At 41.7% G+C, this 144179-nt stretch overlaps 3 protein-coding genes across 5 annotated transcripts; 2 read left to right on the forward strand and 1 right to left on the reverse strand.

Annotated features, from left to right (window-relative positions):
• The first annotated feature begins 441 nt into the window (after positions 1 to 441).
• Positions 442 to 110124, forward strand: LOC115361204 (alpha-1,3-mannosyl-glycoprotein 4-beta-N-acetylglucosaminyltransferase C-like). Of its 3 annotated transcripts, XM_030054558.1 has the most exons (8): positions 442 to 876; positions 999 to 1046; positions 22884 to 22971; positions 50899 to 50969; positions 59059 to 59149; positions 104694 to 104843; positions 105595 to 105742; positions 105820 to 110124. In XM_030054558.1, exons 6-8 carry the CDS (start codon positions 104715 to 104717, stop codon positions 106974 to 106976), a joined length of 1434 nt encoding a protein of 477 aa, XP_029910418.1. In that variant the 5' UTR covers positions 442 to 876; positions 999 to 1046; positions 22884 to 22971; positions 50899 to 50969; positions 59059 to 59149; positions 104694 to 104714; the 3' UTR covers positions 106977 to 110124. The 3 variants fall into 3 exon arrangements, with proteins under 3 accessions (XP_029910418.1, XP_029910419.1, XP_029910420.1); XM_030054559.1 differs by lacking the exon at positions 999 to 1046; XM_030054560.1 differs by lacking the exons at positions 442 to 876; positions 999 to 1046 and adding an exon at positions 17035 to 17054.
• A 13061-nt stretch (positions 110125 to 123185) lies between these two features.
• On the reverse strand, positions 123186 to 129590 carry nts (neurotensin). Its single transcript, XM_030054110.1, has 4 exons — positions 129351 to 129590; positions 128138 to 128199; positions 124430 to 124615; positions 123186 to 123635 (listed from the first exon to the last, which is right to left on the reverse strand). The coding sequence occupies exons 1-4, from the start codon at positions 129409 to 129411 to the stop codon at positions 123492 to 123494; spliced, it is 453 nt and encodes a 150-aa protein (XP_029909970.1). The 5' UTR covers positions 129412 to 129590; the 3' UTR covers positions 123186 to 123491.
• A 2650-nt stretch (positions 129591 to 132240) lies between these two features.
• On the forward strand, positions 132241 to 142489 carry rassf9 (Ras association domain family member 9). Its single transcript, XM_030052775.1, has 2 exons — positions 132241 to 132413; positions 139989 to 142489. The coding sequence occupies exons 1-2, from the start codon at positions 132367 to 132369 to the stop codon at positions 141256 to 141258; spliced, it is 1317 nt and encodes a 438-aa protein (XP_029908635.1). The 5' UTR covers positions 132241 to 132366; the 3' UTR covers positions 141259 to 142489.
• Positions 142490 to 144179: the final 1690 nt, after the last annotated feature.

Genomic DNA, 144179 nt, shown 5'->3' on the forward strand with positions numbered 1-144179 from the left:
CAGCACCTAGTGCATTTTATTTATTATCAATTGAAATGTCTTCTGTTGAGGATGGCATTAGGTAAGAATTTGAGTGAAGTAAAATAAAATTAAATTACATGAAATTAAATAAATGAAAAAAGTTTGGCCCTGGTGCTCTAACCTGATAGAACTGGACAATACTTTCCCAATGAAAATCAAGCCGTTTTAAATGATTGCTTTACTTCTTTTAATCTCCTGCTGGAGGACCTTGGACTATGTGATCTGCTCAGGGGCCAGACTGAAGCCCCCCTAAGTTAAAATCTTATCAACGCCCCTGGGTTTGAGGCTTTACATGCACTGAGTCGGTGATAGACTGCATCTGAAACAGGGATGCACTTTGTTTTCCCAATGACAGGTGAATCCAGGGATCTGACCGTCAGTGCCACGCATGCACCGCCGGAGCGCACGAATCGACTTGCACCGCCCTCCGTCCGCCTGCTGCCGGTAGGAGGAGAGCCGACCAGGGCGCAGCGAGTCGCCGTACCTTGGGGGATGTAACGTTTGCAGCAATTTCGACGAGCCCAAATGCCTCTTAAAATTCTGAAAGTTTGTCTTCGGTGAGAGCAGGCGATACAAAACAAAAACAAAAGCCCAACATCGTGCGAAAGTGCGTCAGCCGCGGCAGAGATTTCCAGCGGAGCCCGCCTGCTCGCCTGCCCGCCTGCCTGGGCTTTGTCGTCAGGCTGCCAAGTGCATCCGCGTCGGCATCCAAGCAAGAGGCAGCCCGGCCAAACGGAGACATAGAGAGAGAGACAGAGACAGAGAGAGCGCCGGAGCCTCCTCCAGCGAGAAGTTCTTCAAATATCTCCCGTCGACAGCTGCTTTTGGACGGCTGCGGTGGCTGCTGATGTCGAGGTGAGAGCCGTGGTGATATTTGCGTGAGATCGGATTGTGTGTCAGTGAGTTGAGGTGATGGGGGTGAGGACTGACAGGTAAGACCACGTGGTTAGACTGACAACTGTACTCTTGTTCCTCAGAACTCTGCATCGTGTGTGACAGGGGTAGAGGGCCAGATCGTGAGTAAGGTGGTATAACTTCACTGCACATCACAGTCACACAGACTTCACTGGCCAAACAACGTGTTATTGTGTTGCTGGTAAACTAAAAAAAAAATGCAGCGTGTTATACATGAAAAGAAGCATGCATACAGCTTACACCCAGCTCCTGCTAAAATATTAGACAGATGAAGTGCATATCTCTTACAAATTAACATAACTTTATGCACATTATAGCCTCATTGACCATAACAGTAAGGGGTCTGGGAAACATGAATGCAATATAGCCCACCTCACTCAAAGAACATGTCTGTAGCTGACTTTGCCTGCCTTTTAATGTCAGCAGTGCAGATGATAGAAAACAGGTGTACTTTTCAAAAAACATGTACAGAAATTAATAATGCACACAGTGGGGTTTTAAAGCTTTTTCTATACTGATTAATTCCATTATGGGTAAGAGCGTTTCACCCAGGCCCTACAAAGTGAGGAGCGTCTTTCCAAAATGAGATGGCCTCCATTTATTAATTAAAAAAAAAAAAAATAAATAAATAAATACAAAGACATGAAATAATAATAACAATAAAAGAAAAAGTTGACTCTTGCTTTTACAGAATGAAAGTAAACCATGTAATGAGTTACCTTAAAATTTTTGCTCGCAAAACAACTGTTTCTGAAGGTAACATCCTCTATCTTTTTGAAATTTTTGAACAATGAATTTCAGGCATTGTTGGTTTTTCTCCCTAATACATGAGTGCATAGTTTTGTGAGTGAAAGCCAAATGGAAAATGTGAGTGTGTTGCAGCACCAAAGGCATGCATTGTCCTTAAAGTCGCTGAAGAATTGCATCATCTGCCGGAGCTGCTCATGTCCTGCGGTGAGAATGACAGCTCCATGGCTCATCTGAAAGGCCTGTAGCAAAACAGCAGCTCATTACAACTGCAGCGGCTCAAGTTTCCTCTAGCAGGAGGCTGCTGGCTCGTTAGGGGTCACCAAGGGCTGAGCCTCCCACTATCAGCCTCACCACGCTACCGGAACATTCCAGGGAAAAAAAACACTGTTAATTGGAGTTAATTGGGATTAATTAATTAACACTGGCAGGTTAAAATGACATGCATGAGTCTTTTTAAACGTGCTGTGTTGTGGCGTTCCAAATTTGACTGTGTCAATATAATTTTTGAGTTTTGGTGTTTTTTTAATGTCATGAGGAAGGAGTGGTAATGAGTTGTGTTGTGTTCAGACCAGAAGCAGAAGTGCTGCCCACTTCCTTTCTGCACCCATGTTAGCCAGTTGGGCTGTTCAGGCCGGACTCGCCGTGGCGCAGAGCTCCACAGACGGCTTGTGATCCAAAGCGCCAGTTTCTCTGTGTAGTCTGTTTTCTCCACATGCCACAAGCAAATTTTGCACGAAAACATGCAGAAAATACAGCGAAGATGGACAAATATGCATCCCATGCTTTAGAACTCCTCTGATTTTCCTGCCCCTCTCCTGCTGTTCTCCTGGGGTTTCATTTGCCCTGATTTTCCCCCATGTTTTGATGAAATCTGTCCATCCACTATGCCTATTAGAAATAGTAGCACTGCAGTTTCGGAACGGTCAACAGAATACATTAGAAGACACAGTCTGCATGATTTCCTTATTGGCAGGTCTCGCAGTTCTCCACTGAAAATAAATTGTTTTCTGTCAGAGGCAAAACTGTTTCATATCTAGAGCTACAATAGCTGAATTTGTTCTTATAACTCAGTCTGACCATGAGAAATTATGTCTTCATCCCACACATTTGATAGTTATGTCTGAGTGAATGACAGAGAGAGGAGTCGCATAACCAGCGCTGAGAGCTACACATCTGGTGTGAACAGCCAAGCTCCTGCATGTGTGTGAAGTGACACTTGGCATCCGGTCCGAACGTGCAGTTCATTCGGTCTCCTCTTAGCAGTAGCATCACAGATTTGAGCTCCACAAGGGGGCACTACTCCTGGCCACACCTCTTGAGTGCTCAATTATTTTTCTGTCAGGGGAATATAGTAATATTGGTTATCAAAATCTGTAAATATCTTATGAAAGCCCCAGTAGTCATCCCTACAATATTGTCGCAGTATCTATATGGGGGTATTCAGTCAAAAATATCAGGATGTTTGATATTATCCATATCACCCAGCCCTAGGCTACAGCAGTCTCGCTGTCTGGTGCAACTTCAACCAGGGACAGAGCAGCTGATTAGTGAGATTAGTGACAGCTCTTGTAGCCCTTGGTTGGAAGGAGAACCTGCAGACTGACAGCCCTCCATGGCACATGACTGGACACCACTGCAATAGAGATGAAAGTGTTTTTGTTGTTGTTGTTGTTGTTTTGAATGGAAGGGCACTGGATCAAATCCCAGACCAGCTAGGCAAATCTGGGCAGGCAAAGTGGATGAGAAACACTCTCGTTCATTAGCTCCAGTCCTCAGGTTTCTCTTGAGCAAGGCGTTGCAGCTGCAGTGTATCAGCCTAAATCCTACAGTGGGGCTACAGCAGAGAAGAGCATCCCTAAGATCTTTTGCTGCTCTCGTCCCTCTGCTATCTTTTGGTCTAAAGCATCACAGCACTGCCTGGGTTGGTAAACATGAGCATGTTGTGAAGACATTACAGCAGTTCTAGGTCTTGAAATTTTAAGTTCAAATTTTCCACACAGTTGCCTCCAGTGGGAGCCGCTAGTTTGTGAAGCTGCCAAGACTGTAGCTTTTAGTCTCGGCTGCTCCAGTGGAGCTGCTCAGTGGCCATCAGCAGACGACTGGTTGTGCTGGACAGCTCCCAGTTGTGAGTGTGTGTAGCAGTATGAATGGGAAGCAGGACGGTGCTGAAACAGAGCTTACATGTTCAGTCAGTCTTCCCTAGCTAAATAAAGATTAAAAAGACTGGACTCTTTTTAACAGAATGAGTCAGACTTTTTATTCACTCAGACCAGTAATTTAAGTAAAGACATTCTTGTTAAAAAAGGAAAAGAGGCTTTCATTGACCCTGTGTGCTCAAGCAGAACTTAAACCTTAAGAGCTCTAATCCTTCATACTGGTTTGAATGAAATTTCATGCTGGCTTATTTCTGTTGCCTTGTCACAAGTAACGTGGACATTTTACATACAGTGGGATAAAATGTCCATCCTAAGAGGACATTTAACCATGTAATCGGTTTTACAATTTTATTTATCTTAGAACAATGAGGAGGATGTACCAGTGTGTTTGGCATTTTCACTTGTTCCTGTTGCTGGAGTTTTCTGTTTTTATTGAATGAAGTAGTGAAGTATACATGATGATTCTCAATCAGTGGATTCTTTAATCTTGTTGAGACCAATATAAGATGAAATGGCGGGATAACGTGGACATTTTTCAGCAGCACTGTGGCGTACTTGGAATTGTTGGCTACCCATTAGGGCTGCACAATATTGGAAAAAGCTGACATTGTGAAATCCTCTCTTTCTGCAGTGTATATTCTGAATTTGTGATTTGAAAAACCAAAAAAAACAAAAACAAAAAAACAGGAAACCTGCAGTGTGTTAATCAGGTACAGATATACAATTAACTATCATAATTTTCATCATTTTGGCACTTAAAAAGACAAACCAAACCAAAACCCCACTCCTTGGTCCAGCCCTCTGCAGCCCCTCCAGAAATCAGCTTGGACTCCTCCACCTTGGCATAACTGGCACGGACACCAGCATGACATGTTTGAGTTAATTTGCCTTACTTGACATTGTGCATCCTGCAAAGTGATGATTGCACATGCTCGCATTGCGATGTCGATGCCGAAACAATATATCCTGCAGCCCTACCATCCGTATTGACACTGATGAGTTGCAACAGCATCCACTCAGGTGTCGTCTCGGAAGAGCCCACTTGATTTTCCCATGAAAGGTTAGACAAATGCCACAAATAATTGTCAGATACCTCTTGACCATACTTTCCCCCCCAGTGTCTTGCCATGTTGATTATCCCAGGTGGTGCAGGTCATCGGGCAATGAATGTCTAAGCAGCTGGAATCTATTCGGCAGCCACAGAGTTTTTCCTGTAACGCGGGGGATGTGAGCCGTAAGAATCAGCGAATGATGGCTGCTTCAGTGATAGTGGATCTCTTAGCTCTTGCCTATGTTAAGTCATTGTGAAGAGAAGCCATTAAGTCAGTAGTGACTTACTGAGTTACTGAGTGACTTCCCGGCTGGCTAAATGAGTGAAGGAATGGACTGTGCGCCGTGTTCAGCAGGATTATTACAGCATGCTTAGTGCCCATGCCAAGATTAGCACTGGAAAGTCTTGAAACACTCTAGGCATGAATCCAGACTGTATATTCATAGATTCAGAGATGCTCTGATGTCGCTGTATGGGCCGTCAGGTGCTTAGTTGGTTCAGTGAGCATCATGACGCAAGGCCTGAATATCATGTTTATTAAAAGAAGGGCGAGGAGGAGTCTGAGGCATTTCAGTCTCTCACGCACGACTTAAGCCTTTCTTCTACTTCAGGGTAGTGAAGAAAGACAAAATCTGGTGTAGTCATGCACCCAGTCTGTTTTCATGGAGTTCTCTTTGAATGACAGTGAGAGCAAGATATGATCCTGAACGCTGAATCCCACCAGAATCATGCTGTGTGTTGGTTGAAGTCCTTTTTAGTTGATTCATGAATGTCAGAGCAGGTAGGAAATTCTTTGCAAACTGCAGATTCTATTGTAACTCAGAGTGCAGGTTCATTTTCACCAAAACCATTTGCAGTGTAAAGGTGCACTAAATATCCTTGACTTGTGTAAACCTCTTTCTGCAGCTGTAAGGAAATGGAACATCTATTCAGGTCTTTGGCACACAAGTGAAACCTGTGGTTAGAACAGCACTAAAACAAAAAGAGAAATGTAAATGTTTTTTTATTGATTAAAGACAGAATGATAAAATGGAATTAACTGACTCATTTAATTACCATGTTATTTTATCAACTGGGGCATTTGAGCATCAGCTTGATTAATCATTCTAAAATGTCTCATTTAATTGTATTATTAAATCAATAATAATTAATCCCAAAATTATGTTCTGTTTTGTACAGTGCAACAGAAAATACTGTACACTGGCCCTTCCACTGCTTATCATGAGTTATGTTGACTCTTGTAATGTTGATTATTCAGGAATTTAAGCCTTCTTTACCACTGGGCTCACAGTCAGCCACTCTGGATAGCAGCGTCAGCTAAATGTCTAAAATGTAAATGCCGGCCCATGTTGGCCTAATGTGAGACTAAAACTTCAGATTGCATCATCCCACCAGGTCTATGTGATAGTGTTTAGCAGTGTATTTACAATAACCCAAACTGCAAAACGTCTCAGACCATTTCCATGTCAATTCACTAGGTTGTACCTATGTCCAAGCTTCTGTTTATGTCAGTACAGTTGTGAACCGCATGGACAGCACCCTGAGAATGTCTCAGTTTAGTTTTAACATCTGTTACTGCAGATTACTAACAGTTGAGGTTGCCCTAGGATCAGCTTTTATTTCCCTCTTGCAGCTACCACTGCAGAATTGTCAGAGGTAAATACTCAAAACAAGCAATAGCACAAGTGTCACAATAATACACTAATAAAAAAAAAAAAAAAAAAAAAATAGAAAAGAAGGTCTTTCAGGGTGTCTTTAACACACTTTGGCGTCATGGGTCACAAAACTCAAACAGCAGCCCTGAGGCATTCAGTGCCTTGCTCAAGGATACTTGTTGACACAGGGGTTTGAGCCTTTGCTTACAGCAAGAAAACAAAAACGGACTGAAACATCAGAACCTAAGCTAGAAAATAACACCAATTAAAATTAAAGTACAGTTATCTGGACCATGACTTTGTGGTACAGTGTAAACTAAATGTAATCTGTGCCTAAATAAAGTAGGATTTCTGTTTTTTTTTTTTTTAAGTGAAAATGTTTCAAGCATGCAATGGTTGTTTTGATGTGAAAAAGTAAATCATAGAATTGGTTCTGGAAAAAAATGTAATATAGTGTAATTTCAAAAAACAGGTGCAGCAGTATGTTTTAGTACTTGTACTTTGTGTAATTTCATTTTGGAGAGTGCTTGGCCATTAAAATTCAAAAGGCCTGATATGACAATACATTGAACTATAGTTGTTAGGGGTAGTTCAATTGGCTGCATTTTCTCTAGTGCTTCAGCTGTGCTTTAACAGTTCCCTTTTACCCTCTGTCTTTGATTTGGCTACTCAATTTGGTTCCCTTTGAGTGGGCTTCAAAACCACATTCCCCACTTTTTTCAGGGGAATTTCTCTGTACCAAAACTCTGAAGCTCATCGGTGCAGTGCTTTTAACTCACTTCCAATAGTGCACATATGTGCCGTTGAATTTTTTGTTTCAGCTGTCACAGAGCAGCGTGTAAGCCACTTGTGCTCTGATTCATAATGCCTTATTTCAGTCAACGTTGAACAGTTAATTTATAGCTGGACAGAAGCCAAATACAACTACTTGACTTACTGCCAGTGAAGTCAAGAAGTTAGTCATTATGTGTTTCACTGACTGTCTAAAATAATACCTGGCTTTGCATTTGGAGTGGTTTTACCTTGACTGAGAGTATCACATTATCTTCACATCTGTGATTTGCTGAGTCTCTGCTTACAATATGATGCTGCCATATTTTATGAATGCCAGACAGAAAAAAAGTGATTTCTAAGGATACTCTTGACTTGTCACAAATGGAAGAAAGGACAAAACAGCGCATCAATAGCCATATTTATGCGGAGCCTAATACGCTGATTAAAATCGGTTTAAAGAGCTTAAATGCTCCATATAAACACCTCGGTCAGAATAAACAGACCCAAACGGCTTCAAATTTTAGTTGGTTGCAGAGGAGTGGTGGACACCTTTCCACAAACCAGTCAGAGGGAAATTTGTACCATGTAAAAGATTTGACCTGGTTACGCTCTTTCTGCGCTCGCCCTCCGCCTTGACGCAAGTTCATCCACTGATTTCAGGTCTTTTAGGTCTTAGGTCTTCTGTCTTTAGTCTGATATGGTAATCACCAGCTTGGTGATAATGTAGCATGCAGCCGTACGGGTGTTGCTATATCTGTATAAACTTCTTTGCTATCAGGACAGATACTCCAGGACAGGTGTGTACTCACCTGCTCACCGCACTCCAGTTAATTCACGCAGTAAGACAAATCACAACAAGCCGAAATACCGTGAAAAACATGAATGGCGTCTGTCCCAAAATCAGGTCTTCCAGTAGCACTGACTAAACCATCGCAGCATGCGCTTGTGTCATGTGACCTCTCGCAGGGTTAATGGTCAAACATGGGTCAAAGCATTGCATCAATTTGCTAATTAATTTGTTAATTGTGTTTTCATCTTGCATTAATGTCCTCATAGTAATCACACATGTTAACTTTGATAACGTGTTATTATGCTGTTGCTTGATGAAAAGCAACACATAGATGGCAACTGAACAGACTTTGATTATCCTTCTTTAGGAAGCTGATCAAACATACCATATTGAACACACCCCATGGAGACTGTGTAGGATTTCCCACCTATATTATACATGGGCACCCTGCCTGGTATATAAACGTTTGCCCAGTTATAATTCAATCCATTCAGGGTTTTCCCATTAAAATATGGCACTTTTGCTGAGACACACACACAGTCTTTATGTTATTAATAGGGTTGGTTGTCAAAATTCAGTACCTTCATAGAACCTTAAATGCCTCACCACTACTCAGTATTGGACAAAGGAAGTATCATTTGGTGCCACGTTGGTTTAGACCTTTGCAAGACATCATTAACGACAAGCTGCGTCCACATGCAGCTCAGCTGCTGTTGTGAAAACGGACTTGCAGGTGAAGAAATCTAAGATGCCAGTTGTGTTTTTCGAGTGGGTTTCTAAAACACGCTGCTGCCGAAGTAAGTCAACAGAGCCGACACACAGGAAGACGGAGACAGAAAGAGCCGGGGCGGGGCAAGCTGGTGTGTGTGTGCAGTGAGACACCAAGAAGTGTAAATGCGTGTGCTGCTGTGTAGTAAAGAGAATTAGAAAGGAAAAGCAAGATGAGCAGGTTGAAACAGTTTGAGTAAAAACGCTAAAATAAGTTGGAGAGTCGTCTACAATTAAAATGGTGAGATAAGAAAATACTAGAAATAGGCTAATGTATTCTTTCAGATAATTTCAATGTACAGTTTTCTCTGCCACCCCACCCCCCGTCCCTGCCACAGCTACAGTGTCATTCTGTGGAAGTGCTGCACATGAATAAATAAAGCCAGCGTACTGTGCTGCAAATTTGTTCATATAAATGTGATGTTTTGATCCAGAGTGGGTCCACTTAAGTTGAAACATTCTCACAATGAATTGTGCAGACACAGGCTTTGTGTATCGGCTTCATTTATAGATCCTGACTAATGAGAAAACCTCACAGAGCAGAAAATGGAAAGTAAACAAACTACTACCCCGGCTTGTGGAAGATCACAAATTTGTGGGCTGCTCTCACCATCACATATCTCACCAAATGGCACAGTCAGGGGGCTAGTACGTCTTGAATTTCCGTCGCTGGGCTTGCGCTGGCGAAGCACATTATGACAATACTACATCTAACAATAGCCCTGAGTGCACCACAGCCAGTATGAGCATCCTTTATGCTGTGCACAACAGACCCAACACCATCAAAAGCTGAAGAAAACAAGTGGACCTTTATTTGATGGACAAAGTTGTTTTCAATTAAGAGCTCTTGGTAAATGAAATGTATATTATCACCAGGGTTTACCACAGAAAGCCTGCCCCTCGACAGTCTTTGTCAGTTTTAGTAATATTCTCTTGTCCCGAACATACAGCCTCTATTCTGCAGTGACAATTCAATTCAGTTCAATTCACTGTGATACCATAAAGGCACAATGACATGTCTCCACAAAGTACAGAAGCACAATGGGTACCACAGTGCAAAGCATACAGTGTAGTATATAGCATACATATATTATAGTATAGAATACATACACAGAGATGCTATACTGGACAGGATAGCGCATACAAAAAGTCTATGAAGTGTTATAAATGTATGTCATGTATTAAAAATAACTCAGAGACCTACAGTGTATGGTAACTGAAGTTCTTGTTGCATGTTGCTGCTCAGTTATTTGGCTACTACACCGTGTTCACAGACCAGTTAATGTTTAGTGTGGGTGTGTGGGTGGGAGGTCAACAGCACACGGCTCTGCCACAAAAAAAAAATATACATAATAAAAGAAGAAAATTTGGTTGTGTATCTGTAAGTGTTTTTTTTTTTTTTTTTTTTAGATAGAACCATGTAATTTTGTTGCCATAGCCTGGTCCGTGGCTCTCTCATAGCTCTTCCACAACATTAAGAGACTTTACAGTCAAATGTGTTCCCGAGCAAATGGACCTTTTATTTTTATGCTTGTTTTTATGAGGACAGATGCACACACATGAACGCATAGCAAGATGCCTCCCGCTGAATTATATCACAGTATGTTAGGTAGTTACACGTGTCTTTTTGTGTTCACGTTAGATGGCCTTGCCCAGGGGTACTTCTGCAGTATGGACCACTGTGAGTCTGGAGATTGAACCAATAACCCCTCATGCTGTTAGTCCTTCATAATCAGCATGTAAATGTTTTATCTAGTAGCCAAAACTTACAGTATTAAAGGACCATACCAGTGAGCATGTTTAGCCTAAAATCTACAAAATGTTTATACTTGATGTTTCTGCTATTCTTTTCCCAAAGCAAGCAGCGGTATTTTAGAAGTCCAGTATCATTTTTTCTACCTTTTATTCAGCCACTGGTTTCCATTCATTCCACTATCATAGGACATTCCGTATGAAAATTAACTTTTTTGTCATTTGCTTTTTTGTATTTAACTTTCACCACTAAGCTGCCCTGTTACAAAGCTGCTTGTGTGTAAGACCGTCCTCCACTGTTAGGGGGTGAGCTATAGGGATGGGGACTGAAACCCCGTATTAAAGGGCAGCAGGGCTACATTATCAAAGACTGTAGAATTGAAAAGCTCCAGTATTATCGGTTTGGTATCCAGTGAGATATTATTGTAACTCTGCTGTTGTAAAGATTACTGCTGCTGCTGTTTTTTAAATAGAAACAAACAAATCATGTTCTGAACTTATTCTTTTTTAAAATAATCTATTTTTTAAAAAGCAATTACTTAGTAATGAAAGAGAACTGAAAAGAGTATTCATAAATATCTGAACCGATAAGGGGTATCAATAAGAGTAGTAGATAAAATCCTATCTCTACCCATCTCTAGTGGGTGGTGTCTCTTGAAAGTGCAGTGAAAAAGGAAGTTTTGTTCCAAAAGCCTGAAAGCCTGAAATCTCAGCATGTAGCCAAGTAATGACTGAGTCATATACTGGAAATGATCAAAAACCATATCAAACCTGCTCATATATATTAAGACCATTTTGTTCGATGAGACAGTAAAAATCACACATGCAGCTTTAATTGTTATTGATATTCCGTAGAATCATCTCCTCAAGAAATTCAAGTACAGCCATTTTTATACTTTATACACTGATGAGGAAGATATCTTTCTTCTATCACCATGTGACTCTGGTTGAGTGCCATGAATCACTTTAGAGGCAATTCCTGATTCCTAAGAACCAAAATACAGCTGAGCATCTGGACCAAGAGGCACGCTGTGGCTTGATTTGTCAAAGCAAGAAACCGCATCATGTTGGCATCAGCTATTGTTGTGTCAAAACCAGAACCAGGTTAAATGCTCACTGACCAGTGAACAATCCAGAAATGGTTCCTTTAGTGAAATGTCAACTCACTGAGCAAGCAAATCATTCACATCTGTAAGAAGAGTTTTGATCTAAAGGTGGCGCTGTCAAGTCAACTGAATAGTTTGTTCAGTCTGAAACAATGTCTGATACTAAACCACCTGCACTGCTAAGAGAACTGCACCAAATCCCTCACATTTGTGTTTTGACGCAAAAGTGGCATTCCTTGCACTTCAGTCCAATCCAGTTTATTCAACTCTAACAAAAGATGTCAATTCACAACTGAGCTATTAAGCAGTATGCTGCTTGGAGAATAACCATAAAGCATTCAAGTCACTGCCAAGGTTTCCCTCACGTTCCGCAATTTTAATTTGAGATTCTGTTCCACTGATGAATCCAGTCAGTGTGTTCACCTGAAACTACCAGTCAAAGAAACGACTCATGCCTGATAATCTACACATAATAAGTCTAAACCAACTGAACTTCCTGTGTAGGCTTGAAGACATTTTGTCACTCGTCCGATGCGCTTCCTCAGTTCTGATGTCATCATCTCTCACATGCGAAGGTGTGGAGGTTTAAATGCCAGGAAACTCCCACCAGCATCAGAACTGAGGAAGCTTCTTGGGCACTGGCGCAATTCTTCAAGATTACTCCATGAAACTCACTGCCTTCGACTCACATAGATACAACATGACCTGGACAACTGAAAACCTCCGACAGATGTTGACTGGTGCCTGAAGCAATCCATCATGATCACTGAATGTTGGCTTTCACATGCAAATGATTGTAATTTTTGTGTATAAGAACCCATACGAACCTGAAAGTAGTGCTTCCCCAGAAAATCTAGAATGATTCTCACTGAGGAGATGTGATATATGCCATGGTAAACAAAAGTAGTTGTTTAGTACCAAAACTCAGTGCTGTTCCTCTCTATGTGGCAAAGAAAAAAAGGATATGTCTTTATTATGTGGCAGAATATGTCATTGTAGCAGCTGCTATGTTGCCAGAAAAAAAGGGGGGAGGGACAGAAATTCAAGGCTCTATCTGGCATTTGCTATTATTGGTTTATTGTCGTGTCTGTCAAGGAAGGTGCAAAACAGACAGGCGAATAGAAGGAAGGTGCAAAACGGACAGGCGAATAGAGCGATTTGAGGTTTGACTGAGGAAACAACTTTGATCGCATGTATGAGTGGCTGAGGAATCTGCAATGTTTCTGTAGCACGGCGCTTGCTTTCTTTCAAAAGGCAGATCATGGAGACATTTTATTTGTTCACCATCTAATATTGGCATATCGTCGCACACGCCTACATGACATTTTAACAATTGTTTTTTTCTCTTAAATATACACAGTGGAAATAATTTGGAGAGAATTATTCCACAGCACCAATGTATGCCCTCTACCTCTGCAGTTGTCAGACAACTGCTTTGTATAGCCAGTCAAAAGTGTTATCAGACATTAAATAAAAGGGTAACTAAAATTATTCTTCACCTGGAACTTATTTTTGTAGTTTTTGACATAATGATGATTGATTGTGTTCACAGTTAAGTCACTTTTTCCACTGCAGAATTTAGCTCCAATGTGTGGAGATGCTGTGTTGTATTTGCTGCAAGGTTTTGACTGCTGGAGTCTGAATTGGTCCCATGGATGTGCATTAGATAAAAATGCTCTCTGATACACACCTAGATATACAGTGTAATCAACTCTGAAGTGAAGTAAGTGGTGAAATTGTTAGCACAACGGCCTTGAATGCAAACACTAAGAAAGTAAGGTTGAAAATGTCAGGAATTGTCCTTTAAATAGCTTCTGTAGATCCTAGCCTAACTTGAAGCAGTTTCAGATGTTTTCGCTTTCACCGCAGCGTGACTGAACTGCAGACACTCCATGAATCAGCTATTCCAGCAGTAATCTCCAGACCTGTGTACTGTCTGGGCACCTGTGTTGCCTGAAATTCCAGTGATAAATTAGTGACGACAATGAACAGCTTCAGTCGCAGGTGCATCAACCGTGCTATTTGAATTTCTGTCCCCAAGGCGCCTTGAACAAATGCTGACTTTTGGAATTTGCACTTTTATCAATCCCAGTTTTCAGTGTGTAGTATTTACAACTGTTTTTGGAGTAAATATCAGTGCAGACAACGTAATGTTCTGCTGTTTAGCAGTAATGTTGGTTAGAGCTTCATCAGACGGGACCACTGGAAGCAATTATTCATGAGGGTTTTGTTGTCCACCGGAGTCTCTTGGGACCTGATGCACAGCTTTGTACAGTACTTTTACTATTTACCATGTTCCACCTGCAGGTACTGGTGACTTAAGAAGAGGGCTTTGCATGCATGTCATGTGCTGAGATAATTAAAATGACGAGCCAGCGAACAGTACAAAAGAAGACAATTCTGGACAGCCGAGACCCTTAAGATTAAGTTGGAGCTTGTCCAAGCATTTATGTTGAACCTATGCTTTTACAATCTATATTTACAAAGAGAAATTCAATTCATTCAATCCTTTTAGTAAATGTGAACTGTGAAAAGAAGGCTGTGGAGAACTACTCTTGCAAAAGTGACTCTCCTAAGGCACGACTCCATTGTAAATAAGAGCATCGAGAAAGAAATCTCAATATGACAAACAACAATCCAACAAGAGGACAACTGCTGTGGGCGCCGCCGGGTCCACATCTGCACCGTCAACCTCGGCACACCCTCTCCTGGTGATCAAAGCGCCACTATTCCTTCATCAACAGCTGGTGTGGGCGTGAGGAGGCACTGGCAATATGGTCTGGATACTTAACCTAATTCAACTAGTCCTCTATCCCATTCTCCGTACAAACAGCTTGCGTTTGGTCTTTGTATCGCTGTCATTGATGCATATTTCATGAGGGATTGTAGTGCCTTTTCCTTTGATTCCTTGGGACTTTCATGCCGCTGTCTACCAATCCATTGGCTTCCATCATCATCTCCACAATCCTCATTGCAGACACAAGACTGATCCTCAAAACTCTATAGCAGTTTCCAGCAGGATCTCTTATTTAAGCCACTATTTACTGCTCCTCATATATGGATTTGTGGCTCAGTGGCTCAGTGGTTTGCACTGTCACCACACAGCAAGATGGGTCTCTTTGTTTGAATCTCTGCCCCGGACCTCCGCGTTTCTCACAAGTGGAAGTTACAATTCAAAATGTACAACTGCAGTTAATGAGGGACGATTGAAATGACAATTAAATTGACATCTTAGGTCTTTTAGCGCTAATAAACAAATTTTGCTCTTATTTTTTACTTCTGTGATTGTGAGTTACAGTATTTCAATGCCACAGGATACAAAAGTCTGAACACAACTTTAAAATTTAAATTGCTACACCAAATGAAAATCTGCTCATAGACTATAAGATGCCCTCTTGAGAAACTTTATGCATCAGCCCATCATAACAATGCACAAAAAATTTCAATCTATCTATCTATCTATCTATCTATCTATCTATCTATCTATCTATAATTAACACTTGCTTTAATAGGCTAATGTTACAAGGATATATTTGCCCACATAGCTTTGTAAACATCTGGTAAAATATTTTTTAATCTTATAGTCATTGAGGTAATTCTCATGAAAAAACAACATATTTCTAAGGCTAGGAAAATTATATTAAATTGATATTGTGATATGAGACTGGATATCGTCTGGGTTTTTGGATATCATAATATCATGTCATGGCGTAAAAGCTGCAGTAAAGTGATGTCATTTACTGAACTTAACTTGAAATGTAATTGTATGAATATTTATCAAAAATCTCATTGTGTAAATATTTTGGGAAAGCAGCACTAGTCGTCCCTACAACATCATCACAATATTGACATTGAGGCATTTGGTCAAAACTTTTGTGATGTATAATTTTGTCCGTATCGCCCAGCTCTACTTGTTGCCAGTCTTCTCATGCTTTATCCTCTGTGTGATTGAGAGCCGGTCCATCAAATGAACAATGTCTGCTGCCGAAAATCCAGGTGAATCCTCTAGCGAGCTGGAAAATATTCAATCTGATCGCGGTTCTCTGTCAGAAACGCTGCCATTGCTAGTTGAGTTCCTGTACTCAAATTGTGTAATTGTGTAAATTTGACTTTGTTGATTGTGTCATTTACACACTACAAGCTAGAGCTGAACAATAAATCAAAATATTATTGAAATTGCAACATAGCCAAGTGCAATATCCAAATTTACAGGAGCTGCAGTTTTTTTGTTTGTTTGTTTGTGTGTTTGTTTGTTTGTTTGTTTGTTTGTTTGTTTTTTGATAAAAGGTGAAAGGTCTGACAAAACACAGTTGTAAATGAAGTGTTGAAGCATTTGTGTTTGGTAAAATCCCAGAAAAAAATCACATCAATGCTGATTTAACAGTTTTTTCGGTGAAGATCAAAATATGCCATCAACAGTGATCATTCCTACTAAAATTGTGAATCATATTGCAATTGCAATATCTGTAAAATGAATCGCAATATGATTTTCATGCATTTATTTATTTATTTTACCATATCGCTCAGCCCTACTGCAAGCTTTGCCAGAAACCTGTTGATGTTGGTCACTCAGAGAGTTTGGCGCGAGTCATGGATCACATGAAGCTCCTTTAAATTCCGACTCCATTCACACACACGCACAATGTCAGCAGGATATCTCCAAGACAATCTTCTTCCTATCCCTATTTCTTCAGGTACACATCTGTTGTCACCCCTTAAATTGAGCTCATGAATTACTGAAGTCTGTCCCGCTGGTGCGACCCTAAACAGTAATTAGTTTTGCCCAACACATCTCATCATGATACACTGTGAGCTGCGGGGACAGGGACGTGGGGACGCGGGGATGCGGGGAGAGGAACACGTTGTTTCTTTAAGGCAGAGAATCTGGAGAGCAGAGGAAGGCAGGGTGGAGAGAGCCAATGGGAGGCTGCATACGCAGAAACTGTTTGTGGCACCTTAGCAAGGAGAGTTGGGCTTGGAGGGAGGGGGCGGCGGTGGGGTGGCGTGCAGAGGGGACGCGGGGGCTTTTGAGAGAGCAAGCAAAGGAGAGAGAGGGGGAGTGAGTGAGTGAGAGAGAGAGAGAGAGAGAGAATGTGCACATGAGCAAGAGAGAGGACAAAAAAAATCACCCGGCTACTGATTGTCGCTACAATGAGTGTTTACTCCACTTTTTTGAGAGCCAATTATCTGCTCCCGCATGAGTCATGGAGATCATTTAGGCTGGTGGCGTGCGCAGAGCGTCAGCAGAGCTCCCTCACACTCACAGAGAGACAGCAGAGGACTGAGTGCAGAGATGCGTTTGCATGCTTTAGGCAGGTGAGTGTGCTGATTTTTGATGATGTGCTGTGAGAGGATCCACTTTTCTCCTCTACTTATAAACCACGCACGATTCTTACCCCTGCATGCTGTTCCATGTGCATTTCCAGACTGTATTCATACTAGAGGAATATCCCTCGCTGACTGCTGTGTCTCTTTGGCTGCCTCTGTCTCACATGCTGTTTCTCTCCTTCCTTTCAAATTAAACTCCCTCTGTCCCCTGCATTCTGCCTCCTGCTTTCCCCCCTTTTGTATTTTATTCTTCTTTTTCTGTCACTGACAGTGAGTTGTCTCCTGCCTGCGCACACAGGGGACCTGTCAAAATTTCTTGTCCGGAGGAAATAACTCATTTCAGACATACAGTGCTCTCCACGCTGCAGCAGTTAACCTGCTGAGCTAGGCTGCAGTGTGCAATTTATACCTTTTGATGATCCAACTTTCTGGAGTCTCACCGGTCATGTTTGCTGTTGTTCACATCAATTAACTTGGTGTATTTCGTAATTACTCTGGCATTTACCCCTTTCACCAGGGCTGTCGCTGCAAATACAAAATGACAGTTGTATTATTTTCATTGTTTTGCCGACATGGTTTTGTTTGTGAGATGTTTTTACAACCATACAGCTCAATTCCCTGCTCCTGATTGCCACAGTGGCTTGTAGTTCTACTCGCCTGTTTGTATAGTGAGAACTTTATATCCGCGTGCATGACGACACGGTCCATAGTTGAAACACAAGTTACCCAACAGGTTAACCCACAGATGTCCCATCTGAGTGTTTCAGCGACGGCGATGAATTGCCTGCCGTGCCTGCTTGGCCCTGTTTCATACTATTGTCTGCTCATGGTGATTAACTGCCTGCGCTGTGGCTTGGGTGATTTCTGCTTTGTGCTGAGAGCTTTGCTACAGCCTGTGGATGGCACTAAGCGAAGGGGTGGCTGCCAGGATTGGAGGGTCAGCTGATCGGCTCTGAGGTGCAGGAGATTTATGACCCCCCAGAACAAAGCTCTGTCTGCCGAGGGACCATAAACCATAAATCAGCGAGAACTGGGTCATATTGGGTCAGTGCTCATCTGCTCGCCGCAGACCTGCTCCTGGTTTTCCTAAAGGTGTTCTTTTTTTTTTTTTTTTTTTTTTTTTTTTTTTGGCAATCAACTGTGACTTCAAGTGACTTTTTTGGGCTACAGGACAGGCAGAGCTGCCATAATGTCATTTTGTTAATTTACCCATCGCCGGGTTTAATGTTTCTTCTCAATAATGTGTTTTACCCAGTGACATTCAGCTGCCAGTCAAGTTCGCTAATGAATAACTCCTTTTTTTTCTTGCAAAATGCCATTAGCTGCTCTAAATGAATCACTCCTAATCCTTTTATAATCTCGAGCTACCTTAACACTGTTGGCCTTTAGTCCTTGCTCATCTTAATCATCCAAATGTTGTAATGTTCTTTCTTTTTTTATGAGGCTGATGAATGTAAAATGGAGTGCTTCCATTTTTGGCTGTGAGTTTTTACAGATTGCACTGGCAAATAAACACAACACATTACACTCTGGTCTGTCTGATTCCAGTCTTTTTGATTCTGATCGGTCGTTTGACTAGTTTTGTGATTTGTCTACCTAAGGGCACTCGAAGCCAGTGCGAAAAATTGATTTTATGCAAAGGTGTGGGGTTGTAGTTATAGGCATGCATTACGCTACAATTATTCATCCAGCATCTGCACACCAAAGTGGGCTAAGAAAATTCCCTATTAGTTGTTGTATAAGCCTGATATTTTACAGAAACACGGTGCACACTGTACTCTTTACTGTCAAGGCAGTGGGCGATGGGTATGGGAATAGCAATGAATAACTTGAAGCTGTGTTTTCGAAGTTCAGACAGCTTGACTAGGGAGATAAATAATCTCTGCCAGGAAGGATGGATCTTAATTTATTTGTGTCTGTATTGTTGCACAAAGAGGCATTGCATTGCTGCTGGAAATCAAACAAATGCAAATGCTGGCTGTGGATTGGAAATGACTGTGAACATCAGAAGTCTCTTAGTATGACTGCCATAACAGTGGGGATTTGTACTTGTGTTTACGACAACACTGATAATGTTTTCTACCATTTTAGGGTGAACAGGAATTAACCATGAGTAGGAAACACACTGCCTTAATGTTTTTTTTTTTTCTATTATGGTTATGAGCCCCCCTCTGCAGTGTAATATCCATCTGATTTAGGATGTTGCAACCGTGTATATAATTGTGAAAGAAAAAACACTCATGAAAAACAAAAGTTTCCAAAAAGAAATGCTTATCCAATATTTTCCACAGACCTTTGCAATGTATTTAATACGAAAAGTCAAAAACTCCACTGATTGAAAAGGCAAAGATGACCTTTCCAAGCAAAATGTTAATTTATACACTGTATGAAAAATACTTTGGAAGGCGACTGCATCCAGGGCTTTTCTCTGATGTCTGTGGCTTTCCAAATATTGTGAATTACATGCAGTTCACAGTAGCTTAGAGCCAGTATGGTGGAGCCTTGACGTTACGATGGCTTTTTACTGTTGGTTTACTATGATGGGTTACACAAACAGCTCTCCAGGGTCAGCTGTTTTTTGGTTTATTATTGCAGTCCACTTGTATTGTTCCAGTGGTTTGGAGGCTGCTCAGGATGCCCCTCACAACATCCACTAATGTACCAGGAAAGAGCTCAAGACTTCACGGGAAAGCAGTTGTTTTGCATATTAAAATAGTAACATAGCAGTAATAATATGATAATGTACACCACAAAACTGCATTGTTTTTATGGTCTTCTCAATAATGGGAAATAAATGTGAAATACATAATGGTGTAACACATGCACTCTAATTGCTGTAAACATTTGGAAATTCATCATTTTAATATCAGCCCCTCTGAACAGCGCATTCAGCACATTTGGCTGGTCCCGGCCCCTCCCCTTGTACGTGATGACACCGCAGGTTTGAGTCTTTATTCTGGCTTTGGGGGGGGGGGTGCACTGTTCACCGCTGATGTGGAACTGACAATCACAGAGCACACATGAATTACATGTCAGTGCCACTGGGTGAAATGTCAGCTTTCATAGGACTGATACAGGGGGGCGTTTGAAAAGATTTCAGAATAAAAGCCCTTTGTTTAACTGAAAATAGGAAAACAAAAAACACCAATGTTAGGATTTTTTCACATGACAGTAGTATTTCCTGTCATTATAATGTATGAGGTATATCCTATTTGTTGTTGATGTATTTTAAAGTGTATCTCGGCGGCATTGTAAAAGAGGGAAACCTCAACTGTCTTCCGAGAATAAATAAAGGTTTCAATTCAATTCAATTCAATATAAAACTCATAGGCTTACAGCCCCACATAACCCCTATAAATGGATTATATCCATCTATATTTATAGATATAGAAATAGATATATAGATACACAGGAACATAACTATAGATATAATCTGAAGGTCAGAGACAAGATTTTGATATCGGAAGCATTCTGGTTTCCATTTCCATTGTATCCTTTTGTAGTCCAAGTGGTTTTATGAAAGTAAACGTGAAAGAGGCGGAACCCTTTGCCAGAAAATTGTATGGGCTGAAAACGCCCACAAAAATTAATAAATTACTGATAGACAACGGCCAATCAGATGATAGCTGTTGGGTTCCGAGACTGCAGTCCGACATGACTCTTATGATCGGCTCAGGGTGGACATGAGACAAGTGCTATCAATAGATAGGTGATATCTCTATTTTATTGATCCCTCTTGATTATTGAACGATGCCCGGAGCTCCAGAGAACCAGTGGCAGCCCAAGCCGTGCTCCTTTTGCATTTTGCCTCCAGAGACTACCTTGTGCTTTGAAGTGAAATGTTTCATTGTGCTTTGAATTTAACATCAGGCGTGCATCTGTTCTATGGGTTTAACTCATCACCATCATCGAGTGCGATAATTCCTCCCCAGACGGCCTCGAAAGAGCCATAATGTCATGTGCAGGGAATTTATGACCTTGTGCATAATGGGAAATAAATCAATGTGCCACACAAAGTAAAATTTAAAAATTAGTACCTAGAACGTGGTTGGAATCTTTTTTTTTTTTTTTAAGATGTCATTTTTTTATCACACGACAATACATTAATTTCTAATGTGAGATTACATTCCTAATGACAGCCCTCATGAGCCCTCATAATTTGTCCTGAGCTCAAAGTGTTGGATTGACAAGTTCTGTGCAGCAATATATTTTAATAACCCCATATAAGAATAAGAAGATAAGAATAATGGCCATCAAAACTTCATTTCAGTGGTGTCCAACAACCCAGCTGAATCATGATGCTTTGTTATATTGTAATGCAATACGTCTGACATTCAAATGTGAAGAATGGAATCTGCATTTTCTCCACAGGCTTTAACCTTTAAGTACATTTTAATACTTCATAACTTCTGATTAATGCATTTCTCTGATTTAACATTTAAATGGAAGGGGAGTCACAATTTCATTAAGCTGGATTGGATGCACCAGATGTACAGTATGTGTACAGTATGTGCCTATACATTGGTATTCTGAACAATGTGCATGAGAAAATACTCCTTTCTGATTGGCTGGAGGGTGTGCATTCAATACTTGTAACCAATGCAACAATCTGAAACTTTAGAGTTAAGCGAGCTACATCTTGCTCTGTGTTAAAATACAGATTGCTTAAAAACTATTATGATTACTCTCCAGCAAGTAACATTAGTGTAAAATTAATACTAACACTGGGCTAGCCCAGCCATTTTTATGCAAAGATGTGACATATTTGCTTAAGGTTGGCCAATCAACAATATCTGCAATGCCAGTGCTGAAGCTGAAGACTGTTAGCTGAACAAGCTGGTAGCAAGTGGGTGGGCAGTCGTCTCCAGAAGAGTCAATTCTCGATTCCATCATGTCGATTATGAGAATTGATTGTAAAATAAATGGAACTGGAATTGACCGCAGCTGCATTCACTCCAAACTCCAGAAGCAGGAAAAGGGTTTATTTTAAATTAGTTTGTAATTGGTTTGCTTTCCAAGTCCACTTGTGTTGTTAGGCATTTATTTTGTTCCTGTGAGAGTGCAAAAACAACAAAACGACTTACCATCACAATACACATGCCATATACAGTATCACATACGTATATGGAACATGTAATAATGTGTGCGGCCTTCTTAAGATTCACTCTCCTGAAACCATTTCTAGCTTGCCAGATATTTTAGCTTCAACCCCTGGCGCTGGACTCAATTTAGAATCAGTTCTACCTCAAGAAATATGAGTCGGAGTCCTTTGCTCGGCTGCCTGACCTGTCTTAAAACAGTACAGGCATTTTTATTTTTACCTTCAGAGCAAATCGCTCCTTTAAGTATCCCTCCCTGATTTTTATTGTTGGCAAGTGGTCACGGCAGCAGTTGGATAATCCACTCCAAGGTGTGTGTGAAGTAAGGGATAATCAACGAGTGGGCGTGTGTAGTTCCGCTTCCTGGATGTTAGTTTGACAAGTTGATAACTCAGCTGATTGACAAGTAAACTTTTTGACAGCTATGCTTTTTAATGTTACTATGGTTACAAGTTAGTTCGAAGCGGTGATGGAACCTGAGCCCAACTATGTGTGCAATACATGGTTTTAACGCACACCTGCCAGCCAATCAGAAAAGAGTATTCACCCAGACGATGGTATAAAGGGCTTTAATGCGCATGTATCACCTTATTTCCTGATTTATTGATCAAAAACACATTAATTTGATTTCATAAGATAAAATAACTCATTACTGATGATAGATCTGGTTTTTGGCTTGATATGTTGCCTGACTTGGTGTCATGTTTGTGTTTTGTAGCTGACATTTTGAAGTGGGCCTGGACATAGGAAGGCCAAGTTCCAACAGATCTGAATGGAATGCAGCCAAATCAACAATTAATGTTAAGGTGAGAATTAACACGCACACACACGCACACACACACACACACACACACACACCTCGAGGGAAGAGGTTCTCGCTCTTTTTGTGGCAGTGCCCTGCTCGCTCACGTTCACACCTGTCCCACCACTGCAGCCACAGTCTCCAAAAATCAGAATCAGAAATACTTTTCTGATCTCCAAGGGGAACTTGGGTCAGCTGCTGTTGCTCACATTCAAGAGAGAAGAATAAATCCTCTGCTGTTCGCACTGCAGAGCTAGACATAGCCTAGACATAGAGTTGCCTTGCTCAAGGGCACCTCGTCTGTAGATGCTGAGGGAAGGGATAGCGTTTCTTATTCACCCTCCCCCACCTGAATTGTCCCAACTTGTCTGAGATTTCAACTGGCGTCTACTCCTGTTCTCAAACCAATCTCTGCCCTCAATAGTTTATCCCATATTCATTAATTATTAAAGGAAGCATATGTAAGGTTTCACTGAATATGTCAGTGTCAAATAACAAGCCCTGAGTCGCTTCTAGAGGTGTCTCTTTGCCTCTACCCACCCACACACCTCTTTGATGCAGGACCTTACTGGGGAATTGTTTTCAAGGACTCCAAAAATGAATGTGCCATACCAGAAACCACAAAATAGATTATTAATGTAACAGTAACAGCTGAAATTTTTTCTAGCACTATAATGTGTCACAGCAATAAATTAGTCCAAAAATACTAAATTTAAAATCTCAAAGGAATCTGTTTGGCCGAAATAAATTACAGACACCACAGACTCAATTATCCATTTCATGTATGTTAGATATCTGTTTTTTATTTTCACCCTGAGACTTATTCTATCATGCTGATGTACTGTGTTCAGAACTTTCACTGTAGAGCTTTGTGTGCCTCCAGCTCACAGGGAATGTGGCTCTTCGGTGCAGACCCAGAGGGGCGAGGCAGTCCAACAGTGGAATCCAAAAAGCAATTAAAACACGTCCTTTCAACACAATGCCACCCACACTGCGGTGGGACCTGCCTACATCTGATTTCTGATTATCCACTGCCTTTCAATAATAATTAAAAAAAAAAGGTTTCTGCACACTATCTCCTCTGCAAGTTTCACATAATTTATTCACGAGACTGACAACCTTTCGGTCAGTGACCTTCGTTAAAGCATGAAAACGTTTCTCGGTTTGATGAAGGTCGCTGACCGAAAGGTTGGCACTCTTGTTCGGCTGCTGGGGCTTGCTTTGTCCCTCTGGGTGTGTGTCGGACAGCCACACTCCCGGTGAGCTGGTGTTGTGTAAGGCTCGATTCAGTAGGGGGTGAAATTTTGAGCACAATCAACTGTCATGTCGCAAAAAAAAAAAAAAAAAAAAAAAATCCGAGAAAAATAAGGATGAAAATGCCCACATCTATCCTTTGAAAACCTAAACTCTTTGAAAGGATGTGTTTAAAATGATTCAAATGGTGTCAAATTCTTCAAGTCCAGTGAGTGTGTTGTGGGAGAACACACTATGGGTTCTTTTTGACATAACTAGTGTGTTAACCCTTTATAGGGCAAGTGACTATTTTTGGTAATGTCAGAAATTTTACATATCAGGCCCATCCCCTGTCTCAGTTAGTTCAATAATAATTCGGTCTTCACCCAGCCAATCAGCAAAGATCGCTCTACATCCCAGGTCACATGATTGTGGCATTTGACCAATCTCAATGGCTTTGATTTTCTATTACAAAATGAAAATTTTAGAAGAATTTTATAGACGTAATAAAGTCCTGTCATGTTCTCTAATAACAGTCTAGGGTTGTTTTTTTGAATTTCAAAGTATTTCAATGAGTGCCCTATAAAGGGTTAAGGTTATTAACAGGAACTGTAAGGTAGGTTAACCCAAAGATGTGTGGACATGTTAATACCAACACATTAGGAACTGTCCTAGACTGCACACTGTGTCTTAAAAACCATATCTTAAACTTCCACCACAACAACGTATTACCAACTAAAGACCAAATAGATGTTCAGGAGCAATTTGGCAAATCAAATCAAGCTATTCCCACAACACACAGGTTACACTTAAATGGATGCTAAAATATTAAAACTGTCCATTTCCAACAGCAGTAATTTCACATCTCACTGTTACAATTTCCACAGCTTAAGTCTGAGTGTTCTTTAAATCATGAGTGGAGTGTACAGCAAGTCAACCTCTTCATTTAGCATTTTGCGGGATCATTATACATTAAAACGTATAATGATTGCAGTTAATTACAATTAACTGCAATCTCCTAATGTCATTGGCCAAGGGGCTTTCCAGTCAGTGTGCCAGCATCCAACAGTAATGAGCACAAACCACCGACTGCTTTATTGTTGCCCAGCTCTGTGTTTTGCCCATTGCAAAACCCAAGGCAAATTACAGCCCGCTGCCTGTCAAATCCTAGTCTGTGCTGGAATATCTATCTACTCCCTCCAATCTTGAGTAATACTGGTCATTGTTGCTATTAAAATAACAGGGTAGTTATTCAGTGGCCAGTGTGATTTATTTTGAACAAGAAGAACCTCTTATTTCTCCACTGAATCTTGGGTTAGCCCCCTGCCTTATCTCATGAGTCTAAGTAACTAATCCTAACTGTGGCTGGACATGGTAAAGTGCCGCTTAATCCAGACCCGCAGTGAAAGCATCGCACCCCAATGGAAAATTCATTTATTTTAAACGAGAGAGCACGTTACCCCAGCATCATTCCACTGCGACACAAGTATCGCATAAATCAGGATAATTCTATTTATGTGTTGATTATGCATGCAGAAGCTCAACCAAATATTGTTTTTTTACTGTATTCATCACTGTACTGGAAATTTTAATTTGAGTGAATACAGCCAAATAACCGCGCTCTAGCCTTGTCATCACTTTAAAGCGGCATAACGCGCTACATTTGAAGTGTGACTGATGTGCACGGCTACACACCCCTGTCCTCGCAACTCGCTGGGAATCCCCTGCTTTCATGTCAGGCTTGCTGCTCTTAAGACGGTGTTCTATTTTAAGTGCATGAATTTGTAAACAACCAAGGGGCTTTGTGTTTCAGAATACATAATCATGCGGATGCTTATCACATCATTTTTTTTTTTTTTTTTTTTCAAGAACTACTGGTGGATGATGGGCTGACGGAGCTGCCGCGTCGTTGACCAGAGGTGGAAATAGGTTCCAGTGACGCGAGTTTGGTTTTACTGGGGCGCGTATCAGCTGTGCTTGTTGTACATCTGGGGTCATGACGCAGCAAAGGCTACCGCAAATCTGTTTCCCATGCCTCGGCCGCCGGGTTGCCTTTGGATCCTTTCGTGGGACAGTGTAAGAAGCTAGAGACAGAGCAGCAGAATGAATGGGCGGCAGAGGCGAGCACCGAGGTGGACCAGAGAGATTAGCTGGGAAATTGACACTGACAAATCTCATGCATTAAGGCTTCCTTGGAGGCAGCTATCGGTAGAGAAGGCGGCAGGTACCATATCCCATAAATGGCACCGGGTTTCTTTAATACTCTGCTTGCAGCGCGTTGGAAAGCTGAACCACCCCGTCGTCTCCAGCACAGAAAGATAAGAAAGCCAGGTGTGCTCAGAGACATTTCATTTGACTAATGTGTTTACAGCTAGAATAATGAATAGAGTGAGGGAGATGAGAGTAATTAATTTGAGCTGTTCTAGCTAAATAACAAAGCAAATATGGGCAAAACTGTTTCATTTCCCTTTAGAACTGGAGTGTTTTTCTCGCCTGCTTTAATGAGATAAAGCCAGCCTTCTTTGATAAAGAGTCTTTGTTGCTGTTGTTAGTAGCCTTTTGATCTGTTCTGAGTGTGTTTGTTCACATTTTCTTCTCCAGATTATAAGTATTTCACGAATAAGATGGACACAGCTCTCCTGCAGCACATAAATTGCAGCCGCCTTTGTAGAATCTCCTTCTAGCAGTGAAGCAACCAGAGTGCTATCGTTTCCTCGCATCATACGAAGTTTGTAATTTGAAGATAATTAGTTACCGGGGCTCAATAATTAGCCTAATCGAAATGTTATCCAAATTGCAGTGTGGCAAAGAACAATATCTGAATTGCAGGTGCAATTTTTTGATAAGGCGTAATGCATGAAAGAGATGTCCTGGCCTACAAATCACATTATCCAGGCATAACAAAACATCTTTGTTCGGTAAAGCCCCCAGTGAAAATGACATCACCATTTTAATAGTTTATGTTTCACTGAAAATGGAAAAATCTCTCAAAATAATTGCATTATGTTTTATTTGCCATATCACTCAGCCCTATTAGCTACTGCAATTAGTTAATGCAACCGTTTTTAAAGTTATTAATCAAAACATTTTGTTGTTTTCATTTAGTAAATCCTCTGAAGAGCACAGTGTGTTGTTGTTGTTGTTGTTGTGACTGAAAAGTGGAAGATCTAATTACCCAATGAAAACAGAGCTTTGCCCTTCCAAGTCGGAGCACTTGGTGTTTGCTGGGTGTTATTCTCAGCAACTTAACCCCGCTCAAGAAGTTCATGGTGTGTTATTTCTACCTTTATTTATTTTGGACAGTGAAGTTCTCTTCCTGGAAAGAAGCAATGCCCTTGCTGTTGCCTAGCAACGTAGTTGGAGCATGGGACTCCCGACCTCGCTGGATCCCTATCCGACTACCTTGAAAGTTGTCCTCCTTATACGTGTTTAGCAAGTTTATGTGGTCACCCACTATTGTTCATGGATAATGATGTGCCATTGGCAATGATGGAAAAGTCAAAGTGGTCACTGAGTTGGAGGTTGAATTAATTAATTGAACTTAAGTGCACAAAAGGTTTGGAGGCGTGTGCATGTATGTGTTTCAGTCTGCTTTGTCTCACAGCAAATTCATTTGGCTAATATATAGATTACATGCATCCTGTCATGTTCACGGGGCAATCAGGATGCCAAGTGTGAGCACGTCGGATTTTCCTGCCGCTTGGCGCACAGACATCTGTGTAGAGGCATGCAAATACAATTTTTCACCCTTACAAATGTTACAAAAATACAGAGGTTTTGTTTCATAACAACTGTAACAACTGTACAAAAGTATCGCCACAGAAGCATTTCGGCAAGGGCACCGACGGCTTTACACGAACCATTTTTCACTCAGAACACTGAATTCATCACACTTTTTATTTTGGTGGTTCATCAAGGAGACAAGCTGTTAAATATTCATGGCTGCGTTGTGTTCTTAAAATAAGGCTCATTAGCACTCCCTGCCTCTTTTCAAGTTCCGCCTTTCTCTTGTCACTCTCACAAGAGAAACACAAACATGTTATTCATCTCTCAGAATCTCTCTGCTCAGAGTGGGTTCGCATATTACACTGCACGGCATCCTGTGCGTCCTTTATTTTGAAGTCAGAATAACACTAATACTATTAGATTTTAATTTCTGTGGGTTTCACTGGAAGCACTGAAATATTGAAACACTTACAGGAGTAACTGACTAATTTCTAAGCACTTTAAGTCTAGAAAAAAATTTTTGGAGATGTATTGACAGAATTACTTTCTGTAAATGAGATTAGGATTGGACACACAGATGTCTTCACATGTACTCTACTTGGTGAAATTTTTTTAAAGATTTTGTTTGGTTTGACTCACATTTTGCATTTTGAGACTAGAGAGCAAGAGCTCATAGGTCGTAAGAGGTATTAATATTATTCTCATTGCCTCGCCTCTCTCTAATTAGTGGTAGCTAGTGAACCCTGAGTAAAACACATATATAGCACATAGAGAGAACACATATTGTTTGCAGCGTGGAGTGGTTAATTATTATTTTCACTGAGATGTTCCTGCGACCGACCAGCGCCTCATTGCAAATCCTGGCTGTGCACGGGGAGTCCTGTTCACTGCTACATAGACAGCACTGTTGAAATAAAAAGATTAGGCAAACGTAGTCGAAGCTGGGCCGCCACTGCAGCTCGAATCGCGGAAACTAAACAGTTTCATGTTCCTGGCATGTGTGTGTGTGTGTGTGTTTCTGCAGCAGCACGAAATTCCACCACATTGAGCGTGGGGCAGAGGCCATATTGTCTACCGTCTGTTGTTCTGATCACCTCTATTAATAGCCCGCTAAACAGCCCTTCTGCAGTTCAGTCACCTCGCTGCAGAAAAGTAGAGCTTAGCAGTAGTTGTTGGGTCCGGGGAACAGGGAGCGTCTCCCCCCGGCTCCGTGGAATGCAGGCTTTTTATCTTGTTCCGGCTCCCAGCTCTGAACCTCTGTAGGAGCTTTTCAGTTTGGACTGTAGTAGTGTTTGTCTTAGGGCTGCGTGATGAATCAATTAAAATGATTCACTCAAATTAAATCAATGAAAAAAACAAAAAATAACACTGAATCTTAAAATTGAGATTTTGACTGTGTATGTTAAATGTAAAATGTTACAACAGCTCAAACAAGCCCCAAAAGTACACAGAGCCTGCATGCCCTGAAACAGATGTTCAAATCACTAGTCACATGTACCCACAAAAACTTCTATCATTAGTAATCGTAGTAGAAAAATCTAGAATAAAATTGTGAATTGTGAAAAGTTTAAAATCAGGATTACTTTTTTTTTTGGCCTAGTTTGGCTTGGCTTTGCCTTCAACAGTCCCTCCAGATTGCTAATCCAGGTACAACAGCAGCTCAAGATAGTAAAATGAAAAATGGTTTACTATCTGCTTCTGAATAAATATCAAATTTTGTCATCCATACCTGAATATATCCCTGCACATACAAGCAAACACATGCACCAAACAGTAAATTGCATGAATTTATAACTTCTTGTGTACCCAGTTAGCCAGCCAAATACAGTTGCCTCCAGCTGTACCAGGATTTTCTCACATTGTTCACAACAATGGGGTGTCAGTGACGGACTGTCTCAGCCAGGGACATCCAGTATTCATGGACTTAAGTTACTGAAAGAAAAAAAGGATTTAAAGCCCATGCCTTCCTGAGAATGTAATTAAAGGTTATTCACTAGGAGAATGTATACATTGCTACAAGTGCTTCTTTTTACAGTGGCCATGATCTCACCGGGATAAATGAGAGCGACATTTTGCTGCAACTTAAATTCATTTCAGTGAGATCACCCCGATCAGTGGGGTCAGGGCAGTTGGGAGCAGGCGGCGAGATGAAATCACTCTGCAGCTTCACCTGGAGTTCAACTCTGGTGAACTCTGACTGGTGAAGTCATGCCTATGACCAGGAGCAGAATGTTTACCACTCAGGGGTGGAGAGAATCAAGCATGGAAGCACGGGAACAAGCATTTTTTTTTTTAACCGTGTCCCATCACCCAACTTTCTATGATCGTTCCCGTGCAGATGATAAACTCCGAAGATAAACAGATTTCTTCTCTGTATCGTCAAATATATCACAGCCCACACTAGAAGCAACAAACATGAAAAAAACTCATTTCACCTCATTGCACTTGTGCTGTGTGTGTGTGTGTGAAGGGGGCCGATCTGTGGAGAGCAACCCCTGCGGTACCTTCTACTTTGCGCAGGCACGCGAACAAATCTCGTTTTGCCTCGCTCTCATGTTAGCACGGCCTCTGTGTGACCTTGTCGATATGCACGATGTAGCTGAAGCAGAGAGATGCTCAACTTGGAGCACTGGGGCAATAAAGCACATGCACCGAACACAAGGTGCACAGTTTGCAAAAGACACCATTCAAACTAAATGGCAACCAGGCACAGTCCCTGTGACCTAACCGGGAAGCAGCTTGGCACCCTGGTTTGAATGTTACAGTTTGAAACCGAGACAAAAGAGAAAAAAAAGCTGGACATTGTCATATGCTGACTTGAATTTTGAAGCCGGTGATAGGCGGGTTTGGATGCTGATATGCTGAAAATACATTGTGCAGTCAGAAAGGAGTGAATACTATGCTATCAACAACCACCCCTATGATCGTGTCCTTACGAGATTGTTCGCACCCTTTGTTGCACATAAAGTACAACTTACTGCACAGCAAGAAATAATTTCCATAATTACCTCTTATATAAATCATCTAGTTCATCACATGCACTTGACCTTTTTGTGAATTAAGACATCTACGGAAAAACAAGCACTTCTCAGACAGAAATGCGAATTCACTGAGCGTGGCTGTCAATCAGCTGTCATTGCGACTTGATTGCCTCATCCTGACACCGGTTGTTGCCTCAGACACACGCATTTAATGGAAGGAAAAACAGAAGAAGCCATACCAACCTTGAAATAGCTGTTGTCACTGAAAGTTATAGTAGGAAAAATATATCAGCCTTGGTTCAGTGCAGTGGTGTCGCCGGGCTAAACCAGCTGAGCCAACAGCAAAGCAGCAGAGCCCATACGGGTGGTATGGCTTCAGGTTGAAATGTGGGTCCCTCTCCCTTGGTTGGGAGGAGTTACAGCATGCCAAGTTAAAGCCATATGGAGGCAGGTCAAGTGTGATCCGGCCACATAGACAAGGTTGTCCCAATGGCAGGGCGGACACAACCTAACCCAAACTTCTGAGCGTTCCCTTGAGCCTACTTGAGATAAAAATATTCATTATAGGAGGTTGAGGCATTCTTCTTCTCCATTTGATGATTAATTGTCGCCTTCAGGGTTTAAGTTAGAGGGAAATTCCAGAAATGGTGCCTGGTGAGTTGCAGCGTTTCAGGATTTTAGGGCATGATTCCTTGTTCTCTAAACTTGTCAAACGTGTGATGCACACAGACAGCAGCTGCAGCGCAACAGCGTGGCTGCAGTACATTTAATGGGAGAATGAAGTGTGCCCTCCCTCCTCTGCTTAACATCGCTGCAAATTGTTGAGTCTACAATGAACACCTTTGGCCATTTATTTTAGGGGTTGATATTGAAACCAGACAGTTAAGGTTTCTGTCTTAGATAATTAGATAGATTTTGTTTTCTGTTGAACTGGATTCACTTTTGTCTAGCCAGCCAAAGAATACAATAAATAAAAAAACACAACATCAAACAGTTGAATGGCCCCATAAACGCAATGCAAATCGCGAAACTCTGCGGCAAATTCACAAAGAATGGATTGCGGCCACTGATAGCACCATGAAGTATAAATGTTGTCTTTGCACCAAAAACACAGTAGGCAGGACAATGCCAGATATTACATGGCATCTTAGGGTGGCAGGCTCAATGTCATCCTTCATGTCAAGTATTGCAAGAATAGTTTGACCCAGCAACCTGTTTCTGACAATAATTTTGGTTTTAATTAAAAAGAAAATCCAAAAGTGATATTGGCCTTCATAATATCCACTCTCAAACACGTCTATAATCACTGCAGCCATGAACCCTGGAAAGTCTGGGCGTCATTGCCCTTATAAATGCACTTCAGTTACCACCAACTCTCTGATTACATTAATAATTTCACTCTAGCTGCGCACGGTTATAGTGCTAGTGTTATAGTGCTTAGTGCTAGTCTTTGTGAATTGGGCTGTTTCTTGCAATGAGCCTCATTTGCATAGAAAGGGGCCTATTTTGTGCCAGATGTGTACATATTATTTCATTCAAATACGTGCAAATAGCAAAGGTGCACCTTGACGCTATTTGCTTGGCAGTGCATTTCACCCTTTGCAAGTACTGAAGAAAAACCATTACAGTTCAGTCTAGAAGTGTGCTGTAGTGATGTGAGTTTATTGAAGTATGCCGGCACACTGGTGAACTGACTGCCACAGAGAGGATCTGAGCCGGTGAGCTGACCAGGAGTAAAGTCAGGGAAACACCTTTATACAGTAACAACAGACAGGATGTAAATAGGCAGTGATCAAAGGGTAAGGAAAGGGATTGTAAGGCAGTGACCAGATGGGACGCAATTCCAAATGGGAACAAAAGGCGTGAAGGGGTGTTTGTGTTCATACTAGCAAGGAAAAGAAAGACTCACGGTTAACAGGATTAAGAGGTCACACAACAGATTGACTCAATCAATCAGCAATCTCCTGAATCTGAATCAGCCAGGAAGTCTGAGCTGCCCAAAATGTGTTTTTTCTGTTTTTTTCCTTTCTCACAGGTGCTTTGTGAATTACATTTTTTTTTTGTCTTACAGAAGCCACATGACACTTAGGTGAATTTTTTTCTTTTTCTTTTTTCTTTTTTTTTTTTTTAACAGTGTTAATTTGTTTAACGCTGGATGTGTCCTAGGAACCATGGATAGTGCCAGCATTAAATGTGATGTAAGCCTAAATTTGGACAAATGCACAAATGCACAGTACTCATTTCATGTGGGCTTAATGCTGACTTATAATCATTTCTAATAATAATCTCCGGCAGGTCTTCACCAAGCTCTTTTTAGGTTGAATACTGACCAGTCTCTTTGCAGTTAAAGTATTTGTACATCTATGACTGTTGGCATTTTCAGTGTGTAGAAAACTTTAATGTGAATTTGGAGCACTTTATTGAAATTAAAACTCTTTAATGAATAATTAAACTTGAGGAGGTGAATGGATAATGACTGTCCATTATTGTGCAGCTGTTTTATTATTGCATCTGTTGCTTTCTGTGCAGCTTGTACAGATACAGACTTATATCGCTTTGAACAGCTTCAGCATTTTACTGTGCTCTGCACATGTTCCATTTTTTTCTGAGTCGTTTCTGCAGGAGGGACTTTTTCCTCACTTACAGGCTTGGTCCACCCATAGGCAACCTATTAACATCCACTTTATCAGCGCTTTTATATTTCATGACCTACTTCATCAAACTTTCATGCCGTTCTCCTTCTACACGTCTGTGTTTTTAGAGCAAAGTCATGTCCAAATTGAAAGCTTTACCTGGGTCTCTTCTGTGGCGACAGAGGCACAGGCAGGAAACTATCTTTACCATTGCTCCAGGGGGAGATGCTATACTTATTCTATAGCAGCCACGTTATACACGACCTGTCCACATGCACACTCCCTCATGCTATTCAAAAGAAACTTGATCTTGGATGGAATGCAGCGTGCGAATGGACATCATTTGTGGTGCAAAATGATTTCACAGACCCAAAGACCTGCTGAATGCAGACAACAGGCCTGCCGCCAACAGTTTTTCTCACTCTCCCTCTCTCTGTGGACGTGGCATTCAGGCTACTGTGCCAGACTACAGTATGTCTGGGGTAATGTGCCGCCCTCAGATTGCTGGAGCCCTACTGAGCATCTGGGACGCACGATTAGCCCATGTCCAAACCTGATACACAGCGGCCAGAGCCAAGCACTGATAGATGGGAAGAGGGGGAGAAGGGAGTGGCAGTGGGAGAGGAGAAGTAGAACTGATGCTGTTGTGTTGTCAGAATATCCATGTAGTGTCCAGGAAGGCTATGTTAGTGTTTTTTTTTTGTTTTTTTAATTAATTAAATGACTATGGCTGTGATTTTTTTTATTTTTTATACCATTTCCAGTGTGAAATTAATTTGAAATCTGATGTTTTTCCAATGACCTAGGACAGCATCATATCCATTCAATATTTCTGGCTCACCCTGAAGCAGACCCAGAAGGAGGACAGAGGGTGAAGAGAGATTTATTTATGTATTTATATTATGTATTTACTTATTTATTAAAAAGGGATATTCTTTGTGTGGCAATCACATTTACAAATTGAAGTGGCAGTGGTTTTGCACATAGTCTTTGCAGCACTGAGAATAACATTTGAAATTGAACTCGGTGTAATATCCCGCATTTTGCTGGGTTTTCCATAGTCCCCTAGCAGCAATTGCCACTTAGTGTGCTTGCTGGCTACTGCTCTTGAATTGTGCTGTTTGCATTCTGATTGCCTCCTTAGAGCACCAAGGAGAATTTTCTAGAAATATGGATACAATTTCTGGCTTAGAACCTTTATTAAAATATGAAAAAAAACAAAAAAAAAACAGCTCATTTGGGATTAAAAGCTCAAACAAATGCTCAGTCTCCAATCCATAGTCAATGTAAGAGCTTTAGGCTGTGCTTTTTGATGACATCACAGATTAGAGCCTTGGTTCTTTGGTTAGGGAGCTTAGGGAGAGAGTTGCTCATGTTCACAAATATTGGTTGAAACTAGGACACAGAAAAAAAAAAAACATATGTGAGTGAGGAAATGTGTGGAATATGACTGATATTTCTGCTCAGTCAGGATGAGTTGAATGCTCGTTGTTTTCAGTTTGTCTCACAAAGAGACTGCTGTTCTAAGGGCAAAATATTTTAGAAGTCTGACTGGTCAGTGTCATGAACAAACATTTTTTATAAAAAAAAAAAAGCAGCCGATCATTCAAGTTATCTCCTGCATTTTGATGTGTGGTTTATGTATTCTGAGGTGTATCTGCAAGATTGAATGTTGCGGGAGCTCCGGCATAAAATCATAGCTGGTGGTCGTCAAACGATCTTGACTTAATTTCCTGCCGTATTTCTCGCTGCCACTCTCCCCTGCAGCTGGTTTGTGCGTTATCATCACAACACGTATGTTAAGCATGTTATACCATAAGTCTAGGTTATGACTGGAAATGAAAGGCTGTGTACAATGTGAGGCAGACAGGGCACAAGAAAGAGTTCCCAGAGGGAGCTCAGGAGAATAGCAGTTAAATGATCTGGCCTCCTCCAGGACAAGGCAGCATTCAATCACTCAAGACAGCCCAGCCCCAAGGAGTACAGAAAAATGTATTATGCCATTGAGAGGAGTGGGCTAAAATATAGGGGACTTCACAAACAAGGTTTATGCTATTCCTTTGGTACCCGTCTATCCCCATTGTCACCCATTAATTATCAAAGTGGAGTGATATCATGGTTGATTACTGCCTTAAATTGTTTCTGCAGCCATAGATCCACGGCCATTTTCACAGGGAAATTATGAACCCAATGAAAAGTGTGACAATCATCATGATTGATGGTGTTTGTTTTATTGGAGTCTGTTCATCTGTACTGGGCACTGCTGGGGCCCTTGGAGAGGGCCGTCAGTGTGATGACGGCAGTGTACACATCTCCCCACTCACAGCTTCCCAAAGCACTCACCAACTGTTGGATTTTTAGATAGCAATTTAAGACACTAAACCTTGGAATTTAAGCTTTCTAACAGATGTTGTTTTGCCTCTATTTTATGCAGTGGAACATTTTGCCATCATATTTAGAACATAAGGACGCCCAAACCTGCAGAGATCACCAATTCTAGGAAAAACAATTCTGCTCAGTTCCTTTACAATAGGAAGCAGGGAGAGTTCTGCATTAGTAGCTACAATCAGTTGCCCTCAGGTACATCTATACAGTAACTTACCTAACCTTGCTTACAGTCTTTTACAGATGCACAGTTTCAAGATAAAGTTCTCTTATCCGGCTTGAGCTGATGCTCTTACTTGATGGGCAAGACTTTTGCTCCTGCAGGTCTTTCCATGCCAGTGCCTGCCACCTTTTGTGTGACACTGTATGGCTCAATGCCCTCTGGTGGCCCACAGTGAGGTGACTGGAGCGCTACTTTCCCACCTCCCAGTATCCAGCTGTGAGGTGATTGAAACAAGAGTGAGCTCTTGTCAGGGCCTCGGCCACCATGTAATTGAATTCTACCATGTTTCACAGAGTGCAACAAAGCATAGCACTGGATAGAGGGTAAATACACCCGGCACTTATCGAGACAAAATCCAGGACCTGCACAAACAACAACAAATAGAGGCAAGGGTATTCCTCAGCATCACTTATAGACACTGTACCATCACAGAGGTAAAATAGGCACCGTCCATTTGCAGTTGCGTTGGACCAGGTAGAAGTTCTATTATGCTTCAGGGAGTCAGTGTGCTGTTAACAGCCTCATGCCTGCAATATTCAAACAGATTTTCATCAACACAATTATCATAAAAAAGGGGGCTAGGCCAGATTGTTGTGTATATCTTGGGTGTGTGTTCTTATGGGCTTATAGTTTAATTGCTTTTCATCGTCTTTTTTGCTTCCTCATAAACCTCTGTGAAGAGAATTTTACTCTTGAGCAACTAGCTAAATATATTTTTCCTTCCCATAAGGTGTCCAGATGTCCCTGTTTTCCGGGGACAGTCCCCAGAAGAGTTAGTGCTTTGTCCCTGGCTGGCAGTGTCCCCGGAAATGTCCCTGGTTTTCCCCTTTCCGGATGGCATTAGTATTGCCTGGAGAGGTCTGGTGGCTGGTCATTCTTACTTCCAGACCAAGAGGATTTTTCCCGTTTGGAGTGAACATGGCCCTGTACAGATGGGATTAGTTTTTCAGGACAACTTCAATAATGTAATTCAGTTCATTGCATGTTGATGATTTTAAAGAATAATCAGGGCAGCAGATGTCTCATTTTTTTATTACCATAAATAATGAGGGTGCGTATAATTTCCATCAGATTCCAGAGTACATCTACCAGGCAAATAACGTGTAATTTTATGAATCACATACATTCGATTTGGATGGTATGAGATTGACAGAGGACATTGGAGTTTGCTGAAAAACATCATGATGATGTACTGGTTAACCATTACCCCTGCAGGAAATAGGACGGAAATAATTGGCAATCTCCAGTAAAAGTGACACACATTAGTAAGTAAGCAATGATAGTACATATTACTAATCATAAAAACAACAGCAGCAAAATAAAAGGAAACAAAATACAATTAGAATAAATAAATAAAGAGTTTCTGCATCTCAACATGGCTCCCCACCACCCTAAACAGTCAATGATCTGCTCTCTCTGGGTCATTTGTTATGATCATCCTCTGGATCCATTAGATTGCCAACATTGCCATATTTAAGACAGGAAATAAAGCTGCTCCATACTTCTTCAAAAGCTTTGTGGGCACCTTTCATGATAATTGTTAACTTTTCCATCATATCCGCTGCCATCTCTCCCAACCAGCTGCCCATCCTTGGTCTACTAATGTTCCTCCATTGTAAAACAATGAGATGTTTCACTTGTAGTTTACACACATCTATAAATTCCTTTTGTTTTAAAGGTATGTTGCATGGGTATAACTGCAATATAAATGTCTTTGGTTCAGGAGGAAGCTTAATCTTGAGGATTTCATCTATCTCATGCTTCACATATTTCCAGAATTCCCCTATCTCCCTACCCTCCCATATGCAGTGAAACAACGCTTCCTTCCATTCATTACATGTAGTTTAAAGAATATCACTGTTGAGAAGGTGCAGTTTAGCTGGAGTGATGTGGGTTGTGCATTAGCCAGGTGTGTTGTAGCAGTGTTGCCCGTGTATTCATTGCTTACCGCTGAGCATCCCTAAATGCGTCCATCCAGTCCCTCATTGAAATATCCTCATTCAGGTCCTCTCTCCAAGCCTCCAGTCTAGACTCTGAGGATTCCTGTGAGCCCGACTGAAGCATAGAATATACTAATGAAATAAAGCTCTTGTCATAGCAATCTCTTGTTACTTCAAGAGATTGCTATGAGAAAGTGGCCCTGAGAGGACGATGTAAAGCTTCTTAATTGTCAGTATTTGAATAACTGTTTTCCAGGGATAGCATATTTGATTACTATTCCCTCAAAGGACATAAGTTTATCATTCATGTATAGATGTGCTATTTTTCTAACCCCATTATCAGGCAATGTTTTAGACCCTGCATTAGATCTGCTTGGTTTAAAGCCAACATCGCTCCAAAAAGGACTGTAACGGGATAGGGAGCAAGGGATGCCCATGAACCTCATGCCATACACAGTTCAACTACAGGATTAGAGGTAGATTTTCTTAGATCTGTAAGTGTTGAGGAGTAATGTACTGTCGCTTGTGCTTCATTGTTGAGGCACATAATAGCAGTGATGATTTAATCTGCAACCTGAAGAGTCTTCTGCATGAAACTATTTTGCCGTGCCTCCAGTGTCTTTGTTGATCTTTAAAGAAATCCACAGTCGAAAAAGGAAAAGACTCTGGTTCACAGAATTCATGTCTTAGAAGTGAAGGAGAAAATAATTATTAGGGATGGGAGAGAAATCCACTCAGGTAAGAATCGCGATTCTGAATCGATTCACAAATCAAATTGATTCCTTCTTTCATCACCTAATGGTTGCAGCACAGCGCAATCGGTGTGGCAAGCTAGCTCTGAATGGGTGAAGAAAAGTAAGTCTGTCCAAAGTCTCTGTCTGTCATTTCAAAAGACCTGCAGCCCTACAACCTGGATAATAATGCAGCCGATCCCGTCAACTTCTAATTGAGAAGGCGGACAGGAGTAAAAGTGGCTTAGCTCTTGATATTTGCTTGACATTCACAGAATATCCGGCTCCAAAGATCTGCAAAACCTTTTGCCGATGAGTCAAACCTCAAGTTATTGTGAAACAACGGATCTTGTCACACCTTCATTTCCAAATTCTGCTTTGACTTCAGGGAAAGTAAAGAAGATACTGGCTGATAACACTAAAAAAAATGTAAACCACAGACCACATGAGACCAGGTCTAGATCAAAACATCGCTCACACTTGAACTACATTCATGCTGAGAGCCTCGAGACCGTGCACAAAGAAGTTTCAGAATTGTAGATTGATTGATTTATTCAAGGTTTGCATTTGATTGTGTGTCTGTGTGTGTCTGTTTATGTGGCAGTCTACACATCCAGGAGACTCAGACTCTGTTGTAGCCAAGTGCACTGAAGTATCGAATCGAAATCAAATCAAATCATGACACTCTCAGAGATTCCCATCTGTAATAATTACATAGCTGGCAGATATCCTGTTGTGGAATTGGTCTTTAGAATGAGTAAAAAGTGTCTGTTGTTTGTACAAGCCTGCAAGTGCAAAGCAGATTTGAAAGAAGTGTTACACATTAGTTGAGAGCATAAAATAAAATGGCTTTCACTATGTAATTGTTGGTTCAGTCTTTTCTTTCCCTGTTTCCTTCGTGGCATCTCTGTTTCTCCCTATTTTGTGGCAAGGTGGTTGTGTGTTTGTGTGTGTGTGTGTGTGTGTGTGTGTGTGTGTGTGTGTTTGAGTTAAAAAAAAAAAAAAAAAAAAAAAAAAAAAAGAGTGAGGGTGGCTTTGTATCCAAGCAGACGCAACACCACTCTTTGGAGGGCAAATGGGATTACATTGTCGAGGATGCTGCAAGGCATCGCAGACATCACTCCACTGAGGCAGGCTCCAGTCGGTGGCCTGTTTGCTGTGGGCTAATCTAGGGAGATAGATTCTCAATGCCAGGCTCACTCCCTCTCCAGTACAGTTACTGTGCTTAATGGGTTTGACTCCCCAGGACATTGTTTCAATCTAAAGGTCATCATGGTCTTAGCTCAAGCCAAGTTCCTCTCAACCCGGGCTGATTTGCTCCTCAACTACCCTTGCATATAGTACTCAAAGGACATTTTTCTTTTAGCACTTCTACACTAATTACCAGGGAAGTATGTGCATTAGCTTTGTCAATGTTAGTACATGGGCAGAAAAGGTCTAAAGGATGCTAGAAGAGCTGTATGTACACTGATATTGTAGGAAAAAATTACCCTGAGCATTTTCTTTTTCAATTTTGCTGTTATTCAAACACAACAGCGGAGTGCACTTGCTCCTCTCCCCTTCCAAGAGTTTCCCAACATGGGAAATATGGCACCCGTTGCTTGGTGACAGCATTCGACAGCTCCACTGTGTAGCTTCATGTCACCTCTAAGGTGACGGGTGGCTCATCCGGCCTCAGATAAGGTTCTCTGAGAGTCCACTTGCCCGCTCTAATTTATCTATGGGATTTCTTGTGCTGCATATATTTTGTTCTTTGAGCAGCCAAGCATTAAATTGCTTTCCATTGGGAACAGGTCGTATGCTGGGGTCGCCAAATCTGTGGCTGGTTTCCAGTGAGACGGTTTGGCAGGGAAGCCAACACTGTAATTAGGGTCACCCAGTGCTGGAGCTGTTGGAGGGCCAAAGGGTCGTCACGGTACCACAGTGCTTTTGAAAGTCACAACTAAGCCGTAGGATAGTAACACATGGCTTATGCTTCAGAAATGGAACACTGAGGGTGCATGTTATCAAAATAAATAAAATAAAAAAAATCTTTTCCATGGCAGCTGGTAAGTGCCGCGGCCTCAAAACCATACGGGTTGATATTAAAGAGTTCTCTGCCTTCTTCATGAAATTCATGTCTGTGAAACGGGGCATTATGTCATGTAAGGCAGGCGTGAGCTCGTATGGCACACTGTGACAGAAAAATGAAAGAAAGGAGAGCGAGGAAGATACGGAGAGATAGTGACAGGACATGGGCAGTGGAAGCCCCCCTGTATAACAAGTTGTCATCTTTGTCTTATAGCGCGAGAAGCTGACTTAAGCAGCCTTTGCAGCTTGAGCTTTCAGTAAAGCCTCCTGCTTGTAGTGTGCCTCTCGCACTGTAGCCTGTAGTGTTTTCACGGGGAGACTACACAGCATGTGTCCATTTCCAAAGAGCTCTCTAGCTTGTCCAGCGGTGGGGAGAAAAAGCTCCTGGTACATCAGCTCTCTGGGGAGCTGTTTTCACTCTATTCTCTTTGGCCTCTCAAAGTGCAAAAAAACCCTCCGAGAAGATATAGGAGAGAGGAAAAATTTGGACAGCTGCTCACTAGAATTTAATATTGTTTTGGCTGTGCTGTGTCCTGTGCTAGCCCAGTGAGTACATGAGTATGTGATTGCTCGGGCTAAAGGTATCTGAAGCTGAAGTTGCCACAGGTTCTGCATGCATATAGGATTTCTGGTGAGATTACACTGCAAAAACGCAAAATCTTACCAAGATTATTTGTCTTATTTCAAGTCAAAAATGCCTTATTTCTAGTCAAAATATCTCATTACACTTAAAATAAGACATGATCACCTCAGAAGTAAATAGTTTTTAGACAATTTTCACTTGTTTCAAGTGAAAATTCACTTGAAACAAGTGAAAATTTGCTTGTTTCATCGGCAAAATTTGCCAGTGGAAAAAGTGAAAATTCACTTGGAATAAGTGAAAATTAGCTAGAAACAAGAAACAAATTTTGCCAATGAAACAAGCAAATTTTCACTTGAAACAAGAGACAATTGTCTAAAAACAAGTTACTTCAGAGGTGATCATGTCTTATTTTAAGTGTAATGAGATATTTTGACTAGGAATAAGACATTTTTGACTTGAAATAAGACAAATAATCTTGGTAAGATTTTGAGTTTTTGCAGTGTACATTGTGTGTGTGTAAATATCTATCTATCTATCTATCTATCCATCTAGATAGATACAGATATACGTTTTTCCGCATACCATTTGTATTTGATGTATGTTTTTTGTGCCTTGAAAATTGCCTGACATTGAAGTAAACCCAGAGGAGGATTGGACTGAGGAGAGGCGCACTGAAAGAGAACTGAATTGTTTTCTACCTGAGGTACTGTGTGTCTGCGTCTCGGCTTTTGTTGAAGCTGCAGCTCTCGTAGATGTGTGTGCGTGTGTGTGTGTGTGTGTGTGGCTGTGAGGTGGGCTTCGTCACACAATCATTAGAATTTATACTCTGACTTTGGCAGAACGCTAGGCATACAACGTACTGTCAACATTGACAAGCCCCACAGTGCAACAGGGACCTCCCTATCCATTTTATGCTGAGGCATGCCAATTGTCAAGTATTATAGTTGGCAATTTTACTCCCTTTTTAGCCCTTATTTAACTAGGTGAGGTTGACTGAGAAGTGATTTCTCTCGCAGGCCTGAGGGAAGACGGGGCAGACCCACACACACACACATGCACACACTCAGCACCTTGGAGCACGCACTGCTACACCGGTATTGGCCAGTGAGTAATTCCACTGGAGCAGCTTGTGGTTTACGGCACATCAAAAGTAATTATGTCGCCCGGCCTCATTAGATTTTTTTGTGAAATAAGTACAGTGTCTTCAAAATTGGCATGAAAACCCTGCGTGAAAATGTATTTCTCTACCGTGAAAGGATTATGTGCAGGAGACACAACAAGAAACAGGAGCAGGTTTGCATGGAAATAGTGAGATGTTGAGATGAGGGAGATGAACGGTTTATCTCTGATGACCCAGGTGTCCGGCCTGTGCTGTTGTCATTAATCTTTTCATGGTGAATTAAGGTGGAGAAATCTGATCTTCATGTTATATCAGGTGCCCATCCCACCTCCACAAAACCCAGGTTCTGTGTGCTCATTGGTTGATTGGTTTGTGTGTCATGCTTTTTGACGTGTGCTGCGGTTGCTGGAAATATGGAGTGGAATACGACGTACAAAATGACTTTTTGTGCTCATTTCGTGAAAAATGTGTGAGCCTGTGTTGAATTCTGGGTGAAATTATCAGAGCTCTCTCCCAGTTACCAGTTGCATCATCCTTGTCTTCTAGTCTATAGATATGAACTGTCAGTCCTCTAACTATGAGCTGATTGTAGTCATCTATAACACTGTTGCTGCTGTGCTCTTGTTATATGCTGCATAGGTGGTGTATTCTTACAGCATCATGTATAGCGTCTTGCCCTGGAGCACCTCAGGGGATCCGCGGTACATTGATGCGATGTGGGTGGGAACAGATTTCAGCTTGGGGATATAACTTGTTCCCCGTGGCTCTTACCATGACTTTGAGTAACTGAACAAAACAGAAAGGTTATGTTGTAACCTTTGTTCTCCGAGTGAAGGAACAAGATGTCACCGCCGCGTTGCATCACTTGTCTGCGTGCACCCGAGTCATGTGGGACTGTTTTTATTTATGGGGTGGGGCAATTCAAAATAAGCTGAACCGGTGAATTTCGCTCGCGCAATGTAGATGTAGACTGAAAGATGCACACCCCTCCAGCCGAAGAAAGACAGCACCGTATACTGTGTGTATATAAAATTAATGTGTTTTCTCTTACAACTCTTGTTGAATTATTTATTAATTCATTTTTCAAAGAGACGAGCCTGCTCGGAGATTTGTGACTTACTACAGCTGTTTTCCTATTTGGAAAATTAAACGGTGTCAGAAACAGGCTCGCCACTTTACCTCGCAATAAGTCTTTAGCAGAGCAAGGTAAATAGGTGCTTACATAAAGCGTCCATAGCGGATCCCTGAGTGGCTTTCTAAAACTGAGCAGCATCAAGGGAGTAGCCATTTATTTTGCTTTCATTCCCGCTCATCGACACACCCACGCGCATATGTCCTTGTAGTACACACAGCGACAGTAATGGAGAATTTAATTGTCTCGGGAAATAGATAAACAAAAGAGATTACCTTGCATTATTGGTGAGCTTATAAAGGTGTGTTTCCTCAGGCTCTCAGCAGTCAGGCTTCCTGAACTCGTGACCTTCAACAATTCTTATGGGTATATAGACTGTTTTATAATGAAACACTATATAATCAAAGTATATTGACCAGGTATCCCCCTCCTTACAGCACTCGGTCGGTTTCAAAACTAACTCCCCCAAAGCATCCATTTATATGAATAACACTGCCATAGACCTTTGAGTTAATCATTTGAAAAGTAGAAAAAAAATGAAAGCAAGCTTCAATGTTGAGAAGCAAACAATCCTTCAACTCCAGGTCCTCACATGAAGCATTGATTAGTGAGTTTTAGGGGTAACCTTAACCTTGATTGATCAGATCTTAGTGGAGTAGAACATAAATAAGACAGGCTGCCTGAGCTACTGTGGCTTTTCATTTCCTTCCATGGTGCTTAGACCGTCTTATCCAAAGAGGCCTCTGCCAACACTGTCCCAGTCCCCCCGTCGCACCCCTCCACCAGCCCCGATCACGTTTGGGTTCAGTGCTGCAGACGTGCGATATGTTATTTATCTCTTCCATATTTAATGAGGACTCACCCTGGGAAACAGATGGTACATTAGCTGTAATAAACTAGAGCTGATTTCGGTGGTTTTGAGAGGGAGTGTGCAGAATTGAGCCGTTGAGGCCTCGCTGTTCCACATTCATGCCGTCGCAGGTCGAAAAGGTGTCTAATGCGCAACAGAGTGCATTCGCTCAGCCCGCACAAACAGAACCCTTTCATAACTCTGGACAGGTTCTCATTGCCCCCAGTGAAGCGTCATATATTGATGTGGAGAGAACAAAAATTACTGTAAGCTCTGACCCCTTTGTTCGCGGCGCCAGCATTAAAGTTGCTGAGTGAGGGCTTCACATTGAGCCATGTTTTATTGTTACGCTCAGCAGAAGTGATTCAAGTGAGCACATGCTCTCTTAACTGAACATGCCTCTTAAGACTATACACTCTCACACATGCATCTCCATATACAACCGTACATGCACCCCGCAGGACCGATTAGGTGGTCTAATGATGCTTTTCTGGCATGGATAACACTCTGGAAATTCAGCTATCATAAATGAATAAATATCTTGGTTGTCAAAGAATTTACAGGAACCGAATTAATTGATGATTCTGAATGAGTTATCCTTACTAAATAATAAAAACAGGAAAATCTGACTAATCGAGTGAGATGACTCACGCAGAAGAACCAGCAGGCAGTATTTGACAGGCACGTCAGGCTGGAAATATTAGCACAACCTGTTCTGGAAAACTACATCTGGCAACTCCCATTTATTCCCTAGGGTTACTGTTGCAGTTGGTAATTTTTTCGACTGCTTACCCCTCAGTAGGGGATTTGGTGCTTTCTGTAATGTCTAAGGACGTCCCATGTCCTCCACCCACTCTTTATGAGGTGAATACGGGGAATGGCAGTGGCTCTGCATGGCACCGAGAGCTGCCGTGTGTCTCGGTCCATGGCTAATGATGATAATTAAGGGGAGCGAACAAAGACATATTTAGCCGCTGTTGTGCAGTAGGTATGTGTGTGGCGCTGTCTGTGCACTCTGGCTTGAACCCAGCTGAGTTCCAGGGCACCTCTGTGGTAAACACCAGCAGGGGGTGGGGAAGTTGCACGGTGGGGGTTGGAGTGACATTATTCCCCATCTCAACCAGGTGCTTTCATAAAGCGAGAGTCCGGATTTGCATGGAAAGAAATATCACGCGGTGCAGTTGTTGCATGTCAGAGCGTGGCCTGATGAGGAACAATAAATGCGCGCCGAGCTCATTGCCTGTGATCCAAACGAGCACAGACAGCTACATGGTGTGAGATTGCAGTGCTCCGTACACTTGTTTTGAGACAAATGCCATTGTTAAAGGACCAGAGAGGTGATCTTAACAAGTAAAAAGAAACTCCCCAGAGACAGACCGGGAAGGAGAAGGAGGGCCGACGGGATAGAAAACCGTGAATCACCGCTGTGTGTTCATTGAGAAGAATGAATGAATAAATTGAAAGCGATGGCATTTGTGGCGTTCTTCACAGCAGTGAGACATTATTGATTTCTAAGGAGAAAAGGCATTCTTAATGTGTCCAGGGATACGGGGCTTTCTCTCTTTCTCTGTCCCAGCCCTCTGTCTCTATAGCTGTTAGCCACCGAAAATGACTCAGGAGTAAAGCCCGGTGTACAAAAAAAGAAGCCCACTGTAGTGCAGGTATGCTGGGTGGTCTAGTCGTCGGACCAGTGAGCATACATCTCAATGGAAAGGGAAGCAATGCCTGAACCATCTGTTCCCTTTTGATACAATGCAGTGAATCAGCACTTTAGTTTTTTGAAGGAGTGCATCCTGAAAGCCTTTTATCTGCAAGGATGGGAGCCGAGTATTCCACAAGATGGTAATCTCTGCTGATATTTAGAGGAATGGAGCAATGCATTCTGTTATTGCTTCGGAGCCTATTTCCACACAAATGCTGCAAGGTAAACATGCTGTCCTGAACTTTTCCAAAATTGTTTACTACTTGATGGTTCATTGGCATATGGGTACCACCTGCAAGATATTACAAGTAAGCATCAGCCAGTTTAGAAATTTCGGCAGTGAGTATAATGGGTTTTGGCACAATTTGAAGAAAACCGTTATGTGCTGATGGTGAACACACCCGTGTGTTTGCTTGTGTGAGCTTGTGTGTGTGTGTGTGTGTGCGTACATGTATTTGTTCATATGCGTCGGCTATATGAAGGTGAGGTTGGCGTTTTGAGAGAGCACGCCTTGGTGCTGAGCGATAGCAGTGCAAAGTTATCAGCTCTTTTCATTTCTGGCCTGACACTCCGGGTGAAAGATTCGGGGGCGAGGTGGGGAGCCGTGGATTAAAGATCATATCAAAGCCAGCGAATAGGTATAGCGATTCAGGAACGATGGCAGAGATAGCAGATGAAGCCAGAGTTTCAGGAGATAGAGTGCAGCCACAAGTTTATCATAGAGTACAGATAGTCAGAGGATAGCAATCAAGATGATGGTGTGGTGTGTGGCATAGTTATACATCAGGGACTTGCCAAATGTTTGACTTTAATGTTCAAGGACACAAAGAGGATGCCAAGTAAGTTGATGGAGTTTCCTTGGGCCGGCCAAAGCGTCTATTGACATAGATGGTATGTACATGTAATGCCCCTTTGCTAAACAAACAAGTAAACAACTTAAAAAAAAAAAAAAAAATCCTCTTGTTAACATCGGACATCTCCGTTTTGGGAACGCACAGCTGTATTCTGGTGCCACTATGGAAAAAAATTCTCTTTTCATGTTGTGCCTGGGTTTATGGAAGGGGGGAAATTTGTTCTCCTTGAATAGCTATATCCAAGAATCGCTTTGCAAAGAGAAGATTAAGTGCACACATTAATCCAGGAGTCAGAGCAATCTTGTAATCCACTCAGTATGCTAATTGCCTGTTCTTTTTCCAGCAAAGGGGTTTACAGGCCATTAAATGGCAGCGAGCAGTTGACAAAGGATAGCCAGCATGCTCCCCCACCCACACTCTCTCTATTTCTTACTTGGACAGGCTGTTGCACACCCACACAACTCTCCGCTTCTCTAAAGAAATATGCCCAATCTAAAAAAAGTGCACTGCTGTGATTCCAAAGCAGTTATTTATTTTCCTGTATTAGCGTAGATATAGCGAGCCGTGCTCCTGTTCCAGGTCAAGTGACAAAAGTGGAACTCGAGGTTCTCAAATGAACTTTTGATCTACTAGACTCTGGAGGGATTCTGTGGGCACTTTCCCCCAGTATACCAAAGATCACTTGTCCATATCTGACAGCGGTACAAGTAAATAATGAAACAGAGCTGAGTGCTATTGTCTCTGTCTCACTCTCACTCATGCACAACCTTCCTCTCTCCCACTTTGCCTGTACACAAGAGGATTGTGCCAAGGTAAAGTGCAATTCTTAGCGCACTGCTGCCTATGTAGTCCCCCAAGTGGCCTCGGCAGCCTCAACATGATGGATGTTGTTTCAGATCAGGTTTCTCTCTACTCCAATAAAGCAGCCTTGTCAAAACACGTTCACTGGCAGTATAAGCAGATAAAGACAGTTGCAGATAATTAGAAGATTTGCGCTTTGCGTCATTTGTAGTGCCAACTGCCAAGGAATGGGGCTGTGACGGATGACTCAAACAAGAGATTTCGGCATGAAGCCTGACTGCAAATGTGGCTGGTAATGACCAGAGTGTGTTTTTCAGATGCGGATAATGAGCACGGCCATTAGACATAAACGATGTTTTAAAAACCTGGGGAGCAGGGAAGGGAAGAAGCACCCCAGATAGACTGCCTGTGGGCAGCAAATATGGCAAGAGCATCTGGAGGATGTGACACTCCCCTGCTCAGTTCACATGAATGACCTCCACTGCTAGCCTGGAGGCTGTCAATCATTTCACTGCTGGTAACTCTGAGGATGCATGCTCATTACAATGAATGCACCAGGACCAATATCCACTACATCGACATGGTTTCTCATAGCTCTAGAGCAATAGTATTCTTTGTACTAAAATCACAAGTTTATAAATATCAGTGATTCCTCCATAGTCATTTAACAGTGAATAAATTATTATTAGCAATTAGCAAGGAAATTACAACCACTATGAAATTAAAATGAACATTGTAATCTAGTCTTACTAATATGTAAAACTAAAATAAGTGTAGTCTAAATGTTTTAGAAGTAATGATTATATTATGATTAAAACATTTTTAGTACCAGAACCTCAACTTGAAACATAACCCCAAAGAGAACAGATGGGATAAAACCATCGCCCAAGCAACAGTGATCATCGTACAGTATTTTTCATTACATGCTGTGTCCTGACAACAAAACCTGAACAGGGATTTAAAATGCGGGACAACAAAAAAACCACCAAATGCTCAGCAGATTTTGACTGCCGTGGCAAAGCACATCAACAGTTACGTGGCATTTGTGCAGCTTCCATTAAAACAGTAATTCGCAAACCCGAGAGGATGCAGGTTTCCATTCCAACCAATCACTACACCAGCTGATTTCACTGAATAGTTCCTTCCTCTCAGGTTGGGGGTGTGCGAATCGGCATGAAATCATCTGCTCATTGTTTGGTTGGGATAAAAACCTGCATATTCTTTGGCATCGGAAGCACATGGTTGGACTGATGTTAGAACCATTGTGTTAAAAGATGCTTTCCTGGGATTGCTGCATTGTATTCGAGCATAATGACCTTGTGGTATTCTCTCGGTATCACTGAAGGTGTTCTGAGGTGATGAATGCAGACTTAGTTTTCTGCTGCTTAGAATATGAGAGGGAGGGAGAGAGAGGATGCAGAACAGAAGATGTTAAGGTAAGGTCGTGTGTGGGTGGCTCGCTCTCAGATCGAGGACGTTCCAGCTGCTCACTGGAGTTCACAATGGAAAACGGGGTGGAATGAACGCGCTCCTGCTCGAGTTAACGTTGGCAGTGAAAACCGTTATGTAATTTCTGCTTGCTCATACGTTCTTTTGACAGGCCAGGGGAGAAGTATTCACAGTTTCAACGAAACACATGTGATCCACCCAGCAATCCACCACCTGTGCAACTAAATATAACTCAGGCTTCCAGGATGCTCATGTTTGACTCGTAGACTGAAGGAAGTCTTGGAGGAAGACTTGGCTGGGGATTTTAACCTTACACACTCTGCAGAAGTCACACCGTTTTATCACATCCTCGCTGAAGTGCTACCACCTCCAAGAAGAGGGATTTGTAAAATTAGAATTTGGCTGTTTTGTCTGTTGTCAGAAGTTACAAGAAATGATCTCGTTATTAACTGGTTGAGAGGCTTTGGAGTTACGCTGTTAATGCCGCATTAGGCAACTTAGCACATCAGCGGCTGCAAATGACGGTAGAAAAACTTCCAAAATCCAATACCTAGAAATGATCTAACATCATGTCAGTAAACTGCACACAGCAATGCCATGTTTACTGAGCAAGCCAGTCTGGGATGCTTTATACCAAAAGATACCAAAGGGATCAGTGAGGCAGCACATCTAACATCCAGTCCAGCTGTCTTTGGACTGAGAAACAAGACAGATAATTGCTCTTTAGGAGGCAATTGTGTTTCACTCTTAAATTTTTTTATTTGTCAGAATGTTATTTGGCCCAATAGAGTGAATGCACAGTGTCTCAGGGAGGATGGGACACCTTACTCTACTGCAGGCCCACTCTGTGAGGTAGAGGAAGGAAGCAAGTGTATTTTTACATGAAAAGCTTGCCTACCGCAGCTTTAAAATATAAATTTAGCTCCACGATGTAACATTTTTAAAATGATTGTCTACAGCGCTTAAGTGGGATGGATGTGGAATGATACCACCGAATGGGACTCTTGGCTACCACCGTAGCTCACTGAGGCTTGGTTTCGGCACCGCTGTGATCAACACTCGGAGACTAAATGCCCCTGTACCCAGTCACGCGAAGCTCCTTTTTAAACAAGGTCACAAAAACCAAGTGAGTGAATAGCACCTCGCAAAATGAGGTCATCTCCACACATCCTTTGATCCCCCCATCCGTCATCTCGGAGGCAAGTGGCACATAAGGAGGATCTATCTTTGCGAACGGTTTTGAGCCCCCAAAATTACAAACAAACTAAAGGCAGGGGATCGATAGAGTGTGTCTCACAGAATGATGAACTGGCACTTCAGAGGAGGAAAATCAATGTTGCGCTCCCTTCCTCTCTCTCTCTCTCTCTCTATCTCTCTTTCTAGGTCCTAAACTCTGTTCACAGTGCTTACGCTATCGTCTTTAAGTGTGTGTGTGTGTGCGTGTGCACGTGAGTGTGTTGCGCAGAGGAGGGTATTTCACTGTGATTTAATGGTCCTGTGTTTCTTATTTCTTTTTAGCCTGGAAGACCCCTGCCACTTTGATGTGTGAGTGCACCCACCAATAATGGCCCATAGGATACACAGTGGAAGTAAGTGCCTCTGGTTAGATTTACCATCCTAACAGCCCCTGCTCAGCCCCTTGTAAACCTCAGTTCATCTGATGCAACTTTTTTTTTTTTTTTTTTTTTTTTTTTTGGCTCCAATGTATTGATCACTACACGACAACACAACATACTTTAGCACTTAACATGAAGCCACCAAAAATGAAACCATCTGTTTAATATACCGTAATAGAGTCTGCTACATTTTTTGTGTGTTTATATAAAGCCCCAATACATTGTTTTGGAGGCAGAGAGGGTATTCAAAACCTCTGGAGAATAAAAAGAAGTCCATTATATATCTTTAGTACTGAATTAATAAAGTTCCCCAAGGGGAAAATTGGATTTCAAGAGCTCTATCTGGAGCTAGAAATTAACCGTTGCACTGCGGTGATCCCAGCAGATCACATTTACAATAGTGAGAGAGGCATTCGCTGGGCTCATGTGTTCACTTTGCCTCAAAAATGTTTGTCAAGAGTAATGAACAGAGAGATTCTATTCACAGAAGTAACGATGATTATTTTTTCCACTTATTTTAAATCCCAAAATACACACATTGCCGCTTTAAATGCTAAAAATTTAAATAGTTACTTGCTTTGTGATTTCTATTCCCGGAAGAGGTGGAGGTTATCCGATCCTGGAGAGTTGTCAGCAAAAGGCTTTTTGACAATAATTCCTTTTCTTTCTTTTTTCTTTTTTTTTTTAACCAAACCAGCAGCTCGCTGGAGGATGAGTATCTCACCACTCAGCGGTTTCATTGATAACTGGCGGGTTGTGCTTTCGCCGTGTGTATTCTGTGTCGCCGTGTTGGAATGAATGTACGTGTTCATGTGTGTCTCTTAGGGGTGGAAAATGAGCACCATCTTCCAACCAAATGGTGATCATTTTTCCCTGCGACTGCTAGAGTTTCCTACTCTGGAAGGTAAAACGTTGATGGCGAATTTGAGGTTTTTGCACACACTGACGCCTGTCCACAGAAGATGCAGTTTCCCGCCCCGGATAAGTGCTTAAATACATGCCAAGCTGACTGTCCAGTGGCAGCTCACGCTATCCGTTGGACTTGTAATGTGCGTGATTGTAGCTACTGTGTGTTTGCGTGTGTGTGTGTGTGTGTGTGTGTGTGGTCTATTGGGAGTGAGTGAGTGATTGAGTGAGTGTGTGTGTGTGTCTGTCCTGGGCGTTACCTGCTGGTGTGATGTGGGTGAGCTCTCAGACAGCCCCCGTTGGTGCTGGAAGGCGATGCTGTCAGCTGTGGAGAGCTCCTCCTGTCAGCGCTGCCTGCTGAAATTTGGGGCTGCAAGATGAAGCCTGAGACAGGTATCCGTGGGGGGTGGGGGGGTGGGGGTGACGGGGGGTGGGGTGTGAAAGGGGGAGGTGTGCGGCGGGTATTCTCCACTCTCTGTCTATCCATCGGTCTGTCTATCTGTCTATCTATCCGCCTATCTATCGCTGTCTGTCCCCCACTCCATCTCCAGGGGAGCAGTGAGGGGCGGAAAGCTGCGTGTGTATGGGTGGTGAAATATTCATACGTGCGGGGAGTTTGACGAGCCGCCCTGACACCTCCGCACTCCCTCTCCACATTTTCATTTCTTTACCGGCTCCGGCACATCATCCCACAACTCCTTCGGCGTGACGACAGGCCACCGACACCGCGTGTTTATTGCAGCCCTGATGAAAGAAAACCGCAGCAGGCTTCTTCTCGCCCCTTTGAAATTAACATAATTTTATTACATTTTCATACCTGCGAGGGTTAAAAAAAAAAAAAAATAGCCTGCATATCTACTGACACATTTAGTTTGAGCCCTCATCACTGTTTTGTCGAAGGCTTTCATGCCTTGACCGGGTTTTTCCAGGGCACTCCTAAAGAGTCCTATTGCCCCACCATGAAAAGAAAAGAATATTTTAATTTTTAATTTGCAGATAAAAGAAGATTCCATGCTCAGATACCATGCCGTTAGATCATCCTGTAACTTTTTTAATGCATTGCAGCAGGGAGTTTTTGGGAGCGATTTTGTTGTAATTTACTTTTTTGGTGGACACGCTTTCCCTCAACCACGCCTTGTCTGCTTAAGCTGATATCCTACATTTCCCAGAATACCTTTCGACATCCTCCAGAGAAGATGCCTGGACTTGTTGGTGGTAGCGGCGAGAGAGTGAGAGGCAACATATCTTCTGCTGGTGGTGTTTTTGCATCTTCCGTGATGGATTTCTCCCTGTATGATTGTTGAACATCAATGCAAGTCTAGAAAGTGAATGTTGAAAGAAGCCCTTGTTCTTTGTTTCTGATTGACACTGTTGATGTGTTAGATAGCTAAAAAAAAAAAAAAAAAAAAAAAACCTGCTTTCAAACTCCATTGTAACTTCCCTGGCAGTGAAGATACAATGGACAGTCTTGTCTACATTTGGCCACTTATCCATGGGAGAAGAAAAACACATCAAACAAAAACGAGCCCAGAAACGTGGCGTACATCGTCAACCGCTCTGCGTTTGAGAAGTGCGAGCACAGGAAGGCATTGTTTCAAGCATCCACTGAGGAAAGGTTGAACGCGGCTATTTTCACTTCAGCTCCATCCTTATCGTGCACGCTGATTTTTTTTTTTTTTTTTTTTTTTTTTTTAAACGAGGGGCTAAGGTCTGGAGACACTTAACAAATTTCGGCAGATTAGCAGTGGAATATTCTCAGATGTCAAAAACAGAAAACCTGTTATCTTGACAGCGGGCCTATTTAAATCCAAGCACTAGCAGCGAGACAGCATTGATCATTGCCACGCTCTATGCATAATTCCCAGCATCATCCTGCAACAGAAAGATTAGCCTCAGGGGGAAAAGTAAACACAAGCGGGTAAAAGTTGCAAATCATCTTTTCATTTCATTTTTTTTTTTTTTTTTTTCTGCAGCCTCCCCTGTAAGTGATCATCACACGGCCGGGCCTCTATCTCCAAACTCGGCAGAAATATCAATATGGATTTAGGAGTGTCCCTGAAGCAAGGTCCTCAGCTAATTAAATCTGTAATCACTTTGTACTGTAAAAACACAGGCAGGGGCTGGGGTGGAGGGGTATCTGCTGGTTTAAATGAGGGCTAGTGGAGTTTTATTTAACAAAGACGGCTAATTGGGTCAGAGCGTTTTATTCTCATGAAACACTAAAGGTTTCCTGGCGTTCTTTTTGTTCAGGACGCTCTCAGCGTTCAGCTTTCAAATAAAGTCTAAACTTCCTCTGAGAGAGTGAGGGGGAGAAAGAGAGGTTAGAGGGATGAGCAAGCTGCTGTTGTCAAGGGTACAGCAAACAGGTATTTTATTTTGTCTTCAGGGTTTGAAGTCAGTTGTACGATGGGGGAGGTAATAGGATTCAGGAGGGCTCCAGACTGAGAATGAATTCTAATAGAGGACGGAGCCACAGAGATGTACAAGTGTATGAACTCTTTCCATCTTTCATCTCAAGAGGAGGGCTCATTCAGCCGCTGTGCACTTCACTGGTGCCAAGCGGGCCCTCATCACACACCCTCTCTTCACTTCCTCAGTATACTGTATAAAGATCCCGTTCCACTGGACCAGAAGGGCGGAAACGCAGTCCGGCTACTTTGTATACGGCCCCTTGAGTGTATTTTTCAAGATTAAGAATCACACACTTGTGAATAGCTTTTGCGTACTCTAACTTGTTCTCTTGCTCCTACTTGTTCATTGGAAAAAATGCACTTATCAGATAGTGCACTACAATTTAAAAGCACTTTTGCCACTTCACCCTCAAGAGGTAATGAGGTGGTTTGAATGATTGGAGCTTCATTCCATTGATCATAGTCAAGGTCCACTGGTGAATATGCTAAACTTCACTTTATATTAAACAGACTGGTGCTCTTTGTGTGTTTGATTTGTGTGTCTGATTGAAGTACAATCAATACGAATAACCCCAGAGGTTGTTTTTGTTGACTGGCTGCAAATTTAGATTCAGCTAAATCCTAACAAACAGTAGTTTACATTTTTTTTTTTCCACTCAGAAAATATTTGAGCTTATTATTGGCATTTGCCCAAAAACAAAATGTATTTAATTAGCATACAGGAGGCTGTCAGTCATAATTTCAGCCTTATGAAGCTTATGCTTCTTGTTCAGCATACATCTGTAAAGCGAGCTTGATCTGTCTTTGAAGTTCAGTTCTCAAATGTTTTATTTTAATTTAATTGAATTGAATGTTTTAAATGTGGTTAATTAGAAAACTTACCACTTCGGTAAACAAATCAGGTTTAATTTGGTGTGTATAAACTTTACATTTCTGCAGTACAGTTTTGTTTTGTTACATCTGGATAAAAAGTAATTCCACAACCAAAATAATAGAACTAGATCTGGATCCTAATATAAAAACTAGACCCACATCTAGATTTTTTAAAACTCTCACTCAAGTACAGTAAATATGACATTTCTTCACCTCAGTTTTTCAACGCTGCTAACACAGATTTTGGACATTTTAGATTTGAGATGTACTCCATTCATCTCTGTTTAGGAGCAACCACAAACTTTGCTTCTATGCATTCCCTGCTATCTTTGCAATTGCTACACACTCACAGTCACCAGATCAGCACATACTGAATTAAAATGAAATTGACACTTAAATCCAGAGCAGCGTGTCGCAGTAAGGGAAGAGATTAGGGCAATGTGTGAGGCACTGAGATATTTAATTTGTCACTTGGTCTGCACATTACATCAACAAACACCTTTCATTTCAACTAAATGGCCCAAGTAGAATCGCAGACCAACGCTTCATTAAAACTTCACAGAGAAGACAAATGAACAAAAATGAGGATTTCACCAGGGTTGTCCCATTACTCCCTGTCTTGTCCTCTGGGTTTTGAGGCAAAGCAGACTCTGTGTATGTATGGATGCACTGTGAGCTGAGCTCCGAGGTCGTGACCTCATCCTGCCTCCATCCTCTGTGTTACTCACATTTGTGACTGTCCCCAGGGCTCGTCGACTAAAGAGCCAGGACTGGAGAGGCAGGCGGGCCAACCACAGTATGGCGGGGTTAGCCTTGCCCTGGAGAAATCTTTACAGTGACCTGATTTTCTTCAGTTATGCCCCATATTCTCCAGATCTTACACTCATATTCACCTGATCTCTTTCAAAGACATTTCTGGGAAAAAGTTCTCTTTGAACATTGTGGAGCTGGAATAAGATTTCAGAGGCCAGTACTTTAATTGTGGGTTTGCAACGCAGTCACAATCCCAGCACCAGGCTGTCAGATGTCCCTGCGGATTTTTGTTTCTATGTGTAATTTGGCGGATAATTGCATCCATTATTAGAAATGATACATTGCATCTGACTGAGACATGGTTGTGACTGTTTTCATGAATCCTCATCAAAATTGCATATTTTCAATATCAGTGGAATAGCGATGCATTGAGAAGCACCTCTCATTACAGCCTGTCATATTCATCTCCCGGAGATCTGAGTTAACATCATTGATTGGTCCCCCAGTCACGTTCAGCCCCATCTTTTCATTCCAGCATCTGGATTTAATTGGTGCTATGCTGTAAAGCCACAGCTGCTCTGCCTGTTAGGACAATAAATTACCCCAATTAGGAGTCGAACAAAAGAGGCTGTCTGACACCGCAGCCCGCTACCATGCCTGTAGATTGGGATGCAATGGAATGAGGCTCCATGCTGACATGGAGCTTTACCAAAACACCTGCCCCATCATCTCTCTGATCAAAACACAGTTCCATGCCAGCACATATATAGAGCAGGAGGCGATTGCTTTGCATGCCTGCATCCGGCTAGCTCCTCGTGAACACATGAAGTGAAATGGCCGCACTGTGTTTGGAATCAATGGAAGGTATGTCGTATAATTGCTGGGGAATGATTAATTGGTGTTTGGATGATGAGTTGTGGATACATCCAGCTTTTCTGGCAGCAGCATGCCATATCGATGGCACCGGTAATGAAGGCAATAATGAGGGAAGGTTTAGGAGGAGGTGAAATGGGAGGAACAATAGGAACATCTGTGCCTCTCCATGGTTAGGGTATAATTAAGACCATATTTCATTTCCTCTTTGAAAGATAGCCGCACTATACTTGCTGTCGACGTCTCTGAAAGATGAGACATATTTATTTGACACTGTAATACATTCAGCACCAACAATGACTTAGCAACTCAGGTGGTCTACCGTGAAATGAACGGTGAGGGGAGTACGTGCTAGAACAGCTGCCTCTGTCTTTATCGGGACTCTTTCCACGTCTTGTCCCGGCCACGCCATCCCTTTGTCTCACCACTAGCTGTGAACACGCCATTAAGCCAGCCGGAGTTTGACAAGAAAAATGAAGTGTGCTATTTCCTGTGGCCTCGAGTGTCTTCCTGAATAATGAGAGCAACGCCTGGACCCCCTTGTCCCTCCCACTCCCTGCCATCGGTTTTACTCTCCCTGTGAAGTTCCAGTCTGCTGAGAGAGTGAGGGGGTCTTCAGGTTGGCGTTTGTCTCAGAAAAACAGTGGTCACGCAAGACCTGTCAGCCTCAATCTGGAAGACCCAGAGGAGGATTAGATAAATGATTGGATTTTTTTTCCCCCAAAATCCTCATCCCATCTCCCAGTATTAGAGAATGTTATAGCTGTGCATATATGTAACGTGATCCCGTTATGGTGCGACATCATTAGGTTGTGCAAACCACCATGATACCGTACATTGTGTAAGACACATTAACTGGAAAGTCTTGCACCGTCCGTCATATCTCTTATTATTTCCTTGTCTTAAAAATGTTTCAAGTAGCTCAGCTGCATGACTGGAGCGTAGGAAATGTTGCCTCGCACAGTAAACCACTGAGAAGAAAGGGAAGCGCCAATGCCATTTCCTCGCCTGGCCTTATTTCTCCCAATTACCAGCATGTGAGCCAAAAGTCTGACACGACTGACCTCCTCTTGGAGAGCTGTGGTCATGACTAGGAGGCTCTCCCTGCTTATTATGACAGAAGTGTTATGGTAATGGAAAGAAAGTCTGCACCATGGCGATAGCACCGCGGGAATGGATAGCCCATTATCCACCACTGTGTGGTGGTAGTAATGGTGAGAGAGAGGGCATCCTATCTGTTATGGTGATGATGCATTTTGAATGGATAGTGCTTATTATATATCCCTGGATGATAATGGCAGGAGAGAGCATCCTCTGGGTTATGGTCCTAACGCCAAGGAAATAGGAGAGGTCTTTTCAGAATATACAGAGTGCACCATGGTGGTGGTGTGGTGATGAGCTGAATGGAGGGAGTGGCAGGGTTTTCTCTATGTGTTATAATAACAGAGGGACAGCCCATGTGTGCAAAGAGCATGAATATCCAGGGTGGGAGAGACAATGATCACTGAGCACAAACACAGGCGCATGTGTTGTGTGTGTGTGTGTGTGTGTGTGTGTGTGTGTGTGTGTGTAGGTAGTGTGTATGTGTGTATGACAAACAGAGCTGCGCAGTAGAAAGAGAGCCTTAGTTAGCTGTCTGCTTGGCGCTTCGCCGCCCCTGTGATGTATGTTTATGGCCCATCATCTCTAGCCAATTACCCTGCCTCTGTGTGGGAGCGCCTCGCCTTCCCATCACTGCCGTCAGTGTCTGAGTGTGGAGAGAGACAGCGACAGTTAGCGTTCCTGGACATCCCTGGCAAAGCGCTGCTTTCCTTAGGGGGCTCTGGAGATTCATCTTCAAAAGTAAGCCACTGGGTAGCAGAGTCTGCCGAGTCTACAGCTACTTAGGGAATTGGAGACTTGTTTACTGTGTGTGTTTTTTGTGTTTTTAAGTGTGTGTGTGTGTGTGTGTGTGTGCGTGCGTGCGTGCATGTCTGTGTGTGTGGTAGTGTTGATGGTGGACTTGCAGTAAGTAGTAGAAACACAGAATGGATGGATGGAAACTTGGACAAAACCTCTGTTTCCATATTCTCTCGCAAGTGCACTCAATATGACTGATGATGATCAGTCACTGCTCGATAGGTCCATGTGTGCGCACAGGTACACAGTGCACATGATGTGTGATCATCAGGCAGCACACACAGGAGCCTCGCAGGAGCCGGGAAGTAACCTCATTGTTGGATGTTCTCTCTCTCTTTGTTCCACAGATTCAACCGAGGAAGATTTGTTCCTGTCTCCAGTCCATGTCAACCTGCAGAGTCTCTCCTACAAACACATTTGACTTTTACGGGGTAGAAGGTAATCCTTTTTTTTTTTTTTCCCCCTAATTGAAAAATTGTGGCAAATTATATTGATTGTGGGTGTTTAGTTCAGACTCGCTTTCTGAGGTTGCTTTGTCAAGAGGAGTCACGTCTGGCATTCATAAAACATGTTCTCCTGCAAAGATGTCACATTAATATCAAATGCACAGCATAGCAGCTACACAGACTAATTAGCATTTGCCAGGGAGTTGTTTTTAACCCTGCTGATATTGATAAGGGACGTATAATCTCAGTGCCTTGTATCTTCCGGGCAATCATGTTTGGATGATTCCTGTGTGAAATTCAGAATGTAGAGTGACAAGACAAGTGTTTTTTTCCTCCTTTCTTTTTTTTTTTTTTTTTTTTTTTCCTGGCTTCATATTCACACACTGTGACAGATTGAAACTGCAAAGCTGTGTTTGTGTTGGCTAGACCAAGGAACGCTTCTGCCCAGAGGGTTTATCAGGAGGGAAAATATTGACCGCCAACAGTTGCACTTTGGTGGCATTATTGCTTTTCACACTTGTGTGATACAGACAGCCGTCGCCAAACACAACAATTGTAAACCTGCAGCCATATTGACAGCCATATTGCTCTCTTGCGCACAGCAGAATATCCAACTTATGGTGTTTATTTTCAGGGGTCCAATCATGCAGTGTTTGGACCCTATTGTTTCTGTTTGGATTGTTCCTCTGTTTTTTTTTTTTTTTGTTTGTTTATTTGTTTTTCTCCAATAAAGTATCTGCAGCTCAGAAATTATAACAGTGACAGCAACCCAACTTACAAGAAAAGTAATTACAGTCACCGCTCTGTAAATTACAGTTACTGCCCTCGTAACAAAATTATGCCAGCCAGCCAGATGGTGGCGCCATAATAACCAATTTCACATTTTGGCCTATAACAGATTCCTAAAAATACAGTTCTCTTCTCCCTGGATTCACTGGGTCCTGCTGAGTCTGTACTGATGAGAATGTCTGCCATTTTTAATTTTGACCAAGACAGATTTTTCCCTACTTTTCCAAAAAAAAATGATCTCATCTCAAATTTGGCTTATGTGGATTACCCCAAAAAGTTTAACAAAAAACAAACAAACAAGCAAAAAACAAACATAAAATAAACATATGGACATGAATGCCATCTGAATGTGGTGTGCATGTGCAGGTCGTGACTCTGAGGTAATGTACGACATATTTTGTGGTATGAGGCAAAGCCATACGTTACTTAAACTGATCTAATTATTAAAAAAAAAAAGATGACATGAGCACAAGAACACAAACTTGTGATTTTTATGGACGTCTACAAACCTAACCTCAGAGCATCATCTGTCTCAAAAAAAATACTTGCATATTGCAGTATTCATACAAGGCTGGAGACACTGTCTGGGTAGAAATTTCACCTTCTATTAGCTCACTGGTCTCGTGCCCAAAAATCCTGATAAGAATAACTTTAAATGGCAGCAGCTCCGTGTGTGATTCACTTTGGCAGACATCTTTACAAAAATACTCAACAAGATCTGACAGGATGTAGTTGTACTGTGTAAAACGTGGCTGTCACCAGCCAATCAGCTTTCAGCGCAAATTAGACAAGCACAACACAAAACGTCATGTGCAACTATTTAGGGAGGAATCTGCCATCGTGCAGGCGGGTGGGGGCATTAAAGTTACAATTCAAATATCTGACACATAGCAGACAATTACATTACATTACACAAATACATAACATAGGGATCTCTTGCTATCATTTGCTTGTGGACATGTGGATCTCAAAAGGTATATCTGGTCATGGCACACACCTTAGGGTGCCATTTGAAATTTTCTCACAAGTATTTTTTGATACTACACACTGCTTCCTGCAAATAGCTGCCAAAATTAAATTAAATTATTGGATGGCTGTTACCCCACTTCGGTTGAACTTTAGCACATGTCATCTTTTCACAGTGACTCAACAAATATGACAGGATGTACCACGCAGAATTCATATACACCAAAAGGTTTAGTGCCTTTCACTTGGACTCTTTCAGTGGCCACTTGCAGCTATATTTTCCCTTATTTTATTTGAGCTTTTTCTTTTTTTTTTTTTACACACAGATGATTAAAGCTCTGGAGCAAGGAGAGAAGGAAAAAAAAGTCCATGCTATGTAGGCGAGACGCTAAACCCTGAGGGACTTCTAAAAACATCTCTTTCCAAAAGAGAAAAAAGAAAATTAAGACAACAAAACACTGAGACATCAATGACGAAGCTCACCAAGGAGGGTGATACAAAAAAGGCAACGAATATGTGTGTGTGTGTGTGTGTGTGTGTGTGTGTGTGTGTGTGTGTGTGTTTGCAAAATCAAATATCTTAAGCTCAGCCAGGTTCTTTGACTGCTGGTCAGTGAACAGCTGAAAACAGTCCATGACTTCCATGTTGGAGTGCACTTCATATGACTGGAGATACACACAGCATTCTTTTATTCTAAGTGTAAATTCTCAAATGTCCTGTTTCAACATTTTCTTATTTGTAAAAGCCAGAGTAACAGAGAATGCGGTTTTCACTGGTGCCAGCAAAATCAATTATTTTTCTGCATGTGTTGATCCAAAGGTTCTAATACCAGGGTTAGATCCCCGGTAATGGCGTTCCAACATGCCGGTGGATGCACAGTAGTTTGCATCCTAACTCGACTAAACTGTTGTAGCTGTTTTCATTTTTCCGACCTGTCGCCTGTAGAAGTGGAGCGCTCCACTTGAATGAGACATTTGACATTCTGAAACGCCGGCAACTTGAAACAGTTTAAAGCCGGGACCGAGGTGATCCTCCAGATTCTCATCTGCTTCAATGGCATGCCGATGTGGGCGTACATTAAAGATTCATGCAAACAGCTGTTTCTTCGACAGGACAGCATGGCACCGAGCAAGGCTATGTGCTTCGATTTCAAATCAGGGAAACAGAGGAGCTGGGCTTGAAAGAACATCGCCAGCACACAGCCCGAGCTACAAGGCCAGGAAATTACCTTGGGCTTTTGGCAAAAAATTAGCCCTTGTAAGTTGATAACGTCTCATCGGAAAACAAGTATTGTACATTCACTGCTGTACATCTGTCTTTTGAATTTACATCCTGCGACAACATTGCGTTCACAATGTCAGCTCAGGGAAAAACTGATGTCCACAAGAAAGGGGGAAATACCAAATATGAATGTAGCTTTCCTTTAAAGGAATGACATTTTTTGCAAAATAAAATTTTTCCGACTCACCCAGACCGAGACAAGATGTTTGATACCATTTTCACCTCCGTACGTCCACTGGTTCAGTTCCTTTGGGTAGCATTTCGTAGCATGAAGACTTGAAGTCTATGGGAGTCATTGGCTTAGCTCCGTCAAAGTGAAAAAATAAACCTTATAGAAACTCCGAAGCTGTCTTACTTACACAATGTACCATGTGTATTTCAAATACATTGGAGTGTTCCTTTAAAACGGTAAATAAAAACTTGAATCAAACCATTTTTGTGGGTTCTGACATCACTTGAATTGATTTTCAGAGAGACCAGAGCTCATAAAGGATGCCTGAATTTCTGGTTTCTGAACTTGTGATTCCGGGTTGGCGCGCCGTTGAGCTTGTTGGCTCACAGGAGGGCACATGAATGCCACGTTTGTCACATTAAAATGAAGAGTTTGGATCAAACGGCGCCAAATTTGCCTCCAAAGGACATCGGTAACAGAACCCTGAAGATAAAGCGGGCGTCTCACACATTTTCATAGTAAGCTTCGCCGCTGAATCATGAAGCACCACAGTCGTAGCTATGAAAGAAATGTGCGTGCGCATTTGAGTTGACATTTGTAGGGCATTTCACAATAGATGCAATGATAATATATGCGGGATCCTGACAGCCTTATCACCGGTGAACGCAGGGCTTGAGTTATGTGCATGAGGTATGGCTTCTTATTCACCGCGAGCGCGTAGCTGCCGTCACTCTCTCGCCTCTCTCTCAGACCCACATGCACTCTGACTCCCCGGTTTACTCTTACATTTGCTCTCTCGTTCTCGCCGCCGCTCATGTATCCTGATGCACTCTTTCCTTCTGGGCGCCGGTGTCTGGGGAGACTGGCATATGGGTGTAAAAGAGAGCTTGATTAAATGTCCACATCAATGTTGCACTGAACTGGGTCGGACATGCACAATGCCGCCGAAAACAGGAGGCGGGGTGGATCCTCGTATTTTCTCCCCGCCGCACAAAGATAGTGTAAATGATCTGTAAGAGAGCAACATAATGGCATTCCCTCCTGCACTGAGAAGGGCCACGACCTCCTCGCAGGAGCATTACAGTGTCCATTTGAATGGTAATGTGACAGCCTGATTGCCAATTTACGGCCCACGCCAAAGCACCGCCCCGCCAAATCAAAGGACGGCTTTGCAATGTAATGACAAACGCAAACAATATGGTGAGATCCGACCCAACGCTATCTGGTGTTTGTCACCTCCTCTAAATTGGCTGCAGTGGCGACGTCTGACACAACACCACTGAAGCACGGTGTTACCTCTGACAGCAAAGTTGGGTTTAGGTTTGGTCTTTTGATTGAAGCACCATTCATTCACTTCTGGTCATATTTTAGTCTAAATCTGGTTTTAGTTGACGAACACTGCAAAAACTCCAAATCTTACCACGATTGTTTGTCTCATTTCAAGTCAAAAATGTCTTATTTCTAGTCAAAATATCTCATTACACTTAAAATAAGACATGATCACCTCAGAAGTAAATTGTTTTTAGACAATTTTCACTTGTTTCAAGTGAAAATTCACTTGAAAATTTGCTTGTTTCATTGGCAAAATTTGCCAGTGGAAAAAGTGAAAATTCACTTGAAATGAGTAAAAATTAGCTAGAAACAAGAAACAAATTTTGCCAATGAAACAAGCACATTTTCACTTGTTTCAAGCAAAATTTCACTTGAAACAAGAGACAATTGTCTAATAACAAGTTACTTCTGAGGTGATCATGTCTTGTTTTAAGCGTAATGAGATATTTTTACTAGTAATAAGACATTTTTGACTTGAAATAAGACAAATAATCTTGGTAAGATTTTTAGTTTTTGCAGCGAAAATGACAGGATTTTTAGTTGGCTAAATCCACAGTGAAATGTATTCAGTGAAAACTAACAGGTTTAGCCATAGTCTAATTTGACATTAGGCTATGGTTCGAATTTCAAATTAATTTTCCATATATATATATATATATATACACACAGATTCCTCCACGTCCTCAATTCCTAGAGGACATATCTATTAAGCTGTTATGATGACATGGTATTTAAGTTTGAACAAGCAGTCTAACCCTCTCTCTCATGTCCGCTCTTCCTCTGCCTTTCTATCTCTCTCTCTGGCTCACACACACACACACACACACACACACACCTTCAAGTTGTCTCTACACTAAATCCCTCCTCCTCTGCCCCATCATATTTCTAGATAGTGTAGCATTAAGTTTCAAAGAGGTGAATGCGGCACTGAGAGCTCAGTGTAAATATTTCCTCAACCATACGCTGTTTTTTTGGTACATATTACAATTCTGATGAGCGTGAAAGAGTTTGCTCTTATCATGTCAAGTGTTCTTCTAATTTAAAGTCTCATCTTAGCATCTCGGAATGCTTCAGTTCTCTAATCAATATTTGGACAGCTGTGTTTTTTCTGTTTCTTGTCTTGAATTTCAAGTTTAGTGAAAACACATCCACGTCTCAGTTTAGCTGATAAAATAACATCGGCTTGTCAAGAGACAATTAGCTCTAAGTATGCTTACCTTAACATGTATTGCAGGATGACAGGTTGGTGCTGTTTTTGGGTGGTTTTTGCTCCACACAGCGTGCCTCGGGTCTTATTTCCCCTTGACATGAAATGCGAAATGCATCCATATGTCTGTTTTTTTCTTTCTCTCAAAAACTGGCTGTGGCAGAAACATTGCTGCACATTGTTTTTTTTTTTTTTTTTTTTTTTTTGTTTGTTTTTTGTGTATCAGCTTGAAAATGTGACTTCCCAATCAGATGAAGACTATCCATCGGTGTGCACCTACAAACTCAGCACCACCAAAAACACCTACCTCTGTCTGGATCTCTGCCCAGCCCTTCTCCTCATGTCATTTTTGCCTCGCTTTTATTCATCGACAAAAGTGTCAATACATTTTGTGATCTGTTTTTGTTTTTTTTTTTAAGTATTTGCTTCATTTTCATCAATGCCAACTTGACTTTGACGAACAATTTTCAGCATAGTTTTCATCAACAAGAGTCAAGTCTTCAAGTCTTCGCTCCTCATCACAAAGTCACACCTTGCTCGCGCCGCCTGCCATGCTAAATAATGCGGCGCCGGGCTATTCCTGCTGGAGATCACAGTAATAAGCAGATGATCCCCTTTAGAAATAACAGCTGGTTGTGTTTTTCTAATGGAGGGGCTCCATCACCGCCCGTCACTCCTCGTTCATCAGCAGCTGTTAGCCGTGCATCCTATGTAATGGCTCTCACTCTCTGCTGTGGTGCACCAATTTTCACCAGCACTATCAGCGGGATAAATGTTTATGAAATGCTCCGCGGCGCAAAATTTGTTTCGTTGATACAATTATCATGCATCCTCTGTGCCTGCAACTTGAGAGAGCAGTTGAGTGATTATGATTTTTGGTCGGCTTGAAAAAGCATGTAGCTGCCGAGGCTTTGGGCAGCGCTGTGCACCAGCACACGCTCATGTTTCTTTGTTCCTCACGCTAATACCACAATACCATTAGTGCTGCTCAGATGGCTCACCCTAATACGACATTGTGGATGCTGGTAGTCTGAAAGCAGACCGGGCCGTGTATTTCTTATATTCTATTAAGAATTCTGAATGACGTACCCGAAATGATGTTGCCTCGGTTGATCCCTCAACATTATATAGCTCACACGGCTGAGGCGTTCTAAAATCCCAGTCATGCTTAAACCACTTTTTGCAAATTTCCATTACAGGGCAGGAAGCCTTGTCACACCCCCAATCATTCTTTTTAAAGCTTTTTTGCTGTCTAATTAATTTTGAACTGTACCAGGGGAAGCACCCGGCTTAGAATACAATGCACTGTCTGGTTTGGCAGCTTCGTCTGTGCAGCACTCACCATGGCAAGCTGTAATCGCCTCCAAAGCATCAAAACATATTCATTTATTTATTTTGTAGGGTCACATTTTGTACAGTTAAAGGAATAAAATCACCCTAGGACACATAAACACAGCAAAAAAGGAACTAATGTTGCTAAACCTTGAATATCTCAGTCCATTTTGGATGGTTTTGTTTTGTTTAGTAAATCAAGTTTATCGTGAGGGAACAGTTGCCAAAGCAGTTTCTGGTGCAGTGTGCATGAGTACGTAGATAGAGCTAATTGCCAGCACTAGTGGCTTGACGGGCGTTGTTGTGCAGTGGTGTATTTTTCTTATTCCTGGAAATGTCAGTTCAAGAGCTTTCCAGTTCAGCTACAACAGAGTTTGATTGTCAAATATTTGTCAACAGTAAATATCAGGTTTCAAGGGCAGTCCATAAGAGTCAGAAAGCCGGGCTTTCTTACTGAGAATTTCCACAAATGTGTTCAGCAGTTGTTCAGGGTGAAATGCAGCGTAGAAGAGCCCGAGGAAGCAGGTTTAGTTTCCTACACTGCAAAAACTCAAAATCTTACCAAGATTATTTGTCTTATTTCAAGTCAAAAAGTCTTATTACTAGTCAAAATATCTCATTACACTTAAAATAAGACATGATCACAAAAATTTGTTTCTTGTTTCGAGCTAATTTTCACTTATTTCAAGTGAATTTTCACTTTTTCCACTGGCAAATTTTGCCATTGAAACAAGCAAATTTTCACTTGTTTCAAGCAAATTTTCACTTGAAACAAGAGACAATTGTCTAAAAACAAGTTACTTCTGAGGTGATCATGTCTTATTTTAAGTGTAATGAGATATTTTGACTAGTAATAAGACATTTTTGACTTGAAACAAGACAAATAATCTTGATAAGATTTTGCGTTTTTGCAGTGTAGAGCTAACCGATAGTCCAGAATGTAATGCGGCCAAAGTCTCTATCTTTGCAGAGCTTTTGTAGGAAGTGGCTGAAATGTCCAAAATGGGCCAAATTCCAGTTTAAACAATACACAGTAAGTAAGTGGAGGTCATTTTTTATGCCACATTTGCATCTCCACCATTTGATGTGTAGTCCAAATCTTGTATATAGAATATATGAATGTTTTTGTTTGTTTGTTTGTTTGTTTTTTGGAAAAATATCAAAAGTGAGGGCTGTGTGAGATGTAATACTCAAAAATATATTTACCATTAATAGCTTGGCGAGTTAAACCCCAGACGATTAGGATGTTTACTAGGGCTGGGCGATATGTCAATACACTATTGATATCGTATCGTATCCATATGAGACCACATATCTCCTTAGATATCTCGTCATATTGTGATCCAGTGTATGTGTCGTCATTTGATCATCATATTCACATCACTGATTATTATTTATCAAAAATCTCTTGTGTAAACATCTTGTGAGACACCCCCGCCATATCGCCACAATATCAATATCAAGGTATTCAGTCAAATATCCAATATGGTGATGTTTGATTTTGTTCATATCGCCCAGCCCTAGTGTTTACTGACTTTCAACTTCTTATTTTAGCTATAATGTTTGCAACCACTGAGGCAACTGCACTCTGTTAGCTGGGATTCATGTCTTTGGAGTAGTTTTACACCGTGGTTCAGTAATCCCTGTGTCCAGATTTGAATGACAGACTTTATGTAGCCACTGCAGTGACCTACGAGAATGTTTTGCATTTTAGCAGATCCAGTCGCATCTCCAAGTCCGTAGTTTACGTTCACATATTGAATTTTAGCTTGCTAAGGTTGAGTAAGGTTAACAGTGCGCCAGATAATTTGCAGACGGCTAAATTCACTGTGATCTCAGCTGTACATGTGCGACCAAGCAAGGTCCCTTTTTGCGAAAAGGTGTTTTGTGAGGACCTTTAAAACGGTGCATAGCCCCCTCCAAATCAAAGTGGGATCAATTGGTTTTGACACTGATGCCTACATTACTTAAAGCCCAGGAACACAGCGCTCCTCTGAGGGGAGCCAGTTTCAGTAAAACATATCCACTGCGTTCGAGGAATGTAGAAAAAGAAACAGGTTGAGGGAGAGCAGGTCCATCAAAAAAGAATGTATTAGAGCACTTCCTCACAAAGTAACATCACAGTTTGATGTTGTTTAACAGTGTATGAGTATCCAAGGGTGGATTTTATTTTATTATTTTGCTCCCAGATCAAAGAGTAACCCTTACCTCTTGATTGTCGATATGGCACTAACTCTGACTTCCACCCACATGGTATTTTTGTGGAAGCTGGAAACCCGCTCAGCATTCAGAATGTCTAGTTTGGTGTGAAAGGAAAAGTACAGTGCCAAGCCCACGGGATGTCGATTCCCACCAAGCTGGTGGACTTACAGTAACATCTGGCCCTCGTGTCAGGGAAATGGAGAGGAGAAGCCGAGCGAGAGGGAGAGAAGACTATGAGCTTAATGTAGATCTGTCATCAACTGGCTCCTGATCAAAAGAGCAGCATTGGCAGGCGGAGCACAGAATCCATCGGAGCCTCCTCTCTATGCCAAGCTCCAGCTTCTCTGAGGTAACCGAATTCAGAAGGGCCTGGCTCCAGGCGAGGAGTGTGTGCGTGTGTGTATGTGTGCATGTGTGCATGGATGCGTGTGTGTATGTGTGTGTCTGGGGGCGGAGAGGTGTGGGCACACACACTATGTCTCAAGGCAAGAATCTGGCACTTTGAAAATGTCACCAGAATCCCAGAGACAAAAAAAAAAAAAAAAGAGAATGGAGAAAGTGTGATGAACAGACGCGTATGCTCTGGGAGGTGTGGGATTTGGAGACTATGGAAAGCAGAATCATTTTCTCAGAGTGGGACATGGGGAGGAATGAAAACGATGGCACATAGACAGAGAGATGCAGGCTGTCTTGCCTGTGCACCTCTGCAGCATTAGTGTGAAACTGTTAAGTGGGTTCAAGGACATTTCTAAATGGAAGCCTTCTGTGGTTTAAATGCAGAGAGGATGCTCTTCTTTCCAGGATTTTTTTTTCTTTTTTTTTTTTGCCTGTGGCGCTGAGGTTGAATCGGGTGGTTCTCATGCTGCTGCGCAACTGTGAACATTGGAATGTGTGTCAATATAGAATCAACTAAGCACAATTATCAACTGTGTATTCATCTTGTCCATCATTAGAGTTACATAACTACCTGACTGGTGGGATTTTTTTTTTGAGCTCATTATTCATACCACTAAGCAGTGACTAATCCAGAGCAGCATTTTAGTTAGAGCCTTTTAAATCTTCCCATAATGGCCCCATCTCATGAAACCAAGTGCATTTTTTTTGTTAGTTCAAGATATTTATATAGTAGAGCAATTTAGCCTAAAATGCCACCAACTTACCAGCACTCAACTTAAGACATCTGAAATGACATTTTTACTTGCAGAAACTGTAATTCAAGATATCAACAATGCAAAACTGAGTATACATATGCACACAGAAACTTTGACCAGTCATATGTTACCATTGACTTACACGTCCAATTTAAGACATTTACTTCTTTACCACCAGGAATTGTTATTCCAGATATCAGTTGCCATGTGTTTGACTACTGGTCAAACTGTCATTGTAAATATCTTTAACTGGACTTCTTACCAGTTAAAATTGTATTGTAGGTAAGAGAGACTGAGATGCCATGTAACTCTATGGTGACATATGACTCATCAAAATTACATCATGGATATGTCGCCCCGGCATTATGACTAGTCAAAATCTCTGTGTGGGTATGCAAACCTGGTATTATGTCTACAAAAAAGTTTCGGTATCTTGGATTAAAATTTTCTACCAGTAAAAATGTCACTTCAGATTTCCTCAACTACAGTGTGTACTAGTAAAAAAATTGAGTTATGACTTGTAAACTGGGTGGCATTTTTGGGCTAAAATGGCCTGCCATACACTCACAGTGTTTTTCTCGCTCCCAATAAAGCGAGCAATGCTGTGCTAAGCTCCAGCAGCCCAACCTTGCACCCCGGCGGTGTGGTCGTACTGTAACAGTGTATCAAAATAACACAGCAACAAATAATATTCTGATTGAGTGAGGATGTTTCTGCAAAGGTGTTTTTTTGTGTGCTTGTGTTGGTGTTTGTGTGCGCGCGTGTATGTGTGCGCACATGTATCTCCGAACTCAATGTCAAACCTATTTCCAAAGCACTGATTCAGCTAGTTGTGGAGATATACAGTGGTGCTGCCGGTGCTAACCTTTAGAGATTACGGTGACTTTAAAAGCTGCATGAGGGAATCGGGGAGACCCAACGACTGGGCGCCTCATCTGATGCAAATGTCCTCTCTCACCTCTATCAGCAAAAGTAATTATGGCAAACCGCTGTGACATCGCAGGCTGTGCAAGTGAGGGGAAGAGTACCTAGTATAGGTCATGGAAATACACCCATCTCTCTGGGTAAGGAGAAGACAATTATCTTTTCCTGCGGAGAAGTGGCGTTGAGGGAGGAGCCCTCCACCCTCCACCCCCTCCCCACCCCACTCACACCTCCCACACCCCCCGAGCGCTCCTCAAACTGAAGTACCTTTTGTGCCAGCAGCCTTGAGGGACTCAGTCAAGAAATTGACACTGCTGCAAGCGCGCCCGGGGCTAAAGAGATGTATCGTTGTCATTGGCGCTGTCTCGCCTGGCGACTGGAGCTTCATTAATGTGTCGAAAAACACATGTTTGCCGTAGTGCTCCGTGATGTATTTTTTTTTTTCCAGTCACGTTCTAGATGTTCCTGGAAGTGACAGATGTACGGTCAATATCACTGCTGCCCGTTGGTGCTGCATTAGATTTTCACAGCTATTTTAATTAGTTGAAAAAATGTATTTAAGATGCATAATAACTAACAATAATGCAATAATAACTGATAATGAAAATAATTGTAATAAAGTGACAATTTAATAAAATTAACGTAATAAAAGTGATTATGTAAGAAAATCTTGAACCTGTAATGTAACATTTTTGTCAATGATATAATCATTTATTGCACTATTGGTTTGTTAACAAGCTGAATAGGTGAACAATAAACTGAGCTCAACCGGCAGCCGACAGCTTGAAATCTCTCCAAGTTATTTTTTGATCCATTGCACGTTTGCCTTTTTGTCTTGGAAAATAAAGGTTAAAATTGTCATACTTTACAAGTAACATTTATAGCCCTTTTTTTTTTTGGTTTGTTTTTATTGCTTCTGATGATTAAATTTCTTCCTTTGATTTCCTCGAACCAAATCATCCATTTTGTTGTTGAATGATAAGAGCGGCCCAGCTGAAATGCCTGACTGATATTCATTTGGTATTTTGGCTAGGTAAAGGCTCTTTCAACACTTAACACAATACAGCGCATTCAGACGTTAAGAGAAAAAGCATGCGTGTCCTCGGATGCCTCAGCTAAATTAGATCAGTGCTTGAATCTCTATGAATCAGCCATGGAGCTGACGTCAAAGGGGCCACTGCGTGTTTACACTGAGTGACAGACTACACTGAGGTCCATGTTGTTGTTCTGAAATACACTGAGAAAAATTTCTAGACCCACCAACAGCCATACAGCAGTTTTTTTTAACTAATAGCTATTAAATGTGTTCATGCAAAGGCTGGAAATGTATTGTGATGAATCCAACACAATGCTCATTATTGTTTTGCATCTTCATATCTGTACTATTTCATGAGGAATCAATCACACATACACACACATGCAGACGGGTCGTGCTTATCATATTGATCACATTGTGTTGTCTTGAAATGATTGAAAAGAAACAAGAGTGCCATTATTCTGACAGTACTGAAAGAAACGGAGACTTATTTTATATAGATATGCATATTGTTCTGTCCTGTTTGCCATACCTGCTGATACCATACTAATACAAATGTTAGGTGGACTTTATGTTATAGTACTAGAGGAAAGTAGAGGAAGTTATTGTGCATGGTCACCCAGATAATCTCAGTAGTTGTTAAACTGTCTGTCCTTCCCTATTAACTCAAAAGCTTGAAGCCCTTTCCTAGAAAACTGTGCCTGATAAATAACAACTCTTGTGGTTAGGCTGGTTAAGACACATGTACAAGTGTTGCTCTGTGCAAGCCTGGCCAAACTCCATTTTACTAACCTCGCACAGGCAGCTGATCTCAGGAGTTCATTTTCTCTTTAACTCTCGAAACTGTCTGCGTGCTGTCATTCTACATCATATGGTTCATTCGTCTGATTGGACGAGATAGCTCATGATCGACAGACCGTTGATCCAGTCACTTCTTACATATTGGAGTAAACGCCGGTTGCCGCCTCCCTTTTTCCAAACTGTTTGAACCCAACAGCCCGGACTCTGTTTCATGAAGTGAACAACGCAAATTAAATCAAAGTCTGGCTGTGAAAGGCTACAGTTTTAGAACAGCAGAGCAAATTCCCTGTAACTTAAATATTATCAAAACGTAAGACTTAATCCTAATGTTTATTGCTGGTAAGATTACCCAACACTTATTCTATACTATGTGTGATTCATATGCAGAGAGTCAGTCATTTGAAGAGATTGTAGAGCATTTACACTATCAATGGAGGCTACATTACATTACATAATCTTTTTTTTTTTTAATTTTGGGGAGTATTCTAATAAATGTACATATGTTTATGAAGTTGGAAATCACATCATATGCTGTTCAGTTCCTCAGTACCATATGATTTTATTTTTTTAACAAAACTCAAAATGATTGATGCAGGCCAGCGTGTAGGCTACATCACAGATTCTAACGTATTGTTTTCTTTTTACACTCTACTTTTGTATTTCAGCCGTGTGACTTAGATAAAAATTCTACCCTGTTCTTCACACTGGAAGCTACTGTAATCCTCATGAATATGTGTTCCTTATTTATTTATTTATTTTTGCCTTGTTGTCAAGGCTGCGTTGTTTGTGTGTTGTGTGTATCAAAGCGCTTTGCCTACGAGAGGGGTCCTGTGGCCCCCGAGCTGACCCTGCTGTTCAGAGTCAGTGGGCTGTGGTGGCCCAGAGCGGCTTACGCTAACCTCTGCCCCCTGGCAGTTGCTGCTGGCTTAGCTCTGCTGAACAGGCCAGTTGGGCTTTGTGCCCAAAAGAGAGTGTCATCTGGTCCTGTAGCGAGATCCTGAGGACCTCAGGGTGAGCCCTGCCACATTATCAACTACACCTCTGAGACAAGAGGGCAGGGCACCCGCAAAGACGCTCCCTTGCTGTTCACAGACCTTGTAGCATTGGATGCATTTATACACAATGCTCCAGTTGCTGTGGATAATAACACAGAAGGGTGTAGTTTAAAGTGTTAAGAAAGGTTAAAATAATGTAAGTTCTTCCTGGCTTGCACTTATTTGACAGTTGTGCCACTTTACTGAGAGAAGGATGTGACACAATGAAGTGCAGCCCGCAGCCTCTGTCTGCTTATCATATATGTAAATAGACACATCTCCACTGCATCTAAGGTCAACTTCCTCTGTGACCTCTTTGACACACCATTTGAAAAACTGTTTTAAAGCAGGTGAGGGCCACTGTATGGCTACATAAACTACAAGTGTGTTAACCAGCTGTATTAACTTGGATTAAGATAATCAGACTAAGGCATTTGAAGTTGGTACAGGCAGGTTGTTGCCATAATGAGTCTGAATCATGAAAATATACCCTTTGATGGGTGAAGTACAAGCACTTTAAAGAGTGTCATGTTTTTTTCATCACCAGACGCATGTTGTAAACAAAACAAAAAAAAAAAAACCTTGCCTTGTTCATTTTGGGTGGGGGTGGGGGTGGGGTGGGTTGGGAGGGGGCAATCAGCCAGTCTGAGCAATTAGTTATTGCACTAAGGGAAGAGAAAAATCACATTCATTATGTGAAAATATGGCCACCATGAAGGAGCCTCTTGAATTGTAATGAAGAAGGCCCCTTGATAAGCATGAATTCACCAATTAAGGTTCTCATATAACATTCAAATTATGTGCATTTTAACGACTAGTTTTGCCACAGAAACACTTGCATCTTCCTTTGGTTTTCAAGGAGCCTCCCTGCTTGCGAATGTAGGGGTAATTAAGATAATTAAAGCTTTTGATGTTCAACATATAATCCCATGCTCGGCAATAGAGAGAAAATGCAAAAAAGTTGTAATGAATTTCAAGGCTTTGTCCTCCTCTGTTGCCTCCCATTAAAACAGCTTTCATTGTGTGGGATTCCATTTTCCTTTAGAAAAATGGTTCTTGCATTAGTTTGGGAGAAATGGGCCACTTCATTTTGCAGAATTAACGACTTTGTCTCTCCTCTTCAAGTCAGCTGTGTAGCCGGATAGTAACTGTCCCAAAGAACACATGCAGTCACATACGCACATTTCATCACTAAGAACTGTCCAGTATAACCTCACTTTTTCCAACAAATGATCAAGTTATCCCTTCGCCTGGCATTTATTGCATTATTGGCGTTATTAGCTGGCATTATTGCCCTTTGCCACCATGGGGCCAAAGTTCCTAGATCTTGCAGTTGAAAGAAAGTTCTGTGGGCAAAGTGAGTTCTCCAAGCGCCTGTGTATTTGTCTTTTCATCACGGTTTCTGCAACTGACAACAACAAAGCAGTAGACATGGAGGATGTTGAAGCTGTCGTCATGTTCAAGATTATTTACTACCGTGCCTCTGTGTTGTTGCATTTGGTTCTGAGATGATGTTTGTGGAGGTTGACGATGAGATTGAAGACGGTAGAAAAGAAAGAGCTGAAAGGAGGAAACTGTTTTTACATCGAGTAAAGCAGATCAACTGTGACATCGTGCACAGTTGCAAACAGAGACGTTGGTTTGTTTTTCTCCAGGGTACGAGATGAACAATCTCCTTATAGAGCGATCCTTTAAAAATTTGCATTTGCAGCCGCTCGGTGGATGATGCTGTCATGCTGTTTGTACCATACATGTCATCAAAAAGGTTAAACTGCACACCAATGGCCCCAGTGACTTAGAGAACATTGTCTTTGTTGAAGGGAACTCAACTCAAAAATTGAAAAAAAAGGGGTTCCTGCAGGGGGAAACAGGGTTAAGAGTTCCTGGTCCCTCAAAATAATCCCTGCGTTTGGGGGACTTGTCATGCGGTGGGAAAAGGTTATATGTGTAAAAAGCAGAAGCTGCAAACCACAGATTGCACTGTGTGTGCTTTTAGTTCAGATTTTTGTCCCTGAAATGTCCTCATTTCCATTCCTATGAAAGACTTTGAAACATGACAGCTATTTTAAAGCAAGAAGTAATGTCTTCTTGAGATCAACTGAATGCGTGTGCCTGCATTATGTATGATGTATGTGTGAGAAAGAAAAAGAGAGATGGCAAAAGAGAGGTGGGAGAGCTCCCTGGCTGAGCTTTTATCATCCTTAAATGTACCAAAATGAGTCTTGGGGAAAAGGAAGCCGTGTGGCTTTTGAAGAATTAATAAGCCTGTCTCATTTGGATGTGTCTAGCGTCTTGGACAGCATCTGGAAGCCCCAGTTCCACACTTTCCTGACAGTGCCTTTGATGATCGCTGATAACGTACAGCGACTCCCAGGGAGCGAGGCATCCAACAATGAGGATAGAGTCAGTGGAGACCAGCTTCACTGATCCTAACTGAGCTTTATTATCTGGCCTCTCTCCAGCAAAGCAGTGCATTAGGTATTCCTGAGACAAAGCATTAGGGACAGAGCATATGCCCATCGTTCTGTTCTTCTTGTTGAGTAAAATTTGTCCTTTGACAAAGGTCACTGATTTGCTCGCCTGCTGTATGCAGAATATCTTGTCTTCACCGGGGTCATTTTTTTGGAGCAATTGCTAAAGTCTTTTTAAATCTATGACGCATTTCATGTATTTTCCAGCGTTATTGAGATATCATTAAAAAGTTTTAAAAAATCATTGCCTCCAGCTTACTGTTTTATAAATGCCATGCAATAATAATATCTTGAACTGGCTTCTGCGAATCCCTCCCTTAATAATCGCTTTCTCGCTAATCATTTTTGGATCCATTTTAAGAATTCCCACCTGTGATGTTTGCCCCCCTAGTGTTGCCTTCATATAGCACGAGCATGTTTGGGTGATTAGCGCTATTGTGATAAATGCTACCATCTAGAAAACATGCTAAAACTCAGTGATTCAGAGGGCCAGGAAAGTGCCTCAGCAAACATAATAATGGGTCAAAGGTGATACAGAAGCAGGTACCTATAACTGTAAGGCTGTGCCAGGTAATTTTCTACTCATAGTCTACAGGAAATGGCAAAAAAAAAGCATTGGCTACTTTTGTTGAGGACAATTTTGTGATTACAGGATTGATAGCTACATTCTACCATTTGATAGCAAGAGGCTCTTCGCCCTTTTCAGGTCTACTTTTGCAAGCTTTTTATTTTGCACTAACTTCACTCCCAATAGTGTCCCATATCCTTCCCCCCTGCAATTTGGTGTACCAATTACTGGTTTCTGTTTTGGGGGAGGTAAAAGGTGGCCAGAGGACAAGATGCAATATTAGAAGCTGCTGCAAGAGAGGCTTTTGAAGCGAGGCTGATAGGGTTAGTGCACTCCAGATGGGTGCCCATGTATTCATCTGTATTTGTGTTGAAGTAACAATTTAATACTACTACAACTATATATTTCCTCATGTGGCACTGGTTCAAAGTTTTGCGCTTGTTTTCTTTGGTTAAATAGATGATGCCTTGTGATGCAACACAAATGGAGAAAATGACAAGGTATAATCTAATGTAGCTTAATCCACTTTTTGCAGTGTTGACAGATGCGTAATTGTCTTCATAGCACAATTCAACTAGTTGTATGAAATGTTTGTTCTAAAAAATTGATGATTCTGTTTAATTAAAGATTAGATAAAATAAATTATTCAATCTCTTGATCTGTGAACTGAAAATGTCTATCCCAATCCAAAGACTCTGTAGTGCGCTGCCAAAAATACTAATCAGACCTGCGTCATCATCTATCCAAGGTCAATTAACAAGCCTCCAGTTCACTTATTGAAGCCACTGGGCCCCAAACAATAACATCTTACTCCAGGCAGAAGGTTCTTTGCATACGTTTCACCCCACCTGAAACGTACTTGTTACATCAAAATCAAACCTTGACAGGGAACCCTGGGGAAAGCTAGCCTGTGACCCTGTTTTAATATGTTGCCTGAGGCAATTTCTCTGCCGCAATAACATCCTCTGAGTCACTGACACTGGTAACCTGACAGCTGATGCAGAGGCCAGGAAAAAATGCCACACACGCAATAGAATGCAGAGAGGCTTCCACAGGCAAAGGGCACGAGGTATACAAAAGACCGGAGGTACATACAATTTCCCCCAACAAAACCTTTTTAATTGTCTATAAAACGAAACCAAATATTTAAGTCTACAGCCAGAGGCACAAAGATTCCCCCATCTGTGATCTTAGAAGATCTTCACTATTGCTCAACGTAATCACAAACCACCCCACTTCTTGATAATTGTTGAGGTTGTTAGCCAAGTTAACCAAAGTAGCATGTCTAAAGGACTGGATGAAAGGGAACTGCAAGTAAGCCTGAATGAAAGAGAGCCATGAGCAGGATATCGACATGGAGGGCAAAATTAGAATTGATTTGCTGAGAAAAGGGGGTTGCCTTCTTGCAGAAGTAGCGGCTCCTGTGAATTCCTAATCCAGCAGTCTTTGAGGAAATCTCTGTTGCAGAACCGGTCTCTCATTACTCTCACAGACATGCCTGCAATCTGTAGCAGATTGGAAGCTAGACAAGCATCAGGCTGTATTAAGATTCAACTCCTCCTGATGTTGGCAGACCACAGGCCTAAAGGGATTCTTATAAATAGCCAGTGCACCAGAGGACATCTGGGTATTGATCATTTAATTAAAAAAAAAAGAAAATCAGTCCAATCAACGCACTGTCCACAAAACTGATGGAAAATACATATTTGCCCTGAGCTTTTGTTCTCTTTTTTTTTTTTCTTAAAATGTTGCTTTTTAAATGTGCGTTTCTGTGTGCTAGGATTGCTTTAAATACACAATGAAAATATCTCACTGTGAAGTCAGGGCTACTGCTGTGTGTTGATGCAGTATAGAGACATAGGGCCACCTACTCAGGGGCAAGCTGGCTTTTAATCCCTTGTCCCCTACAGTGTTAATGGGACAGCAGGTTCACCACTGTGGACTGAACCCCCTCCACGGGAGCTTTAGTGCAAGGCTGCAGGAAGGCAGTGAAATCTAAACTGAAGTGACACTTACTGACTGGGCCAAGGGGAAGGGAAAATGAGCTTTTCCCGGGGAAAGGGGAAACCTTTGAATAGGCAGATTGACAGGTTGAGCAGTCAGAGGAGATGGAAAGCACTTGTAGTTGTTCCGAGGCGCCGAGGGGTCAGGTGCCAGGGCTGGCAGCTTTGCCATAGTAGCGGCGCTTTTCCTTGTGACAGTTTTGTCAAGTGTTTGGCAGCAGCATCTTTCACAACAAACACAGCGGGAAGTTGACGGTTAATCTAATTCCACCGGCCCCAATCATGTGCATGTCCTCGGGGGTTGTTTTGCCTCAACAACGTGTTAGACGCTATGTAGACATGAGCTTTGGCTTTATTGTGTGCTTTGGTAGGCTGTTTTTGAGGGAAAACCTTGATTGTTCACTGACAGCATTGTTGCCAAATGAGAAACCCACCAATTTTCAGCCATAGCAGACAGTGGGAACTTCTTTTATTACTGAAACATCACAAAAGATGTAATACATAGAACAAAGGATAGTCATGTCACTTCATTTAGACAAAGCAGAATGTGTCAGGACCATACGGAAATTAACCATCAGTGCCTGTACCACGGGGAAGCCACGCTAAAACCCTTCCACATTTTGAAGCTGTGAGATTGCCACGTTAAGCTTACCATGTTCACATTAGTTACATTATGAATGTGCATATTAATCTCGTCCTCCTCCCAGATGGCGAGGAGTTCTTTTTTTTTTTTTTTTTTTTTTGGCGGCTGTCCAATTTGCAGGTGTTTTTGAAAGCAAAAAATTCACTCTCTTCACTGGTTTTCAAACTTGCAGCTCTACTGATCCAAACAGATAGAATTGTGAGCCAGTGATGGAATGGAATATGCTATCCAAGAGTCTTGTGAGTGTTCTTCACCCGACTTTTGTTCACACTAGCATTGCAAAGGAGTTTTGTGGGAGTTTCTCAAGGGGCCCGGATATTGATGAATGAATTTTTCCAGCATACCAACTCTGGCTGGGGCGCACACATGACAATGACAGAATATTTTTGATAAGATTTCTGGGTGGTGTTGCACATGTGACAGGGACTTAAGAGGATGTTCCAGGTGTAACTCCTGAGTGTTTATTCCAAAGTCTAATTGCATGAAGAACAAACAACCGATTTAATCTAGCATGCCAACTGACAAGACAGGGCTCTGCATTCAATTCGAGCATCAACTGTGTTTTGTGAAAGCGCTCATTAAAGTTTCCTATACCGTCTTTGCTTCCTGCATTAGTTAATGACTCGTTATTTACCAAAATACCCTGCTGTAGATATTCTAACTTATCATGGATTGGCATAGCCTCTGGAACATATTAGCATAACGGCACAATCAAAGGTCAATCAGTTGTCATAATTGGGCCACATCTGCCCTTGGAGGCTGGATGGAGGCAGTGCATAAACAAAGTAATTATGTTTTAGTTGACTTGATAGGCTACTATTCCAGCAGACCTGGCAGGGGATGTTTGATAAACAGCAATGACACGTCTGCTTGGGGTTCATTTGATACAGCTCTGCGTCGCCAGCCTTCACTTTGAAATGAGCTGATAGCAGGAATGGATGTTGTCCCCATAATTTATAAAGCTTCCATTAGGTTGCGTTCTTGACAGGATGTGCCTTGAAATTGGTCCCTTGGCAATGTTGCAGCAGTCAAAAACATATTTCAAATGGTAAACACAATGGTAAATTTGCAACTCTGCCTTTCACCTTTTTTTAATCTTTTGCTGTCTACAGTTCAATGTTAAACACCCAATCTTCAATCCAACAGTAAACACGATGATAATGGAGGCGATGGATGACTTTTTTTCACACTCACAGAGTGATTCACTTACCTCTTGATGCAAGAATCAAGGACATGTGATGAGTATTAGGGCTTTATGTTGTATCAGACTGATGGTTAAATGGTTTATGCTAATTCTGTTTGTAAACCTTGGAAGAATATACTGTAGGTCTACTAGATGTGTATTATTTTTTATTTGGAAAAGTCACCGCAAGAAGTTCATTTTACAGCTACAAGTCGCACGATTGAGGAAGATGAGAATTTATATACATAACTGATGGACTCACTAAATCCCAGATTGGGGTTTTAATGTTCCCTCTTTCTACTGAGGCAGAGACAGCTCCCATGTGCTGCTGATATTGCTGACTTATATCTACCAACACTAAAAGTAGATGAAATGCTGGAGGGGGTAGAAAATAAAATCAAGGAAAATGCTTAATTAATAAATAAAAGAAGGCTTGTGCAGAGTTTTTGAATAAAATTTACAGCCTAAGAAAACCAGCATTATTACTCAGAAAATCAGCTGCTGACACACAGTGTGTCTAATTTGATCAGACTCTTTGTAACAAACAGTTAGCAACTTTTAATAGTCATCTGGGATCCAAGCAGTGTTTCCATTCATTCCAAGTCAAATGAGCTATTACAAAAGCATGGGCTACGACTGAGGCATTTAACAGCACAATTAAATTCCAATGGCCTAGTATCTATTGAGCAATTAACCTTTGGTAAACCAATTATTATTTAGTACGTGATGACAAAAGTTAGGTCCTGGAGGAGCCATGTCCTGTTTTAATAGACGTTCTTATGCCCTATAAAAGATGGAAATGTGGGGCCATTTTAGTGCCCTATTAGCTCAGCTCCGCTGAAACACTGCCAGCTTGTTTCACCCGCAAGTATTGATTAATTGGCATGGAGCAGTCTCACCGTCTGGGTTGGCGAGAAGGAGAGAACAAATGGATGAAATGGATTGAAGCTGCGTGAAGAGAAGTCAGGGTGTCCATGCTGCAGAGGCTCGGTGTAATGAATAGGAGACCGATGCAGGCACGGGTCCTCAGATGGTCCGAACGGAGCCTGTGGCAAGGCCTCAGGACCCCAGTCACCTGTTAGGTCTATGAACCAGCTGCTCCATTGCCTGTCGAGTGCCATCCTGTTGCTATTGTGCAAGGTTGCCAAGGCAACTAACATTGAGTCACCCAAATCAAAGCTACAGTGCCCTGCATTATCGTCCTTAGGATCATTCTGGAATTCTGAGAGCATACAGCGGCTTTGTTCGTGCCGCGCTGTGTAAATATGCAACGTATTGAGTGCCATTACAACCCCCTTTGTCATTTGAATGACATTGTTAATGACAGTGTTGATTTGTCACTGGAGGGTCATTTGTCATTTTAGTTGTGACTCCAACAATCTGGACAATTCGTGGCCCTTTATATCCCTCATGGAGCATGGAGCGGCTCAGCCATAAATTTATCACAGGCAATGCCATTACCTTTAGCTTGACGGCCCTCAAGCAACGGCAGCGCAATAATAAAGAATAGATTTTATCCCGTATGGAGCCCCAGACTTTCGCTTGTGCTTTATTTCCTCCTTCCAGCATCCAAGATAAAGCAGAAAATAAGGTAGCCACTGAAGTGTTATACCTACCTTAATGAAAGGTTTTAAACTGATACTGGTATAGACTCGCAGGCCCCAGGAGCATGTCTGTAAATCAGATGCCGTGTCATAAATGAAGATCAACAGCCCTGTTAACTTTGCCTTACACTAACCTAAAGGAAGACTAACACAGGCATAGCACTGAGAAGTCTCACAATCACATTTTCATCTATTTTGGTGCTCCACTTGATCTTCCTGTAAAATCTCTATAAGGATGTTGAACTGATGTGTGAAAATGTGGAATCCTGTGATGGTCTTTACCAGCCTACAGCATCTCTGCCTCTGCAAGCCTGGGAATTCAGGTTTTCCATACGGCCAAAGGTAAGTAGTGGCTCATTTTGATCCCCTCCTGATTCATCTTGTAGATCAATAATGATAATGCAGGGTGATCAATAGCTTACCCCCCGAGACCACGTGGCCATAGCCGGTGTCTACTTGAGATGCATTGTGTGTGAGATGTCATCCGGAATATTGATATGAGTGCTCATTTCCTATGTACCACCAACGCTTTGGTGACGGTGTGAGCCGTTAATGAAAAAATCAGTGGGGCTTGTCAACTGTCATCACGACCAAATGAGGCAGAAAGAGGGGTGGGAGGAGGAGACTTAATAAAGCACAAATTTCTCTTTTCACAAATGTGAAGCCTAATCAGAATGTTTGTAAAAAGAACTTATGATGCTCATATTTTTCGAAGAATTAGCACAGAGCGCTGTCAACACCAATAGGGAATCCTATCAGAATGTTAATGTGAAACTGCTAAGGCACACATTTTTCTGCCAACACAAATTATGACATCTAAGCCGGATTAGGATACATCCTTTCATTACTTTATTTGATTTTCTGACTTCCTTTTTATTCGGCACACATTTTTAGTCTAGCTTGCTAAGGGGTTTTAGATGTGCTGTGATTAGACAACAGTGGCGTGACCGGCTGTGCTTCTGAGAACTATATTTTGAGGAGATGATTTAGTGCTGCAGACCTCACAACCACCTCAAACTAGACTTTTCTCCAGCTCTTTAATGCTCCTCTCATTGTTGCCTTTATCTGCAGTTCTTACGACCAGCCCTGCCACCCCAGCCAACACAATTCAGCTGTTACCTAATTATCTGATGCTGCACGTGGGTGGGAAGGGGGCTGTTGTCCCCCTGGCCAGACCCCAGACCGCAAAAATGTTGCACTCTCCTTGTCACTCTTCTGGCAACTTTATTAGCATACACTCATTTGTATCTTATTAATTATGCATTAATGTCAACCCACTAATGAAGGGAAGGTCAAGATGTTTGCAAAAGATTCTGAGAGTGCCTGCACCCAAAGGAGCCGGGCGATTCTTTGGAGAATGAACGTTGAAATATTTCTCACATCTGGTCACTCAGAAGAAGAATGGCCCGTGCATTCGAGTGCAGACGTCATGGGATGAGGGGAACGGTTATGCTTGTTAAAGGTTGCACAGTGCTACTGGGCTCACCCTCATCACAGGCCTGTGCTTTCCCTCTTCCTCCTCCCTCCTACACTTGCTCTTTTTCTTATAGTCTCTCTGGTGCTGAACTCAGAGCTGAGCCTTTACTCTGAGTCCTAGTCTGAGAACAGCGTGACTCCTCTCCTCTCTGCACCTCTATACCCTCATTATCGGCCACCATCTGCCCGACCTTAGACTCACATCGCTCCTCTCCTCTCCTCGACACCCAGCAAGCCCATCAGCGCTCCCCTCTCACTCTCCACTGGCACCTTGGCTCACAAGCTTGCCACTGCTGCCATCTCTCTCCGAGTTAAACATTTGGTGTCCTCGGCCAATTTTTATGCCCCATAATCCCTCCGTCTTGAGTCCGTCTTACATGGACAAGCTGCATGTAAGCCACTCTACCAGCAACACTAGTCCCTGACCTACTGTAGTCTCAAGACCTTTTGTCAACATGCTTTGATATTTTTCATACTGAATCACCACATATATGTATAGGAGCCTGCCAACCAAAATGTGAACTTTCTTTCTGCCAAAAAGCAGAAAGAGAGTTGTCTATATTTAGAAGTTGAAAAGTGAGAGAGAAAACATCCAAAACTTTCCTGGAATGTACTTTCACATGTTTCGTAACAGCGCCGCTGTTTATTCTGGGCGAGGGAGAAAGTCTGTGTTAACCTCAAGCGCTTCTCCCAGTTGAAAGCGAAAGTCAAATGTAGTCTTGCGGTGTTTGAGGCTCCGCAGGCCCGGGTAGGCCACAACTGACCGAGCTCCACGGTGTCAGGAGTGTTGACGGCAGCTCTAGTTCTGCTATCAGGCCTGTCTTTCTGTCTTCATGTTGTCTAAGACTTTGTGTGCCCAGAGAGCTTACAGGCAGAGCTGGGAGAGAATGGTGGGGTACAGCGGCTCGTCTTGACAGATAAACAGGATTTTCTGTCTGGCAAGCCGAAGATTGTCCGCTCCAATCTCAGAGAGAATTACAACTGGCAGTCAATGCTGGGACACTGGCTCAACAGACAGAGCATCAGACCCTGCGCACCGATGAGTGGGAGATGCCGACTCCTTCATCATGATAGCGCTGCATGGTTTATTCATGGCTGACATCGCCATGAGTGTAGTTCAAGGTTTCAAAAGCTGAGTTTTGCAGCAGTGAAAGGGCCTGACTGTAGACATGTCGTAAGAGGACAGTCGCTGAGCTTATGTGGAAATATAATAACATTACTTTGAATTTAAAAGACCAAGTGGCGGACATGGTGTTTGGGTGAATGTTTCATGACTTGTCAACTTTCACATTTCACCTTTGATACGGAGGTTGCCTCTCTCTGACTTCCCCCTCGTGGAACCAGCGGAACAAAGACTTTAATTGCATAACTAGCATCAACATTTGAAATAGCTTTAATGGTCGGTACTGTTCTCTGCCATCTTGTGGGAGACCAAGTTCAGCTCTTGACCTTTATGCTCAGAATGGAGCTCCAGAGGTCACATTGTTGTCTTTGTTAAATGTCAGCATTAAGTGTCTCAAAGTGAAGGCAGCAGTTTAAAAACGTGTGGGCTGGATAAAAGCCACCTCTCTGCCATCAAGTACCTCAACCAGGTTGGTATTTCCTTTCTTAAAGGGGCAGGTTCTTGACTCTCTCTAAATCAATTGGAATGAGCTGGCTGCAAGGCCCCTTTGGCATTGAGCGGCATTACCCAGAGATAAGGGAGCTCAGACGTGACAAGCCATATTAACCAGCCAGCCCTCCTGCTGATTGGATCATTGCTGTTCTGTTAGCCTGCAGGAGGGAGCCCATCGTCTAATTGAACAGTCTGCCTCTCTGTTGACAAGACTATAATTTCTTCATATCACCAAGGAAAACACCCGTCCTGTTGTTGTTGTTGTTGTTTTGTGCAGAGCTTGAGATGAATGTGGGCTAATTTTTCTTATGGAGACAAGCCTCAATCAGATCAGAGACATGATTTGGTGCGTAGCGAATCGGGGGGAGTGGGGAGCGGATCGATGTCCATTTCTCCAGCCTGCCCAAAGCTCAGATGTAAATCTAATTTAAAGTCTGGAGGGATGTTGCACAAAATAGAGAGAGAATGAATTACATCAGATGTCAAGGGGAACATGACTAAATAATTTAGTTACCTAAGTGTGGAACGACATTTATCTGATTTTGACAATTAATAGCACACAGCTTCAGCAAATGAGCAACAAATGGAACTCTCAGCTGAAGATATGGTCCTCTTGCTGCTACATGGTTGCCAGCAGTGGACATGTAAATCTTTCATTTGTGAGCGTAAGGGAAAATGTTCTCGGTTTATTTTGATGCATCGATGCCAAAAACGGAGAAACGTGCCTTGGTTTAAGCAACCTGCTTTGTTTTGGACACTATGGCAAAGAATAACCTATAAAAGTCTTGCTGTAGTAGCACAGTAACATTCTGTGAACATTTATTTCTGTTCTCTGTGCATTTAGTGCTACTTATTGCAATTATGTCCTGCTTATCATTCATGGAATCATGGCATTTATGGCTGTTGTTTATTGTACAGTTCACAGGCTGATGAAACTCATTCTGAGCCATTACAATGCACTGGATAATGGTAAAGGGATAACCGTGATATATTTCCATGTAATTGCCATTGATTAAAAATAAAACAATCATGTAATCCCGGTTAACTTTCTCAAATACCCACGTTTAAAAGCCCGATCTGGTATTGAAATATTGCACCTACTTGTAAGCTACTATCAATCTGCTGCTGGCTTCTTTTTTTTTTTTTTTCACCCCGTTGATTGTTTGTTTTAATTCATTGGTTTAGAGCTGCTCTCTCATTCGAAAAAGACTGATTGAGCTTTTACTATGTCAAACTGATTGAGTGAGCTATTGATAGGGGGACTTAGCTAAGAGAACAATATGAGCTTACATTTATTTTAAACATTGCTGCGAAAGATTGAAGCTGGATCTAAAAGTAGCATTATTTTCCTTCATCTAGTCCAATCCCTCACAAAGCCGTATGTATATATACCCAGAATTATGTTTGAAGAAAATCGGCTTTCGGCCTGTCAGAATCAGGAATGAAAGCTATCAGTAGCATCAGAGCACTGTGGCTAAAGCAATGTTTCAGTATTGTGCATGCCTCTGCTCCCATATGGTGTGTTACATTTCCTCCTTGAAGAGCCCACCATGCATGTTATTGTCTTCTATTTTAAGAGACTCCCCACTGCGCAGTGTGTAAAGTGAAATGCAGGGGCTTCTCCAAACGTCTGTCCCCAGCAGGGCCAGTCACATAGCAACTGTGACTGATAAAGCAGATCCTCTCCACAAGAGAAAAAAAAAAAAAAAAAAAAAACTTGTTCTCTGCTCCCTCTCAACTCTCGAGCCACAATTCCTGTTCTGTCCCCGAGGCGCGAGCGTCCAACTTCCAAATGCCAACTCAGTCAGGAGTTATCGCCACTATTTCCCCAGCGAAAAATGTCAGATGGATGGTGATTTTCTGCTTTATGATTTCACAGGAGTGGTGACCGTACAGTGTGAGAGAGATACTCTGTCCCAGTTTGATAAGTGGGGCATAATAATGAAAATGGCTTTTGGAAAACTAAGGTAAAGCCTCATTTTGACTTCGGCAGGTCAGCTGAAACTGCAAAGGACAATGTTTAGTACACTGCTATAATTATAACTTATTACCCACTGTTATCCATTTTCTTTCATTCATATACTCTCGCTATTATGATATCCACTTCCATTATTGTGGCTGCGTGATTTGTTTGCATCCTCTCGCTGGGTTGTCATAAGTCTCGTGTGAGGGGAGTGGAGCCTTCGATGAACAATGACAACATCCATCTTAGATTCAGCCGTATTCTCTTCCATATCATTCATTCGGGGTGTATTTCACAGCCAATGAGACGCAAATGAGAGACAGAGCAGGCCATGGCTCAATACCCATCATCACTCTTCTGAACACAAGGCAATAATCGCCCATGCATCTCGTATCTGAGCTGAGAATAAAACAAGGTGAGAAAATGAGCACCACAGGCGCACTGTGGGGGGGTGGGAATGTGAAAGGACTCACAATGACATGGCAGCCATATTCAGCATCACTGCACTTTAAAAAGATTGTCTTGATTTTTTTTTTTTTTTTTTTTTTTTTTAATGGACATCCAAGTCAAGTGGAGATATTCGGCCGCGGAAGACAACAACGCGGTCTCTCTTGATGGCCGTGGAAACTCAAGTTGTCGCGGTGTCAGGAGATCAAGGAAGTGAGAGGAGTGATTTGACGGTGGGGTGATGCATGGTGTCAGTGTAGAGGCTACTTAAAGCTGTTACAGTGAGATTTGACTGTCATTTGTCATATTTCCTTTTCAGCCGTGAATGGAGCAGAGAGAAGAAGCTTACTGGTTATTTTTAGACTCTCTTTGATGGATTATTAGCTGGACCGGAACGCTTTGACTCTCTTAAACCCAAATATAAATATATCACAATGATGGCAAAGGCCTGCGAATAAAGCGCCGTTTCTATGGCTAACAGGGACAGATTGGAAATGAATGGAACAGACACACACACACAAAGAAAAAATCTCACATCTCCTAATGTGACTTGGCACGTAAGATTCTTTACTATGTCGGTGAATTTTAGAGATTGGAGTTTAGTTAGAGAAACATTTCCCGCCTCTAGAGCAGAGCTGCAGAATAATCTCATTGGTTGAGTTACACCTCTGTGGGCGGGGCCAACAGAACCATAGCTTTTGTGAGCTAACCGGCAAATTTGAATGAAATAGAAGGAAACTCCGATCAACATAAAATATCAATAGCACGAATGACATTTTTTTCCATTCATTCTTGATCATAGCACGCATAACGCCTGCACACGAGTTGAATAGCTTGCTTTGCAGGCTAATATGGCTGGTTTGACCTTGAATGGTGTAGTACTACAATAGGCATACTAGCACTAGGCATAGTAGTAAACGTAGTGTGGCTGTCAATTGCAGTTTTCCATTTTGTAGAGGGCCAGACTTCCTATATTACCTACTGCCTTTTTTATTTCTGTTTGTGTCTATGAACAGATAATATTCATATTTGCAACATTTTGTAATGTGTTGCACACTGGGAAATCTGATTTTGAATTTTTTTTTTACTTTGCATATATATAGTTTCCACATTTTTATGAAGTGGGTCCACACCACATTGATGTTTTGTTTTCAGCACCTACCTTCATATTCTCACTTGAAAGCTTCCCTGTACAAATTGTCCATGGGCCACTTTAGATTTTGGTATCACTCACAATGGCAAAGCCAGAGTTTTCTGCCTCTGAAGTTAGCCACGCTGTACATTGAATTGGATTTTTGGTGCTTGCGTATATCCAACTCAATCAATCAATCAATCAACTCAATTTCAAGGGAAATAATTCTCATTTATCATGTGGTTGGCATCATTTTAATGGGTAGTGCCTGAACCTTCTTCATCAAGTCCTGTTGTGTTCCTGTTTGATAAACAGAGTGGCCACAAAGAGCTCTTCAAAATGTCAGCAGAACAAATTTTCCCTGATTTCCAAGCCATAGTTTGCATATGATCACCGTGCCATCTAGGAACATCAAAGACACAAAAGGTATTCACCTTCATTATATTATATTATATTATATTATATTATACATACTCTTGGGAATGTATTTCTTATTTTGAAGTCACTGTTATGGGGCTGCTGGACAAATACAAAGGTCATACAAAGATGACCAGTTCTCATTAAACCACAGATTTACGCACGTGTCACTGAAAAACTGGAATACTTGAAGTACTGAATAAAACCAACATTTATCTATATAAGATATAGGTCCTTCATGTTGACAAGAAGTTATTTTGCCAAATTATCCTGGTTGCAGAAAGCCAATAATAAATAAGTGTTTCAACTCCCATTTGTATTTTATTTTAGATTTTATTTATTGTCTGGTTTCATTGATTTATCTGATTGCTTTTTTTTTTTTTTTTTTTTTTTTTTTTTTTTTTTAATGCTGTTGTTTGGAAAGTCTTCCTTCATGCCTGCTCAGCCTGGCTACAATCACAGCTGCACGGTTTGGGTGTGAATTCCTTTATAAGCTCAGGTGGCAGTTCAGTTGCCACCAAACTTCTGAAGATGCTAATAATTTCACTCTGCAATAACTGTGTCTATTGTGTGGCTATTAGCGCTGTTATTTGTAAATTCAACTGTCTTTGCCACAAGGCTCAGTTTCACATCACTTGTGTGCATAATTAGAATTGGATAAGACTTTATCATGAGAAGAATTTAGACACACACAAATAGCAATGGCACACTGTGACACTATTTGCTTGGCAGGGTGCATTTCACCTTTACTGGGTGCTTTGTGAACCACGTGGTTGATTTTTCTCTTATTTGTAGAGTCCTTTTTTGAGTCGCCCCCTAAGCCTTCTACTACAAATTGGCCACCAACCAAGATGCTTAGGCCTGTAGCTGCTGAGGGACGGGAGAGTTCTACTTTTCAAGTTAGGTGTTTGGTCTTCACAAGTGTGTTCTCACAGCCTTTAGACTAACCCAGATCCAATCCCGACTGTATCAATGCATTACTCAAAAGGTGCAGCCAGTACTATCTCATTACCTCTCATTCTGCTCACGTCTCCTTGAATACCAAGCCATCTACAGGGGGAACGGGTCAAAGAGCACGACATGTGGTAGTGAACTACATGAATTAGATCTTTACCTCACTGTTCCTCTAAGTGGGGGTTTCAGTGTGGTGTGTATACCCAGCATAGCCTTTCAGACATGCCACCTACCCATCCTCCCTTTCTCTCTTCTTAGCAGATGTGGATGGAGAGCTTACATAGACAAACACAGATATACATACACACTGCAGAGTGCATGGGTGGGAGGGACTACATTAGCTCCATGTGCCAAGGACCGTGCACACAGTGTAGGGGTCATGAATATTTGACGAGGCCAGCACAAAGCTTGGAGAACTTTAAGCTCAACTCACTGGTCCCCATGCATCTTTGATAGGGTCTGCCCCTCTTGTCCAACAGCAGGAAGAGGACAACTGCTGGGACCCAGAGTTTGAGAAACTAGCTGGCCCTCTCCACCTTGATGAATAAGTAAACACATTCAACCGGGCAGAGATGCAGTCGGCAGGCTTTGAGTCGATAACGAGTAGATTTGTTTTCTTCTGAAAGCAGCCTTGTTTACAAGCTACCGATTACCCCTCAAATTTGATCCATTGCTCAACAGTTTTCACTGAGCTTTGACACGGCCTAGCTCTCAGTCCGACCACACTCGCTCTCCCCTTTTCTGTGTGTCTAAGCAGCAACCTTTGAAATGTGTGTTGAAATGTGTGAGGGTACAATAAAAAAAAAGAAATGAGGTTGTGTCTGCGCCGAGTTTTGTTTATTTTGAGCAGCTCCTCCTATTGAGACAAAGTTAATTTCGTGGAGGCATTCTGATGTGCATTGCGCATAAACAGAAGCAGTTTAATGGCAATACCATTGTGTAGATAAACATAAATGTAAAAGCACATTATCCAAATTCACTGTGACATGTGTAACAGTCTGTAACCTCTGTGTGCTGGAGGGTGCAGATCACTAGTTAAAGGCATGTTTTTTGGGTTTTTTATTTCTGCTATCTATCTATCTATCTATCTATATCTATATATCTATATATAGAGAGATATATATACATCTATATATATAAACAGATAGATATAGATATATATGTACACACATATATGTATATATATATATATATATGTATGTGTGTATGTATATATAGATAGATAGATAGATAGATAGATATACTTACAAAATCCAATCCATTCCAATGCCTGCATTTCATCAAACAAATAAACAATAACGTTTACCAAATGGCTTTGTTGTACAACATACCCGCTTATTAAAATGGCATCTCATTAGAGGCATTGAGCAGCCGTTTTACATGAGATTAATTGGGGTTTTTGAAAGCACTTTCTCTTCATTATCATTCTGTCTTGCAAATGGATTCACTGCAACGGCAATGCATATTCATTTTACAGGAAGCTTGAAAATTGTTCGGAAATGAGCCAAAGGTGGAGCTGGGCTGGTGTGCCGACTTACACTGAATAATAAACACAAGAGCCTCTGCTCTGGAGGTGAAAGAGAACGGCTGTGTCTGCGGAATACATTTGTAGACTCATTGGAAACAGGGTTGTTGCCTTCATTGTAGATATTGTGGTTAATCTGTGTTGGTGTTTTTTAATTACTGTTACATAAAGATTACACACACACAACAAGGCATTCTCTATGAGATATGTAAGTGGTTTTGTTGTGCATGATGCTAGGTGTAGATTTGAATGCAGGGGATATTTCTGGCTACCTCTTCCACTCTTCACGCATTAATAATGCACACAGACAAGCTTTTACTGGACTCTGATTTGCTATTCCTAAAGGTTTGAGGAAATGTGCAGCATATACTTGATCGAGAGGTCCGCTTGCACTTTCATGAAATGAATAGGGACAGTCCTTAAAAAAAAAAAAAAAAAAAAAACTCAAAAACCCCATACTATTTTGTATGTGTAATGCGTATATTTCAACATCAGAGAAGCCCAGTTGGTTGAAAGCCTGCCTGAGGCTGGGAACCAAACAAAAAGTTTTCATTTTTGCTAAGTTGTGGACTCTCTTACCTGAGGCAAGATGAAGTACTTCAAAGGCAAAGGGCATCCTTTGTCATCATCTCAAACTGACAGCAATAGATCTAGCTCAGCAGTAATTGCAGACAACCGCTATTTAAAAGAAACAATCCCTTTGGCTACACAGCCGAAAACAAGAGATGCTGCTCTGCCCAGCTGTAAAACACAGGCACATCCCCCAATCCCTCAGGGGAAATTCGAGGGTTGTTAGCAGCATAATAAAGAGCAATATTAACAATTATATATGATTATATATTTATAAAAAGAGCTTTATGTAACTCTGCAAAATTGGCTTATTTGTATCTTGACATATTGATATATAATACTTGCAATTGCACATATAGATTATACATGTTGGAAAATAATATGTACTGAGCAGAATGGTGTTACACACTTTTTGAGAAGCTGAAGGTCCTTTCAGACACAACAGGACAACAGGTCCACTCTGAAACCCATTATTTCCATTGGCTTGTGCCGTGCGAAAATGGCTTTTCACTGGGTCGAGCAAAGTGTGGTGATTACCCACATGGCCAATAGAGACAAGACAGCCAGGCAGGCATGGGAGGCAACATTGAGGAAAATTCTGAATTCTCTGAATTTTACAACACAAGTTTACAGTTATACTGAGACCTCAGGAGAAAAGCCCCATTGCTGACAAAAAAAAAAAATAAATAAATAAATATTGACAAACCTGTCCTGACTGAAGTTTTGAAAAGCCCCACAAGAACAGCTAAAATTGTGATGTGTCTGAAAGGACCTTGATCCTCCAGACGGTGGAAAAGGAGGAATCAGACATGGGAAATTAGCCAATGTCAACTTTGTGGAAAAGTTCTCAGTCTTTACCTCTGAGCATGAATGTCAGTGAACAGTGAAACACTCATTAATTAAAGTGTAATTGTGTTATAGTTGGTTCGGTGCCTGATTGGGTTCTGTCTGATTATGCCAGTAAACAGCCACTCCAGTTTCACATAGCAGTGACAAAAAGGTGTTGTATGGATACCAAAAGCTTTTCTGTTGTCTTATAATCAGTATTGTCCTCTATCCAATCAGCCACATGAATGATGATTAAAGATGTGCTCAGTGCACATGCTCTTTTATACAACATCTTGCTTCACATCAAGTTACACACACACACACAGCTAACAAACTTGTTGCGATTTATAAATTTCCCTGGGGACTGTTTTCCAGTGGAGAGACCATTTCACTGCACCAAACTTCAAGTCGTCAAAACACAACAGTGCTGCTCCTTTTAGGGAAAGTAATGTGGAGGACTGTATTACGGTGATGGGATACTGGTGTGAAGACAGTTTGAAGTCTCTGAAAGGTCATTTTCATACATAGAATGGAAACCGGTGACTGCAGAAACATACAAAATCACTAACATGGTCCTTGAATATATTTACAGTGGGTTGGTAAGGTTGTTGATCATCACCAAAGACTTTCAAATTTAACTTACTTCACTAGGTACTCAGATTTATAGCTTTCAAAACTCATTTTGAACTGTGTTCTCTGTTTTGGAACAAAGACTTCACGCCTGTTGAAATTCCAACACACAAAACGAACTCAAGCACTTTCTCTGCTGATCTAGGGATGTGAACCGGCAGCCCTCACTTCTCCTCACGAGCCTGGCTCAATCAACTATTAAACTTTGTTTGAGCACAGTGTGGTGAAGGAACACTTCAGCTGTAGGGCACAGGACGGTGCAGGAAGGAATAGGGCACATTTTAGGATCTGAGAGTTCACCACTGACTCCGTCATCACAAAATGCAGTTCAACATAGCCAAGGTTATCTATGAAATAACAGGCTCATGATGGACAATCCAAGGTGTGAGCAATGACCGCTGGAATTTGCTGAACACACTATAATGTTGCGGTGCACAAACAGGGTCGTTAAGGTTGAGTAAGTACAGACTTAAGTCCCAGAATAGCTAATTAATGTACACCGTACACTCTCAGAGACTCATGGGAAGCCAGAGACACGAGCATGGAGCGGCAAGACATACAAAAAATAGACTACACTTTATCATTTTGTTGTTGTGGTGGTGGGAAATAAATATAAGATAAAACAAAATTTGCTTCCTTTTTCTATCAGATCTGAAAGCTAATGCATTCTCAGCATGTAACCAAGCTAATCTTCCATACATATATTTCACTGATATCACAGATTCTCTTGAAAGGGACTTTTCATCCATGAAACATTTGTTTTTGATTACCAGATAGAGAGAGAGCGAGAGGAGAGAAAAAAAAGGCTCAGCGAGGGCTGCCCAGTCAGGGGTATTGGAGATAAATGCCTTTTAGTGATTGGCCGCCCCACACATCCCTCATCAAATATTCATGCTGGAGACTTGGGAGAATTCTGAGGATGCAGGGATATAGGATATTCTCCCATCAGTCCAGCCCTGGGAAAGGTAGTCAATGTTTAGCCGAGAGCCGCCTTCAGAGAAACTCTGCTAGTCAAGGCTGCCCAGGCCAGCAGGAAGCATCGGCATCACCAACAAGGTACTGGCCTAAACATCTCAATTTCTGCTTGTTGCTCATTCTTCAGTGTTCCTGAGCAGAGAGTCAGTGTGATCTCTTGGCCTGTGCAGCTTGCCTCTGGGGTGTTAATCTCTAACATGACTGGTTTCCTAATTTAAATTGTAACCAGCACCACAATCTAGTAGCATGTTCAAATGCAGTAATATAATCTGATCCAGTTAGTTACAATCATCCATACAAGATGCAGTTAAACTAACAACTAGAAAAGGTGTAATTTTAAACAAGAAGATGTTTTTGCTTGCATCTGTTTAAAAAATTACAAAGCTGAGTTTGTTGGAAAGGTTTTTAGAATTTACTTATGTGAAGCTCATGCAGCGTGTCAGCCAAAAGGCCTGTATTTAGTCTTGTGCTTATGAATACATAGTAGTGGTAGAACCAGCATCAGTCTTTCTGCTGGTTGCACTATTATCAGCGCTAACAGGGGTCGTTGTAGTCGTGATGCTGTTTGCAATAGTAGCTGTTATATTCATATCTGAAGTAGTCTAAATACTTGAAATAGCGCTTGCAGTAGTAGTTGTTGTTGTAGTAGCAGCAGTATCAATACGTACTTGCCAAAGTGGTAGTAATACTACAAGTAATAGTCGTAACAATATCAGTGGTTTGGTTGCTGGGATATTTCTGGTTTTCCTAGATGGATGCAAGGGTGTATAAGTGGTTGCTAGGGTATACCAGATGGTTGCTAGGGTGTTTCTAGTTGGGTTCAAGGGTGTGCTAAGTGGTAGTTGTATCCTGTCAGAGCAGCAAGATACAGAGCTGATTTGCACATGAAAATGGATTGGCTTTGAATAAGAGGCTAAAGGCCACAGTGAACTATGACATCACTCGCTCTAGTAGAGCTTAACTCTCAGCCATTGTTGTGCAACGCAAAATCATTTGAAATGAAAGCTAAAATATGTATTAATAGTAAAGTATGAATAGTATAAAAAAAAAACTGAACATAAGCACACCATTCCTTAACATTTAAATGTTTGAATGGTGCTGATAACTCAAACAGTGCAAGGCTAATTAAGTACAGAAAAAGTGAAAGGAAGAAGAAGTACGTAATGGGGTGTGTGATTTGCTGAAGCAAGTGCACTAATTACTATTCACAGATTGTAACTTTAATATTCTAATTATTATCATCTACCAGCTATCACCTATCAAACATTATTTAAGATTTTTCAATCTATTAGTAAAACTGCTTTTTTTTCCACATTAAGCATAATAGTGAGTATTCTAGCAGGTTTTATTATATTTCATTAGCCACCTGAACCTTTTTTTTTTTTAAATAAATTCAATAAATGTATTCCTTTTCTAACTGTAGTCCCACTGCAAGTAATCTGTTGCTTCCCAATCCTTAATATTTCTAATGATACTAATGCTTTTTTACTTCAACGAACTGGGAGCCTGCACCCTTAATTTTACTTTCTACCTCTCTGAAGAATTACAAAACCCAATTGTGTGAGCTCACATTCAAGTCTTGGGCTGTCCACTCTCTGGCTGACCAAAAAGCTCATTTCCTAAGAGCACTTCAGCGTATGCGCTGTCATACTGGGTGAAACTGGGCCATCTTATTGTGTCTTCAGTCGTCATTTCAACACAGAGCCCTTTGAAAAGCCTGCCAGTGCCCTGTCCTCCCCTGCACTAAATGTGTAGGGAGGAGATAGTGCATTCTCATGTTATCTGCCACCGGCCCCTTGCCCCTTCAGCCATTTTCTCATTTCACAGATTTGACCAGGAGGTGACCTTGGCTTTTTAAGTGCTTTTAAGGCAGAGCCAAGTCGCTTCTTCCTTTTTTTATGTCTCAGAAATGGAGAGAGAGAGAGAGGGGGAGAGAGAGAGGGTGATTTCTTTCCTGTCTTTCTCTTCAATAGCCTTTTTTCCCCTTTCCATTCTCGTGCTCACAGCCACTGTCCACTCTTTTTTATATAGAGTGGACATGTTGACAGGCTGTTGTCTGCAAATTCACGTGGGCCCGCACTTTAATGTAGGAAATGGCCTCAGGGGAACAGCGGCATATGTTTACGACATATGACGTCAGAAGCAAAGGGCAAGCTGGGAGTTTGAAGTCGGGTAGCCATACAATCCATTGGTCAAATGTAACATAACCAAGAATTAATTAAATATCCTCACCCCCAGAGGGCACCTCTCAATATTCTGCTGCTAATTATGTTGTGTCTCCGATGAAGGTAATAATTTATATCATTGGCTGCATCTGCACAGAGGCTAACATCACACGAGGGATGGGGAAGAAATGGAGACCATATGCATGTGTCTGGATGTTTGCAGCGGGGTATACACATCTCTAGTGTGTTTTCTAGTGGAAATAAGCAGGCAGTATCACGGCCCTCCATCTCCATCCCTCCCTAGTGCACCTCTGGCAGAGCACTAATCTGGGTCAAAGTGCTAACTGCTTAGAAGGGCCTGGGAGAGGCTCGCGCACACATGAGTCATTTCTCACGCTTCCCGTCCTCATTAAGCTCATCGCAGTTGGAACCGCAAATGGCTTTCATATTTCCCTTTGACCTTAAAGGTAAACAGCCAGACAACACTTTAGAAGCATATCAGGTGCCAAAGCATGGTAGTGTTCACATCGCAAGACACAGTCACTCTGAGGTTTTTGGTGTTCTTTTTTTTTTTTTTTTTTTTTTTTTTGATAATCAAACATACTACAGTGCAGTGAGAATGAGAGACTCTTAGCAGTTCGCTGTGATGTATCAAGAGTATGTTGCTGGATCATCAGCACATTACGGCCTTTGATTGCGCGCCGTATGCACGTCATGATAAATTCAGTCTCCCTTTCATATCCACCATCACAGCCGTGAAGTTAATGATTTGCTGTCCAGAGGTGGCACGAGTCCATTTTCAGCTATAAAAGATGCGGTACCTTGTCCCCTCCAGCCAAGTAAATGGAAATCAAACAGGCAAAAATATGGACTGCTCTGAAGAAGCTCGTTACAATCACATTTCAATTACGGACAGAGCCGAGTGATCTGGACGATTGCGCCGCAGCAGAGAAAGGACCACGGCCATTTGTTCTGAGTGTTTTGATGCTTGATTGCTCTGAAGTTAGCATCAATGGGCGACTCATGCTCAATATTTCATGAGAACATATTCCAGTAGCGAACGCCACCTGTGCCAATGGCATTATAAAAAAAAATAAAAAATAAAAAACAAGGCCTGAACAGCGATGAATTGAGAAGCTTTGTTGATGTCTCCAACATATCCTGGAATGAGAACAAGGCCCTCTCTTCTTACACTATGAGCCTATAAAAGCAAGGACACTGGAACCTTCCAAAACAAAATGGGCTGCTATTAGGTGCTTAGAAATATGCAGGCCTTTGTATATCAGAGAGCCTGATAGACTGACTGGCTGAGACCATTTGGGGCTTTTTCCGCTCCAAGGCTTGTCCTGCGAGCCGCTTCCTTAGGGGAGAACAGCTGGAAGTGCCGTTGTCACCGGACTGCTCATCTCATCCCCGAGGGCCATGGTGGCAGCAGTGGTGGTGTGTGTGGTGAGAAGGGGGGGGTGGCAAGCTTGGACAGCGTATCCACGGGGAACACAACACATTCAGCAGATACACACTACCCTCTACCATCGACCCCCCCTCCCCCTCCCTCCTGTTAGACTGACTGAGCTCAACTTGCTGACAGCAGTGACAGGCCCGGAGCGCGGGGGTGGGTGGGGATGACAGTGGCGGTGGAGGGGTTGGGGGTGGGGGGGTGCATGCATGGGTCCCTGCCACAGCTGTCTGGCCTCTGGAGCTTGACGCAGTCGACACCAGTGGGGCATACCGAGTCCGGGACCGCTTGACGATCAGGTAACCGCTGGCAAGAAAGTCAGCTTATATTGTAGGCGTGAGGTGTGGAAAACGATGGACACAAATGTGCCTGCATGTGTGTGTGTGTGTGTGTGTGTGTGTGTGCGCACAGCGGTCTGTCAAACAAAATGATGACCCCCTTTGGAAGATTACATTTGCTGAGATGACAGGTCACCACCGTCGATCATGATTAGCTGTGATGACACACACAGCACAATGGTCTGCTGGGTGTACAGGAATTACACGGTGAATCTCCCCGTAAAACAGCTTTTAGACTTTGATTTACCACACCATGCGGCGATAACGCCCTCGCTGACAATCCCCCACTGCATCCTGATAATTAAGATCATTTCCACGTTTCTATGAGGGGCATGGATGTTTGACAAGGGTTGCAAAGTCTTTGTAGATGACAGATTCCTTTGTGTGGCAGGCTGTAAGAATGCGGTAATTGGTAAACTGTTTGACCAATTTGAATAATTAACAAAACAGCCATTTCATAATAAAGGGATTTATTATTCCGCCCTGCACCACAATTTCGTTATCAACAAAAGCCTCTGTTACTCCCGGCTTTTTATCGAGAAAGAAAATCCATTGAAAGTGGCTGAAGGCCTGACACAAAGCAACTGCTGAATCCCTGCAAATCTGCAGGCTTAATTGATTATTTGTGCAGAGCTGTATATCTGCAAGGTGCAGGATACCCAGGGGAAATAATGTAAAACAGATAACAAGATGAAATGTGGGAGAATTGCTTTCTGCTGCCCATTTTATTAATCTTTTCCCCTTTTCTTATTCACAATGAGTTTCCCATCTAGGTTTTCCCATTACAGAAACCCAGCCTCACATTTTAAAAACCGTGTGGCCTAAATCGAAAGTTGAGAGTTGATTCAGACTGTTAAGAGGTTATTTTGATTTCCGAATAACACATGGAGGGACTCAATGTTGTGTGCACCTGAAACTCCCAGAGGAGAACATTTTATTTTCAAATCCCTTCTTCATTATTCTGCCTTTCTCAGTTCCCTGCCGGCACTCAAAGGAGGGAATTCATTATGCTGATACTGTACACAAACATTTTTGGAAAAAAAAAAAAAAAAATCTATTCAGATGTTGCAATGCCAGGCCTTTTCAAATTCAAGTTTGCAGGCATTTCTCCTCAACCAGGCCATATGTTCTCTAAGGTATGTTGACACCGTGATTCCATTTTAGTGGAAATGACTTCCAAAGGTAACAACCTTGAGAAGATGGGATGTGAAATTACTGTGGAACGCAACTCATGTTTGTGGCATGTCAGTGCCGCTCTGCTCAAAAACCTATACCAATTTTTATTTCATTTACTGTGCTCTTCAACCCCCCCTGTCACAGCACTCCACAAAAAAAGTGCTATCATTGGCATGCAGGAGGACAGCTTTCACTCGGCAGCAATCAAACCATTACAAATGGAGAGGGAATGGAGGGCTTTTTTTCTTGTGTTTTGTTTTGAGCTTGTTGTTTTAAGTCTGATATAGAATTCTTGGCATAAGGTTACACATCAGGCCAGACCATAATTGCCTTCTCCTCGGTGGGGAGCTCCTTGTTTTCCATTTGAAATCTGCTGCCGTCAGATTTCACCATTAGAGAGAAGGGGCTTTCAGGGGAAAGGAAGACAATGCCTGGATCAGTCATCTCCTCTGGGCTGCCAGATGAGCATGGAGGACATGAGGATGAATCCAGAGATAGCTTGCCAAGGTGTTTTTTTTTTTTCTGGTGAAATGGGGTAAAAAAAAAAAAAAAAAAAAAAAAAAAAATAGTAATATTAATAAAATCTAACAGCTATGCATAAAAATAAGGAATTTATTGAAGCTTATTGAAGTTTAGGTCACAGGATTTTGGTAGTAGGATTAATTCATATATATATAAAAATGCAAATCAGTATCTATGGAAATTTTATAGACCTAAATGCTAAGTCTGTATCTTCTTAAATCTGTTCTCACAACTTGGTTTTATCATAAAACTCTATATAATCTTTGACTTTTATTTATTTCATCCTCTTCATCCTTGCTGCAGAGACAGTTTGTTTTCTTTATATGGCTGGATCTATTTATTTACCTTTTATTTATTGTTATCACTATCACCACTTTTTTTTATTAGTCTTATCTTTGTGTTTTATTCATTTGCCTTTTTGCTGATCAACCTTGTGAAGTACTTTGCAACTCTTGTTATATTATTATTAGAAATGCACTTAGCACCTAAGTGGTATAAATGGAGATAGAACTTCCTCATCTTCATTTTGAGAGGTCTGCAGTTACAGGCTTGTCAGCTGATCACAGCACTCAGTTGAGCTCTTGAAGTAATTTACCTATTCCATCATTTGTCCCCTTGTTTGGACTCCCATAGCTATGCTTGGCTAAACAACATAATATCCATCCGCTTTCAGTGACTTCTAGCAATGATGGGGAAAAGAATCCAGTTGGAGTGGTTTCCAAACCTGTAGGTAGTGGTGTGACACAACCAGGTGGCAGTTTTCTTTGAGGATTTGTGGAGTCCTGCTGTAAATGGTTTAAGTATTTCACAGTGCAGTTTCAATTATCGCGAGGATATAATTATAGTTTTCAGCAGTGCGTGATTGTTTGCTGCAGTCACAGTGGTGAGAAATAACAATGAATAGAGTAGCATAAATCAAATATAAAGGCTTCAAGAGTCTTGATCAAATTATTAGCCACACGAATGGAAATCTAATTGAATTTGTGAGGTTTCTCCCACCACTAAGCTCACGGCTGTTGTCACAATTTTGCTCCCACCCAGCTCAGTTTATGTCACTGTAAAGGGATTTAACCTCTTACTGAGAGCGTGGTTCTCAAAGGAGTTTGTGACAGACTGTGTTGATATGAAGGCAGCGAGTTAAGTGCACAGCACGCTGCAGGGCAGAAGCGACCAGAGAGGCGGTGCTGTGGTTTATTTGGTCCAGTTCACACACGGTGCATAATGGATATTTAACAGCCCCAGCCTGCTGGAAGTGTGCTGTGTCCTGAAATGGTGCTGGGGACTTCTGAGGGAGTGTGTTACCGCCAGGATGACACACCCATTAAAACCCAGTTAGCCCATTTCAATACGGCAGATTTTCTGCAGGCTCATGGCCACAGGAATGTGCACATGAGCGCACACACACACACACACTCACTTTTGCCTCACTTTTGTTAATGGATGTTTAAATGTAAAATGCACATCCCCTATCATCAGCCATATGCACACCTATTCCATATCATAGCATAGTCCATTAAGGTGCAGTACTGTGCATATTGCACGCACGGGTGATGATGTTTTGGGTGTCCTGCCCTGCATCACAGTCTCAGTTAAATCAGGGGTAAGAAAAGCAGGAGAACCGTGTTCCCCAGCTGTGCCTTTGGCAGGATGAGCCTCTTCCTGTTCTGAACCAAACTAAATTATTGAAATAAGGGAAGCACTGAGGTTTGTCTTGTATCATCAAGATAGAACCCCTAAACTCCAATCTGAGAGACCAATTCCCACCCAGCATGAAGCATAAAATTCAAAAATTACCCAGCCGTTTAATTGTAGCACTCCCACTGGATCATGTGAAGATTTCCATTTTGTTTATTGTCGCTCAGGCATCTATACACCTCAACTTAACATAGTTTCCATTCATTTAAAAGGAACTGGCTAAAGGGAAGGAGCTGCTGATGAGTTCTTGCCATATAAGATGATGCTGGTATTGGGAAGTAAGAGATACCTGAGGTAGCAATAAGGAGGATCCTTTGTACTTGAAGTCATCAGCTGAGATTCCTCCAGAGTGGCCCTAATGATTCTTCTCATTATCACATTTGGGCTCGGCTGTGTCCCGCAGCCCCTGCAGTTTCCTGACACAAGCCTTTCACACAGCACAATGGAGAAAATGCAGCATAGTCCAAATTAGAGGTTTATGGTATGTAGGACATTATGCCGTCATGTTTGCATCAATGTGTCCATCTCTGTGAAGGCACATTTTTAGAAACACATTTAGCACCTGGGAGCACCTTGGTGCATAAATTGGGATATTAATCAGGAAAATTTTGTGTTTGAAGCAGCACACAAAAATAGGGTTTTCAAAATAAAGAATCCAAAGTGCAAAAAAATGGGAGAGAAGCGACTGCATAATATAAAAAAAAGACAGGTATTTATTACAGCCTCCAACCATGCACCTTTTAGAGTGTTTACAGGCTTTTCCAACTCCAAATTCAAAGCTGAACAGACATTCAGACCACTTGCAAATGCATTTTGAGCTGCTGCCTGAGGAGGAATTCATACACAACATTTATGTTTCTGCCTTGATTTTTTTTTTTTTTTTTTTTTTTGTCTTGAAAAGCCTGTAAAAAAAACATTTCACAGCATCCCTGTTTGCCCAGGCAGAGCAGAGTGGAGACAGAAACAGAGGGGGACACAACGCGACAGCGCTCATTCTGACCCATGCTGGTGCAGTTGCATGGTATGCATCCCAGCCTGCTGAGCCAGCAGGTCTAACAGGCTTATTGTGACAGGTTTCATTACAAAGACATATGACACATCATCCCCTCTAATGTGGCATCTTCATGTGTAATGTGCAATGGATTTGAAATTGGCACAGTTAGCCTAAAAGTGTACGTGTCCACCAGTGGGCGAGCAAAGCAAACATATCGATTGCCTCTTTGGTTCATCATGTAAGTGGCACAAAAACTCTGGAGATCATAATTACCTTCCACATTCACCCTGGATGAGCTGGAAATTGTGGAGAAGCGGCTGGGGTGGATGGATATGTTAAATTCAGTTTTCAAGTGTACACAAAGAGGTATTGACCAGCCCGTTCCCAAGTGAGGCTGACTCCTGGTGCAAGTGATCAATGTGTGTGTGGTCATTGAACTGAGCTTAGAGGTAGTTTGTATTCTATTAGGCAACTCTGGGGTTTTGCAGCAGGAGCACGAAAGCGCACACTGATACCTAATTGCTGGCAAGGAAAGACCAACACACCATTGTTAAATCTATAAATGCTGTTACTTTTGCAGCTGCTGTTTATGGATTTTTTTTCTTCCCTCTGTCCCAGTTGTACTGTCACAGTGAGATGTCACCCAGTGAGCAATGCCAAGCCTGTTGTGACTGAACAAGTTTTGTATTTTGCTTGAGGAGGGCATTGTATAATCTAGCTTTTGTTTCCATGTCTAAGCCTCCTCATAGACACATACTATATATAAATATATTTAGACATGATCACTCCTTGGATAGCCTTTGTGATTTCTATATTTTATGTATGATGTTAAGGTTTATTAATTGATTTTAAACCTGTTTTTTGTTTGTTTTTTTTTGTATATTGTTTGGACCCAAATATCTATCTATTTGTGTCAATAAGTTAACTTACTAACTAGATTTATTTGAGACTGAGAAATGTTTAACTGCACTGTAGATCATGTGTTAAGGGGGCAGTGAACAGTGAAAACCAGGGCCATTTAGATTCGGCTGACAAAAATCTGGAGTAAGCATGTAATTTAGGCTACTGACTGCTTGACAGCTGGGTTGACTCAACCTTTAAAATTATTTTCTCATTCCATGTATTAGTCTGAAAGATCCTCAGTTAAACTGTCCAATTTCAGTTTTGATTACTGCAGTTATATGTAACTGGTGAACTATAATGACCCCTGTATAAACTGCCATGCAAAATACTGTAATAGTCATATTGCCTTGTCATTTGCTTTTTTGGTGTGAAGATTAACTGTCTCACCAGATGCCGGCCACTCACTTGTGGCACCATCTTCTATTGCTGAGCAGTGGAAAATGTCAGTCAGTGATTAGTTGTGTCTTCCAACTCCAATGGATCAGTGTTTTTCATTGCAAAACAGAGAACTAGCACAGAAATGTATTGTACAAGCCAGAAATCTTAGCACCTTGCCATATACTATTTGAATTACTGGTAATGATCAGCAACCCTATCACTCCCTTTAGATATATAATGGTTATTTTGTGCTACAGGGCAAGAAAATCTTAACTTATTAACAGCAAAAAGCATTTCTCTCACTAGGGTTAGGAATAACAAAATTCATGTGCTCATTTAAATAAGTACATTATCATTGTTATTATTGAATACATTCATTTGATTCACAGTATTAATTCATTGTTGGGCAGGTGAATGTGCTGTATACCCTGTGGTGTAATTCATTTTTCTCTCATGAGCTCCACTTTTCGGTGGATGTGGTCCACATCTTGCCTGGAAAGAAAAAGCACACCCTATTATGCAATTAGACATGTACTCAGAGGTAATCACGATTCCACTGGAAGATTGTGATGACACACACACAGGGCTGCGTGGCACTAACAGAAATTCCCCCAGAACCTCTTGATGCTTGAGGGAAAGCAAGCCTGACATGTGTTTCCCCATGTGCTTGTGGTGCAGATCGCAGTGAGTGTGCACAGCATGAGGCTGGTGTGGAAATCCCTGGACAAGATGAGGTGCCTGAGGAAACGCTCCACCATTCCCTTCCTCGGCTTCCTCATCACCTTTCTCCTCTTTCTTAACCTCTACATTGAAGATGGCTATGTGTTGGTGAGTAAGTTCGTGTATGAATTACATTCACTTCTGCACGGTGCTCATGTTGTCAGCAGCCCGCTATGATATAACATAACAGTGTCACATTGGGGTAACATATTTGCCAATTTAGAAATGAAGCACCCACTTGTTTAATGGTTGTTGTCTCCCTCCGAGATCTCTCAAAAAGGAAATGTGACCCTGCATGCTTTTGAAACCAAATGTGCATTTGTATTTGTATAATCCACCCATGTTGTCCCTTTCATAGTTGCTTGTTTTCAAAGGCAACATGTTTAAATTTTCATAATATGGACCCAAGTTGAAATCATGCAGATGATTTATTTCTTATTCATGATGCCATCAAAACTTGGTGATCATAGTACATTATCTGTGTTTGTTATTTAAATTATTAAAACAGAGTTCATATTTTCAACTCCCCAGTGCTCTCTTCAAGTCCATTTGCTTGGCTACGCAAACTGCCTAAAGGGGTTTTAAAATTCCCTTTGTCTCTAAACGTCAGGGGTTAGCGCAAGCACATCAAAACACTTATTGTCTCAAGTTTGTACAGGGTGTTCCTGACAAGTTTCTGGGACTTGGAACAAAATCTGTTTTTTCCCCATGAATTACCTGAATTATTCACAGAAGAATTTGTGAGTTTGCAGTCTCCTTTGTTGCAGTGGATATGACAACTTGCATTTTTTTTTTTTTTTTTTTTTTTGGCATTCACAGTGAGAAGTAATCTCATGTGTGTTCTTTGTTTTGTTTGCAGGAAGAGGATAAAAGGCAGCTTAGAGAAACATCAGTCCACCCTCCAAGCTCAGAGCGATATGTTCACACCTTCAGAGACCTCACTAATTTCTCTGGAACTATTAATGTCACATATCGTTATCTGGCTGGGACCCCCCTGAACCGCAAGAGTAAGTTTAGCATTACTTTTAGGAAGAATTTACATCAGCAGCAACATGGTAATAATGAATGCATGTATTTTTTACAGAGTATCTCACCATTGGGTTGTCATCTGTCAAAAGAAAAAGAGGGAATTACCTCCTGGAGACCATCAAATCTATCTTCGATCAGTCCAGCTACGAGGAACTGAAAGAGATTGTGGTCGTGGTCCACCTGGCAGACTTTGACCTGGCTTGGTGTGAGAACCTGGTGCAGGACATCACCAGGAAGTTTGCTCATCACATCATAGCCGGACGCCTGCTGGTGATCCACGCTCCAGAGGAGTACTATCCATCTCTGGACGGCCTGAAAAGGAACTACAACGACCCAGAGGACAGGGTCCGTTTCCGCTCCAAGCAGAACGTGGACTACGCTTTCCTCCTCAATTTCTGCACCAACCTCTCACATTTCTACATGATGCTAGAAGATGACGTGCGCTGCTCGAGGAATTTCCTGACAGCGCTGAAGAAGGTGATCACCTCCAGAGAAGGGTCCTACTGGGTGATGCTGGAGTTCTCCAAGCTGGGCTACATCGGGAAGCTGTACCACTCCAGAGACCTGCCGCGCCTGGCTCATTTCCTCCTCATGTTCTACCAGGAAATGCCCTGCGACTGGCTCCTCATTCACTTCAGAGGTCTGCTGGCCCAGAAGGACGTGATCCGCTTCAAGCCCTCGCTCTTCCAGCACATGGGCTACTACTCCTCATACAAAGGAGCCGAGAACAAGCTAAAGGACGACGACTTCGAGGAAGACTCCATCGACATTCCCGACAACCCTCCTGCCAGCCTTTACACAAACATCAACGTGTTTGAAAACTATGACGCCACCAAGGCCTATAGCAGCGTAGATGAATATTTCTGGGGGAAGCCTCCTTCCACAGGAGATTTCTTCATCATCGTCTTTAATAAATCAACTAAAATCAGTAAAATCAAGATTGCAACAGGTTCTGATGACCGGCAGAATGACATTCTTCACCACGGAGCTCTGGAAGTAGGAGAGAAACTAGTTGGAACTAAGAAAGGGAAACAGTGTTCATCCTACATCACGTTAGGGGAATTTAAAAATGGCAACATTGAGGTTCAAGATGTCGACCACAAGATTGCCTTTGACATTGAGTGTGTGCGCATTGTGGTGACAGCCAGTCAGAAAGAGTGGCTCATTATTAGAAGTATAAGTTTATGGACTACACAGCCACCGAGCCAATGAGGACTATACAAAAAGACTTTCAGTATCTCATAGAGGAAATGGTTTTTATTATTATTTATTAACTTATGTATTTCCAAGTTTATTTATTCATTTTGTATGTATTTATTGATACTCATTTTGATTGCCAAATCAATCTATAGTTTTTTATACCTGCAAGTTGTAACCTTAGGTGAGCATCATGAAAATCTTCCCAGTCACTCTTAAGGACTGTTTAACTGACCTCAGAGTATTCATGAAAGTAAGCTTTCATAATTGTTCCATGGGCCTTTATTTATTTTGCATTTTAATAGCTATCCTTAATGACAAATTTGTAAGTCATTAGTGGAACACCCAATTAGCCAATCATTTATGAATATTTTTATTAAAATGCTCTCTTTAGAGAATGAGCTCAACTTAGGGGTGGAGTCAAACTGCATCTATGAAACAATGTACTACTCATTTACTAATTTATACATTCACTGTTTTATTAAATATACACTGTTGGCTACCAGTAATAGATTAGTAAATGTTATGGAGGATTTGTCAGTGATGAACTACTAATTATTTATCAGTGGCAAAAAGGATAGCTATTATCAAGTGTAACTTAAGATTTTTAGAATCTAGTTGTTTTCAACAATAACATCCAATTACCTTTCATGACTAATAATAAGCTTGCAAAAGTGTAGCCCTGGGATTTCTCTCTGAGATTGTCCCCATTTGGCCCTTAATTATTTTCATCCTTGAAAACCCACCAGGAAAGTATCAGAGGTCATTGCTGCCTTGAATATTCATCATGTCACACCTAACTTTCTCAGCACCACTTTAATATTCTTCTTGGTCCTGGTTGAAGCGGATCTGAGTGGGCTGAGCTCTTTCACTGGCACTGTATGTTCTGTCAGGGCTGCTGACAGGAGAACAATGTTTGTTTTCAGCCATCTTCTCCAAGAGCTGAGATTAGATTGCACAGTGAAGAATGGGCTAGGTCTGATCTTAGGTCTCTTTTTTTTCCACCACAGCACAATTTTCCCCAAGTAAATTGGTCTGTGTTTGGCTCTCTCTCTACACCAGCAAAACAACATCTCCCCTGGAGCTATAGGATCTCAATTCGTTCTTTCCCCAATGTTGAGTTCTCAGAACTCAATGTTTCTGCTCCTACATAGTTGCTTCTGTGTGATCTTTGCTCTCGGTTCATACAGTCGGGCTGCTGTTTTTGGGGAAATGTGCTTGGCTTTTTCTTTGAAGTTCCTTCTCTAATTCCCCACCTTGCTTTATGTTGTTAAACAACTAACATTTGCAAGAACTACACTGCACATGTAAACCCGACGTCACCATGCTTCTCAAAGCGACTCGGAGACATGCTTGAAGAATAACCTTGTCATTTCCATTCTCACGTAATTATGATCTGTCGGCGGACAGTGCTCTTTGACAGATTCAGTTCTTAACTGCAACACCATCAACAAACCATTCAACAATGCAATAAAGAGGTAAATGTTTACATAATGCTGATGTTCTGTGCGAACTAAAGGTGAAGGCAGATCATCATTAAGCATGCGGCGCCAGTTTTGTAACGCTTTGTTCCATCCTTGCGATAGCCACCTGTTCCATGTTTTCCCACAAGGTCTTGTTCAGTGTCACAGATCGAGACCTTTCGCAGATTGGCTCACACCGCCAACGCAAACTCCTCAGCAAAAACCCCCCCATGTATTGTCTGAAATAAAACGAGAACGCCCACATCCTCACAATATGGCTCACTGTTTTCCTTAAGCATTTCCCTTGGAATGCTGCTATTCATTTTCGTGAATGATTCTGTGACTTGCATGGATCAACTCCTCGGAGGGGATCGCGGTTGAATGATGTTGTTTGGAACAGTCGACATTGTAGTGCGTGTGTGATATTCTTTATGATGCACACCACGGTGCCAATTCAGCCTAGTATTACCTGGTTATGAGCTATAAACACATGATGTCACCCTAGGGCAGTTAGTTGTTTTACAAGTGTAATGGATGGCTTTGATACGCCCCATGCCTAAGTAGAGCAACCCTATTGTGAGGCTGATATTTCTAGAGGAGAAATTGCTGTCTGATCTTTGTTTGAAAAAAGATGCCAGCCAAAACTAGCTGCACACTGCAGATTTATGGACAGATTTACATCTTGGGGATAACAACAAAAGCTGCATAAATTCCTCAACTGGATGTCAGCAAACTGCTGTGCACAGCATTTTTTTGGTATTGGCTGCCTGTTTTGAAACCACAATCTATATTAGAGCGTTGAGTGAACAGTATGCACATAATTGGTTACTTATCCCACTGGATACGTTAGGGAAAACTGGTCTCTGTCCCTTTTGAGTACTCTCAGCTAATAAATGGCCATCTATGATGTATTAAACACTAACTGCCTTGACAGATCTCTGTGTGAAAAGGGCAGAGGTTTGTGAATCGCTTGCAGACAGGTAACTGTCCAAGTTTATATTTAATTATATCATATCACTGGCTGTGAGGCTGCGGTCCCCGAAACTCTGCGCAAGTGATGAATGTGAATATGATCTGTGGGTCCTGGGTTATTTGAAATGTGAGCTGTCTTCCAGTGGAGCATGTACAAAGTGCATGAACAAAGCATTTTCAGTGGATAAAACAACTCCTTTTGTATGTCAGGATCTATGACTTATTGTTCTGCTTCTGCAAATGAAATTGTACCGGATCTGTACGTAGAAGCCTACCAATACTACCTTAAAACAGGTTGGATTTCACATGTGCTGTATATTGTTAAGTGGAGAGAGTGTGTTAAGATGTTGTTTCCGTGTTGGCTTTTCTTTCCGTTGTTCTTTAAATGGTTCTGTATTGTAAGATGACATATATTTTTTTACATGTATCATTTCAAATGTTGTATTGTATATATTGTCTTTAAAAATGAAATTAGATTAAACAACTGAATGCCAACTCTGTGGAAATAGCATTGATGGATCGACACAAGAGAGCTCGAAAGCACAACATATTGAATCTATGTCTGTGGTATCAGGGCCTGAGTATTGGTTTTTGATGCCTCGAGGAAAACTAAAACTATTTACTTGACCCTGAATCAAATATGTTGTCCCCATGTCTTTGCCTGAACATGTTTCGTTTCAATATTAAAAATGTTTATAAATAAACGTAAATCATACAGTTGGGCTCCCTTCATCGCAACATAAATAAAAAAAGAGAAGAAACAGATAACTGACATTTGCAGTTCCTTGAAACTTGCAGGGAGAGCAAGCGTGTTTGACTCAGATCTTGCTGTAGCCAAAAGCAAAAACCATACATTATTCATTTCAATATTCATATGCTCTCTGGCTTTTTTTTTTTTTTTACTGCATACTTAATGAATGTGTGGAGATGGTGCTTTGGAGGCAAGGAGTGTATGTTGTGTGTGTGTGTGTGTGTGTATCGGGTGGGGGGGGGGCTTCTTTTTAAAGCCGTGTTCATGTTCTTTGTATTTGTCAAGGGAGGGGTCATACATTATCCTATACATCAACAAAGCACGCTGTCAGACACCTGGGTATGTGGGCGACGAGAACAACAGATGAAAATGCATTCTGGGGGAGACGGCAGTACACTGCGGTGAATAAAGCATGTTACTCATTGCAAGTTATTGTATATTTTTATTTCCTGTGTGAAACCACATTTTGGGCTCTCAGCATGACAGCGAGGCAAAATAAGTTTTGTATTTGGCTTATTTGCACAAGGACAGATGCAAGCGCACAGACAAACATCACTTGCACTGTTATCTCAGTGATTCTAGCTTATCGCTGCCAGCAGGTGCCAACTTTGTATCTCCAAAATGAACTAAGATAAACAGCCTTGTTTTAAATTGATGGCAATGCATTTTTGCATTAGCCAGTTGGTTCAGAAAGGCTTTCATGATGCCAAGAGGTCTGAGAATTCTCCCAGCCCACAGAGCAGCAGGTAATCCTTCAATTGCAGAGGTAGGAGGCGGTCATGAAAATGGGGTTTAAAAGTTTCACACAACAACAGTGTAATGCTGAATTCCATCACCACTTGTATACTGGGTATTGCAAGAGAGCATTTGCAATATATTGCAATTTACATCAGATTAAGGAAAGAAATGTAAAATACACAAATTAATAATAGAAATCAAATCAAGTCGTGTTTCTAATACATCAAAAGGTTCAGGAGATAAAGTGCATGGATAACAGCAGCATCAATATACACCAAGAAGGTTCAAACATAGAAATCACATGATCTACTGGTATTAAGCGTCACATCCCTATTTTTTTTTTTTTTTCTTGCCATTTTTGACATTAGATTTAAGCCTCATACTCAGTGTAGCACCTTCTGGCTTTCATAGTATTGTACCAAGACGATTTTAAAGACCTTAAGGATTCAGTCACAGTCATCCCCGCCTCTCCGAGTCTTCTGTCCTTCAAAGTGATCCAAAACTAAATGGAAGGTGAGCGTAAACGCTAGCCAGGTATCTGAGGAACCATGCCTAATGCACTCTACGAAGGGGCCAGGACAGCGAATAAAAAAAAAAATAATAATAATAAAAATCCTAACAAGACCTGCACCGGGCACAGCAGGAAACATCGCCCAATCGATTGCTGTGGTTGCCATGGTGCCGCCTGCACTCACATAGGAGGGCAAAGCCCACATGATCCCAGGCTGATATGGATTGGGTGGATTTCCTTTATTGAATTTTGATCTTCCCTGCTCTCATGCTTCTGGGAATCCGTCTTGGTGAAGAGATTTTAATTTCACCTCACATCCAATCAGGGTCTATTAAAGACGCCACAGTCGGGCATCTTAGGCCGTCAATAGCTTTTGATGAGCTCATTTTGTACGGTGTGCTTCGTGGTGCGTTCGCAGCACAGACACAAATGAACCAGGTGCACAGGCTGAGGTTGGGCTGAGTCAGAGGGGTGATGTTGAGGAAGTGGAGGAAGAGATAAAAGTCGTGTCGGAGAAGCTGAGAAGAAGTTCAATGAACAGATGAATGAGTAAGTACGGGGATTTAAAAGCATTCACCTTGACGGAGAGGCAACGCTGAAGGCAGGAAAACACAGGCCAGGCACAGGTGAGGAATGGCTCATAATAAGCCGGCAAGGAACTGTTGATTGTGCGTCTGCCGGTGATGGAGGGTCCCTCAACATTCGAGGCTCATGAGGGGTCAGTTATGGTGGGTGAAAGGCAGTTTCATCCAGCCCGTACCGCTTTGTATTGAACCAGTGTCATGATGGGAAGGCGGAGGATGCATTCTTATCTGCCAAATCTGGGATGAAAATGGCTGAGAATGAGGATGGGAAGCCTGACAAGTGTTCCATCATCATTTGCTTCTGGATGGTCCAAACCACCCAAAAGTGGAATCTGCAGCCATGCGGTAATGGAGGTTTGAGGGAACGCTCTTCCATGTGGTAAAAAAAAAAAAAGAGGGACAAGGTGTAACCGTGTAGGTCGCGAGTTTAATTACACGGGTTAAGCCGCGCTCTCATTTCGTAGATGATCCGTTGCAGTGGCGCGGGCAACCCAAGAAATTCTTTTCATTTGCTCTCATGACACTGAACATTAACCGTGAACCAGTGCGGCAGAACACTGTGTGCTTCACTTTAACTGTTCCCATGGCATTTACAAGGTCTCCATGAGAAGCAGAGATAAAAGGAGTGGTGCTGCAGGCGCTGTTGGAGCCGGCTTCTGCCTGAGAGTGGATAGTCCCTACGGCGAATGAGGGTTTAATCGTTCCCAATTGCTTCGCCTCACAAAGGTGCGACCCCCCCCACACACACACACACACACTCCTCCCAACACCGCCACCCTCCCATCTGTCTCTCACTGTTGCCAGCGAACAAATCTCGCCATAGGGAGATGTGCCGCTACTTTTCCTCGGTCCCCACTTCCCCAAACCTCCCCGCTAAGCTTTGGAAAACCTCTGTCCTTCTGGGAACAGGGAAGGAGTAATCAAAACAATTACCCAAGTCCCATTTGTTTCTTGGGAGACGTTCCTTTTTTTTCCACACAATTCTTACACCAGAATGAAACAGGTTGTGTCTCGGGGCCTTTTTGTGGAACATCACACAGCCAGCATCTGTCACAACATAGAAAAACCTTCAGTGGCGTGCCGGTTGTTGCAGCGGGTTTATCACATGCCGCCGCCGACAAAAGGTCCACAATCAATTACAGCGGAAAAAACAAGGCGCGACGCAAAGGCACTCACCTTGAAATGTTTACCCAAAAACGGCAGTCAGAAGACATCTCCTTTTCAAGTAGAATATACGTTAGTCTGGACCATGTTGTGGTTTAAAAAAGCTACCTCTGTGAACTTGCCTTTGGGGATTGTAGTTATCTATTCTTCAAGCAAAACAGCCAGCCGTCTTTTTGAGCTGTCTCAATGCCAAGCCTACCTCACAGTGGTATATCAATGTCTCGTGATTAGCTAAACAGCTTAAGAGAAAACCCAGGGAACATCTTGGCAGATCAATGGAGCCTTGACTTTGATGAGACAAAATGAGCTCACCACAAAATGTAATGTTGCCCGGCCCTCCACTCCCCAGTGCCCACTGTTCATATCTAGCCCCTACAGTAACTCTCTGACTCTCTGGGTATGTCGTCCGAATTGAAAAGGCCTTAATTAAAGATTAATGTCGGGGGTTTCTCGCATGCACTGCTCAGATAAGTCATTTCCCAGGGCGCCTTGCTCAAAAATGCCCAAGCTGGACACCAGATTTTTTCAGCTCTCAGAACAAAAGCCCTCAGCTCTCAGGCCAGCACGATCCCCCTCAGCTGAAGGACAAGCAATAACGGCACTGCCACCGCCTCGCCACCACTGTGACTGGAACGGGAAGAGCTTGAGTCATTTTAATTATCACAGGCAGGCAAAGAGACACAATCAGCCAGTTGAAGTCCGCTGCACTGACTGCTTCTCCCTTCACCCTGCGCAACACTTACCGACATTCACCTTCTTCATGAAGCCTGTTTATAATGTCAGGGCACGCCACAGAGTCAGGGGGGGTCTGTCAGTGGGAATCAGCCTCGTTCTGTATGCCTCTCCGCACAAAGAAGAAGGTGTGTTTGTGTGTATGCATGCATATACAAGCGCACACTTGGGTGTACTGGTGTGCATGTACGCCTGTAAACATGTACGTGTGTCGTCAGCATTTTGCAAAAGATGAGCCTGTGTCATTGTGCTCAGAGTGTAACAAACAAACCCCCATCCAGCTCTGCGGCGATACAAAACAATCTAGCAGAGCTTGTGATGGAACATATTAGTCTCACCCATTTCTGTGAATCACAGTCACACAACACCAGATCCCTCAGTGGCTTCTCAAGGCGTCTTTAGTCTTCCTTTGAAAGAGATCAGCTCCCTAATCAATGACAGCAAAGAGACGTAGAGACATCAGCTTATGGATTTACAATCAATATAATGAATAAGCCTTATAGTGACAAGGAAGAGCCAAACTAAGACTGTCAGGCCTCTTATATACCTCTTCGTGAAGACCTCCAGCGTGCCACTCTGAGAGAAACAGCACATTTTTATAGGGTCTTACGGAGCAAAACACGAACACAGCTACACATCTACAGAGTTTGCCTCGCCACACCAGAAGAACATAAATAATCACCAAAAAAAAAACAAAAAAAAAAAAGAGTCTCATATTCGGTCTAAAAATCTTCTTTTTCTTCAACCAAATGAAAAAAAAATATCTGTTGATGGGATGAGGTAATCCTGTTTATTCCCCATGATAATCACCTCGTTTCCAGAATTGTCTTGAATCAAGTGTCATTTTCTTGGTACTACTGGGTTGATCTGCCTTACTCTGCCGTGTTTCAGTTTGTTCTGAGAAAAAATCCTGAAACATTAGAAACCTATGGGAATTATCCCATCCCACAGGTAGATTTTTTTTCACTTGTTTTAAGAAATGCAACACTGAATGTGACCATGAATACGATACTAACACCCTCTTTACGCTTGGCTTTCGTGCGTGTTTTGGGCGATCAGTTTATCAGAGGACAGTGTTTCCAAGTGTAAACGACCCCAAAGATGCATCGTAATCTGATCACTCAAAGCACATGGGGAGGAGGTCTGGGACGCTTTTGACCACCATCATTTGTAGTGTAAACTCTGATGTCCCTGACAAAGATGTAGTGAATGAAGTAATGTTGGCAGTAATTAAGTCCAAACACAAGTGCTCACTTAAAAATGACTTATTAGGACAGATTTTTTTTTTTTTTGCAGTGGAGAGCTTCATAAGATACCATAGGTCTATACTGAACAAACACATAAATGCAACAGCTTTGCTTCCATGTTTCAAGAGCTAAATTATATCTCTCATCATTTTTTTCCTTCCTGATCTTGTGCATAAATTTGTTTACATGCCTGTTAGTGAGCTCCACACTTCAAACTAATGATTTTCTCATATGAACAGTAACGAAGTAAACCTTGGAAATTATTTTGTATATTTATATTTTTGGGGGGAAAAAAAATTACCCGATCATTGCTCTACATTTCAAGAATACATTTGCCTCTATCATCTCAAATGCCACTGCCATGTAAGCAAACCTTCTCTGCTAGCGGACAATAGTAATAATAGTAACAACAGTAATAATAATCCCTAGAGACTTCAATTGTCTTGCCAAAAATGCTGTTATCGGTAGGCTTAGGCATCACAAAGTAATTATCTCATTTTGAAGAAAAAAAAAAAAAAGTTTCTGTGTTGCTGCAGTGTGTCTCTGCCTCCTGTGTAACACTCCGTAACCAGGGGCCATTATTCACAACTTCTATTGACAACCCTACCTGTGACAATAAACAGATCCGACATGCCTTGTCCCCTCACTGCCTTTTGCTGAGGGCTTTGGTAATGCTGCCCATATGTGGAGCCTAATTACTTGCTCAGCAGGCCCCTGCAACAAGGTCGCACTTGTTATGCCACTGTCCGATTCACACAATCAGATTTCTCACAAAGGGAACTAATCTCATTCCTTCACAAGCCATTATCTTGATCGGACCGCCTTTTTATGCAATTTGCAACGCTGTCCAGATGAGAGAATGACTTTCCTTTAGCAGGAGTGAAGACGCGCATCGGCATCCCACTGAGAAGTCTCAAACTGTCAGCCAACATCCACCAACTCCAAATTAGAGTTAAATTGAAGAGGCGTCCGGCTGGAGATAGGCCAAGACAAGCCGGCCTGAGCACCGCTGCAGCGGCAGATGTCGATGAAGGTTTTTAATGGAGTTGAATTAATGCACACAGGGTATAATTTGTCCTGTGGATGTGGGAGGCGTACTAAGGCTGAACTTTTTCAGGGTCATGGGAGTCATTATAGTGATAGACATCTGCTGAAGCGACATGTAAATTTGTAAAAACTGACAGATCTGCTCAGTTGTTGAGGTAGTGATAAATCAAATTCCCCCAATGTACGACCTGTTCTGAAGCCAAACTTGTGTCCTCAGTTATGTTTTGGCATTAATTTACAGGAGGGGTGTGCTAGTTACGGAGCTCAACAAGCAGGTCTACTTGGTAAACTTTTCATGAAGTTCAGCAAAGTTTTTAAGTTTAAAGGGCCCTCATTATAAGAATTGCCTCTATTTATACAGACTACATAGATGACAAAAGAAATTGGATAACAACATTGTGAAAATTTGATTTTGAGTGGTTACGTTTTTCATTTGACCAAGTCAGACTAATGGTGCATTTGGGCAAATCTCATCAACTGGTAAAGCATTAAATTTCACGACCAGAAGAAGAAGCTGTAAATACAAACAGTAAGTTCCATGATGCCTAAGTTTATGAGTTGTAACATATCACTTTGACACAGGTGGAGAACTTGAACTCAACAGTAAATATTATAATGAACTTTTTCAGCTATAATGTGTGTAAATGATTGTTAAAAATGAGCCAAATATAGAACCAGTATGAATGGTTAAAAAAAAAAAAAAAAGTCACACACACACACACACACACACACACACACACACCAGTCTTGGTCCAGCCTGTTGATGTCCTTAGCATCTTAGTTGGTAAATATAAATCACATGTCGTTTTCCCAACTTTATTAGTTAACAAGGTGCACCTGAGTGCAGCATCACTCTAGTAAACACATCACAGATGGCTTTGATTGGCTTTCTCCACTAAACAATTGCTAAAATCCCTTCAACCAGCCAAGTCAGAGGTCACCAATCATGTGCCATGGAGGGCCGAGAGGCTGTAGGTTTTCATTCCAACCAAGACCTCCACCAGGTGACTTCACTGATCACCTCACCTTGTATCAGAAAGGAGGAGCTAATCAGTGAAATCACCTGGTGGAGGTGTTGGTTGGAATGAAAACCTGCAGCCTCTCAGCCCTCCATGGCACATGATTGGTGACCCCTGAGCCAAGTGTTGCAGTATTTGACCTGACATCCCATGGAAAGGCTCCACTCAGCACGTTTGCCGCTTTTGATTTAAAGGTGCTGATATTGTCACCCCATCCAGTCTTACAACTGTTGTGCCTATGAAGATTTTTAGGCTTCAGAAACATTCACTTAGCAACTATTTAATTTGAACTAATCAATTTGTCAAAAATATGCCATGAAGAAAAAGATTCTTATCCTTATATTTTGCAATGGGCCGTTGCATCATATACAGCTCAGAGTGACTTGCAGAGATGAAGCGAGCTCGCCTTCAGTGTCTTGCTCAAAAACATTAACAAAACACAAACTTGCAGCTGCAGGGATCAAACCTGCGACCCTCTGGTTACAGGATGATCTCTGTGATCACTAACTCTCCCTGCCGCCCTCACTCCTCACTATGTGGAGCTAAATTTGAACAACATGGTGTTCCTGACCCGCCTGAAGGATCGGTTGCTCTCTGTGACATTGCAACTAAATTGAAATTGCCTGAGGGCTCATGCTGCCACTGTTCAGTGGGCATATTGAATATACTTGCATGTAGAATGCGATTAAAATGAGCCAATTATAGAGCAGACCATAGTAGATATTAGCAGTCTGATATTGCAGTGCATGTTGAAATTAAGGTGGGAATATTTTTTCAGTATTTCATTACTCTGGATACTGTTTAGTAGGCAGAATACAGTATGAACTTTCAGATTTGTTTTGGAGGAGGAATACCTGAGGTTACTTCTGGGCAATAGCTGTTATTTTTTTCCATCTCTTTTGTCTCTTGTCAACCAAGGTCCTGGTTAACATTGTATTGTACTGCCACCTGCTGGTGTACACATGCAAGAACCTGCATTACCTCATCCAGACAAAAGAATACTGTAATGCTGACCTTTAATTAAAGTGGTATTTCACTTTGGCAGAACATTTTCTCTTTTTAGCACACACACTCACACACTTTGATAAGGTTTCAGGAAAAGTTCAGCTCAGGCATTAGCTGCCCTGGGGATCCACTGTCACCACTGCAATTCGGTCCCTTTATTTAGGAGGCTTAAGGCAGGTAGGTATCCATAGTTGAGAAGAGGCTAAATTACTTTGTGAAAAGTAGGTCCCTGGACACACAGAGAAATAATGTGATCTCTGTCTACTTTTGCCAAGCTTCAATATGTGTTAAAGTGAGTTTTTCAGGTGTGCAGAGCTACCAGTGTTGGTGGTTAACACTAAGCTAAGAAATGAAAATTTTCTATGACATTGAAAAATTACTTCAATTAATCATTGTTATTACCTTCTTAAACAATGTGATTCCATTGGGAAATATCCTACTCCCCCACTTTGCATGAAATTATACTGATTTGTTCATATTTAATCATGGGGCTATGGTGCACCTGGACTTTTTAGGAGGACAAAATTCACACAAATACACACAAACAGATTCAAATACAGGTGACGATGTCACCATATTTCTGGAAGGGGAAACTTGAGGAAGGGGTAGTATGAGGTATGATCAACATTGTTACATGATCTGAATGTTACAAATCAAAAGTGACAAAAATGTTTATTTCATACCTGTGGCATGTTAGATATCGACTGTAAAATGCTCCTCTCTTTGAATTGACAGATTATTGTAATCTGTATTAAGCAATTCTCAAAAAAGTGCCCAACACAATGACAGTCTCAAATGTGACATGAAAAACATTCACTTGCTCCAGTAACCTAAATGCCACCTTTTTTTTTTTGTTTGTTTGTTTGTTTGTTTGTTTTGGGCCTTGGATGGACTGAAGATTGACATTATCTGCAATTTCAATTATCTAAATTAGCCCTGTTAACAAAGCGTCTTTGTCTCTAATTGAATGGACATGGAGGAAATTAATCAAAAGGTCTCAGTCAATATATTTTTCATCAAGGCTAACCCAGGCTAAATAGACACATCAGGCAGCTCCAAATTACACCGACCTTTTCAATGGCATTAGTGTTGAACATCTATTTAAAAATCTATTTTATGTGTAAATGTTGGTGGTAGTGCACTGTTTCCTTGGCTGACATTGAATAGAATAGTTGGCCATGGATAGACAGATCAATTTGATTTGTAATACAGGGTGAATCCAGCCCAGTCTCCATTTTTAGGCTTTTCAAACTGATGCACGTTGTATGAAGATGGAGTCATTTTAAGTAAAAAGCATAACTTGGAGCTGTCTCTGAACATATATTTGATTTTATATTGGTGGTTGTTTGTCTTATGATGATTGCCAGCCGCTCCGAATGCCTCTTCATTTCCAGCTATTTCAGTGGTTCCGGATAATGAAAACAAGCACAAGATCCTCCTCACACTGAGCCACACTGGCCTGGACTTTTGGAGAGTTTTCCTTGTGAATGTTGCTGGTCTGTCGATACTGAACTGGTTGACAACCAGATGATCTAAATGAATATGCTCTCCTCCCTCACCAGATACTGCCAAGGTGCCTTTGAGCAAGGCAGTTCACACCCCACATGTTGCAGTAACCAGCAGAGGAAGACTGCTCCTGCAATGCACTTCTCCCAGGGGCGAATGTGAGTAAGAGTGAAGCAAGACGTTGCTGAAAAAAGACATGGAAACTCAGTCAACCTTGACAAAAAGAGAGGGAAACAAGGGCATCTGAGAAACACTGTTTAGTCTCAGTCATTGAATATAACCATCGTCATTTACAGTTTATTAAATATATTTTGATTGTTTTATATAACAGTAGACTACAGAAAACAAATGACTCTGTCTGATCATGTTACCCTTGGGAGAGTTTCTAAGTAATTGATTGTTATGTAGTTTTTTTTCTCTGCCATTTCTTCTCTGTTCTGCTCCGCTAAGGTCTTTCCAATGAGCTGTTTGGTCTTTTGCCAGAAGGGATACTTACATCTCCATGATGCATTGCAGTTATTCACACTCTGAGCCAGTCCATCAGACTCGTTAAAAAACACTGCCATCCGCCGCCTGTGTCAATTCAAGTCAAGAGTATTTATATAACACTTCATCACAAGAATGTCTCAAAGGACTTTCCGGAGAATGACCGACCGAGGCCTAACCGATCAATAATCAATCACAAAACAAAACGATGCTGTACAGTATGCAATAAAATAACATAATGGGGACATAAAATAACATAATGGAAACATGATGTTTTGGGCCTATTTTTTGATCAGCACATGCAGTAGTGGTGGTAATATTAGTGGAAGCTACCTGTGGTGTTTTTTAACCCTTTTTTTTTTTTAATGGGAGGCTTGAGTTTTGGGAATGGTTGGCTCCTTTTCACCCACGTTGTCTTAAACCACATTCCATCAGCAGAGAAATGCTGAATATGCACACCCACAAAGTGACAGGTGTGTCGGAGACTATGTCCCATACACTTGGCCATTTTAAGCCATGTCCTACACACATTCATGCGGATTCATAAAGGCACACAGTGATGTTTCTATGCTGTGCTGCAAGTAAAATTGTGCAGGTATAGAGCCTGTTCTGTACTGCAGTGGAGGGGAACTGTATTGGTCTGGAGCAGTGTCTCATACTACAATACAGTTTGTATAGTTATCGTGTTGCTATGCTGAAATACATTCAGTTGGTTAAATGTTAATGTTAATTTAACTGTAAAGCACATTGCATTGCATTTGATTGTACAAAATATGTTGTATTGATAACATGTGGTTTGGTTTAGTTTGGTTTGGTATCCATTTGCTGCATTGGAGCCACTGGAGGTTAAACATCTTACTCAGAAGCTCTTTAGCTTCATATTTTAAAGAAGGGTGCACTGACAGCTGTGCCAGTGGTTGAGTGGACAAATATCTACCAAAAGAGAAAAGAAAGAGTTAAACTGGCAGTGGGAAACGTCACAGTTACTTCTGTCATTTCCCTGCAATTTCAGTTTGAGATCTGATTATGAAGATCATGTTTTATGAGATCCCATTGTTGCACGGACACACATTGCATGAGAGTGGCTTTTATTCGGCTGCATTCATTTATATACATATGAATGACTTTTTTTTTTTTTTTTTTTTTTGCACTCTACTCTCCATGACTGGATTGTGTTCAGATTACATTGAATCACATAGACCACAAAGCAAACCTGACTTTGAAGGACTGATTGGAACATGAGAGAATTTTTATTTTATTCTATTTTATTTTATCTTATTTTATTTCATTATCATTATTTTTTTTTAATCCAGACGTATCACTTAATACGGCCTGACAAGTGTATCCATAGTCTTAGCAGAACAAAAGGCTATTTGTGGCTAATCCAGTGGCATCCGTCAGCTTGTTAGATTAGTGGGCCGTTCAGAGGGAGGAACATTTATAATCTAAATAGATGAATCATTTTAAACGTATCCATGTGTCTAATGCGGGGCGAAACACGTTTGTTACTCACTTGCATTGTTAAGCGATGAGCAATGCTTTCCTCCCACAACAGCAAAAGTCAAGGTGCCCTTAAGCATGGCACATTAACACTGCTCGTTCCAGTGGAGCTGCTCACTGGTCAGCAGTAAAAACTGTGGTTATAGTGGGGAGTTCCCAGTTGTGAATGTGTAACAGCGTGTTGGAAGAGCACAAACATGCTGAACCGGCTCTCTCCGGAGAAATAAGGACGTGTCACTCGCTCGCCTCAATTAAAGCCTGTTTTATCTGCAAGTTATCATGATGTCCTTCTTTTGAAAGAGGCATGTTCCCTTTTCAGTGTAAGACAAATTAACAGGCGCAAACACTGACGCAACATGTAATGTACTGCCGTTAACGATGCGACATGCAACATTTTAACATCAATAAATTATCACATTAATTATGAGGCGTAAGTGTAATTACCATATAAGAACACAGAAACAGGACTGAGGCGATGGTGATGGTCAGCTTCTACAAATGTTTATGCTGCACATTTTCTTGTTTGCCACCAGGTTGTTGTTTTTGCAGGAAATGTGCCATTGCTTTATGGCACAAAACAGGAAGAGGGCAGTGTTTTTCTTGCACACACACACATGCACACACACACACACGCACATGAACAGCTACAGCTTCAGTTCCATGCCACAAGAAAAATCATTTCCAACATGTTTATCCTCTTACATAATTTGATAGGATGAGGCTAAGGGGTCAACATCCCCTTTGCAACTGGAGGCAACAGAATTATGGGAAATGTAGTCTTTTGAGGATAGTGGCACTACCAACACCACTGATGTGAGACAAAGGCTACCAGTGATCTCAACCATCGTATCCCTTGTTTTTGAAAATCACTCCAAGGTAACAATATCCTTTGAAACATACTGATATTAAAATTGATATTGATTGATATTCATTTGAAAAAAATAAAAACAACAAATGCTACACTTTTAAGTTAAGTCTCCAAATGCCTGCATTGGTGTGGTGAAAGCAATAAATCCTTATGAAGAGACTAAATCAGTCTTAATGAAGCCAAGAGATGAAGCTGAGCATGGATCTAGGCTTCATAATCCACATGATTTGATTGATTATTAATTCACCGCAAGGGCTGGTTCGCTTACTTTGCAATTAAACCAACCATTGTGCTCTGTGCTTTTAACAATAGAAAACTAACGAAGTGGTTCCTCCAATCAAAGAGCCGTTCTAAAAATGAGACGGCTCTCAGTTTCAAGGTGAAATTTCTGATCTTTCCGAATCCTCCGTAGTGGAACGGAGACAGACTTGGCCTGAGCAAAACTTTCTCTCTTTTTGGAGAAGATGAGCAACTTTGGCAGAGGTGATGCACAAAAATAGATAGGGGCACAGGAGAGTGGGCATGTCCTTTTTTGCTATAATCAGCTTGTGCTGAGAGTTTGAGGGGGGGAAAAAAAAACCGGTCACATTGTGTTGGTTTTGAAATATGTATCCTTTAATCACATCCGGCAGGAAAATAAATGTACTGTGCAGTGAACAAATCTCATACATAAATGAATAAATAAATATAGTCTTTCAAAGGTACATGTTTTGCTTGATGCTCAGGATCTTGTTTTATTTACAGGAACCATTATACTTGAAGGGAGCAGAATACAGGAAGGCCTAAGTGATGGACATACAATCGAGAGGTCTGATTTGACAGAACAACAACAGGGGAAACACTGCAGCTACAAGAAAAAAAAAAAAAAGAACACCGCCACTTATTCACAGAATGTATATGGTCTATTCCCCCGAGCTTCCCGCCACAGGGATGGCTGTCAGTACAATGTACTTCGTTTGAGGATGTACGGCCTCCGGGACTTAGTGGTGTGCACCACTTGCCTCTTCAGGATGTATGGTGATTTCCGTTTCAGCGGAGTGTCACTATTCTCCTCCAAGTATTCTAGAGAGTCGCGAAGTAGCTGTTAAGGGCAGAGAAAGACACGGCGGTGTGTGTGAGCCTCACACGACAAGAAAATGGCAGGGAAACACATGTTTTGCCCCTGAGTGGCAGGGTAATGGGCGGCTACGCCAGTGTGGCTGTGATTAAACGAGTGCTCTGCTCTGTTGCTCTATGCATGGCAAAACAGGTGCTAATCTCCAGTCAGTGTGTTAAAAAAAAAAAAAAGAAAGAAAGAAAGAAAGAGAAATCTGTTGTCCCCAGCGTGAGGAGGCGACAGTGAAAGGAAAACGGATGGAAGAGAGGGAGAGAGGCGACAAGGAGGAGGGGAGAGAGAGGAATTTAATGAGGTGTGTTTACTGCCAGGAGAGGATAGATGGGCTTGTTTGTGCGCGTGTGTGTGTGTGTGTGTGTGGTTATGTGTGTGTCTGTGCGTGCGTGCATGCAGGAATGGCTGTCTTGCGTGTTCATCAATGTGTGTGCATGCGCGCGTGCATGGTCAGCCTTTTACACACGTCATACTGTTAATGGATTTTGTTCACACCTGATCCTGTTGCCCTTAGTGTGTTTGTCGGTCTTCCTTCAAGCCCCCCGCACCTTCAACCGCCCGCCCTCACCCCCACCCGAAATGTGTTAATCTCAGCACAAGTCTGTTAATAAACAGTGAAACTGTCCTCTGATTTTTCCAAAAATAGCTCATTCTCTTTGTCTCTGAGAATTGGCTCTGTGGTAGGTGAGAGGTTGTGCCTGCATGTGTGGATGGTAAGTTGTATGTGTGTGTGTGTGTATGTGTGTGTGTGTGTGTGTGTCTCTCACCCTCTCCTCCCGGCTTTGCAGAGCTCGGCAGATCTGTTGCAGGTTGTAAAGCTCGTTCAGCTCATCGTCGCCCTCCTCGCCGCTCCACGCCTCCTGCTGCCACGGCCGCTGCAGGCTGCTCACCATCCTGCACAGGTTGGCCAGCGACGCCTGCCAGTAGGGGGCACTCTGCTTACTCTGTTTCATCTGCCGGCGTTGACGGTGGGGAGAGAATTGGATTCAGTTCAGCGCAAGCATGTTTAGTTTTTTTTTTTTTTTCTTTTCATGACATTTTCGCTTTACATTTCAAACTGGATTGAAGTGGAAATGAAGACGGTGCCAGCTAGTCTCAAAGCTTTGAAGACACAAAGGGAGTTATTCTCCTAATTTTGTAGCAGAGTAAAGAGTAAAACATGGGAACATGGGGACAAGGGTTTAGGCTGATACTATCCACACACACACACACACACACACACACACACACATTATTGTTATTACATATATATAATATCATTATGTTACTATTAAAAGTAACAATCAATACAATCAATACATCAATTATGATGAATAGTTAGAAAGGGGTAGGTATAAAAAAGTGTATTCTTCTTCCTACTCCTTTTTCAAACAGGATACACTATGTTGTTTATCTGTTTCTCTTTTTGTTGTCCTTTTTTTATTTTTTTTTATTTATATATGGAAAACGTACACACACACACACATATATATATTAAATATATATATATTTTTTTTTTTGTTGTATACTTGTTTGAAAATAAAAATTCATTCATTCATTCATTCAAAAGTAAATTAAACAATATGAATTAAGAATATTGCAAATGCAAAATGAAACAGTAGATATGCAATGTTAAACATTGTTGACAAATAATTATAATATCTTTAAACCAAGAACATAGAATAAACACTTTCAGATGGAAATGACGAAGATATTCAATACTCTAAAAAAGGACATTATCAGCCTGATATTTTGGTAAACTGATAGATCGGTCTAACCCTAATAGGAATCAGTCATGCTTTTATAGCAATTAACAGTCTACAAAAAAAAAAAAAAACTTGTTATGTGCAGCTGCACCCACTTGAGTCTTCTAAACATTCCCCTTTTATTTGAATTGTGTTTATTAATGTGCTGTTTTATTAGGCAGAGTTCAGCAAGTGCTTCCCAGTGACATATGATACTCATTTCAGCCCGATGCTCTTTTCACACCTAACCCTGTGTTTACTGCATCGCCCAACGTCTCTAAACCCTAAAAAAAAGCCTGATTATTTTTCCCATGGTGGCTTATTAGCTTTTATTACAGTGTCTATGTAGAAAGCAGAGTCTCCAGTAATGCTCAGAGAGAAGTTCACCAGTATGTGTTGCAGTGGAGGTTTTTGTTGTGTCATGGTCTAAATGCTTTACCAAGGCTAAACACTGGCAGTGATGCATTTCTATTGTTGTCGTCATAGCAGCATAAACCAAAGCTTATCTCTTTGGATTTTTCATCTTACGAAGCACTGAGGATGCTGCAGCTGAAGCTTACCGAGTACTGATGCACAGTGCCATGTGTTAAGACAGCAGTTAAGATACAGGATAGTGTGGCATGCCTTGAGCCTCCTCTTCATCCAGGGTGATAAATCAGTGAGATCTAACCTCATCCAGCTCCAGCCTGTTGTGTTTTAATCCAGTTTGAGCGCTTTGAGATGGAGGAAGGTCCCTGCACCTGCCTGTGGGGACCTGTGTGTGTGTGTGTGTGTGTGTGTGTGTGGGCTGGCTATTTCACGCACACTGTCAAAAAGACCTCTGGGTGTCACTGAGATAGATAGCAAGACTCAGGGAAAAAAAGAGAAATTGTCGCTTCTGACTAAGCCCTGCAAGCTCGCTTTGCCTGTTTATGGACAGCAAAGGAATACAGTCTCTTCGCTCTCAGGTTGGTTTGGTAAATAAAAGAGGAACCGCTTCAATAGCAGCTTTATTGGTGTGCCAAAGGGAGGCGTGTAATGAAGACCGTACAAAACGTCTAAAGAACAGTACACCCGAGACCGAAACTTGTCCTGCTGCTGACTTCCTTCAGGTGCTGACATTTAGATATTCGCCCTGCATGGAAGTTTTCAGAGGTGTTCATTTAGCTCTAAATGAGCCCCTAATGCACTGAGCGCGGCCGGGTGTGGCTTTAATTGTGCTGAAAGGTCACAGGAAGGATCGTTTTGATGAAGCCTCATCAGAGACTTCTCCCCTTAACACAGGTTAATTGTCATATCTTTGAGGGACAGGATGAAGGATTAATGGAGTGGCGCAATAAAGCAGCAGTCCCCAGTACAGCCCCATGCCATTACAAATTGGCCCAGACTGTGTGACGATTGAATTTCCTGTCAGGAACTGGCTTAGGAACTGTCACCCTGCCAGCAACCTTAAGCTACTACCACCAAGGGGAAATACTGTAGCATCTTTCATTCTGTATGTTTTGTACTATGGGCCGCCCTACTCGCTCATTCACTTTCTGCAGGAATGTAGCTAATGCTCTCATACAGAGTGATTTCCAAAGTACTAACGCTGAAAGGAACTAATATTAAAGAGTGCAAGGGTCGGACAAGTGATGGAACATTCCCGCTGAACAAAATGATGTACATGCCCATAAGAGCGGTAAATCTATCTATCTATCTATCTATCTATCTATATCTATATCTATATCTATATATATCTATATATCTATCTATCTATATATATATATATATATATATATATATATATAAAAAGATGAAAATGCAGAATCAGACTCATACAAAAAGATCAGTTTCAAAATTGTCTGCAAGCTGATTTCCTCTTAAAAAAAAACTCCACCCATGTATATTCAGAGGATACGGAGACAGTATCTTCTATGACACTGTGCTTCCCTGCTTCTCAAACACTCCATCAGTGATCTGGCAAGTTCTTATTACAATCATCAGCCCGCAGGAACCCTCCGAACATCAGCAACAATGAATCACGGCGCTGATTTGTCATTGTCACATCTTGGTGTGAGCGGCCCAGTCGTTTATCAGACTGGGAGGGAGAGAGAGAGAGAGAGAGAGAGAGAGAGAGAGGTGGGAGAGGAGAGAGTGTCATCAGCGTTGTGATGCTGTCAGGGCAATCTGAATCCTATTAGGCCTAGCCATCTGTCTCCAGAAGCCTCTCGTTCCAATTTCATTGACTACGTCCCAAAAACTCACCTGTCCTTGGGTATGCAGCACCAAACCAATGTGATGAAAGTGACAAAAATCCAAAAGTTACAGCTGAATTATTTTTCCAGCAAATTATTTTCATTTGAGTGGTCACGACAGGCCGTGAATGAGTGTGTGGCCATGACTGGGGGACTGAAATGTGTTGAGGATAATTACTTCTGTGTGTGTGTGCCATAAATGCACATATTTGAACTGGAGGTTCAAGGGAACCAAGGGAACAAGCTCAGTCCAAACATTGTGACATATTCTGACCTGGTTCAGTTGCTGTAAAGTAACTGGAGCCTAAAAAAACAAAAGAGACACGATAAAAAAAAATATTTCTCCCCATGATAAAAAAAAGGTCTCCCTGTGCACCATCCAACATAAAAACAACCAAAAGATGAGGCTAAAAACGAAGGATAGGTCTATGACAGAACACCTGGGCAGCCAAGGTGTGTGTGTATGTGTGTGTGTGGTTGTAGCTCTGTGACTCCCAGTCTCTGATGTCACAGTTTCAAAGAGGGAACCCAGTACCTTAGAGGTGAAGATACTGTTCAGCAGCTCCTCTTCGAGCGCTCGCTGCTCCTGGTCAGCGTCTGTCAGCCACATGAAAGACAGAAAGAGATCCTCAAACCGAATCCTGTTTCCATCAATCCAGTGTTTCAGTCAAATCTCAATAACTGCTCCTTAACATCATCGATCAGGCTGCAAATTTAGGATTTGAACGGCACTGTGTGCAGGCAAACTGAGCTAAGAACTCATTCCCTCCATCCCGTATATGTTGGAAGGCTCCCTGGATTAGCCAGATATTTTACCAATCTTAAATTACTTTGACATCTTTATCGATCCAACATCAAAGACGACTCATCTCTCCTGACTTACAAGATGCAAAAGGATGAATCATCTTCTCAGCCCTTGAGTAGATTTACCAGCAGAGTGAATCCTCTTTGATGTTTGACTGATACAGACTTTTTGGTAATTTTATATGGCACAACGCATTTGCTTAATAGTCCTAAGAGCTTTATAGTTTCCCTGACTCATCAGGATTTAAGCCCTTGCCCTTTCCAGTAATTCAGTGTAGCCCGCTGAACGTGAATATATGGAAAATGTAGGCTTATGTAACATGGATGCAAAAAGAAAACAAAAAAAAACACTTAAATTTGGCTTAGTCTGCTATTTTCACACCTACAGCATATATTCATGACGTATCATGGATCACTGGGAGGACATATGTGCATATAGGAGAGTCTAAGAGGGAAAAAAATGCATTAAACAGTTTCGGTAGAGAATCAAAAAAGCCACAGAATAAGGAATGTATTTTTAAGAAATCCAAAAGTAATTAAATTACATTATTTGAACTAAATGTGAGACCACAGAAACGAAATTGCCGAGTTCAGAATGAAATTGTTAACTCACTGAACACTGTTGCTGCAACAGGTCCCTCACTGTTTAATCTTTAGCCCAAAAGTCATAAAAATTGATAGTAGCCCTCAAATTGGCACTTCCTCATTTTAAGACAGAAATATATTATGTTATTATTTGGAAAATGCAGTAAACACAATAAAACCATCATCCATCATCTGACTGAACCTTTTGCACCTGTTGCTCGCAGTAACTTATGTTAATCTTTCTCTGCAATATGCCTGCGCTTGAGCCTGTGGCATTTCCCCCCCCATTTTGTGCCTATGATTCTGACATAATGAGATGCAGATAATGCTAACCCGGTTGAAAGAAGCATCGTGCTCACCTGTGCAAAGTCCACCACATGTGAAACAGAGGAGAAGCACACATGCCAACTGTGCCTGCATTTTGCTCTGGGGGAAACAAATGAAAAAGGCAAAGCAAATTCCACACTTAAGAATCCACCTGTGGAGGAATCTAGTCCATAAGGTGAGGGGTCAGACACAGAGAGCAGAGGCGGATGGAGAGAGTCTGGGCTGTGAGTCTTCTTCTTCTTCCCCTCCTTCCTCTGCTTCTTCTGCTTTTTCTTCTCCTTGGGGGTGTTCCTCCTCTCTCCCAGCTCAAAAGAATGCCTCGCCTGTCTCCCAGGTTTCTGGTAGGAAGTGAAGTGCACTGGGCTCCATTCCCTCACTATATAAGAGCCACTATGATGTCAGAGGATCATTCTCTCATCCCCCCTCCTCTCCCTCTCCCTCTCCATCCCCCCACCCCCATCCCTCTCTCCAAAGTATCTCGTCCCTCTCACCATGACTCCTGCCACTGTGTCATCATTTCATCAGACGTCACTTTGGCATCATAATGCGGAGGGCTTTTGCGTCAAGGTTTGGGGATTTATTTATTTTATTTTTTTGTCCCACCATGAACGTACACTGTCGGGGGTTGGTTTTGTTTTTGTCTCCTGGGGACTGGATGCAGAGGTGAGGCGGGTGGGTTGGACATAAATAAGGCTCGCTGTTTTTGTGTCATTGTTTGGGGAGGCTGTGCTCTGCCATATTACCCATTTCACGTCATTATTGCCAAGACCTGTCTAGACAATAGGCTACTGATTAAAAAAGACCCCCTGTGAATAAACTGCAACAAGGCCTTTGGAAAAAAGTATTATCCAAGGTATTATTTGTGATATTAAGCATATATACTGAGAAACAAACTCAGTGACCAGCGATGATTTTTTTGTTTGCACAATTTGAATGGCAATAACTGGCCAGTTATCCAGAAATGCTACTCACCCAGCTAGGTTTTAAACAAAAGCTGAGATTATCAAATCACAATTAGAATTTACTGATTTATCAATTCTAAAGAAGGCCAAAAAGTCAAGAAAATTAAAGGAATATTAGCAATTAATGACCTTAAAGGATGTTTTAGTACGAACAGTTGGGTGTTTGTTTGTTTGTTTGTTTTCAGTTAATTACAGCCTCCCTTGACGTCAGCTATCATTATGTAGGCCGTGGTGGGGGAGGTTTTCTCTCACACTGAAGAAAGCCTGCAGGCTGGCTCATGTGCATCACTAAGACTAATACAAGGCAAATTAACATTCCACAATGCCCATGACTTCAATAATAAAGTTAATTATATACTCTGTCTTCTTTTTTAAAGGTCAATTGTGACTTAATATTATTGCCATAAACAATATTAAATGATTTTTCTGCTTTTCCTGCTTTTCTTTTTTCATTTCATTTTTAGTTCAGTATTTGTTGTGAGAGAGCGCCTGAATTTTAGCCCTGGAGCCTTTAGTGAGAATGTTTTCCATTACCAAAAACAAGTAAGGATTTACAATAAACTGGAAATGCAGAAAATCTGACTGCCTTACTGCTTGATTCTTAGGTAGACGGGTCAATCAACACGACTGTCAAGTTCAAGTCCTGTTATAAGTGAGAACAGTTTTCATTCATTTAGATTAGGGAACATATGCTGGCTTGTAAATACCAACTAGTTAATGTAATATAATATAAAAGCTAATATAAAATAACGTCCCCTAACCCTAACCATGATCTTTTCCTATCCTTAACCAAATTGTTTTGTTGGCTATAGGTACCTGTATTTAGCCACTGAATTCATGTTTCATACACAGGAAAATAAAAATTTGTCCACATGCATGTCCATGGACACAAATCTGTAAATTAAATTTTGTGACTATTGCACAAACTGGCATGAGACTGGACTGATCATACATTGTGCAGATTGCAAGTCTTCTGAGAGAAACCTACTGGACCCTGCAATCAACACACTGACTTCTCCCCTTTAAATACACAGTCAGCGTCCCACTTGATATGGCCCACCTTCAAAACATATGTGCGGTTTTAGTAAAAGACATCTCAGCCCTGAAAGAGATGGTTACTCTCTTGCAAAGTGTAGTCAAATTAGGCTGCATTCCTCCCAGGTTTGAATGTTATCTTTGTTGTTTGAATCCACCAGGGAGAGCCAGTTACCAAACACCCAGAGTTTCAGGTTTCCTCTGGATGTCCCGCACTGCAGGCCAGCGTTTTATCATCCTTATTTCTCACACTTTCATCATTCTGTTGGGTATATTTAGTGAGCAATAAGCCAAACAAATAGACCCATGTGTGTATCCAATGAAAAAACTATACATACATAGCCTCTACAGGGCCTTATTCTCTATTGTTGTGTGCCTGTGGTTCTCAATAAAGAGTTTATAGGGACTTTATTGCACTTTTTACTATGTTTATGTCCTGTGATATAATTTCAATATAATATAATATAATATTTTTTAAAGCGATATAAATATATATTGTGTCAGTGGAAGACTACTCACTAGAGTTTAAAGTGACTTTAAGTTTTTTTGTTTTGTTTTGTTTTTAATAAAAGGTGTAATAATATTTTTTCATTGGCCTTATTAAAGTTGTATGACAGGCTATTTTAAAGAATCACTGTATATTATTGAACTACTTATATAGTATCTACCTTATATACAATATAGTATTTGCCTTTTTGACACTATATACTAGTCTTTCCTGCATGTAAATAGACTCTAACATCAATTTCATTCGACTATATGACCAGTACTCCTGTTAGATGAATATTGTACTTTGAAACCCCACAAGCCGCACAGTTCCTCAGTGAGAGTGTCAGGTTGGACCTGCAGGTGGAAGGGGGCAGAGTTTTACACATAAATCTCAGAAGCCTATGAAACACCACCCTTATTTTTCGGATGGGGCGGACAGAGTTGCGAGTTGGGACACCCTTCAACTTTTGTCTGCGGCGCGTCAGAAAGTGTCGGACGTCCTGCCATGCTGCATGGGACTCGAAGCCATTTCGGATTGTGATACTCTGTGCGCTCTTGAGTTATGGCTCCGTTCGGCAGAAACTTCCTGAAAGCGCGTCTGAAAAACAGGTAATTTGATGAGACTGATGTTTTTTCTTTAACGGGGAACCTGTTGTGCTTTTCCGAGTCCCACTGTGCAGCCACTCCGGGCTGTGCTGTGGAGGACGCAGGCAGTTACGCACAACGCATCAGATTTATAGGCTGGGGCTCGCATAAAAGGGCGAAAGTTCATTTCTAATGTGATTTCGTTTTGATTTTTTTAATGGGCCGGGTACAATGGGCAACAAGAGGGAGGAAGAACTGATATCCTAAAATACTTATCAGAAGATAACGACTTCTATTCAAATTCCTATTCCCTTAAAGTACCGATCGAAATATTATCGAGATATTATAGCAATATCATAGAAGATATGCAAGATATACAGTGCGATAAGGTCACACTAGACTCACGAAAAATCAAACCCTCCAATGTTGCATGTGAGTTTTTGCCATTAGTAACATAACGTGGAACTTTCATAACACAGAAATCCTAATTTATTTGAAATGTGTATGTCTCTCTGTAAATTAATATTGACAGAAGCAGCTGTGTGTGTGTGTGTGTGTGTGTGTGTGTGTGTGTGTGTGTGTGTGTGTTTCCCCCAGCCTTCCACTTCATCCATATAGCCATAACTTTGCTATACATTATATTGAGCTGAAACTGGCATAAGATGGATTGCTTGCCAGTAGGTATTATTCCCCATTATTAACAAAAAGACACCTCCAGTAGACACAGAGTGAATTATGATGCTGGATAGTGGTTATATGACTCCTATCAGCTATATAATGTGAAGTAGCATGCCAAAAATATCATACTGAGGCATGATCCTAATAAGAGTTTGACCTTCTCCTAAGGCACTGCCTACACTGTAAGTACTGCAAAGTTGTATGTATTTATTTCTTTACTTACTTACTTATTGATTTAATTATTTATTTATTTATTTAATATTTCATCTGGCACAACAGCAAGAGAGCATTCTTGGTTCAGGTTGTGAGAGATCCTGTCATCAACACTTTTAACATAATTTGCTTCTACAATTTCCTTAAGTATCTACTTTGGCCTTTTGATGTGCCCCTGGCTCCAGCTGGGCCCTAGCCACAGCTTTGAAACGTGAGGAAGATTGGATGTACTGAGCCACAAGTGATCCCCCGTTAAGGACGCCGAAATTTTATTGAGATTCTTGACTGTAGGCACTTGTTGTGGCTTATCAGCGCGGGGTTAGTAAACAGAGGCTTTTTTGTGGGGTATGTAGGTCATAATCCAGTCTGTTGCAGGATGCAGACAAGATGCCTTATGCTTGACTCCTATCAGGAAGTTGGTTGTTTTTTTTTGTAATTGTGAGCAAACTGTTTTGATTACTGTATATTTCTCCCACACCGCCCATCAGAACATGGCTTGGACCGAGTCCAGAAATATTGGAGGGTCCTGTATTAAATTACACTGAAAAGGGCCTGACAGTGGCACCAGCGGCAGACTGGCTGTATTTTCACTGCACACACAGCTGAGCTGCAGGATCTTTGATAACTTCAAACAGTCTGGCTGAAGCTGCCACCCGTCAGTGTCTTACTTTTTCATGTTGTGTAGTAATTATTTCTGCGGCACATATAATTACCTCAAGTGTTTAGATCTATAGAGTAGATGTGTCAAATGACGATTTCAGAGACGGCCTTTTACTTGCTCTGAGACACTGAGCTGGATGTTTGCCAAAAATGGAGAAAAAAGCTGATTTTGAGTTGCAGTCAGGGGTAACATCAAAAATGACGGGGAGCTTTAGAGTAAATAGGAAATGTGGTGATGATTACTGTTGGCGTCATTTGTTTGAATACAGGAGCTGGGCCACTTAAGTCAGGAGGGAGCACGGTGCATCAAATTGGTCTCCTACAGAGAAATTGCACTCGTGTCTGAAAAAGGCTTGCAATAGTTGCCAGCCAATAACTTATGTGGCCAAAGCAATGTAGTGACGAGCTCCACTTAATGGTACTCTGACAATAATGGTGGCCTGACAGCAGGCTGCACAGGAGCAATTACTATCATATCTGCAAGACGCTGAAATTGTTACCCAAGGCAGTTTGGTTAACACAAATTAGCAGGCCACAGCAAAAGAAAAAACACCAATTTTGTTGGAAGTGAACAAGTGGTTCACTCATATGTAGTTCTTACTGGAGGAACCAAGTCTTGTGTGGTGATTCACAGGCCTGGGAGAGAGAAAAATGAGATGGTGGGTCGGTTTGATGGAGGGGGAGGGGAGGGACGCGAAGGGAAGGGGTGTGTTGTGTCTTTCCTCACAGATGCCTATCTGACTAGGAGTCATCTCAGATTAACAAGTCCAGATAGAGAAACGATGTTATTTCCTCACCAGTCCCTCATCCTCTTGCAGATAAGAGCAACAGGAAACATCTCCTGTCCAGCTCTGGATAGCCGCTCTCCTGCTTTCTCCATGTGTCTCTCTGTATCAGACAAACCAGTGACAATATCCTCTTCAAAGGATGTCTCATTTTCAAAATGTCCACTTTTCAGCACAACACGTGAACAACATGTTTTGGTACATATTTTAGCTCAACTTCCTGTCATTTTCATGTTCTGACTTTTATACTATTAACATTTCTGAAACCTTTGCAGAACCCAATTGGATTAGGACAATCTGACAACAAAGCTGTTTTTTTCTTGATTGCTGAACACTGACACTTGGACGGTGCAAGGTTTCCTCAATATTTGTTGTGCTGACTTCTAAGATGTAACAAGAATTGACTCTATTTTGAAACTGTCACTGTTTTGAAGTCAGCTGACCTACAGCACATTCCATTTCGCTATAAAAGGAAACCCATAATTTCATTACAACTCTTAGACAAATTAAAATGTAATTGAATTTTTTGCTCCCTGGCAAACTCGTCTAACCTCTTGATAGCAGCGGCTGTGCACACTGATGCACCATCACAGCGTGGTGGAAACTATCACTGCTGGTTAACCTGATTGTCTCACTATTGACATTGCGACACTGGGGAGCTGTAACTCCCTGTCATTTGTTATGACTTGTTCAAACCACCAACACGCAGTCCTTTGCAGTTACATGTGCGTTTGCCAATTTATAACACAAGGCAATTGTTAACGTCTGCTACCTCATCATTATTTGAGTTTTATTATGGGAGAGAGCTACGCCACCCCAGAGTTGTCAGCTTTATAATATAATATATAAAATATAATTTTGCCACATAAACGTAGACTGTAAATTCATACCTCATATGGTACATACCAAACAGTTCAAATGCTGTTTCTCCCCATATTGCATGCCTCACTGAGGATCTCAACTTCTGAGTTCATGCTTGGGTCAAGTGGGTCCGCTCAGGTTTCTTGGGTTCACTCATGCATGAAATGGTGAGGTCTGAATGATCAATCTTCAGGACCCAGCTCCACCGTGCTGTCACACAATAAGTTTATACACAATAACAAAAGATTTATATCATCAAGCTGAAATCAGCATTAAAGTGTGTGTACATACTATCATACACTGCACAATCTATTGGCACATTTCCAGTGTTTGAATTCATCATAACATTAACACTGATTCTGTCATTCATCACTCAATGCTGTGACCTGTGAGGGCACCCTCATTTATTTCTGGAACTCGAACCACAGTATAATCCCAAGCTATGAATATCAAGTGGCACCTAAAGTGACAACCCTCATGAATGTATTAGCTGCGATGCAATCAGCCCAATGGCCCGTGTAGTATTTGTGTTTGTCCTGGCAGGGAATTGAGTCAAGAGTAGACAACCCTGTGAGGCTCAGTGTTTTGGCACTCGAAGGCTGATACCACCGGTCTCTTCAAAAATGCCTGCTCACGGAAAAGGATAACACTTTTTGTTCACTCAGAATTCTAGGGCTTTATACCGTATTGTGAGGTTTCTCCGATAAACTTTTACAGGAATTTGACTTTTAGCCTACAGCTTTGCACTTTTCAAATTAGAGTTTTAGTTAAGTTTTAGTTAAGAAAGAAAGAAAGAAAGAAAGAAAGAAAAGAGTTTTAGTGTGACAAATTGGTTTAAGCCAATACTTTTCTTTTTTTCTGGTTAAGTGCATAAGACTGTAACCCGGTGCAAAGAGTAAAGGGTTACAATAAGGGACGTATGAGAAGAAAGGGACATTACGTCACCACCCAAATTGCCCAAATTGGTGCAGAAACTTTTGGTTGGGCTGACATTTGCCACCTTTCTGTTTAGGTCTATTAGTTGAACATGTTGTCCCAGCCAAGTTTTTGAATTACTGGTAATGTGTTGTCTTTTGAACTGACTCACATTTGATGCATTGGCTCATGTAAGTCTATTTTTGGATGTGACAAACATCATGTCATTAGGCTGCATGCAGCTGATGGACACACTCTCAGTGTTTTGAGATCAATACTTATAATGAAGATGACAGCCTTACATAAAGCATTATGTTACATAAAGAGTGTTCTGTTATGCTGTTTAATCTCGTGATTTCAGAGTTCACATGGCATAGGTTGTGTGGTTTATTGTGGTATTTTCCATGCTCGTCCACCGACTTCAGAAGACAATCGCTGGGACCGTTTCAAATTTGGAATGCTGTTGCTATTACATAATGTCCTCTCCAACTTAAATGTTCCTTGGGCTACTCTGATGAAGCCTGATCTTACAAAGCAGCCATGCTAGGGTATACAGGAGCAACAGTATCTCATTGAAGTAGCTAGCCTGGCCTTCCACAATCATAAATGCTATGGTCATGCTATGCTAAATGAAAAGAGAAGTATTCACACTTTGTTCATTCTACACCATTCCAAGTTTTCCATGCACAGTGGCTAACTAGAGAAAAGCAGTGATTCTCTTTAAACTCATCCCTTGACATTATCTCTGCCTCCAAAGCTGCTCCAAACCTCTGAGAAATGTTTGCACAGCTAAAACACCAATCTGCCCAAAGTGGATTCAGGTATGACAAGACTACATATTACCGCTATTCATTAATGCCATCTGCTGTTAAAATAAATTTGTATCGCAGACAGATGAACTATAGCTAATGCTCACACAGCCGTACATCAGTCAACACCTTCCTCACATGAGGAGTGGGGCTGAAAACGCCCCATGTTGACCCAACTGTAGCTATGGAATTCATTTTCTCCCTTCCTCCCATTTCTGTCCATTGAACTCTGGTGGCAGGAAGTGGCTGGATGTTGTTTAGCTTTAGTGGCCCAGGAAAAAATACAGGTGTTTCCCTGCCCTGTTGTACCCACTTCCTGCGCAGCTGAGGGCTTCGGTCACCCTTTCTGAAATACCCAATTGTCTATGGATATTGTTTTTTCACCTGCATGTTTAAATACCACCATAGCTATATGTTTCCACATGTCGAAATATATATATAAAGGCACTATTGCACAATGTTTGTGGCAAATGCTTTGTTATATTTTCAAGATCACATTATATGTCAAAAGTATGGTATTGTGAATGTTATAACATATATAAGCATTGTTTCTTTATGATTCTATCACACTTTTCATTAAAAATCTGTCTACTATCTATCTATCTATCTATCTATCTATCTATCTATCTGTCTATCAATCCATCTATCTATCTATCTACTTTCACATATAAAGTTCCTGTAGCCTGTGTAGCACTTGAGGAGTTTCCAGAGGAGGTGGTAGTTGAAAACTCTGAGGTCAAAGTCGTCATGGTTGTCGTCTCTGAATGCCAGAGGCATGCTGGAATTGTTTGCCCTGTGCATAGCTCAAGTATTTGCTTTGCCCTGCTTGTCTCTGAGGGTCTCCATAACCATTAACCAGCCTCTCGCATTGTTGCATACGTATCACATTCTTGAGGCCTTGTTCATCACAAGTTTACACAATGCTCCATTTATGTGTTTTCAAGCCATGTGGGAACCAAAACACACCGGTATCAGACTATAGGATCAGCAAAGTGGGAGATAATGCAGCACCCTTTGAATAATGCTCAATGCATCTCACTTAACTTGTGTTAACGTGCCAAAAGCTAGGCTTGCAGCATCTGCATCATGCATGGATTTTTACTTTCTGTCAGCCTTCCCTTCTGATGATCAGCGATTAATGTGAACTTAAGTCAACCAAGGTTATCTCTATAGATAAAGACAGAGGGGCTGCGTGATTCAAAGTTCATATCTGAAGCCATTACTGCATACCAAGGGGAGGAACACATTCTCACCATTTGATATCCGGGCAAAAGCCATATTTGATTTTAATCTCAAGTGTTTTGTAGTTTCTTTATATAGATAAGACTGAATTAATGCTGGAATGTAGCTGTATCTAGCATTTGAATCCAAACAAAAAATGCGTAATAGAAAACTCCACTGAAAATAAAGTGCCCCCACAGTATGTAGACACTTGTTTTAGTTTTGTGAATGTTAAGAGATAAATCCCTTGCTAAGCAAGAGCCAAGATTCCCCTAATGATGTCATCTGATTTTATTATCTGAAACTGATTTTGTGGAGCTATATGAAATTTGACGGTGCCCAGGACGACATTATTCTGGTTTATTAATGTTTACAATTTAATGAAATGTAAAGTGTTGTAAAAGAACAGACCAACATTCCATGAACCCACAAAGAGAGTCTCCAGTGTCTCCTGATGTCATTAAACAGCAGATCTGTGATTCTCTGGTTTCTGTACTAGAGAGAGTTCTTCATGCTCACAAATACTGATTGAACTGTCGGAGGTTATAGGAATATTATGTATCGGTTCTGTTTTGCTCTCAGAGAAGGGTGTAGCTTCAAATTATTCACTGAGGCAGAAACTTGGCAGTGAGTACAGTACACTGATTAATTAAGTTAATCACATTATGAATTGCAGTATAACATGCTATCTTGCATATAAACAATAGCATGATACATCATGCTTTATCATAAAATCAAACCGAAATGCCTGGCAATGGTATCTGCTTATTTAATTATTTCCTCATGTTGGGGATGTCTGCATGCCCGTTGCTGATCAGTTAACAACTGGATATTAGGTCCTGGATATTACCGGTGCTCCATTAGGCATGTAAGAAATGGATATCGTTGGCCAATCAGAGGTCAGTTTTTGAACAAGTTTTATGGCCCAGACAAAAAAGGTAATGAGTGCCTTGGGGTTAAATAGCTCAGAACCAAATCATTAAGTGATCATCTCTGATGAGTAAGACGATGAGTACCGGTGTAATAGAATCAGACCGGAGAGCACAAAAAACGTGAACATAGTTTTGTGCTCATTGACCTAATGGAAGACCATCAAAGTAGGATCTACTTCTTGGCATGGTGTAATGGTTTCAAAAGCATGGCTGGGTCACTATGTACTGAGGCCTGCTGCACTGAAGCCTGTGAGACATTTGACATTTTGTTTAAATGATTGCTGCACTAATATACCATTCATTTCAATAATAATTAAAATTTTAGATTCGATATTTTGTCCTAATATTTTAAGAACATGATAATGATTTTCACATATTTGACTGATGATTTATCACAGTGCAAATCTGTTGCCCTCATGTGTTATGGATGTCTGTGTTTGCCTTGTTGAAGGCTAACTTCCAAGTATTTCATTCCAAACATTTAAAGCACCAGCTGTAATCTCTGTCTGTCTCTCTCTCCCGCAGGACACAAGATGCAGAGCCTGTGGTGGGAAAAGAGATTCAAGTTACTGTCTGCAATGAGGAGAAGGTGGTCTGTGGAGTAACAAAGCACACAACATGTGCAGATATGGTTACAGCGTTACTGGATGATCACAAGACAATCCCAGAGAGCAAGCAGCTCCTGCATGGGGATCCCAAAGATTTCTGTCTGGTAGAGCGCTGGAAGGGTTTTGAGAGAGCCCTGCCTCCTCTTACCCGTATCCTGAGGCTCTGGAATGCTTGGGGTGACCAAAAATCCCTCATCCAGTTTATTTTGGTCAAAACCAGTGATTTTGTGCCACAGTCGGGTAAGAAGAATGGCAAACCCAAGGGGGCAAAGCCAAAGCGACGGGAATATGGTCCCGCTCAGTATTCTCAGTCCTTGCCAGTAGAGAGGCAAAAGCGCATGGTGAAGAAGGCTTTCCGGAAGTTGGAGAAACTGCACAAGGAGAGCAAGAGCTCCCCAGGCGTGGAGGAGATTGACCGGATGGTCCAGCTAATTCTCACACAGGACCACACCATTAGAGAGCAGATCCAACGAATGAGAGAGCTGGATTTAGAGATTGAGAGGTTTGAGCTGCATGTGCAGAGGGAGGCTCAACCTGAGTGTTCATTGACTCAGGCTTGTGGCCCGATTCTGGACGGGCATAATGAGGAGCAGCTGCAGGAGTACCTGTACACCAGTGATGGAGTCAAAGCGCTGGATCTGCAGGTACAGAGGCACCAGGAGCTTATCCTCCAGTTATCACAGGATATTGACAGTGAGCTGATGAGGGCCAACTTGGCATGGTCTCTCGGCCAAGACGAGGATGCTGAACAGGGAGGAGCCACGGCTGGTCCCTGGATCTCCTCAGAGACAGACTCACCATTCTATGCCGCTGAACTTGCGAGGCTGCAGTCTGAACTGAAACACAGCCTGTTCACCGGTGTGTCCCTTCACAACCAAAGTGCAGAGCTAGACAAGGAACTGAAGTACTACGATGCTACGTTGGACTCCAAGGACCAGGAGTGCTGGCACCTGGCTTCCCAGCTCAGCTCCATGCAGGTGGCGGACAGCACAGAGGAAAAGTCCTGTCCCGGAAGCCTGAATGGCCAGATTCGGGGCAGCGTCTCCCAGGCAGTGAAGCTCAAACACAGTCTGTCCCCTACAGATGTTACAGACACAGACTCAGACACTGGGATTAGCTCCACACACAGTCAGGACTCGCTGTCACCCTGTCTCGACTTCCCTCCCCCGCTGGACACAGACGTTTGAACAACCCAGTTGACCCGGCTTGATAATACTCTGTATGCACAAACTACATTCCATCACTATTTATGAGAGCTGGGTTTTCCCCTCTAAGCTGCTTTCATGGGACACAAGTTGTCCCATGAAAGGAGCAAAGCCTGTGCAAAGATGTCTTTAATAAACCAGGCGTAGTTAGTTACACTGCCCAGAATATAGGGGTTTATGATCTATCACTGGGCTTAATTATGGTGAATCAACACTAATTGCCTTGATGACAGTTCTCACGCTATTTATGAGGCTGCACTCTCTTGTACACACTTATAAATCTATTATCAGTGTTTTATATTAAAACAAGCAGCAAAATATTTTGGACGTAGAATTTAGGGTATGTTTAGAATTGATCATGGCATTCCTTTCTATGATACTGTAAATGAGCTACTGTATTATTACTGTATATGATTTATATTATGACACGTGCACAGTTTTTTTTTTTAAAGACAATTTGGTATAACACCTGAAAGAGTGAAAAAAGTATTTATTTAACATGTAAATATATCATACAAATTCAATTTTATATGCCACAGCACAGTCAGCACAGCCCACCTATCTCTTACAGATCTGTGGCCTCATTTATCGACATAGAGCATGCGCAAAAAAATGACACATATGGCCACTCTGCTGGCAAAGCAGGGAAATATAGGCAAATATAGGCCATATTCACACTCCATATCAAGAAAGAGAGACTTCTAATAATAATATCTCAGGAGAACATCAAGGCCTTTATCATTGATTTGTACCGCAAACCATCCCCTTATTTGCAACTGACGCTCACTATAGACTAATTAGTTGCATGTCCCAAATAACTGCTACAAATTTAAAGGTGTAAAGCAATTGCATTGTCAGCTGCTTCATGGCGCACAGGGCGCATTCAGGATATTGTTGTTATGTCCTTCTCAGCTATTCCTTCACAACTGGTTGCACCCATTGCACCCACTGATACCCCAAATGAGAAAATTAAAATGAAGATTTTAGGATACCTGGGTCACCCACAGCAGCAGGGATTTATAAAGGAAGGTGGGGACACACCAACCCAGAGGGTGTGAATGATCACATGGTTTCCACCATCTGATCATTCACACCATCTAATTATTTTTACCTGTATGCAGTCTTCATCTTGTCTATGCATATTTTTTATAAAGGAGGCCTCTGATCTACATTTGTGTTAAACCTGCTCTTTAAGAAAATAAAAGCTATGAAAACTTTGAGAGACAACATGCATTAATTTTGCTTCCACAATAAACGCTAAAAATGTAACTGTCACAAAAAGTAGTGCTACTGATTTTGTCTGTAGCTTATTATAAGTATCCATCACTTAAATACCTCATTGCCAAGTGGTAATGCTTGTAATTCATTTGCTACAAGTGCTTAAACATGCATTAGCAACAGCTTTATTGTTTCAAGAAGTCTTAAAAACACAACTCAAGGTGCCAAAATGCATAACTGGGTCTTATAGACTCCACAAAGCTCTGAGTCACCAGAAAGAAATGACACAGCTACCATAGCACCCTTCCAGTGCACTGCACCGTATAATCAGACGAGATGGTCGCCAGGCAAGCACAAACAACAGTGAGCACTCTTCTTGTGTTGTCAAGGTATTGCTGACAGGGTAACACTTTGTACTCGGGGCAGAGCGGGGCTGTTGGAAAAGCAGGGGATATCTATTTCACACGCTAATTGCTCTACCCCCTCCTCCTTCAAGCCCCTAAGCAGCTCCAACGAGCATGAAAGGCTGGGAATCTTGCAGTGTGAACAGTCTTGCACCAGTGCCTCACACTTGTTGATAGACCGGGGTTTTATTAAGGAGAGCATGCCTCCTATAGCAAACTCGACGTCATAACTAGGAACGTACAAAGTTGGAACAAAGGGCATTTCCTGGAATGTCTATTCTAATGTAAATCGGACCTGTCTTGAGTTGCTGAACGGTTTAAAGAAAGGAATGTGGTATAATTGAATCCCTCTTCTTTTCCCAGAAGCCAGGTTAATGCTGAGGCTTTTGTGGCTTTGACTTGCCTTGTAGCCATTAGTCTTTATTCAAAGATTCAGGTGCAGCCGGCACTCGTGTTCAACCAATATGAGCTTTCGGAGGCAAACATAGATTTATTGTGCCTACATTTAATTTAAAAATATTTCAACTTGACCATTCTCATCCCAGAAAAAAATTGCAAGGACTGCGTTCACCACAATTCCTGTCTTGACAGGATGGAAAAGCTTCTGAAACAGTTCGGTGTGACACTAAAAGGTTTCCACTGAATCTAATCAGTTGTAGGGGAATCCTAAAATAAAAGATTACCAAATATAAATAAAAATATCAGTGAACAGTGAAATGAATGAGTGCACAAAGAATAAAATCTCCTTTGCACATTTTATTTAAAACTGCACCACATTAGCTATGAAGGATTGAATTGGCTGACACTCAGTATTTAATTTTGCCCGATGCATGATCATCAAAGTGACGTCAGTCTAACCCTGCTGTACGCTCTGCAGCTGCTTGCTCTATGACTTCACTTCCTCGGTTCAGGGAGGAGAGGCTGTCTTAGGTGTTGTTTACCATTTTTCTCCGCCACAGATCAGCAATTCAAAGACTGCCAACTCGCAAGTGTGTTCGCAGACAACAATAATTACCTGGACCAAAATGACAATTAGGCTGACTGCAAGCCTCTCTTTGTTCATCACTGCTATCAGCGTTGCCTGTTACTACTGGCCAGTGTGAGCTAACCATAATTTGTGTCTATGAATAATGCCGATGACAAATAGCGGGCCAAAATTCCTGGTATCATACGTGTAAGGTCTTTTCTTCACTGAACAGAACCATGAAAGAAAAACTGGGTCACAAATATTACCTTTACAGCTCCAACCTTCCCGATGCCGCTGGCGGAGGCTTTGCACAT

Source organism: Myripristis murdjan, chromosome 6 (genome assembly GCF_902150065.1).
Source record: "Myripristis murdjan chromosome 6, fMyrMur1.1, whole genome shotgun sequence".
In the NCBI taxonomy this organism is placed as follows: domain Eukaryota; kingdom Metazoa; phylum Chordata; class Actinopteri; order Holocentriformes; family Holocentridae; genus Myripristis; species Myripristis murdjan.

Coding starts and splice junctions, on each gene's coding strand:
- LOC115361204 (XM_030054558.1), top strand. CDS start 104,715: ATGAGGCTGGTGTGGAAATCCCTGGACAAGATGAGGTGCCTGAGGAAA. Junction 104,844..105,594: donor TTGAAGATGGCTATGTGTTG/GTGAGTAAGTTC, acceptor TTTTGTTTGCAG/GAAGAGGATAAAAGGCAGCT. Junction 105,743..105,819: donor GACCCCCCTGAACCGCAAGA/GTAAGTTTAGCA, acceptor TATTTTTTACAG/AGTATCTCACCATTGGGTTG.
- nts (XM_030054110.1), bottom strand. CDS start 129,411: ATGCAGGCACAGTTGGCATGTGTGCTTCTCCTCTGTTTCACATGTGGT. Junction 128,200..129,350: donor ATGTGGTGGACTTTGCACAG/GTGAGCACGATG, acceptor TGTGGCTGACAG/ACGCTGACCAGGAGCAGCGA. Junction 124,616..128,137: donor ACAGTATCTTCACCTCTAAG/GTACTGGGTTCC, acceptor CAACGCCGGCAG/ATGAAACAGAGTAAGCAGAG.
- rassf9 (XM_030052775.1), top strand. CDS start 132,367: ATGGCTCCGTTCGGCAGAAACTTCCTGAAAGCGCGTCTGAAAAACAG. Junction 132,414..139,988: donor AAAGCGCGTCTGAAAAACAG/GTAATTTGATGA, acceptor TCTCTCCCGCAG/GACACAAGATGCAGAGCCTG.